The sequence below is a fragment of the Eucalyptus grandis genome, chromosome 11, assembly GCF_016545825.1.
Source record: "Eucalyptus grandis isolate ANBG69807.140 chromosome 11, ASM1654582v1, whole genome shotgun sequence".
In the NCBI taxonomy this organism is placed as follows: domain Eukaryota; kingdom Viridiplantae; phylum Streptophyta; class Magnoliopsida; order Myrtales; family Myrtaceae; genus Eucalyptus; species Eucalyptus grandis.
In genome coordinates this window covers 48135491-48250340 of record NC_052622.1, presented here as the reverse complement: position 1 = coordinate 48250340, position 114850 = coordinate 48135491, and the positions used below count along the sequence as shown (strand labels likewise).

General features: G+C 39.7%; 8 protein-coding genes, 1 non-coding gene and 1 pseudogene across 13 annotated transcripts; 5 read left to right on the top strand and 5 right to left on the bottom strand.

Moving 5' to 3' along the window:
- Positions 1-675: 675 nt before the first annotated feature.
- On the bottom strand, positions 676-18123 carry LOC104445585 (sister chromatid cohesion protein PDS5 homolog A). The gene is given in 39 exon segments (XM_010059486.3): positions 676-1221; positions 1314-1665; positions 2189-2327; positions 2408-2470; positions 2683-2720; positions 2825-2910; positions 3034-3050; positions 3053-3084; positions 3454-3505; positions 3508-3529; positions 3933-4025; positions 4119-4288; positions 4379-4624; positions 4627-4762; positions 4860-4940; positions 5987-6133; positions 6365-6521; positions 7300-7496; positions 7612-7746; positions 7888-8005; positions 8139-8275; positions 8421-8480; positions 8597-8746; positions 8839-8948; positions 8951-8964; positions 9051-9205; positions 9691-9873; positions 9983-10174; positions 10255-10303; positions 10401-10550; positions 11977-12119; positions 12217-12362; positions 12438-12654; positions 13003-13034; positions 13037-13220; positions 13327-13453; positions 14237-14418; positions 14520-14723; positions 17725-18123. Coding segments are annotated over 35 exon segments (4224 nt in total). The 5' UTR covers positions 17818-18123; the 3' UTR covers positions 676-1221; positions 1314-1665; positions 2189-2327; positions 2408-2470; positions 2683-2713.
- A 17016-nt stretch (positions 18124-35139) lies between these two features.
- Positions 35140-37723, top strand: LOC104445587 (acyl carrier protein 3, mitochondrial). 4 transcript variants are annotated; one of them, XR_005547284.1, is made up of 4 exons: positions 35140-35280; positions 35844-36045; positions 36234-37263; positions 37354-37723. XR_005547284.1 is itself a non-coding variant. In XM_010059489.3 (3 exons), exons 2-3 carry the CDS (start codon positions 35845-35847, stop codon positions 36420-36422), a joined length of 390 nt encoding a protein of 129 aa, XP_010057791.2. In that variant the 5' UTR covers positions 35149-35271; position 35844; the 3' UTR covers positions 36423-36618. The 4 variants fall into 4 exon arrangements, 3 of the variants coding, with proteins under 3 accessions (XP_010057791.2, XP_039160096.1, XP_039160097.1); XM_010059489.3 differs by lacking the exon at positions 37354-37723 and having other exon boundaries at positions 35149-35271; positions 36234-36618; XM_039304162.1 differs by lacking the exons at positions 35140-35280; positions 37354-37723 and adding an exon at positions 35305-35600 and having other exon boundaries at positions 36234-36618.
- On the bottom strand, positions 36751-38613 carry LOC104445586. Its single transcript, XM_010059487.3, has 2 exons — positions 38211-38613; positions 36751-37243 (listed from the first exon to the last, which is right to left on the bottom strand). Exons 1-2 carry the CDS (start codon positions 38500-38502, stop codon positions 36897-36899), a joined length of 639 nt encoding a protein of 212 aa, XP_010057789.2. The 5' UTR covers positions 38503-38613; the 3' UTR covers positions 36751-36896.
- Positions 38614-42996: 4383 nt separating this feature from the next.
- Positions 42997-43070, top strand: TRNAI-AAU. The gene has a single exon. It is a non-coding gene; the product is annotated as a tRNA-Ile (tRNA).
- A 672-nt stretch (positions 43071-43742) lies between these two features.
- LOC104445588 (nudix hydrolase 2) lies at positions 43743-47813 on the bottom strand. 2 transcript variants are annotated; one of them, XM_039304165.1, is made up of 9 exons: positions 47493-47813; positions 47193-47401; positions 46888-46953; positions 46571-46708; positions 45290-45367; positions 45160-45210; positions 45045-45079; positions 44569-44677; positions 43743-44178 (listed from the first exon to the last, which is right to left on the bottom strand). In XM_039304165.1, the coding sequence occupies exons 1-9, from the start codon at positions 47710-47712 to the stop codon at positions 43981-43983; spliced, it is 1104 nt and encodes a 367-aa protein (XP_039160099.1). In that variant the 5' UTR covers positions 47713-47813; the 3' UTR covers positions 43743-43980. The 2 variants fall into 2 exon arrangements, with proteins under 2 accessions (XP_039160099.1, XP_010057792.2); XM_010059490.3 differs by having other exon boundaries at positions 47488-47799.
- Positions 47814-47907: 94 nt separating this feature from the next.
- On the top strand, positions 47908-49748 carry LOC104447516 (annotated as a pseudogene).
- An 18097-nt stretch (positions 49749-67845) lies between these two features.
- Positions 67846-69988, top strand: LOC104447517 (nuclear transcription factor Y subunit B-6). Its single transcript, XM_018873551.2, has 2 exons — positions 67846-67900; positions 69369-69988. Exons 1-2 carry the CDS (start codon positions 67846-67848, stop codon positions 69986-69988), a joined length of 675 nt encoding a protein of 224 aa, XP_018729096.1.
- Positions 69989-70413: 425 nt separating this feature from the next.
- Positions 70414-72613, bottom strand: LOC104445589 (tRNA (guanine(9)-N1)-methyltransferase). The gene is made up of 3 exons (XM_010059491.3): positions 72133-72613; positions 71407-71766; positions 70414-70841 (listed from the first exon to the last, which is right to left on the bottom strand). The coding sequence occupies exons 1-3, from the start codon at positions 72547-72549 to the stop codon at positions 70632-70634; spliced, it is 987 nt and encodes a 328-aa protein (XP_010057793.2). The 5' UTR covers positions 72550-72613; the 3' UTR covers positions 70414-70631.
- A 2217-nt stretch (positions 72614-74830) lies between these two features.
- LOC104445590 (oligopeptide transporter 3) lies at positions 74831-78957 on the bottom strand. The gene is made up of 6 exons (XM_010059492.3): positions 78343-78957; positions 77670-77767; positions 76396-76965; positions 76051-76306; positions 75775-75957; positions 74831-75650 (listed from the first exon to the last, which is right to left on the bottom strand). Exons 1-6 carry the CDS (start codon positions 78850-78852, stop codon positions 75033-75035), a joined length of 2235 nt encoding a protein of 744 aa, XP_010057794.2. The 5' UTR covers positions 78853-78957; the 3' UTR covers positions 74831-75032.
- A 27314-nt stretch (positions 78958-106271) lies between these two features.
- LOC104445591 (pollen-specific leucine-rich repeat extensin-like protein 1) lies at positions 106272-107201 on the top strand. Its single transcript, XM_010059493.3, has one exon. The coding sequence runs from the start codon at positions 106272-106274 to the stop codon at positions 106974-106976; it is 705 nt and encodes a 234-aa protein (XP_010057795.2). The 3' UTR covers positions 106977-107201.
- The last annotated feature ends 7649 nt before the right edge of the window (positions 107202-114850 follow it).

The window sequence follows — 114850 nt, the reverse complement described above, 5'->3', positions numbered from 1 at the left end:
CAGAAGAAGAGCGCAGTCCTGAAGTAGTTCATCTTGCAGACAATGAGGTACTCTTGATTCAGCGACAACAGCTTCGTGCCGAGATCGTCACCGTGGCTGCGGAACTTCTCGGGGACATCCTTCAAAGGTGCTCATGGTGGCCATCGTCATGCAAGTGATGGTGTGAGCCTTTCTCATAAGCTTTACAACTTGATTGTATACAAGGAACAAGATAATACAACATCAAAATTACGGTCGAGATCACCAATGCATACAATCAACCGAAACATATGAAGGACCTAATCTGGTGCACGATTGTTCTTTCGGTGAATAATAGGAATTTGCATAGTTTCTCTCTGCCAAGCTGTTGCAATGGTCCAACACATAAACGGGGTTAGAGTTTAATGTATCACTAAACGTACCACCTCTGCTTCACTTAGATTTATTCTCTTGTTGACATTGACATACATAAGGAATAAGAATACAAATACTGACTAGTTAAACCATTTGCATAAAACATCAATAAGAATGGCCAAATAAAGTTTAGAAATTAATTGTTTGCAACAAGATAAAATTACAATTTCTTTAAAGTATTCGGTTTTCTCGAAGAGATAACATATTCATTCATTTATATATCCCATTTCCTCCCATCTTATCTATGTAAAATAGGCTACTGAAGGCAAACCTCAAGAGAGCTACACCTTGAAACGAGCTCGGTGTCATTTAAAAAGTTCCTCGAATGTATACTTACCATGTACAACAAATTCCAAAGTACACCATATGAACTAAAGAAGAATAGTAGACAGGAGACCCACCAAGAGTCGGCGACCAATAGTAACTGTCGCGCTGTGGCAATTCAAACAACAAATTCACTATCATAAACATCTGTACAAGAGACTAGCATCTGAACAATGCCTAACTGCTAAGACTTGCTTCTTCCACAAACACATGAATCATTGGTAACATCCTATCGCTACGAGTATAGAGCATCAGTTGTGTGATCATCTGTTAACGTGGAACGTCAGCAAGTGATATTCTACAGGTGCTCCGGTCCATCAAAGCTTGCCGACGGAGTTGGAATCCATTCCCTCCCCTTGTTGGTTGTGCTAGTTCCAACAGAGGCTTTATGATTTCAACATCTACAACTGCATAAAATTCTACAAAAGACTAGATGAAGCAAAGAAAACTGAATCAGCCTACTCTCCTCGAGCCTGATTTCCCTACTCGACTCTTCCACAGCTTCTGCAATGCATCAGAATATCGAATTAGAAGCCAAAACAGATGACCAAGGTCTCATGGGAATCTAAAATGAACAGCAAAAGCTAAGAAAGTACAAGAGGCTCATCATCGGGAATCCATCTGGGCAACCATGGATGCTTTTAAGGATTTGCTGCCCGATTTCTTTTTGCTTTTAGATTTGCTGCCAGCAGTCTTTGTTTCCAAATCCTTCCCTTTATGGACTCTTTAGCTGGAGGACCTTCTTCTTCATCAGATTCCCGATCTTCTGCTCGGAGACTGTCCATATCGCTACATTCCTCCTCTTCATCATGAGCTTCTGCACTACTGGGGTACTCTCCATGTCTTTGACCCGTTTCCGTTTAGAAAATGAACGCATCTCTGTGTCAGATTCATCCCTCTGTATTTGTTTCCCATCAACTTCTTCAGCATCTGGATCTTCTGAGTTACCTAGAATACCATACATGATTCTTTATGTTCAAATATATAGTTGAAAAGCTAATTTTACTTTCTTCCCCAGATCTACTTAACCTAACTAATAGTTTACTGCACAAGATGGAGGCTGCAACATGAATCTCTTCTGAGCATTCAACTTATTGAACAGAACTATTATACTCCAATTATATTTAACTATAATGACCGTAGCAATAGATTGTCACAGAAGTCCACTCTCAGAAGAAGATCAAGAATCTTTTAATCCCAAAGGCAACAAATCCATGTAATACAAAGAATATTTTTTGCTTGAGCACTGACATATTCATCTTGTTAGACAATCATATGTATGATATGTCACAAAGTGTCAAGGATACTCTTTGAACCATGAGAACATAACTAAATAACAGCTCTCAAACAGATCACATGGAGCTCCCCCAGCAAATATGCATGCAAGAGCAAGTACATTGACAGATGGGACAAAGGAGAACCAGAATATTTCCCATACTGTATTGCATTAAAAAAGATGACACTATTTCACCTGATTCAACATAATCTTTAGAAGTTGTAGGATCAGCATCGGATAGATCTGAGACCCCCTTTCCCTCAGCATCCCGAGAGACAGTTTCTGATGTACTTGAGGGTTGGGCTTTTTCTTTGGAGTTCTTTTTCCTTTCACTCTACAAATCAAGAATCTTTCATTTAAATCCTGAAGAAAAAGACATTTGATTGCTTAACATTCTGGATAAAATCCACTCACATCTTCACCGTTTCTTTAATCTTCTTAGAACCACTGGAAACCTTTTCTTTCTGATCGGTTATACTGCAAAGAATACAAGGGATCACAATGGCAGCACACGGTAAAAAAGAAAAGAAGGCTTCTAACAGTTTGCTTGCACTTGTATAAGTCCAGATACATAATATTTTCATGAAACAGACTTCCAGGGAGACAGGACTAGGAAGACACTTCTAATCCAAATTGGTGGCAGAAAGGATAATGGGATAAACTTTATGCACATGAAGATAGATGCTTACGCTTTCTTTGCAGAAGAGCCCTTCAATGATTTCAACTTCTGTTAGAGAGATTCAGAGGAGTTAAAACTAAACTGGTTTGTAGAGAAAACAATGTATGCATAGGTAAAGCATAGTAAGATAACTAGAAACACGATACCCTGACCTTTGCATGTTTACGCCCTTGTCCATGAGTTCCCACCGCTCCTTTTCCAAGTTGAGTATTTCAACATCTCCATCATCATAAAGAACCTTATCATGAAACACCCAGCAGTTTCGAATAATATTACAAAAAGAGCGCACAATGAAACTAAAACATAAAGGCTTTCCTGATAATTAAATAAATAAAGGTCGAGGAAAGGTATTTTCACTCACAACATGCTTCCTTTTTCGGTGTCGTATGACTTGATTGTACCTTGATAGAACCTATTCGACCAACAGCATATATCATGTAAGAAAGGCATGATTCAATCAGAAAATGGAAGGCTCAGCAAAGATTTGAATGAAGGGTGAGTTACAGAAGAATTGACATGCAAATGAAGAGGAAAAAGGAAATTAATTTAAGAGAAAAGGCTAAGGAATAACAAAGATCATGACATTTTTCCCTACTTGGGGAAAAAATTATATTGTTCATATGCTAGTTAAAGAAAGGCCATGACATCTATTAACTACACTAGAATTTGGCATCATCGAAAGCAACTGACTGGAATATCTAACAGCCTATATCCCAATTCCAGACACTATTATATTGACTTCAAAAGTTACCAGCACATAATCAGATAATTAGTCACTCACTGCTTATCCATTGGCCACCAAACTTTTATCTTGCACCCAATTAGGTCTTCGAGATCTCAATATCCTTCAATGTGCACTGAAAGATAATGGCAACATAGGGAGTACCGGATTAAAACAAACAAATTGCAGCTACTGAATGGCAAGTTAAGCTAAACGGAGTCATACACAAAGCTGAATACTGTCATATTGAGGATTAAACAACATAGCATCAATATAAAACATGATTATTATCCCATCTAATCAATAAAAAGGTTGAAAGAAAGGCAATGTATTCTCATGAAACCCTCGCCAACCCAGCAATGCTGATATCCAATAAAATCATCACCAACTAATCTTATTACTTAAGTAGAACTGAAAACTTAAAAATTTCTTAGGAACTGAAGGCACCTTAACATCGTGATCCTTGCGGCAACATGACATGTCTCACACACTATTAACAGGGGTTAAATATGCATCAAGCAAAAAGAATCAGAAGTTACCCTCGCCAATCCAGCAATGCTTTTTCGTTTCCTCTTCTTGGATGAACCCCCAGGGGACATTACATCATTTGTACTAGCCTTATCAGTCTCCAACTGAGAGAGAGAGAGAGATTGTGATGATGATGATTAATGAAAGAGAAAAGTAAACATAAAATGTAAAGTCATCTAACGTGCAGGTATATCAACCTTCAGATCATCATCAAGAACTTCTCCACCTTCATGTGCCTCATCAGTATGATCTCTATCAGACCCTTTGACAGGGTGTCTTGAAGGGGAACTTCTTTTCTTGCGAAAGCTTGATACTAATAAGTCAGAATCAATCAAAGATGCTTTACTTCTTGACAACTTGGCATTCTCTGCACCCATTAAATTAAACTTCAATTAGTAATGATATTTGACACTGAACAATAAAATGAACCTGATGAAGGGGGGATCTTGTTACATACTGTTAGGTGATTTTACAGCACCATGAGCAGCTGAAGACCTCCTGCGCTTAGGTATGGGACTTGGTGTAGCATCACTGCCTTCACTTTTTTCCCCATTTTGATATCTTAGTTGAGATTTTGTACCTTTCGTGTCAGGATGTTCATGACCATTGACAGTGTCCAACTTGGCAGATATGTCCATAGTGTCCAAATTTATTTGTCTAACCATATTCAAGACATCAAAATCATTTTCAGGTTTCTTATTTCACTAGTCTGGCCTTTTCTTGCTTTTCTGCCCTTCTTTCCATGAGATTTCAAATTCTTTACTATTTTCTTTAGTGGGAGTTCATTTCCATCTTGTTCACCAACCTTAGAATCCTCTTCCTCTGGATTTTCTGAAAGAACCTGATGTGCCCCAAAAGGAAACAGTAAGAAATAATGAAAAGCAAAAGCAAGTCACTTTAAATTCGCAGAAAACTGAAAAGGCTATTTCAGAACATACACTGCTACATGTTTCCAATTTCAGTGACTCAAAGTGTGTCAAGATACTCTCATCAGCCAACCAAGTCTTTCCTTCATTTGCCTATCAGAGAAGTAAACGAATAAGTCAACCTGATACACTTTATATGGGCAACAAAACTCGATAACCTTTAAAATTGGAAACATTAGACGGCGAACAAATACAACAAATACATGGAAGAGAATCTTGCACCAATCTTCAAACAGGATATGCCAGTTCACAGAAACAAGTGGAAGAAGCGAAAACATTTTCCAGGGCACAGTGCCCAAATAAAAGCTGCTAAAGGCTTCATCTGACTCTATCGTCTCTAAAACCTGACTGCATGGACTTGCCTTTTGACCTAAAGATCCTACTCTCCCGCTCACCTTCTCTCAGCTGATGGGGGGAAGAAAATATTAGTTTTTTCAAGAAACATACTGATACTATGAAAAACAGGCCAGACTAGCTTCTTTATACATATTTACACAAATATCCTATCTCTCATATTTAATAGCCATAGCCAGTGTTTCCTTTGTAGCTTAAGTCTTTGAGATTATGCCAATCTTGCAGAATCAATAATCAGGCCTTGGTTTCCCATATTAATCCTGTCCCCGCTATCATAGCAGATAGAGCCCAGTAGCAAATTATTATTTAGATAAATCAACGTATAGCTCTCTTAAAATTGTTAGTATATAGCCGATTTATCCACAATAAGTTTATTAATTTTACCTGTAGGTATACGTCAATTTTCTTTTCAATCAGTAAATGGAGAAATCACACTTTAAGCCAGAAAACATGAAGACATATTGATATGAATGCTGTCAAATAAAACGATATGAACGTGACGCCATAATACTACCATGCAAGGGCATGCACAAGAATTCCATGGCGAAAGCACCATAAATTTCCAGATCACATAGGGACCTAATGACAGGTACAATATAATCAAGCCTGTCAAGCAAAAATAACATATAAATCAAGCCTATCAAGAACATGCATGAGCTGAGATCCAAATTTTTCACATAATTAGAAAGAACATTTCAGTCGTAGAATTAGGCCTATGGCAGATGCTAAGATGGCGAATGCCTGTCAATAGAAATAAGGCTAGCTGTTGATCATCAGAAACTTGCCTCAGAGTTATCCCCTTCTTTAGTTTCACGTGATTTGTAAAGCATCAGAGGGAGGGAAACTGATGCAGGCATCACTTGCAAGCTGCCATCTGCTTGAGTCAACCTCTTCATAATTGACAGTCCAAGGTCACATATAGCGTGTGCATTCTGATAATCACAAAGATGGAACAAATAAGATGGTAACAATTAGTTGTGACAGCCTGATTGTGGGGTCTCACAAATAAGCTAATGCAGTTTTTACTATAGTTTCCTTAATTAGGCAACCATCAAGGTTTTCCCATTCTTTGTCCTTGGTAATGCTACAAAAGGGAAAATAAGCTGCAATAAATTTTTGTAGAAGGTAAAACTAGAAAAGAAACGGATAGTATCTTTCACTACCTTTGTCTTTGCTGAATCAACAACATCTTCTGAGCACTTGATATTTTGCAAGATAGAAATCACCGCAGAAACACTCTCTTTATCCTTTTTTGGGCCAGCTTCTGATTTGCCATCATCCTCTCCATTTATTAGAGTTGAAAGAAAAAGGTACAATTGCCTGAAACACAAAGGCAAAAAATCATGTGCCTAAAGTACAGTCTTTTGTTATCAACATGAAAAACGTCTGTAGCACCTTCATAAACAAACTCACGGAAAACACAAGCTCTAATGATAAAACACTGTGTAAATTCAAGCTCCTAGCCACAAGGAAGTTCTTATGTGTCAACTGCATAAACATCAGGCTGTATGAGGTAATATTGGCCCTCTACATAAGTTTTCGACATTGACAACCCAAACCAAAATCAGCATGAATTTAACCCAAACCATAAGGTCCAAAATGCATCATATTTATATGCATAAGAGTCAAAATTCTTCGTAAGTACATGTAGCAAATAGGGAAGCAACCCATTAGTGAGGCTTTTTACACAGCCAGTCCATCAATAGCAAGTGACATACACCTTAATGCAATTAAGAAATTAAATGAAGCAAAAAAAAAAAAAAAAAAACTAGAGGAGGCATATATTACAAGCACATTGCTGGATTAGCACATTGTTAAATAGTCATGGGCATATTTTTTTCGTTGGTTTTTTTTTTTTTTTTTTGGGGGGGGTTGGGGTTTTGTTGCTGGTTATATAAGCCTACTACCACAATCATGCAAAAATTAGGACTACTAATTGACAATGGCCAAACAAAGGATGCTACATGGGGCACCAAGCATATAAAAGTACAACAGCATGGGGCACCAAGCATATAAAAGTACAACAGATAGGAATTACATAAAACAATACAATATTACTAGAATCTATCCTGATTAACCCCTTGACAAGAGGATTTACCTGTATATATCTTCATAGGCTTTAATGTCCTTGCACTCATCAACATTAGGACATGAATGATGAGCCAGAGCATGCACCAGGTATGCGAGAATGTGCTCCGGATAAGCGGTAACAGAGTTTGTATCACTTTGCATAGCTAGTTGCCTTGCCTTTAACTGATATTGTGTTTGTATGATATCAGCTAGATTCTGTTTTTCCTGTATGTGAGAAACAACAATAATTATGCATCTTATCAAGATTTGGTTTCCATATGCCTACCGAAGGCAGGCATTAGAAAAATCGTTTCACTTCAAACAAGAAATCTTCAATCACCTCTTCAAAATCTGAGGTCTTCAAGCCAACTATCCCAAACAGGAAGGCACAAGCATATTTTGCGTCAAGTACACGATCCTTTATATACTGATGGATTTTGCTCAGGAACATTTTCCTGGCTTTAGGGAAACCAATCTACAAATTTGAAAGCAATAAATATTGTAATCATTAACTACCACATAAACACCAGCAATAGCACAAATACTTTAAATTAATACTACTCCCAGTAAGGCAAAAATACAAGATAAAAATAAGAAATTCAATAAAAAAATCAACCTCTGATGTCCTTAATGTCAAGTGGAATATGTCCACCGGGATCTTTTCGTCCCACTGTTTTGCCAGACGGATAATTGCCTTTGCAGAAGCCAGCTTCATGTGAGCCTCATCAACTGAACTGTGAGAGCGCAAAAAGCAGATTCCTCAAAAAATAAAATAAAATAAATGAAAGGAAAAACTTTTAAGACACCAAACATGCAACAGTTTATAAGTCGTGTGCAAATAATTTACTGCAGTTAGGCATGTTTTACCTAGATTTGACATCTTCTGCCATTTCTCCAAACAACAGAATGTTTTTGAGAGTTGCCAAGAGGCCATCAATTCCAGGACGAAGATGAGCATCTTTGGCAGGCAAATAACTCTTGACTAGTGTCTTGATTCCATATATCTGCAAATATGAGCATGGAGGATTGTTTCATTGGATATTTATCAAAGACTCATAATATGGCATAATGCAAGCAGTAGTCACTCCATCCGTACATCATATCATTAATAGAAAAAGGAAAGGCATTGCTTTTTCACAATCTACTGACCTTCATCAGGCAAAGTTCACTTCTATCGTCCCAACTTGACTCTGTATTTTCATCTGCCTTCTGCAACAGTTGATAGATACTTTAGAAACACAAATCGCAAAAATTATATAAGGGATGTAAGCCGCAAAAATTATATAAGGGATGTAAGCCCACAAGTAAAAATCCAGCAGACATACATCACTGCACATCAGAATCTTGCTTTTTATGAACTCTGTAATTTCTTCTTCCCTAGTCTCGAAAACTGGCATTGCAGTTTGAGCTATGCATCCTAGAGATTGGAGAACAGCCGGTAACTGCGTCTTATCCTCCAGCATATCCACCAGCCTCTGTACACAAATGAGAAAAATAGATGATCTCACCTTAAATGTAAGCTGAGAGAACACGATCCTCTAAACAAAGGGTAGTCGTAGGAACAAACCTTATACAATACAGATAGTGACTTCAGGCCGTCATCCTTTGTTATTGCTGCCAAAGCGTGCACAGCATACTTAGCCTGTCTTCGACTACCTTGTAAGCATAATCTCTCAGTATAAGGTCCACTGAGCTGCAAACATTAAACACAACAATATAAGTCAGATACCAGAATATACTTGAGTAGATCCAACATAAAAGGGGATCTTACAACTATACCTTGAGGATGCTGCAAGTTGTTCTCTTATGATACCACCAGCCTTCGCTAGAATGTGAAGGGCCCCCTCCTTAATTGTATCATTGTCATCCTTAATAAAATTCACTAGTTCTTCCTCAATCCCAACGAGCAGCGAGGGGCTGTACCGTGCAAGAAGCTGCAAAATAGATAGCAAAGAGAATCAGAAGCAAATATGTAGCTGGAGAGAAAAACCACAGCCCGTGTAAATAGATGAGTGAAAAAAGCAATGTAATAGTGTCTGCTTAAAAAGGAGAAAGGAAGAGATTAATACAAGAACATTGGAATAGGCCATTTGAGTGTGATGCCATTGCCATAAGTAACGGAGTATAATATAATCAAAGAAGAAAACAAAGAATTCGCATATAGAGAAAACAGAGGCAATATTCCATGAAAATAGAAATGTCAACCAATAAATAACACAGGCAGCAGCTAGCAACAGGATAAAATGTGCAACACCATGTCAAGCTACATATGCAGGGGAAAGGCTCAAACATGAACCCCTCAAAAGTAGAAGCTTCTCAACTGACTGAATTGTCCAACACATGCAAAACACGTGAATGGAAATTAATAAAGCAGTCAAACAACATGTACCTAAAACAATGGTGAAACAAGTTTCTTTACCACTAGAGTATTCATGCAAGATGATATCAGAGGAGTATTTCCAGCACTTTTCTGAGTAGACACTTCCAGAATAATCTCCTTCACATGCTCCTTGCTGAACAGCAGATAAGAACACTTCACTGACAACATGCCAAGAAACTCATAAAGTCTGTGTTTTTCACCAAGAATCTTCAGCATATCATCCTGCAAATTAATTAGAGTTATTGAAATATAATTAATTAAAAATTTATTTTAAATTTTTCACTTTCCTTGAGAGAAATGCATCTTATGCATCTCTAGTGTGATTACTAACCTGATAAGTTCGAGACTGATCAAAACTAGTATCTGGATCTAGGAGACCCGCCAAGATCTTCCAGACATTAGTGTCTTTCAACTGATCGAGAATATGGAAATTCTCCTCTGCTTTTGCAGGGTCGGGAAAGAACCGAGACATAATTTTGAAGCAGAATTGCACCTTCTTCTGGATTTCAGGAGCATCAGCACTCTGCAGTTGGAGAAAATCACTTGCTTAGGTCACCATTTGCATGTGTTCTTGAAACTGATAAATATTCAGAGTTTGCAAACCTGATACATCTGCCTTAAAGACAGATACCTCTGCATCTCTTGTTGTAACCTGAAATTATGAATGGTGGCCAATATAGAAAATTCCATCAATAAATTACAAATAATTAATTTAAGATGACATGTAGTTGGATAATGTTGTGACAAACCTTTGCTTCTGCTCAAGCATCCGTTCAAGCGCTTTTACCTCAACCTTATCGAACGCCAAGAAGAATCTTACCCAATATTTAACTTTTTCTCTTATCGACATCTCAATTGGGTAAAGGGATCCATACAGGAAAGATTCTATCATGTCAGATCTGTCCAGGTAAAAGAAAAAGAGTAACAATTCTGCATTTACGATAGATGCTTTAATAATTTATATTAGTAGTTTACAGCTCCTAAATTGCAGCAAACTTATATTTAGCTTGCCCATTATCCTCACTATGATTACTTCATATATAGAAAGAACCAGAAATGCTTCCCACGGAAAGTTGGGCTTTCAAAATGCATAAACCAGTCACAATGAATCATTTAAGCATTTAAAGAGTGAATGCAGAAGCCCTCAAGCATTTCAAATCTGCTTTTGTACAATGGTCCAATGCAATAACAAACCAACCAGAGCATGCAAAGGCATCCATGAAGAAATTCTATCACATATTGACAATGACAAATTAGCCAGTTGTATCACTTTTAAATTATGTAAATACTACTGGATGAAAGATGGTAGAGAGAAAGTGATAAGATGCCTAAGAGACAGTCATCACATTACAACCTAAAATATTTGAAAAGACCTTATTCTTGCAAAAAGGCAAATAAGTTCATGAATTTTTTAGTAGACCAAACAAAGATCAATTAGAAAGAAAACATTAAATCACTTTTCTACCCCAGGCAGCCTAATGTTAGCATCTTCTCTTTTTATTGAGTCCGTTTGATCTAATTGCTTGAAAAAGAAAATGCATACCATAACACTAAGTTAGCAAAGAAACCATACGGACAGAAAATTGAACACCAGTGGCATTTTCTATGAAACCAAAGATGTGTCCTCCTTTCAATGATTAGTAGAGAAAACGAAATATTATCTAGCCCAAACACGACATGGCCTCGCACTTGAAATAAGAGCTTAAAGGGAAAGCAGAATCGCCTTCATAAGGAAAGAACAATGAAAAGTGTTGAGGCTATGGGTACATGACAAAGTAAAATGCAATGTTATTGCAGAATGTATAAATGGATTTTGGCCTCCCATTAGTGAGGATCAAGAAAGGTCCTAAAGAATGGCAAAATGAGATTTGCTGATACCAATTAATCCCAGAGCAAAGGCCCCAAAAACATAACAGGACAAATCATTTTGCTGACAGTCCACAAAATGGGTTTAATGGATTTCAGCTTAAAAATATAAGCCACTTGAAGAGGTTGCAAATCACTACAAAATGAGTTTCAGTGGAACATCCATAGCAATTAATTTCAGATCACAGACCCTAAAACAAGAGGGGGAAAAATGAATGGTTAACTAAAGGTTATGTGGGTGGGAATATTTCACAATAAACAGACTTCATGGTCACCTTTGCATGCCTATTGCCTCTAATTTTATAAATAATTCAGCTTCAAAATACATCTGAAAGGAGAGCCCACTGAAACTCTGCATCAAAAGCTATGCAAACCAAAAATTGGGCTCTCCTTTCCTGTAAAGTAATTTAATAGCTGAAAGCATAAATAAGCAGTCCATTTTAGATTAGAGCATCTCACCGAAAATCTTTGTCATAGAAGCATCTCAAAATCTTTCCTGGTATCCAGTCATATTTATTCCCACCACCTGACACGTCAGAGTCCATGCAATGAATCCTAAATATGTCAGCTAACTTCTCCATGGTGTATTTCTTGACCAGAGGCTGGAAATTTGGGAAACAAGTATTAAAATTCATGCCATAGCAAAGAATCTGGTAACAGTGCCATAGGCACAATGCAGCAGTAGGATAGGTAAGTTACTGATTTGTCTCGAAGACGATCTGCAACAAGTTTTATAGCATCAACTGGAACAGAGTTTGGAGAATTGGATGCCACATCGCAAATAACAGTGACAACTTGCTTTCGCACGTTCTCATCATAGTCCAGCAGTCGGTCGCATAAGGCATCTAACAATCAAATTAAAACATGTCAACAAATTTTAGACACAGATTGTCATCAAAAATTTCACAAGTCACCCTTACCAATTATTTGAGAAGATTCAGCTCTAGAAGGATTTGACAGCAGGAAGTTCTTGACATGTTCAAGGACAGACATTCTTACTTCAACCGCTCTATCAGTCAGCCTCTTCAAGAACTCTGAAAAGACTGGCTGGAAAGGCTCAGTGATAGCATGGCCAGGAATGGAAAATAAGTCTCCAACTAGTTTCACAGCTTTTAAACGAACTTCTAGCTGATCCGTCTGCATATAAGAACGTTATAAACTGAGAAATGATCCCTCAATTTCCCATAAGGCTAAACCTCCTGAGTCCACAATATAATACATTGTATCACTTCAAACAAAATCATGCAGATAATGTTACTCTACTGATAGTTCTTTTCTTAAGCCGTTGAACATAGAGAGTGTGCAGGTTCCTCTATAGGTACAACGGATCCAAAAATTAATCCAAAAGCATAGTGAAAAGTGACTACTTGAGCAGGCATCACGGACAACGAAATGCTTGAATGAATCAATACACGTACAGCAGGTTTCTAGCCAAAAAATCAGTATGTAAAGAACACAAACAAGAAGCAATAAGTCATGCATTACCAGTAGCTCTCCATTTAGATATGGGATGACTCTGACAATATCTGAGGTGCACACTGATATACATCACATATAACCTTGTGGTAGTCGATTTGATTATTCAAAGGCTTGCTATCTCCGGACATCAACGAAACAAGAAGCTGCTTTATACCCGGTTCAAGTTTTGCTTCACAGCTCTCTATAACATTCATCGCAAGCTTTCTAGCAGCTCCAGAGAAATCCTGACAATGTAATTGCAAGAAAATCAATTCTCCTCTAGATAGAATGCTAGTAAGATGAAATGCAACAAGATACTAAACAGCAAGACAGTCAGCTGCAGGTACTCACGTTTTCGTTTTGACCTAACACAGACAGTAAAATCAGTACAAGATCCTCAGGGATATCCTCACTCTCTTCCAAAAGAACAGTCATGATCGTCTGCATTGATGTCAGAACACTTTCTGGATGCTCATCACTGCATGTATCATTGTTCCAATTGAGTGAGTTTCTCCTTACTGGAGAAAGGTTATAATGGCATCAATTACAGTAAAACCTGACCCACTTCCATGCATCTCAGAAGACATTCGATCTCATCGTTAAAGCTATAAGCTTAGAAAAAATAAAGGTTTGTCAAAATGAATAATGCACATGACATGAACAGTACAAACAATTAGTAGACCACACAAAAAAGTTTATCCACCCTGGCAATTGGCATGCACCATCATTTTAATTATTTATCTTGAATCAACCAAAGTGAAGAATATCCAAAGTGTTTTGGCATAAAATATAACACAGAGTAAAAAATGCGTTTCCTGCCTCACAATGTGCTCAGATTGTGTAGATAGAGCATAAAGGAGAGAGAAGGGAGGAGGAAAGAGAGTAGGCAAGGCAATTTCTTAGGTCTCATGTTGAACTTTCTAGACAAGCCTCTCCTACATTTCTGTCCTGAATTACATGCAGTGGAACTATTTTCTGTGGCAAAAGAAAGTTCGCTTCAAGAACGTTAGCAATAATTCATGTCCAGTTCCTGCGTATGTTGACCCGAATACCAACTCACCGTCATCAGATGAAGTTGAACATCCTAATCCAACCACATATAGCGTGGAAAAATATGGCCGGCGCAGGAAGCTGGTAAATAATAGCTAAAGGTTCTACTCTAACCTAACATAGCATGGAACAAATTAGCCAGTACAGAAAGCAGCTAAGGGATGTTGTATGTGAGCTAGCGTGTAACCACAGCCTGAACAATGAAACGTACCTGGCAACAGCAAAGAATGTACTGAACATCTCATTCACCAGATCATCACATTCTAGATCCAACATCACAACACATGACCTATATTTGGCAACAGTCTCCAATATGACCACTCTTCTTCCAAATGACGGACCACTAGCATCTTTTAATCCACTGAAAGTGCTTACGATCAATTGGAATATATCCTGCAAAAAGATTTTAAGCAAAGAACTTGTAACAAAATACACAACCTCCAAATCAAAATACCTATTTAACAACCATTAACTTCAAAGGGAGTAACAAGAACCTTTAAAACATCATCATCATAGGGGGCATTGGGAGCTGTGATTCGAGTTATCTCGCAAACACAGGCTGCCACAAGAAGCTTGACATCTCTATCTGGATGTTTTAGCAATTCCGGTTTGACAATTGCTTTGAACAAAGGCTCTAAAGATTCCAAAGTCAAAGCTGATGGCGATTGGTCCAGCTCCGATAGACATGTTGTAGCTTGCTGTAATATTGATGAACATGCTATAATCAGCATCAAATCATGACTCAAGAACTTACTAGGCACACCATGAGCTTCAAAAGAATAGACACCAGATATGATCGGTGGGGAATAAGGTAAGTCATCGAGTATGTTCAGACCAGCATAATCTGAAACTTTTCAACATATCATGCATATTGAGAACAAGAGTTAGGAAACTGCTTAGCAAGTTTTCTACTAAGAGACCATCCTAGGATCGAAGAACGAAGCACAGCTGGTAACAGGAAATTCAGGACTTGGTGTTCGGAACTTATTAGAAGGACGAGGTTTAATAAGACCCATACCCAGGGCAAACCACTTCACACCAACGTCGTCAAACCTTAACTCTACTCTGGATCAATAGGGTGTTTGAAAGATTGGACCACAATAATAACATCCTCGAAATTCCCCCATAAACTTGTGTGAGAACAACTAATTATGACTTTAGTGAGGCCAACTGAAAGAAGTGATATTATAAAGACCAACGTGATAACTAAACCTAGAATCACAAAACAAACTATAGAAATTCCAAGTCTGAACATATCAAATATATATGAAAATATGAATTGGTTGGATTGGCAGAATTACACTTATCCTGTAATTTAATGATCAGGATTGGAACTCTATATTAGATCCTAACAGACTAAGATACAACTCCATATCCAGATTATTTATTCAGTTTTGGATCCTAGAATCACAAGACTTTAAGATCTGAACAGGGGACTCAACAACCATGCTTCAAACCACAAGCCTCAAAAGTCTAGGGTTTCAAAACAGGTATAGGCCCATCCTTTCTCCACTATTACCTCAGGATACATTTAAGCCAAGACTTCACAACTAACCGTAACAAAATGAAAGTAAGAAAATAACAGATGACGAACAAGACATTCTCAAGTCAACTACAAGTTTCAGATGAAGATAATTTCAATTGATTTCTTATCTTCAACATCCAGGCTATGAGGGCTTTCACAGCTTCTGCTTCTTCAGCTTCTACATAAAAAAAGTTTCTTTCTACCTTAATAATGGCAATCATAAGATTGTCAATGCAACTAATATTTTCAACCATGGGGAATTAATTCATCCCAACAACAAAAAAATCTTAAAAAGTTATTCTAAAGCAGCTATCCATGCTGCTTGTCCAACATACTGAATAAAGTCGATTGCCTCAGCATTCTGAGCGAGGGTTCATTAAATACTAAGTGTAGCCACTCAAACAAGTACGCCTCAGAGAAAGACTACACCTAATTGTAAGGACACTAGCTCTTGAGAGAGTTAGCATTCCTCTCTCATGGCGTTCTCCTCATTCGACAGCTTTTCATGCCCATGCTCAAATGCATCAAGTTGGTTTGAACACTCTTTCCTCTCCTCTTTCTTCAGAAACACCACAATTCCCATCATCCTATCCTTTGGCATCAGACCATCCGTCAAATGCCCTCAAACGCAATTCATCTTGGGCAACCTTCCCAACGCTACATATTCACACTTCCAATATATCTGCCTTGTCACAGGCTAACAATCAGAAAAGGGACATTGTCTAACTCTGAACAAATAAGCCCACTGACATTGGTCTTTTTTGGGCCCACCATATACTTCTCTACCTTCCTAATCCTATCGCCATGTTGATATATACATCCAAATCGACTGTTGCTAAAACTCAGTTCAGGAGTGTGATTTCACAACACAACTTGACCATCAACTTACTAACTTTTTTCCACCGAAGCACACTGCGGTAAACACTAGATAACAAAATCTGGAGAGTGAATATGAAAAGGAGATCCAGAAACATATTGAGTTAAAACTTGTATTTTGACGGTATAAAATGTCGGTGGACAAAATCTAGAATTATTACAAAACTCAATGCCATGGTCCAGCTCCTTGATTCTCACACTTTAAAGACTCGATGTGAAACCATGGTGGATCTAAATTAAAATGCCACAGACATAAGCATCACTTTTGCAGTCCTAACAATCCAATAAAAATCCTACTTCAAGAAACATGATTACCAACCATAACTTGAAAATTTCTAGACAGCACAATTCTACTCACAATAATTTAGGCTAGAGAAATATTGCCATCATTATCCTCCCTCACCACATCCATGCTAGTCTAAATTGCCATCTAATCAACTAAACACCTTACTGCTAACCACTCTGAATGTATACATAAGCTGCATCTGTGGATACTGATATAAAGACAGATTTATATACTCTCCCACTAATTTCTTTGAAATGAGCTTTACTGTCCATTCAGAAAGTTTCAGGACACATGACAATAAGAAGCATAAAAATTATGGACGACTGAAATGGTGTAAAACGTCAATTCTTTCTTCCCTCAATAAAATACAAAACAAACCCCTACTAAGAGGAATATGTGTAACAGCAACCAAATTACAATAATGTTAATATTCTCACCACGAAACCCGAAAAACCTATCATGCACGAGATTCTTGCCCCACTTTCATCTTGCAAGAAGCAAGAAATTCAATCCTAGCTCACCACCTACACGAATCTATCCGCATAAAGGTAAGGCACCCTCAGATGGCCGTTCATGGCCACTCGTGTCCTAATTACGATAACCCAGTTAAGGGTTGCCACTCCCGGCCACGTCGAAAGAACATCCACGGACCAACCACGCCGATTTTGCCAACCAAAGCCCATTTCCTCTCGCCAAAGATGCAAAATTTTTGAAAACCCAAAACTCGAAAACCGCCACAACACAAGGCCGCCTAACCCTAACTACAACAGAACGACCATTACCCCCCCAACCGACCTCGCAGTCGACCTCCACCCCTTCCTCTCACCCCACGAAATCTCACCCCGCGAGCTCGCGACCCCTCGAACCGAACCACACTACGAAATTCACCCACCACACCCCCTCCACCTCCCCGGCAACCCAACAGGAGCCAACCGAAATAACTACCCACAACGGAAGAAGGGCGAAAGCGAGCCCCTTTCACCAGGAATTCGAAAGAATGGGGGGGGCGGACCTTGAGGAGCTTGGCGAGCGCGTCCTTGGAGGGAGGCGGGGACTCGAGCTTGGATCCGAGCTCCCTCAGCTGCTGCTGCAGCTTCTGACCCATCTCCTCCTTTCCTCCTCCCGGGGCGCGAATTCGAAACGGGTCGTCGCGTTTCCTCGTCCTAGGGCTTCGGGAGCCGGAGCTGATTCATGGGTTCCGAGCAAGAACGAGTGAGGAACTAGCGAGGGAGGCGCTCGCAGTCGTTAGTTGTCGTGCTGCTGCTGCTGCTGCGCTCGTGTCCGAGCGCGTGCGCCACTCTCTCTCTCTCTCTCTCTCTTTCTCTCTCTAGAAGGTGATTTTTTTCGAACGGGGGGGAGGGCGAAATGAAATTGAAATCTCGATCTCAATCTCAATCTCTCTCGGGCCACCTGACTTCACCGTGTTTATCTCTCTCGCTCCTGGCGTGGGGGCCTTTTTCGGTTCCCACTTCTTGAAAATTTTGCTCAGGTGCCCCTCTATTTATGCTAAATTACCCTCGTGCCCAACGGAACTTCCCTCATTCTTTTCATTTTTTGCACCTACGTCCCTGTCCCCGCTGACGTCTTCACCGCACATGCGCACGCCACTCGCCCCGGGGGAAAGAAAGGGGGACTTTTTGGGTTCCCCGTGTTTTCTTGAGGATTTTGCTCAGGTGCCCCTCTGGTTCTGCTTAATTACCCTCGTGCCCCATGGAATTTCCCTCGTTTTTGACTAACGTCCTTATCCCTTTGACGAGCCCCCTACCCTAGCGAACCCCACACGCTGCACTTTTTGATTCCCGTATCTCGAGGATTTGCTGAAATGCCCCCTAGTTCCGCTAGATTACCCTCGTGCCCAAGGGAATTTCCCTCGTTTTTTGACTAACGTCCTTATCCTCTGCCGAGTGCCCCTAGGCAACCTCTCGGGGCACTTTTTGATTTCCGTGTCTCGAGGATTTGCTGAAATGCCCCCCTAGTTCTGCTAGATTACCCTCGTGCCCACGGAAATTTCCCTTATTTTTTTTTTCATTTATGTCCTTATTACTTTCACAAGTTCTTTTTTCGCTCGTAAATCATTCATTTATCTTAGACTCCGCTTGTTTCTCAAAAAATGATTATTTATATCGATTGATATAATTAACTAGTGAAAAATATTTTTATGATTGCCAATAATTTACGTCAAAATATTTTTGTGGACCATGAAAATATTTTTCATTCTTTCATTTTTGTAGGAAATATAAGCAATTCATTTCTTTCATGAAAAAAATTGGAAAATATTTTTTATAAAAATGATTGTTTATATCTCTTGAAATAATTAGTCGATAGAAAACGTTTTTATTATTGATGATAATTTATGCCTAACAATTTTATACACGATGAAAGTATTTTTCATTTGGTCATTTTTACTAAGCGATGCAAACGATCATTCTCTAAACAAAAATTATAAATCATTCATTTCGTAAAGTAAAAGGAGTCTTAGAGTGCAAACGATAACTATTCGATCATAAATTGATTTTTAGAACAAAAATACATTATTCTATTTATATTTTTGACTGAATTTTTGAGTAAAAATACGTATTTGATAATGACACAAGATTTTATTGTTTGATAACTACACAAATTTCTCCATCTCAAGTGGCAGTAGATGGCGGGGTGTATCCGGTGGCGGTGACTAGCGATGGCAAGCGATGGCAACAAACGACAATGGACAATGAGGTACCATCAGTGGTGATAACCAATCGCAGCAACCAACAATCGGCGGTGATGGATAGCAATGAACCTCGAGGGATGGCAAGGGGCGGCGGATGGTGGGCAACAAAGACGAGTGGGTGGGCTAGTAGCAAAAACAAGTGATGAGAATAATTTTTATTTCATATTTCTATTCTAAAGTCAAATAAGTATAAAATTTTTACTTTTTATTTATATTTCAAACTTGTTTTTGAACTAAAAATTATTTTAGAAATATAAAAAAAATGAAATTACATTATCAAGTGGATTTCTATTCCAAAAATAAGTATAAAACAGAAATTGAATGATTATCATGCATGCCTTTATTAACCACTAGTGGTTGCCTCAATGACCACTAAGAGGAGGTGGGAAATTTGAGCCCCTACCTTATCAAGGGGCTAAGGGTGAGAATGTTTATGAGGCATTTGGTAACTATTATATTCCTAGAAACAATTTTTGCTCAAGAATGATTTTTTCTAATTTTATTCTCGGACAACTTTCGAGCATTTGAAGGTGTTTAGTAACTAAACAAAATTTATATTCCTTGAATAGAAATGCATTTGGTATAATCCTTAAATTCCTTTCAAACTTAGAATTTCTTTTAATTTTTAAATAATTTTTTATAGTTTTCTATTTTTTTTTCTCTTTTCTTATTTTTCTTCTTCCTTTCACTAGTTGCTAGCCTAGATGATGGGCAATCACTGGCCAAACGAGGGCTAGCGACTGGGCAAGGCTTAGCCTTGCCTTGGTTGGGCCAGGCTTGACCTCACCCAAATCTAGGCAGCATTGCCGCCCATTGTCGAGGCCGGCAACCAACGAAAGGAATAAGAATAAGAAGAAGAAGAGGAAAAGAAGAGGAGAGAAGAGAGAGAGAGAGGGGAAAAAAAGGATAGTGGGATTGATTATGAAGTTTTTCCTAAAACCAAAGAAGTAACTTTTTTTCTTAACTTCTTGATATTGTTAACAAAAAAGTTACTAAACAGATTTATATTCTTTTTTTTTGTTCAAGGGAGCAAAAGAATAAAATCAAACACATTTGGCTAGTTACCCACTAAGGTCTTAGTTTTAAGTGTTGGATTAGACTTCCAAGCTCTGCAAATAGACAAAGCAAAAGTATGAGAGTGAGTTATGAGTTAGGGTAGAACAAACTAAAAAAATGGGAGCCTTATTAAACACCTAGCATTTAATACCCATAACTAAGCAAACCTAGACTGGTAATGCGGTTCCTATGAAAGAAGATATCAAATCAACCTCTAATTTGGTGAATTGAATACCCATTTTGAGCAAATTCCTATGTTGGAAAGGAAATAATAACTAGCATCTAATAAACAATGCAGCATGGTGATTGGAGAGTTCCCCACCTCTACGTTGGTGAATTGAGTTTTGAGGTTTTTGCCCTATGTAGCTTTAACTTTTAGCTCTTTCAAAAAAAAAAAAAAAAAAACTCATAAAATCGCAAGTCAAGCTAGTTTCCAATGAATTCGTGAATTGCGAACCCTTTCGAGAAGGCGTAGCTGGCTGGTGCGTTCGAGAAATTCTAGCCCTAGGAGCTTACTAGTTATAAATATATAATTAAGAGTAAATTCTTGGGCGGCGTGTCCGAAAACCTTTCCTTGAACTCGATAATAGATATCAAATGGAACACAAGTTAATTGATGGCTCTTCGCTTTGCTTGCTTTCAACAGAAAATCCACAAATATGTGAAATAGATCAAAGTTGCAATAATCTATATCTTCCCATATCTATCTACACAACATACGAAAGAAGAGTTTTGGGAGGACACGTGTCACCCTCTCCCTCTCTCTCTCTTTGATTTTCTTTGTCATAATCACCCCCTCCTTCTTTTTCTCTTTTTTTTTTTTTTGGTCCCAATTTTATAAACTTTGCTTCTTCCTTCTTCTTCTTCTTCTTTTTTTTTTTTTCCATTTTCTCAATTTTACATTTAAGTGCCAAATTTACTTTCCCTCCGTCATTTTCGCATTTTATGTGTTATTGTCAAGACGAATCGTTACATTTTAGTCTTTATTATTCCATCTTTCGATATTATTTTTTCTCATGCTTCTAATAATTACGATCAAATCCTGCTTTGAAAAAATTGATTTTCCAACTTAATTATGAAGGGATAATGTCAATGTTTTTACTTATATCATATCCCAAAAAGTTATAGAATTCATTCGTTCAATCATCTGCTAATTTATTAGCCTTTTGTATTTTTATGAAACCACAAGGTATATTTAGATTTTATGATGGCGTATATAAATTAAACTTATCACATTATGAGGAACAATATCACTTAGTGAGCTGAATGAGATGATTATGATGTGTTCGGATTATGTCTTTATTGACAAAATGAATAAACGATCTTATTATTTTGGAACTTTTTATTTTTACGCTGAATTAAATAAAATACTAACGCTATTTTCATGACAAAAGTTTATACCATGACAGGGGAAGGTTAACATACCAGTTGAGTATGAAACAAGGTTCGAGAACCCTTTGTGGATTTTATTTTTTCAATTTCTCTCTCATTTCTCAAATGTCGATAATGTCTTTACGACCATAGGCCCTTGTCCAGGCCAGTCGAAAGTGCATTTGGGCCGAGAAAGGTCCGGGCCGTCGAGTTCATGTTTTGGTCAACCGCATCCATGTGGATATAATATTAAAAGTTCGTCTTCGTATAAATTCACCCATGCAAAGATTCCTTTACCAATCAAATTTAAACGGTAATTTAATCTAGAAAGGCCAAATCGTAAACTTCAATTTGGTTTCTTTTTTCTACAAACTATTTTTTCCAAGACGAGGTCTACTAGTTTGACTCAAAATTTCACAAGCAAATGAAGCGAAAGCAAATCTTGCCTAAAAGGAATTTGACTTTGCCCTTTTGCCAATTAGGGATAAGCATGATTTCATGATAAAATCTCGAGTCGAAGAACCAGACTAATAGGAGCGTGTTCGGTTCTAGATTTCAAGGTATGTAGAATAAGTTTCAAGTTCTAAAAATTGAGAAACCTATTTCAATGGGTAATTTTCAAATTTTAAGTATGTAGAATCTCGAAATCTAAAATAAGTTTTTGTTTTTTTTTTTTTTTTTATGTCTTTGTGTGATTCTCCAATGTTGACACCTAAATTTTGGCGACCCGCTTAGTCATTTATTGCATTAAAAAATTAAGGGTTAATTTTATTCCGAAAAAATAGTTAATTGCATAGCATATAGTTTTAGGTGCATTTGTTTCTTAATTTGCATTTACATTGGGTCGGTGACAAATGGGTTTGATTTAGTAGTTCTAAGCTTTAATTTGGCAGGTCGGACTAAGCCCACGAAGCAAGTAAATTGGCCTGAGCCTGTTTTCTTTTAATGACAAGAATTACCTAAATTGAGATTTGAAATAATATTACGGTGGATTTTGGAATTTAAGAAAATCGGGTTGCAATCTTATCTTTAGGTGATAAAATCAGGAGATGTGGAAAAAAAAAGAAAAGTGATATTGCGTGCGAAAAGAAATCTTCGCGGATCTTTGATTTGAAAAGGAAAATAAAACCCTAATCTTCATTTATAAAAGGTTTTCGCGTAGGGTTTCGGTGAAGGGCCACACATTGAATATACGGCCACAATATAGAGAGAAAACACATGTGAGAGAGAGGAATGTTCAGCCAAGCATCACGTGGCTGCAACCTTGCTAACCCCACGGCCGAGCTTCATATCGCGTGCACCATGAGACGGTGACCATTGCCGCGCCTCCTCGTCAACAACGAAGCCGTGAAGCCTTGCTCGAGCTGCTTTGTCCCGACGTGCCCCGAGCTCTACCCTCATCGTTGAGTTCCAGCGGTCCCAGGAGAGGTTCTCTTGCCGAAAGTATTCAAGTTGAATATTATCCAGTCAAAGAAGACAATTCCGCAGAAGATCCATTCTCGACTTGCAAAAGATGTCGAGCCAACGTGGTGAAGTCCGAACTCCAAATTCAGTCGTGTGGGCAAAAAGGATCAATCCACAATTCGACGCGTTCACTCATCATCAAAGGCCACCTGTTCTGCCTCGCCTACAAGTCATCCCATACAACGTTCCGATTCAAGCGGCCACGATCCTGTCGTTGCCAATTGCCCACAATCGCCGATCCAGAGAGGACGAGAGTGACCAAAAGCATAAAAAAGAAGAGAAGCCTTTGAAGCGGTGCTCTTTGTCTGGAGTGGTCCAAGGCGAGAGAAGCAGAGGAAGCTTTTTGCCAAAGGACAAGAAAGGGGAAGCCGATCCTTCATCAATATCACATATTTGCATTCCACTAACATTCTTTTCTTAATTCTTTTTTTCAGGTTCTGCCCACATCCTCGTCATTGTAGAAAACACCAAGGAGAGACCCCACATTTGAGTATTAACAAATCCCAAGAGGCTTCACGGAGATCCTCAATGCGAGTCCTGTCTCGGTAAATTACGTCCACCGTGGGTCAACAATCGCAAGCCGAGCAAACCTGCTTTGCCGTCCTTGTCCTTTTCTTTGTCGACGTGCCTCAACGAACTGAAGACATTGATGAGCCACTTGTGATCCACCACGAGACAACTTGTTCTCCTAACGCCGTGCCGAGCCTATCGCGAGTTCATCCATGAGCCGGGCCATCCCGTAAAAGTTCTGCCTTTGTAGGTTCATTGGCCATAAACGCCCATCGCTTGTCCCACCCGAAGCGCCGGTTGCAGCCCCGGTCCAATTGCGCAAAGTCCAAATTGGAAATTAATATTCGGAATAGGTAAAAATTTTGATTATTTTAATTTCCGAAAATTCCGTTTCCTTATTTGATATGTTTGTTGATGCACATGACCGATATTCGCAACTCGAGTAGTCTTCTAAATTAGGAAATCTTCCTAATTCCGCAATGTGCATATGATTGATGGTCCGATTTCATGCTCGAAATACGACCCGCAATCGCACGGAAAATCACCAATCCGATCTCACGCTCGAGATACGATTCGTGGTTTTTATTTAAAAATTGACCGATCCGATCTCATGCGCGAGATACGATTCGTCAATTTATTTCCAAAATTAAATGGACATGGATGATATCTTGCTTGATTTGTTGCAGTGCTATTCTCGATGCCTTTATTTGATTGCTCCCGTAAGGGAAAACCCAAAAAAAAAAAATAATAATAATTGAGTTAGGTTAAATGCATGTTAGGATGTTACTGGTTTTAATGTTATGTTGCATGTTTAGGATAGGAAATTTATTTCAATTTCTTAAATAAAAAGACCAAAAACATTAATTTAGGATATCATATTTTCTTCTCATTAATTTAAATTGCATGTTTAATTATTTGGCAATTTTAAATTTCGAATTTCATAAAAAATTTAGAATTAGGACATTTTTGCACGTCATTGCATATTATGATAGATTGCATACTTATTAGGAAAATAAAAATCATGTGCACGTTTTATAGAATTAGGTTCATACTATGCACGTCATTTAGTGATTTTTGCTAGGCCCATTTAATTAGAAATTACATGTCATTAGGATTAGGTCATTTAGTTAATATTGCATTGCATATTGCATGATTTTCATTAATTAAGTGAAAACAAAACAAAAATTGCGTGTTAATTAGAAACCATATCTAGGGTTGTTGATGTGGATTTTAATTTAACATTGCAGATGCTTTCGTTGCTTTGAGGTAAGTCCTGCAATTTATTTATTGCTTTACTTGGGTGTTAAATTGGTGGTTTGCGCACCTGCATGAACACCTCGCACACCTGCATGAACACCTCACATGTTAGGGAATTAGTTTAAAATCAATTCAAGCTGCTTGCAAAACCTTTTTTTTAAATAAGAGAAATGGTACCGAAAGGGCGTTAGAGAAATCTAGCGTAATCAAGTCCCCCGTACCCATAGTCTGCCTGTTCGTAGAAGTAAAGTAATTCTCCCATTATTTTACTTGGGTTTCTAATCGACCTACCAAAAATAGATTAGTGGCGACTCCTAGTTAAAATTCAATTGCATGTTAAGAACTTAAACCTAAGTCGCGAATTGGTATGGGCTTGGGAGAGCCCAAGTTAAGTCTAGGCTTAACAATCCATTAGCCAAACCCTAAGTGGTTCAAACTCCCCGAAAAATTGGTCGCGACAGCTTGGCGACTCCGCTGGGGACTTGAGTTGAAACTCTTAGTGGACTTAGGCCAATTTTTCTTTTCTTTTGAAAGAATTTTTGTTTGGCAAAATGAGGATTCCAGGTACGTCCCTAACATTTAAGGTGTTAGATGTTTTTGCAAGATGGGAGGTATAAGGGGAAGTGTTTGCTAACCTTTGTTTTGCAGGGAGGTGTAGGAATGTATGGTTTATTTTCACGAACGAAGTGTTGCTTGATATAAACTGCCGTGCATGCCTTGCATCTAGCACTACACTGTTGCACACACAACCTGCCGCCGGACCTGGGCCGCATAGGATCATTTATGATGGTATTGAGATGGATACCACTCCGACCGCATGCTCGCGGTACGAGTCGCCCATCTCAATCCCGGTTTCTTTCATGGTGTCAAGAGTACCCACCTCGGTCCGCATGCTCGCGACCCGGGTCGGCTCTTTGACCAAGCCGGAGTCATGAGGACCCGACATAGTCCACAAGCCCGTGGCTAGTCCGATCATCCTTGTGGCTCCACCTTGATAAGCCTTATAGAGTAGAAATCGAGCCACTTATCATGCGCATGTCTATGTGATTGCCATTAATTTTCCTTGGTGAAGTAAGTCTTCTATCTCTATACTATGCAATTTACTTTTTGGTCTATCCATGACAATCTAGGTTAGTCGTTTGATCTAATTCATTTGTCAATTATAAATTAAATGAGGAAATTGCCATGCAATGAATCATTTGCCAAAAAAAACTTTGGAGAATTTGTTTTCAATTCATGTTTAGGAAATTTGGTCTTGTTAGGGTGTCTATCTTTATTTTCCTAGTCCATTTTTAGGAAATGCCCTTCTTGTAAGAACTTTTCATGAATAAATGAAAAAAATGGAAAAATCGATTAGATCATTGTCATGGATCGACTTTCTATTTACACTTCATGCTTACTCGTTCCCGTTCATTTGAATTAGGTGAATATGGAACGATCCCGCTCACCCATCTGTTCATGATTGAGAGCTAAAATGACAAATAAAAGAAGAGCTTATCTCGTCAAGCAAAAGTGCTGCAATTTATCTTTAGTGAGAAATTGCAACTCCAAAAAGATAGCCAAGAAGACCTTTTGAATTGTCTCATTTTCCTGAGGTAGTCGAATTTGATGCCATCATGAAGAGGGTAGCAACATATCTATGGAAGAATATCAAACCTGAAGGGCTTGCATCACAAGATCAAGAAGGGTGAAGAATTCAAGTACACATGATTCATGGTCTTAAGTAGTTCGATTTCCTTATTTAATTAGGGGCATGCACCTTCCCCTGCATGGGAATTCTTATTGCTTTTTAGGAATTGATTTCAATTTATTCTGTGCTTGAGCATCACATTCCAATAAATGTAATTTGATTGATGGATATCAATAGAATTACAAGTTTTGTTTTGAGGACATGATGGGGTATGCCAAACCAGTCCCAATGACGATATCCAACAATAAAAAGAAAATATCATCCAAGGAGAATTTTGAGGACTGGGCTTCTTCATGCTTCCTCATCCAAAAAGAATTTAAAAAAATCATTTTTTAAGCCATTTCCAAAAGCATGCATTAGATTAGCCCTGTTTAATTTTCTGACTCATTTACTTCATGTCTCAGAGCATAACAAAGAGGCGTTTGAAAATAACGCATCAATTTCCAATGATAGTGGGCCCATTGATTTGGGAACATACATCCGAGAGGAAAAATAGACGTGGGGGCAAATGATCATTTCCTAACGATCTTGATGACATATCCCAAGAGTGAAGAAAAACATCTTGATTCCAAAGTGTGATATGTGGCACATCTCATAACAATTTGTGTGAGATGTCATTCTCGAAGGCCAAATGAAGTTTCTCATTTCCATGAGAAAATAATGGAACAAATCAAAAGAGGATAATCTGTCTTGGATGAAATGGATACATTGTGTTCATGAATATAATTAATTCTGGAATTGACACTCTATTCTTTTCCTTGCGGATGACGAATTGGGGGCACTACAGATTCTAGTAGTGACATGACCGAGACAAAATCTCAATCCGAGCCAAAATGGTTGTGCAATTTGAGTTTACTTTGAGTTGCATACTATCCTATTCATGCACGTTCTCTTGTGCAGGAGCAAAAGCCAGAATGGAGTATTCATCAAATCAAAAAAACGGATTTTCACTTTTGATTGATAGAGACAATCCAAGGACATCCATTGCTAAGACAATCCCTTCGTGGGACAATTCATTGAATGAATGCTTGCAATCATGTTTTTCATACTTATGAAAGAATTTTTGAGTATGGTAAATTGTTTGTTTGAAGTCACAAAAGCTTTTTATGCTTAAAGTTGCTCAACTCTTTCGAAAAGAAAATTTTCATATTGATTTAGCTCACCAATTTCATGTGGAGATTTGTCAAGATAGACAACTCAATGGAGTGACATCAATGTTTAAGAATGCTAAATGAGACGTATCATGATGATGAAAGGCAAGCCTTATCCTATACACAGTCCCTTACTTATACACTTGTGAGATAAGTGTAGGAAGTTCCATATCTACAAGGTAAAGAGTTCTCTCGCAAAAGGTACGATGACCGAAATGATGAGGGGCAGTTCATTTCTCTATCCCAAACACTATAGGTGATACATTGCTTAACCCCTTTTGAGCCTTATACACTTGTGGAGATTCTTTTCAAATTACCCCTGTCAAGAACCACCCCACTTTGGGGCAAATTGGAGGGTAAGATAGCACCATAAAGTAAAGTGAATGGATTGAAATTTTCTTGCTTTCACTTGCATCAATCTTCTTGTCATGCTATTACATTTAATTCATGTGGTAATTTAAGTGCCTTAGGATGACGAAGAGCATTTCTTTCTCTACCCTACATACTTATATCCTTTGCACAGCCCATTTGAGCCTGCAATTTTTCATTTCTTTAAACCCAGTTGGTGATCATCCCCCACACTGGGGCAAGGCAAAAGGCAGATGAAGACTCTTGAAAAGTTCGAATGTCATTCAAAGTGTAATTGCTTGATGAATGCATAGAATTCAAAATAGAACTAAGGGGCATGAAAAAGCAGTGTGCATGGTAAAAGCAAGGCCAATGCCTATGAAAAAAAAGTGAAAAAAAATGAATAAGAACTAGGGGCATGAAAAGCGGTGTGCCTGGTAAAAGCAAGGCCAATGCCCATAGATGAAAAAAAGAAAGTCAAGATAAGGTGACTCTCAATTGCAAGAATTGAATCCCATTGGGGTAATACTCAAAGAACTCAAAAGTTGAGTTTTTACAATCAATGGGGCATTTCATGAAGACAATCCCCGATGATGAAAAAGAAAACTGGTGGCAATGCCAAGATGATCACCAACTTTCACCCTTTACACACATTTTGAGCCCGATGATCCTTTCATTTCTCAACCCATGAACCTAACCTATGTTACGTCCCTTACAAAGTCTCTTCGATTAGGGCACTTGAGTTAACATAGAGGTTCACATGTTTTAAGCATTGCTTGAAGAAGTGCGAGCAAGATTATATCTTTCTCATTTTGCAGGGTTCTTGACTTGTAAACCCGGAGATGATTACAAAATTGTTCTTTCAATTGCCTTGACTCAAAGAGTCCCTTTGTTAAGCCGTTGACCGAGCCCACATTACGGTCCCTATTAAAGACCTCTCGATTAGTAAGGTCGTACGCTTACGAGAAAACTCGGACCCTTGTTAGTATGATGACAATGAGATGGAGTGATTCTCATAAAATAGCCTCTAAATGAGAGTGAGTGAAAGTCCTTTCTAACTGAAGGTCTCTCATTTGGTATTCTTAGGAAATCCATGTCATGAGTGAAGATTGTCTTGAATGATAATTCTTTCTAGTGGAAATTTGGGTGATGCAAAGGTCATTATGCATGGACCCCGATTGAGTTGATGAAAATCTCATTGAATTTTGAAATATACATTCTAGAGTAGCTCAATTTGTTTATCTCTTTGATGAATGCATATCAGTTTTTGCTTTAAATCATGTCTGATAGGTAATTCAAGTTCCTTTCAGAATGTTTCATGATATTAGGAGATGAGAAACCTCCACCATGAGGTGAAAGACCTCCACGGGATATCCAAATTCCAAAAGACATATCCCCAAGAATCGAGATATCATCGAGTAAGTATATCTCTACCATACTCTAAAATACTTGTCATTGTGTAGGTATTCTCTCTCAAGTACATCGACACTTGACTTGGTCAAGTTGTCCAATTATATCGACCGGGTGTGCTTTCGTAGCCCAGAGTCTATTTTATCGAACTGGCGTGCTTTCGTAGCCCAGAGTCCATTTTATCGAACCGGCGTGCTTCCGTAGCCAGGATTTCTTTTATCGACCTGGCGTGCTTTCGTAGCCTAGAGTCCTTTACACCGACACTCAATGGAGTTGTCCCCCAAAGATTTTTCATCCAGATTCAATCGATTAAGGCAACCGAAGAATGGTTCGGGTCCTGGTCGGATGATTTCTATCGCAAGGCTGGGCGACCGAAGAATGGTTCGGGTCCTAGCCAAGCAAAACCTCAATCTAGGCGACCGTAGAATGGTACGGGTCCTAGACAACATTTATTGCTCTAACAGGCGACCGTAGAATGGTACGGGTCCCTGGAAAAGCAATTTCTTCATTCAGCGACCGTAGAATGGTACGGGTCCTGAAAAATAATTTTCTTCGTTGAGGCGACCGTAGAATGGTACGGGTCCTTGACAACACCTATTCCTTATTCGGGCGACCGTAGAATGGTACGGGTCCTGGAAAATGAATCCCCGTTTAGGCGACCGTAGAATGGTACGGGTCCTAGACAAAACCTTTCGCCGTATGTACTAGGCGACCGTAGAATGGTACGGGTCCTGGGAAAACAGTTCCTTAAAAAACATTTCTGCCGTACTGGGCGACCGTAGAATGGTACGGGTCCTGGGAAAGCATTTCCTTACAAAACATTTCTGCCGTCTTGGGCGACCGTAGAATGGTACGGGTCCTAGGAAAGCAGTTCCTTACAAAACTTTTCTGCCGTATTGGGCGACCATAGAATGGTACGGGTCCTGAGAAAGCAGCTCATTTCTGTCATACTGGGCGACCGTAGAATGGTACGGGTCCTGGGAAAGCAGCATCTTCACAAAGTCATGTTACTATTCTAGGCGACCGTAGAATGGTACGGGTCCTAGACAAGTAACACCCACTACCTCGAATTACTCTATTCTCCTTGAAGGTAAGTTATTTCAGGTAGGTTCATCTATCATTTGCATTAGTATTTTCATGCATCATATAATTTACATTAAAAAATGGAATTCATTTTCCAACAAAAAAATCATTCATTGCATGTGCATGACCAAAATTTAGGTCTCAATTTGTCTTTGAAGGCAACCTCTTCGAGCTCACCTTCAAAGAGGGGCAGCTGTTGACACCTAAATTTTGGTGACCCGCTTAGTCATTTATTGCATTAAAAAATTAAGGGTTAATTTTATTCCGAAAAAAATAGTTAATTGCATAGCATATAGTTTTAGGTGCATTTGTTTCTTAATTTGCATTTACATTGGGTCGGTGACAAATGGGTTTGATTTAGTAGTTCTAAGCTTTAATTTGGCGAGGTCGGACTAAGCCCACGAAGCAAGTAAATTGGCCTGAGCCTGTTTTCTTTTAATGACAAGAATTACCTAAATTGAGATTTGAAATAATATTACGGTGGATTTTTGGAATTTAAGAAAATCGGGTTGCAATCTTATCTTTAGGTGATAAAATCAGGAGATGTGGAAAAAAAAGAAAAGTGATATTGCGTGCGAAAAGAAATCTTCGCGGATGCTGATTTGAAAAGGAAAATAAAACCTAATCTTCAGCCTATAAAAAGGTTTTCGCGTAGGGTTTCGGTGAAGGGCCACACACATTGAATATACGGCCACAATATAGAGAGAAACACATGTGAGAGAGAGGAATGTTCAGCCAAGCATCACGTGGCTGCAACCTTGCTAACCCCACGGCTGAGCTTCATATCGCGTGCACCATGAGACGGTGACCATTGCCGCGCCTCCTCGTCAACAACGAAGCCGTGAAGCCTTGCTCGAGCTGCTGTCCCGACGTGCCCCGAGCTCTACCCTCATCGTTGAGTTCCAGCAGTCCCAGGAGAGGTTCTCTTGCCGAAAGTATTCAAGTTGAATATTATCCAGTCAAAGAAGACAATTCCGCAGAAGATCCATTCTCGACTTGCAAAAGATGTCGAGCCAACGTGGTGAAGTCCGAACTCCAAATTCAGTCGTGTGGGCAAAAAGGATCAATCCACAATTCGACGCGTTCACTCATCATCAAAGGCCACCTGTTCTGCCTCGCCTACAAGTCATCCCATACAACGTTCCTGATTCAAGCAGCCACGATCCTGTCGTTGCCAATTGCCCACAATCGCCGATCCAGAGAGGACGAGAGTGACCAAAAGCATAAAAAAAAAAGAAGAGAAGCCTTTGAAGCGGTGCTCTTTGTCTGGAGTGGTCCAAGGCGAGAGAAGCAGAGGAAGCTTTTTGCCAAAAGGACAAGAAAGGGGAAGCCGATCCTTCATCAATATCACATATTTGCATTCCACTAACATTCTTTTCTTAATTCTTTTTTTCAGGTTCTGCCCACATCCTCGTCATTGTAGAAAACACCAAGGAGAGACCCCACATTTGAGTATTAACAAATCCCAAGAGGCTTCACGGAGATCCTCAATGCGAGTCCCAGTCTCGGTAAATTACGTCCACCGTGGGTCAACAATCGCAAGCCGAGCAAACCTGCTTTGCCGTCCTTGTCCTTTCTTTGTCGACGTGCCTCAACGAACTGAAGACATTGATGAGCCACTTGTGATCCACCACGAGACAACTTGTTCTCCTAACGCCGTGCCGAGCCTATCGCGAGTTCATCCATGAGCCGGGCCATCCCGTAAAAGTTCTGCCTTTGTAGGTTCATTGGCCATAAACCGCCCATCGCTGTCCCACCCGAAGCGCCGGTTGCGATCCCGGTCCAATTGCGCAAAGTCCAAATTGGAAATTAATATTCGGAATAGGTAAAAATTTTGATTATTTTAATTTCCGAAAATTCCGTTTCCTTATTTGATATGTTTGTTGATGCACATGACCGATATTCGCAACTCGAGTAGTCTTCTAAATTAGGAAATCTTCCTAATTCCGCAATGTGCATATGATTGATGGTCCGATTTCATGCTCGAAATACGACCCGCAATCGCACGGAAAATCACCAATCCGATCTCACGCTCGAGATACGATTCGTGGTTTTTATTTAAAAATTGACCGATCCGATCTCATGCGCGAGATACGATTCGTCAATTTATTTCCAAAATTAAATGGACATGGATGATATCTTGCTTGATTTGTTGCAGTGCTATTCTCGATGCCTTTATTTGATTGCTCCCGTAAGGGAAAAACCCAAAAAAAAAATAATAATAATTGAGTTAGGTTAAATGCATGTTAGGATGTTACTGGTTTTAATGTTATGTTGCATGTTTAGGATAGGAAATTTATTTCGAATTTCTTAAATAAAAAGACCAAAAACATTAATTTAGGATATCATATTTTCTTCTCATTAATTTAAATTGCATGTTTAATTATTTGGCAATTTTAAATTTCGAATTTCATAAAAAATTTAGAATTAGGACATTTTTGCACGTCATTGCATATTATGATAGATTGCATACTTATTAGGAAAATAAAAATCATGTGCACGTTTTATAGAATTAGGTTCATACTATGCACGTCATTTAGTGATTTTTGCTAGGCCCATTTAATTAGAAATTACATGTCATTAGGATTAGGTCATTTAGTTAATATTGCATTGCATATTGCATGATTTTCATTAATTAAGTGAAAACAAAACAAAAATTGCGTGTTAATTAGAAACCATATCTAGGGTTGTTGATGTGGATTTTAATTTAACATTGCAGATGCTTTCGTTGCTTTGAGGTAAGTCCCGCAATTTATTTATTGCTTTACTTGGGTGTTAAATTGGTGGTTTGCGCACCATGAACACCTCGCACACCTGCATGAACACCTCACATGTTAGGGAATTAGTTTAAAATCAATTCAAGCTGCTTGCAAAACCTTTTTTTTTAAATAAGAGAAATGGTACCGAAAGGGCGTTAGAGAAATCTAGCGTAATCAAGTCCCCGTACCCATAGTCTCTGGTTCGTAGAAGTAAAGTAATTCTCCCATTATTTTACTTGGGTTTCTAATCGACCTACCAAAAATAGATTAGTGGCGACTCCTAGTTAAAATTCAATTGCATGTTAAGAACTTAAACCTAAGTCGCGAATTGGTATGGGCTTGGGAGAGCCCAAGTTAAGTCTAGGCTTAACAATCCATTAGCCAAACCCTAAGTGGTTCAAACTCCCCGAAAAATTGGTCGCGACATCCAATATTCTATGATATCCAATGATGGGTATATAATCTGGAACCGCCAGCCTGAACTTCCATTTTATGACTAAGATTTTTATTTTGTTAATGTTCCATATTATTCATGTGTCTAAATATAAGTTATAGTTAATGAATTGTAATAGCAAGTGATAGTCATTGAAGGTAATGATTTACTGTAATCATTTAATTAATAAAACAGCTATAACTTGGGTAGAATCTAAAATTAACCCTGAAACTTGTGACATGATAGGTTTTGGGTTTCAAAGTATGCAAGATAGGTTTTAAATTTCCAAAAATAAAGAACCTATATTTTAGTGGGTAGATTCTAGGTTTTAGGTGAAACTTATACAGAACTTGAAACTGCTTACCCTTATTGCCAACACTAAAATTTACTCAATTTTGGTTAATTTCCCTTTTTTTTTTTCAATTTATGTAAGGTCAATAGACAACACGAAAATAAATTCTAACCGTGTGTATTTGGAGGTTGTTGCTAAAGCAGGCTCTCACACTAATCAATCATGAAGAAGTCATTGTTCGGCATAAGCGAAATAAATAGTGAAACAGTAAAGCTCTAGGAAAATTATTAAAAAAAAAATTCTATACCTATTGTACATTGGATAATTCAATTCTAAGCATTTTCTATTGTATCAATTTAGTTATAAATTTTTTAATAATTTATTAATTTAGTCATTCCAACCAATTTTAATAAAAAAATTGCTAACGTACCCATCTATTCAACACCGACCATCTTCCGTACACAGTTAATACTAATGTTGATAATTTTTGCAAATTTCATAATTTTTTTGATATTTTCTTTTCTTTTATCTTCTATCCAATCTTAGGCTGATAAGGTCATCAACCAACCCTCAGCTAGTCTAGGCGAGAGCCTCCGCGCCTTGCGAAGAACCAAGCAAGCATTACTAGCCCTCGCTAACCTAGAGTTGAAAAAGAAAAAAATACCAAAGGAAAAATAGAAAAATTGTAAAAATAAAATGTATTTTCGATGTCCTAATTCGCCATATTTTTCCTTGCCTTGAGGGCCCGTTATGCTAGTGTAAATCTTAAAAATATATATATGCTAGTCAATCATTTTATTTATTTATTTAATAATAATAATAATAATATTATTATTATTATTATTTTCCACTAAGCACCTAAAGTTAAGCAGGCAACTTTCTTATCAGGGCATTGGGGAACATTTCCGAGAACAGTTCATCCGCCTGCGTCCAAGCGGTCAGCATCTCTCTGTCCGGCAATACGTCGAACACCTAGGCGGCGCGGGCCCCGGCGGCGACCACAGGAGCGCTCCCCATTCTTCTGGGTCAGCTAGGTTCTTGCTTACTTTACCTCTATGATCTTCTAACAAGCTTTTCCGATGCATTTGGTGTTCCGGGACCGGTGCTCTTGATCAATTCATTGGACTGTTTGTTCCTGTCAAATGGTCTCTGTTTGTAATTTTGTAGTTTGTACTGCAGCACCACATGCTTCCTGGGAGTTTTGTATCGAAGCTTCCCGGAAATTTCGGGTCTTGTAATCACTCGGCCTTCTGCCACGGCCTTAAATTGTCGAATTCTACTCGCGGGGAATGAAGGGTCTTGTGCATTTCAAGGTTTAGATAGCTGCATTTTGATTCTGGAGAACAAATTTAGTGTAAAGTCTCTAACTTGAAGTTGGAATTGCTGGTTTTTGCTCGAGTTTACGCCGATTCATAGCCTAGGTTTGAGATGCATTCAAAAAACTTTCGGCCTTGGTGGACTTGTTTCTGTCTACACTCAGTCCTTCTTCTCTTTTCTTCGGGTTTTTATGTGTATGACCTTATATTATCCTTCGTGCCATTTGAATTCTTCGCCAAGGTTTTGATGAAGGTTGCATTTTTTCTCTTGCTTGCGATAGGATGAACTGTATAAAGCAGTCCATCTTGAGGCACATCAGGTTGAGGGCCTCTGCTGGAACACGTGCTTTTGGAGCCGAGGATGGAAGTGTAATGGAGCAACTGACCCGGCTGATGTGCACGACGACAACTCATAGCCCGGATCAGATAGTTGATAGAGTGGTCAGGCTTGTGAAAAAATTCGATAAGATCGATGCTAGTAAGGTCGTTAATTCTCTCTTTCATTCGGTTTTTTTGTTTATAGCGGTTGCTCTTGGACTATGACTTTTTTGTGTATCAGCAAGAAGCAGCACTGAGTGAAGTGAAGCTTTGGTCTAATTGAAGTCCCCTCCCCTCAATTTAAGTTAATTTTGCCTTTCGAGCTTGACGTTTGTTAATACAATATCGAACAGGTGACTGAAACTTCGGATTTCCAGAAAGACTTGTCCCTGGATAGCTTAGACAAGGTGGAACTTGTCATGGCTCTCGAGCAGGAATTCTCCATCGAAATCCCTGAAGAGGAAGCAGACAAGCTCTCTTGCTGTGCCGACATTGCTAGATTCATAGCTTCTGGTTCTGTAAAAGCTGCCAAGAGCTCGTGAGTTCATTTGCTGTGATCGGGAGACGGGTGTTTCACTGATGTCTTTGTTTGATTCAACTGAATTGAGATTCGAAGTTTTCAGTCATTTTGATTTGGAGGAAAATAGAGAATCTGTACGCAAGGATTGCAAATTGCTGTAGCAAGGGAAACTCCATTATCAGGTCTTGGTTCTGATTTATAATTTGCATCAATGTTCAGCCTTTGTGTGACTCATGTCACCTTGGACATAGATAAGAACCTCTTTTGCCATTAGCATACCGGTCTATAAAAATACTCACACGCACACAAACCCAACGCGATATTCACACTCCCTCTGTTTCTTTGGGCCATGTACCTTCTGCAACTCTTTCTTCTGGATCATTTTAGTTCTCTGAATTCTATTTTACAAGTAAACTGTGTGAAGTTTGCAAGACCACTAGCTCAACATGTGACTGAAGCGCCATCGAATGAGCCGTGTCCTCAGGTGTCGGAATGCTTAATTTAAATAGCTTTCTGTGGGGCTGCTCGATGTCTTCATGCATGCTTCTGTAGGCTCGGCTGCTGAATGCAGAAGTCTTATTGTCCCCGCCTCATAAGTTCGGATCCCATTCCCAACCGAAGAAAGCCTCACTCTCTTGTGCTTTCTGATATGTGCCGGTCGGCAGAGCGAGTTCCTCGGCATTCGAACGAGGTTGACCGAACATCTCTTGTTCAGGTTGGGGACGGCGTGGAGCTCTGAAGGAAGATCAATGAAGAAGTCCCCATTTTCATCTGTCAAGCCGTGAATTCGGCTAGATTTGCTTTCTTTATCATCGCCATGGCAATTGACGGCCACTGAAGCACCTGCACAGGTTGTTTCGAAGGTGAGAAGACATCAGTTCCATGCTTGTTACGTTAATATTATATCGACAATGCTCTGTCCCAATTAGACTGTAATGTAAGCGAATGCTCAGGGGTAGAATGGCATGTCCCTCTGTCATGATTCTCGCGGGCATAGTAGGCCTCCATCAAGGGAACCCCAATGGCTATGCCCGGGTCCTCGGTGGCCACGGCCGGGTCTCAAGTAGTGCCCAGTAAACCGGTGCCCATGCCCGGGAACTCAGCACCTGCACCCAAGTCACTTGCGCCCGAGCCCAGGTCCATTGAGGCCCGACCCGGTTCATCGGTGGCTGGGCCCAGGTCCACAAAGGCTGAGCCCGAGATCCCGGTGCCCATGCAGGGTAAATTCCAATTTTTTCACAGGACTGTTTCGCTCAGAATCATTTTCATTTCTTTCATTGTTTCGGACTCCGACCCAAAGACAAATTCAGCATAAATTATTCCCAAAAATGACCGAACCATGAAGTGAATGGTGCCTAGGGCTGTCTAAATCCAGGGAGGCCAAGACAAGAACGAGACGTGCGATTCAATGTATAAAAAGCTAGCTTTGTCGCAGAAGTTCACACAAGAAAATGGGAAAGAGAAAAACTCGTCTTCTTGCCTTCCCCACATCTCCTCCTTCCCATCTCTGGATTCTTTATAAGTTTGAAACTGCTTTTAATCTGAAACATATAGAAGCTAACGAGATATCGATTCCAAACGTTCGTTGTGGCCAATCTATACAATTGATACTTATAGCCCGAGCCGAACCGACTTATTCGAATTATGTCTATGTGAAACGAGCTAGACCCGATTTCTCTTTATCTGATTTGAGACCCCTCGTTTCGACTTTACGATCTTTTTGTACATACTCAAAAGGTCCTTCTTTAGCACGTTGGAGTTTTGTGAGAATGATTAAACGAAAGAAATTTGATCACAGCTTATCACAAACCTGACAATGGCCATGCATGAAGCTGAGGGTCGCCGGGCAAGCACGCCTCGCAGAGAACCGAGCCCGTGACGAGGACCGTGGAGAGCTTCTCCTCTCCGTAGCCCGCCATCTCCACCATCTCGTCCCTCCTCACTGACAGCTCGGGCTGCAGGTCCTCCTCCACCCCAGCCACCGCCTCCATAACCGCCGGTGCTGCCGATGAATTCGCCGCCGTCACGACTACCGTGAAGAAGTTGATAAAGAAGAGAAGCATCGTCATGAGGTTGCGGCAACCGCGAAAGCAGCTCGTCATCTTCTTTGCGCCTGTTTTTTGGGCTTCGCTTTGCTTTGTTTTGATTGACGTGCAGAAGATGGATGGAGAGAAGAAGAAGTAAGCAGATCGTGTAGAGAGGCTTGGCTTGACGTTTGGTTTTTATAGTGCTGAGGGTTTGGAAGTTAAATATGGAGTTGGCCACTTTCAATATGAAATTTACAATCCTGACCTTGGACCGTCTGAAAATTGAAATAATTGACTGGAAATTCTAAAATTTATCACGATAACGCAAAGAAATCTTGACTTTTTTTAAAGGTATAATTAAATTTTATAACTTAGAATGAAAGTATAATCAAATCCTAAACTTTCAAAAAGTATAATTAAGTTCTTCTGTTGAGTGCATTTTTTTGAAAGTTTCAAAACTCGATTGTACTTTCATAATAAGTTTTAAGACTTGATTATATATTTTAAAAATTTTAGAACTTAATTACGATTTCATAACAAGTTTTGAAATTTCCACTATACTTTTAATCATTGAGTTAATGTTCATGAAGGGAAATGTTCAAAGAATGTCTAAAAATACATGCAAGGAGTTATGGAGAACGCAAGGTTTATGCACTTTTCATGAATGCAATGGCATGATTATGTATTGTGTAATTAAGTGAATCTAGCATGTAATCTTGGCAAGTTCCCGAACTAAAACCCCTAAGTTTTTTTTATTGTTACTGTAGTGTAAATTTGTTGATATGCATTAATTACACTTCTATTACTAAATGAAGAAGAACTATAATACATGGATTATTCTCTCGATACAATTTGGTGAAGTTCTTAAAGCATAGAGATAATCATCACATCACATTGCTTACAATAAAAAAAGAATTTAAGTAGAGAATCGATAATTTGAACACGCCCAGATTAAGCAATCGGATATTTGATGAGTTTCACAAGCAACGACTTAATATTTGACAATTGATCCATAGGATGTTTGAGTAGTTTTGAACTTGAGTTTTGCGAGGAAAGCTATCACATGTCGATGTATGCATCAATTGATCACGCTGGAAGTGACATTTACCGGAATTTCTAGATGGAATTTTTTGTTCATGATGATTTTTTTTTTCGCATATGGTTGAAATTGAGGGGCAAATGTGTCTTTGCATACATATCTCGACAAGATACGACATGGACGTAGGCCATAAATCGGAGACCGTAAGTTAAAGGTAGGTAGGTTGCCTACTTTTCGATGGCTACGCATGCTCTTTGTTTTTCTATTCTGCAGACATTTTTAGGGATCAGATCACCCGTTTACCAAGCTCAAGCTGCTCTTCTTTCCATGCAATAATCTCTCTCTCTCTCTCTCTCTCGTAAATTCAAGCCTGCCCCAACTATCATCCTATCTATTAGAACACCAGCTTACGCATTCTGCTAAAAAACCAGGTTCTCTCTCTCTCTCTCTCCAGAGACATCTCCATGGGTTGGTGAACTTGGCAAGAACATTTGAAACAGTGAACTTCGCCACGATCGACACTTGGAACCGCATGAGATGTGGAAGAGTGAGATGGCGATGCAAAGTTGATGTTGGATCAACTTTCCCAACATGGTAGTCTCCCGAATCTGACCAACTAATTAAAACCCCATCTCATACGTCTATCCCAACTTCGTGGGCAATGTCTTCTTGCTTTTCTTAGCTAACATCGATCACTAAAGCTCCTACTAAAAGTAACCTCGGACGTCATAAGGTTCAGATAATCGTTTTCTTCTCGCTCCTCTGATTGGTGGGTCATCGATGATTCACGCACGTTCGGCATGAAAATGATGCTGGTAGAGAGAAGGTTTAGAAAAATTAACGGATTCCACGAATAAGTGCGTAGATGGACGTGTTTGAATGCTGTTAAATCGATTTATTACGCAGAGGATGGGATATCTATTATGTTTGAGAACTCTATGTGATTGTGGCCTCCTCAACATCCACTATGATCTTGTGCACCAGAATTAATTAGCACTTACATCAATGTAGCGGCTTTGTGGCTTCGGATTGTCAGTTCCGTAGGCCAAAAATGTCATGATGAGTACTTAAGACTTCCAGATTTCTAGACCATGGAACACTCACCACGGTCATAATAATTAGGGTTTCTTTTAACACCCTATTAGTGAAGAAATGAAATTCGTTGTTCTGGGCTATCACAAGAGTAATGTCTTAAAATTACAAGAGCCACGTGTTGCCAAGTTGACGACATGATAGGTCCAACTCCGAATCATGAGATTTCATGTTTGTTTTTATATTGTGATTGGTTCTGTCCACTGCGACGTTCATGAGATTAATCTATCTAATATAATTTTTTTCATTGCTAGGATATCAACCATGATGAAAGTCATTAAGCTTTTTGATTGATATGATGTGTGTAAGTATGGGATTAGCACGTCACCGGGAAAATCAAAGTCAACATTAAAAATCTTCAATCGTATTCAAAGAGGTGGAGAGATGCTGGTAGTGTTCCACTTCAAGATAGAAACTTCGGGTCCCAATTGCTCCATCATGATTACTTAAAAAAGTTAGGTGGATTCACCGTTCCATTTGCATAACATGCATTTTCCTATTTAACAAAGCAGAAACTGTGCAAAACGTTTCGAGTCTAATCAAGATATTTTATTTCAGGGCGGATTTTGGTCTTAGTCTTTTTTTTTTTCACCTATCACATCCCGTTGAGGTCCATTTTCCTTAGTTGAAAGCTTTCCCAAACTCACATTTATATGATATATATTATAACCAAACTTATGTCTCTCCAAAATTTCCAAATTACATTGTATTCGACTGATTACACGTGATCAAGTTCTTTTATATGTTACTTGCTACCTATATTCACTTACAACATGATCAAAGCATTCTCAAATATACAAAAGATGAAAAACATCGATTCGATGTGTCATTTCTAGTCTCATTCTCATGTGCTCACTATAATGGTGGGCAATCAAGCTTACTGAATCTTGAGCACATCAAAGTGAGAATTGAGAAGGAGATGGCAATGTTATTCATGAAAAAGGCTTTTATACCATGGATTCGAGAAAATCCTTTCCCAAATTCACTAATATACGACATATTATAAATCAACCTCGTGTGTCCAAATTCCAACTCATAACATATTTAACTAATTACATGTGATCAAGTTCTATTATACACTACCTATATTCACTTACAACACGATCAAAGCTTTCTCGATTACACAAAAGACGGAACACATTGATTCAATGTGTCGATTCTCTAGTATCATTCTCTTGTGCTCTTGTTGAATCTTGGCCACAAGGGCAAAAGACACACCAAAACCTCCATTATTTTATGTTCGGACATTAGTCCTATTTCGCATTGTGAGACTCCTATTAAGTGAGAATAGATCGTGACATTTTTCGACCAAAAAAAAAAACTTCCACCAAAATCAACATTCCATCAACTAAGCAGTCAGAATTATCCGCTGACAAATCAAAACATACAAATCACCACTATCTTTTTGGGAAGTGGTGCTGGAGAGCATAGGGCCAATCACCTTCCCGTAACATATACTCTCATTTTTAATGGGCACCACTAAATTTGATCCTTGGGTCCCCCCTCCGATTTTCAAATTTTGATTTTCAAAGGGGGCGGCCAGCAGGTGCCCACGTGGCACGACCTCTAGGGCTGACGTGGACCGGCGAGGGCTCGCTCTGCGGGGATCACCACCGTCCAATGTGGGCGATTAGCGAACCCTAGAGAAAGGAGAAATGACTCATCATCATAGTTGTGTCCATATCAACCGGCAAAGTCAAAGGTTCCATCCATTTGCTGATCCGAGAATGGAGTGGCGATTCCTGGTTTCTTGACTGTGTAATTACGACATGAGGACATCATGCATTGCGATAACATGTAGCAAAAACGAAATAAAGACCAAATATAACATACATATATACATATACATATGTGTATAGTGCAAATCTTTGTGAAATGCGAATATTGCTTCATTATTTCACAAATGTAAAATAAAATCATAGAAAGACTATGTTTATTTTGCTGAAAATACTTGATTTGGAAAATATTTTCCTAAAAATGATCAATTATATTGCTTATGAAAATAAATGAACAAAAAATATTTTTTTCATTGAAGAAAATGTTTGGAGGTAAATTATTACGGACAATGAGAATACTTTTTATTAACTAAGTGTTTCAAGCGATATAAATGATTATTTTTAGGATAATATTTTTCAAATAATTTACTTTTCACAAAATAAACGCATCCAAAAATTAAATTTGTTTTCCATAACTAATATGCCGGTCTACTTTAAATGTCATTTCGTGACTTTTTTCTAGTCCCTTTCGTTCATCATCTTCCCTCGAATACACACATTTATCTTTTAAATCAAACCACGGACTCTTTTATTTGCTGAGGAATAAAGATCAAGTCAAAAGAGAAAACTGAAAAACTAACATGCCAGAAAGTCTCATAGAAGATGTACTTCATACCAAGAAGATTAGAATTTGTAAAATTTAGAAGGATAAGCATCACAAAAGGCCTATTAACTCAGCTGGTTAGAGCGTCGTGCTAATAACGCGAAGGTCGCAGGTTCGAGACCTGCATGGGCCAACTTTTGTTTTTCCTTTCTTCGTTCTTTTTCTTTATTTTCTTTCAAATATTATGCAGATACCACAAGAAAAAAAAACCGGTACATCCTTTTGTAAATACTTACAAAAATAAATTTGGAATGTTTTTCTTTTTCATTTTTTTTCAAATATTATGCAGATACCACAAGAAAAAAAACCGGTACATCTTTTTGTAAATACTGGGAAAATACAAAAATAAATTTGGAATATTGTGTCATAATGAGTATAGTTTGAGTTTTTTGTGATGTTAACCTTTAAATAATTGACGTTTGGTGTTTAGTTTTATGTGTTTTCTCTTTTGGCTTTTGGCTCGAATGTATTAGACACACATCGGATCAATTTTGCTACGCTTTTTCAACATTGTTAGTTCATGTTCATGTTTACAGACTTTCACCCAAGAAATCAAATTTAGATCACCCATCAGATCATACCGAGCGATTAGCCAAAGATTTCTTGGCCAAGCTTGATCTACCTAGTAACCTGGGATCAGAAGTAAGCTTTTGAATCCTCATCAATGATTCAATGTGTAGAAAGCAACAGGCCTTCTTGCATACAAGCTCCCCTGAGAACTGATGTGGGAGACAATGAAGAGAAGGTCTGGTCATGGAACCTTGGAGGTTTCCATAAGGGCTTAGATGTGATGTACAATGCAACGTAGAGAAATCCCGTCTTCGTGTAATGAATCTTATTCATCAAGGGCTTCAATGCCGTAAGAGACACTGTTACACTCTGCATATTATTCCTGCATGTATGCAGTTACAATGTCTCCGGTCATACGACACAACAATTTCAATAGAATGAATCAAGTCATTGTAAGTGTCGACCTCTCCGACGTTGAATTGCACCTATGAGTAAAAATGATCCTTTTCAGATCTAATGACAGTAACACGCCACTACTTACTGCCTGCGCCGGAAATGGCTGTTCTGTCCAAGTACAAGTAGCTCGTTTGGTCGGTGAAGCTTGATGTTAGTACTGGAGTCAATCCAGAATACTTCCCGTTCTTCTTTGCCGAGCACATCTCTATAATGTACCTGACAAGCTCGTTTTTTTGGGAGAATGGCTGCGCTGCGTATTCTTCGAACGGCATCCACTGAAGGCAACAAGAGAATTACCATTGGACTATATTAGAGAATTACCGCAGCGCTTATCCTCTTAGCATGCTTTGCGTAAGTATAAGTGGTGCTTATCCAGCTGTAATATAGTATTTTGTATGCAGTTTCATCATTCATTTGCAGGATTGCACTAAGAAATTCTTAGCTTGGAAAACCCCCATGTTGTTTTGGTTGGATCAATAGTTAAACCAATTGTAAGCTTCAGCTCACATTTGGCAGGTTAGAGTGTATGGCAAAAAAGCACAGAGGACAATGCATGAGAAGGGGAATCAATCAATCAAGCAGGGAGGTAGTTACCAAGGTACCGAGAATGACGAAGAAGAACGAATCGGCAAAATAGCTATATCAATAGTACCATATCTGATTACCTGAGCGGCTTCTATCTCCACATCCTGCTTCTGGATGTCAAAGGATAAAGGTCGCAACAAGCAGACGAAAAATAAGTCCGACTTCTGAAAGAACGACTGATGACTTTGCCTGTGGATAGTCAGTGAAGAGTTAGGAAATTGTAGTATCTTGCTCAAAATCTGGTTAATGGCCAGGGAGTTTCGAGGCCCTGACACACTCTTTACAAGATACAGCGACATAATGTAACGTGCTTCTTTTTCAGACAAGAGCTAATGGGTGCTATGTGCAAATATCTTAATTTCAAAATGCCATTCAGCAATGGCCATGGTTTGGCTCTGACCCTCCACAATAATGCAGGTGGGAGTGTGATATGTCTCAAGAAATAAAGTCGCACAGTTTCAAAGGAAGAAATTTAGGAAGAAAAAGTAAGAATCTTATCCCAAGAACGTAAGTTTATGACGTCTGAAACAAGGAGAAAAAGGAGAAATGGACTTACCTAAATCCCAAGACTTCCACGAATTCAGCATCAATCTGCATATACAGAAACCACACGACATAAATCTTCACAGCATTTAAGCAGCCATTTGTATAATCACATAAATATTACTCACTCCAGTCTCTTCTTTAGCTTCTCTTACTGCAGCTGCACATATGTCTTCTCCCTGAAGATGGTGAAGCCAAAAGATGAATAATCAAGCAGAAGTCAGGTTACTACATTCAAGTCTGCAGTGGAATCATGACCTCATCAACAACACCCGTTGGGAACTTCCAAACGCCAGTCCCTCTAAATATTCCACTCTTCTCTTGAACGACAAGCACCTGCCAGAACATCAGTTGAGAATTACTTATAAGCCACAGGAGCATTGCTCTAAAATTATGATGACACCTCCGGGAATCGAAACGAAACAATCACGCCATACATTAAGGGACACCTGGAATGGGACATGAAAGATATAAAGTGAAGTCTAGCGGTGAATCCCACACTAAGTTTTACAGCGATGTACACAGAAGATGACAATACATTTTCTGAAGGATCAGAGTATAGACATCATTAGGACAGAGATATGATGACCAGAAAGCCACAGTGCTCCTCTGGCAGATTAAATCTAAGGGTAAATGACATGAAAAAAACAGCCTCTTCTCTTTGTAACCAGTTACAGTACAAGAAGGCAAAGGAAAGTAAAACTCTTTCTCCCTGTGGCAACTAATAGGAATGATCCAGCGTCCTGCATGGTATATGGAGTACACACATGAATGTGAAACGCTAATTACCTAGAGGATAGTGTCTTAGCATAGCTCTCATGACTTAGAACTAACCGATTAGAATGCTATTACATAATGCAATTTTATCTAGTAATCATGGGAATGTTTATGAGGAACATTATGAAGTTAGAAACTTCTCTGAAGAATTGACAGTAGGAACTTCAGCAACAGGTGGGCTGAGTAAAATCAAGGCAAGGGCTCAAAATTTAGAAGCAGATCATGAGAATATCATCCGCAAAAAAAGAAACAGGCTATGTTGGATCCATAATCATCACCATTCCTCAAAATTCCCCCCATCTCTTTGAGAAAATGAAACAAGCTCACTAATGATGACTCTGTAAAAGAATCTCAGGAAAAGAATCATGAAGGGATGTGATGAGAAGGCACAGAACAGGCATGAAGTACGTGATTGAGCTGGAAGGCTGCTAATATAAGCTGTGGATATGTCATGATGGCGAATGAGAGACGGCAAGAAGAAGAACCCAGGGCAGAGACCAACCCTAAACAATACATAAAATTGCATCCAAATATTTAATCCATGAGATTCTCCAGCCGTCTTCAGAATCTTTACAATTGGATTCATACTAGAGCAAAAAACCAGTTCTACTCAAGTGGGTCATTTCTGCTGAAGTTGCTACCACTGATCTCACAAACAGAAGTCTTTTCTTAATGATTCAAAGCATGAATCTGCAAACAGGGGCTCTTAATCTTTCACAAAGAGAGATGATCTTGCGCAGAAATTTAGACTGGGAGGAATACCTCCTCCTTCTCATTCATGACAACCACACCAACGCCCACTCTGTGCGTCGCATTTGCTGGAATGGTATGAGCACTTTGTGGAATCCAATACACAAGCATCAGATACTTCGGCTCCGCATGGTGATACCAAAATCCTTCCTGCCCAAAGTAGACGACAATCACCACATCGAGCAGAAAACTTATTCTGAAAGTAAAGATAATCATGGTAAACATATTATCAGTGGCAATCGGCTCTTTCCCACCCCACCTGCCTGCCCCCCACCATCAATCAGACATTTGGTTCAGTGATCAATCAGTGGAGTGCATAGGACACTTACCGTGACAGCAGCTTCTACCAGATTCACGAGCTCAATGGGTAATTTGATCCACACACCCCTCTTGCCCTGCAAAAAATGCTGGCACTTCAGCACTACAAAGCAGTAGCATGAACCGAAACAGAACAGAGGAAACTCTCAAAATTAGAAGATGCAAATTCTATATCAACAACATGATTCATCATTCATCATTCATGAGTGAATAACAGCGAGCCGGCCGGGATTCGGCGTCATCTACATGCTCTACGCAATCTACCGGGATAAAGGACTCAAATTCGACGCGAAAATTCAATAATTAAAGTTCGAACCTGCTCTCTCCAGTGCGAAATCGAGGCCCTGAGCACGGAGATGAAGGTGGCGGAGTCCATAGCCTCCTTCATCTCCACAATGACGCCGCCGTAATGGTCCTCCACGGAGCTCAGCAATCGCAATTCGCTCTCGACCGCCGCCGCCGCGGCCTCCGCGGCATCAACCGGCCTCGACATCGATCCGATAGCTCTGGGTCGAGCTCGAATGCCTGGGAAAGAACACGAAAAACCCACAACGTCAAAATGGTCGAGCTCCAAGAGGACCCAAATGCGCTAAAACAGGAACCGAAGATACCCAACGGGGGAGGGATTCTTGAAGCGAGAGAGAGAGCGGCGGAGCGGTTCCGGGGAGGAAGAAGAAGACGGCGGAGGAGAGGGATGGACGGATTATTCGCGGCGGCGACGGCGACGGCGACGGCGACGGGGACGGGAGGGAGCGCGACGCGGAGCGGGGGTAACCTGGAGAGAGACCTGCGCATCGTTTATACGGGGCGGGGAAGAAGTAGGTGGGAGCTCGCATCCGATTCGGATGCTTCAGTCAGGCCCGCGATCGTTTCGATTCCCCGCCACGACACGCCATTTTCTCCCTCGTCCACAGCCACATGTGATCGAGTTCGTGGCATGGCGAGCGTCGTCGTTCGTCGTTCGAAACGAGGCTGTGATGGCGACCCCCAAGGCCTGGTTCGTAGGCGGGCCTGGCGCGGATCAGGCCCTGCTGTCAGGCCCTCGGAATGCTCCTTGCTCGAACTGCTCTTCAAACGGTCGCGCTTCTCGGCTTTTGCCGACTTCCCTTTCTGCGGAATTCCATGCTGTACAAGGTGACCTTTTGTAGATGATGATGCTGACCCGCGTACTTCACGAGATTCGAAAGTGATGTGAAGCTGTCGAGAACTTGGATGGGTAGTTTTCTGTTGCTGCTCTTGAGCTTCAAATCTGGAACTTTTTGTAGATGCAGCTGCTGGGACTAGAGAGATACTGGAAAGTTGCAGTGTTGGCCCAAGAGGGTTTGGTTTCAAACGCTGTGGCCTCTGCTCAGGCACCAGCCAACGTTGCCAACTTGTTGAACATAAGGGATGCTGAACTGAGCAGGTGAGAGGGCTTCTTGCATTAGCTTCGATATCCTTGAATGCTGTCCTTCGGGATTAGTATGATTCGTGTGTGGAAACTTCAGCTTCCTTGTGGCAATGGTGGACATTTCTTTGAGGAAGTCCGGTGTAGGGGAAAAGAGGGCTAAAGCGGAGAAGGATTCGAAGACTCTCCTCAATTTCACCCGGAAGGTGCTCGCAAGACTAACCTGTTTGAAAAGGTTAAAGCCGATGTAGAAGCTGCCTGTTCTCTGAAGGAACTGTGGTATGTATGCTGTGGATAGTTTGTGACTTCGGGAGTTAAGAGAGATGCAAGGATGTATGCAGATTGAGATGCTGAATGAAATTTTGCTGAACGGTCTCTCTTGTGCTATCTTTACATGCTCTTTGCGCATGTTGGGATTATAATTGCACGCTCATGCATTCCCGACGTTTTACTAGCACAATGTCTGGACAGAACACTTACACAGTGTGAAGTCGATGTAGCTCCCAGTGAGGTGCAAATGGAAAATTGGAAAACTAATTTGGCTGTCATGGCTTCGAAGGAGCGATGATACACACATCAGTATGCCAACTAGAAGGTACCATTCCTTTGCTTACTGGCGTTATCAGATTCCCATTGAAGTTAGGTTTTGAGTTTAACAACAAAACTAGAGAAGTTCTCATTTGCATTACCCTTCTCATTGTGTTCAGATTGCACTTTTAGGTGTTCATAAAGTTCCTTTGGAGCTAAATTGAGATATCGTTGAGTGTAGGCATCTTGAGATGAGCGGGCTGCTGCCTGGATGCTACATGAATCCCCAGAAATTCATCTTATATGTTTTCACCCTCTCTGATCATTTGGCAAATTCTATGCAGATGGCACTGAATCGGGTAGGATACACCAGCAGAGCAGCCACGGTGAACTGGTGGAGATGACTGAACACTGAAAGAAACTAGGGAAGAAAACAAGGCTCGTTCTTGATCCTCTGAGAAGCTTCCATGACTTGCCCCCACTAATTTCCCCTTTTCTTGTGCCTCCTTTAACTCGAGCTGAAGCCTAAAAATGTTTACCACTTCACCTGTATTGAGTGAGGTCTATCTTATTCCTCAGATATGCTCGGCCTTATGTATAATCCTCTTGCAGGACAAGGCTTTTGCTGCTTTAGCAACTGAGGACAAGAAAAGGCATTACGCTGCGGCTGAGAAATATCTTGAAGAAGCGTTGCATTCAGCCCTCGCGACATCTGAATGACGACGAATCTTGATCTCATGCAAGCTTTGCCTCCTACGTTTGTTTCTCTTGGGGTTAAGCGATAGAAAGGCTTGGTTTCCCGTTGTATGCAGAACCCGTGAAAGATTGAGCTATCTTTCAGGGGAGCTTGTGGTCGGATGAGAGAGATCTGCATGCATCAATCTATGGGTGGTGAATTTCTTGCCCAAGTCAATGGAAGAATTTAAATGACAGAGATGTCGAATGATTCATCTGGAATATTGATGATACCCATGAGAATATAACTTGGACGGTAATGTAGAGAATCCATGTTTCATGGTTGTATGCTTTAGCAATGCTGAATTTGAAAAGCAACAGGATACCTTTGATTCTTTCAGTACCTAACTACGGCCTATTGCCGTATTTCCTCATTCGTGTGATTAATTTGCTAAAAAGAGAACTAAAACGTTACTCTATGTGCTGATCTTGCGCAACCGTTCTTGGCTTGGCTTAAATATGATGCAAGAAGCATGTCTTTCTTCATTTAGCTCTTGATAATTTGGCATGAGCCTCTGGATTTGGATCCATGCATGTCACTAGAGATCGCATTTTCATGTTTACGGGGTTCATTCTCATGCCAACTTTCGATGCTGTGATACGAACTCTTTGCTGTACCGTAACGTTGCGGCAGTTGCCCGCCATGATAGAAAGTTCAGGCATATCGAAATAGCCATCCACGCGATACAAGAGATTTTCATATGGGCCTTCCTCCTTTATGAAACGAATATGAAGACCACGAGAGATCTAAAGTAGGCGATCGCCCTCCAAATGAAATGTACAAGTCAGTGAAGATATGTATGAGCAATACTCTTTCTCGACATGGATATACAGATCAGCTTTGCTACGTAATATAACATGTCCAGAATTCAGTAGATAAATATAATAAACCCTTTGCCTATCCTATCGCCGTTCTTGGGATATGGGATAATTGTCCAAAGAGTACTAAATTTATCGTGCAACAAAAAATTTAGTCTTAAACATTTCAATTTTGCTGATGTTGTCTTAAACTTTTTCATGATTTCTTCATGTAGTCATTTCGATTAATTTTAATCGGAATTCGCTGATGTAGGCAATTTTTGCAATTTCTTTTAAGGTTTTTTTATTTCTTTTTTTTCCTTATTCTTTCCTTTCCCCTTCTCTCTTTCTTTTTTTTTTTTTTTTCAAATTTCCTCTTGCCAATCGTTGGGGCTTTGGCACCATAGGCAAGGGTCGGGATGCCCTTGTCAACCATAGTAAGGGCTCATAGGTAGGGGTGATTGGTTAAAGGGTGGGTAGGTCCTAGAAATTGAATTTAGAACCTATCATGTCATAATCAGTTCCCAATCTAGAATGTACCTTGTTCTCTCTAGAATCAGTCCTAACTTCTACCATATTTTTTGGGTCCGGTTTTATGGTCTACCTAGAAACCTGTTTTTCTTTTTCTTTTTTTCTTTTTACAATGAAATAATATAAGCAACAAAAAAGTTTCAAAGTAAAAGATGAACAACTAAATCTCTTATCTGTAAAAAACAATAATCCCTAAGATGAACATGTAACATGTACAATTATAAACGATAAAAAATTAAAAATCCTCTAAGACGATTGAGGTTATGAGGCTTGAATGAGCAAAAGTGAGCCACGAGGGAGTGAGCGAGGAGGGTGAGTTGCAAGAAAAAGAGAGAAAATGTCAAGAGAGAAATTAAGATTTTTAGGCTTTATGAAATCAATTCCAAAACCAGTTTGGTACCCGAATGGTTCCTCATTGGGAAATGGGAATTAGACCATTTCCACTTGTTCCAAAAAATTAGAATTGGGAATGGAACCAGTTTTTAGGGCGGTTTAATTCGATTTGGTCCATTTCCAGGGTAGAACTTGCTTGGTTGCATGGCCCTACACGTAGGTCCTCACAAGATTTAGGTGAAGTGAGGGCGTGGTGAGGGTCGTGATGCCCTTCTTGGTGGTCAGCGGATGAGGCCTCAGTGGCTGGAGGGAAATAAAAGAAAAAGGGAAAAATTAAAGGAAAAAAAGAGGGGCAATGGTGAAAAAAATTAGAACTTTTTTAATTAAAAAATTATCCACATCAGCATTAGTTATTTCATATAAGGTAGTCAACGTCCAAGTTATCGATTTCTTGCCAAAATTAGCCAAAAAGACTGCATTGGAAAATCTTTAAACTAAATTAGTCAAATTAAAAAAAGTTTAGGACTGAATCGACTTTTATACAATAAGATTGCATTTGGTAATCAAGATAAAATTCAAGAAAGGATAAATTTTATTCTATCTTGCATTTGGTGCTTGCTTAAGAGAGAATAAAGTTGGATATAAGAGGAATATAACCTTAATAAAATTATCTCACGGGGAGGTAAAATAAAGGTGGATAGAATTTCTAATATCTATAATACGATTTTTTTTTCAAATAGCAAACTTCTTAAATTAAAAAATTTAAAGTAAATTTCAATATAAATAATATTTGAATTCTCGTATAAGAAATTCAAAATATCAAAAAATAAAAAAATATTTTTTATATAATCTTATTTTTATTTATATAGTTGAATTTAATTCTATCTTATAATATAAATTCAATATATAAAAATAAAAATAAGAATATTTATTACATATTTTAGGTATTTTAGTTTTTTAGGTATATTAGTATAGTTTACTAATTAATAAAATTTAAGTTCAAACAAATTCAGATTTCAAATTCTCAATTGCTTCGATGGGTTGAATGGTTTTTAAAATACTCTTTTGAAACCAAACATATTGCCGGAAAGAAGAATGCGTTTGTTAATTTCTTGTCAAGACCAAAAACACTAGTAGAAATCAATATGTACATCATGAGGCAATAATTTCTGGGGTATCGCCAACTTGGCCAATTTTGTATTCTTTCAATCTTATACTTTTCATTGTGATGAAGAGTATGGAAATCATATCTCATGATATACATATTGATTTATGCTGGTGCTTTTGGTTTTGACAGAAAGTCGGCAAGCACATTCGAAACGGAAAAATAAAATGAAAAATAAAATAATTTTAAAAAAAGAGAAAAATAAAATAAAATAAAAATAAAGTAGATAAAAGTGTCATGAGAGATTTTTACACTCTCCATTTGTGAATTTTTAGGTTTATTTACATTAATACGTTGTTTATGTCAAATAATGTACATGATAATAGGGGTGAACATGGTTTGGGTAGATGGTTCCTACCCTAGAACTGGCAACCACCTACTAAGAACTAGTTCCGAAAAATTGAAACTGGGAACCGCTCATTAATTCCATGGATTCACTTAGGAACCGGATGGCTAGTTTGGTCTAATTTATGAATAGGTCCATGGAACCGGTCTCATCAAGTTTCACGTATTGGCACCATTATATGCAACATAGAATTACTTAATGGAAAGAACTTATTTTGGAATATTAAAAATTATGTTTCATCAAAGACACTACCAACCACAATTAATGAACTGACAATATTAGTATGTTAGGAAATAAGAAAGTAAGAGAGGATACCCACCAAACTTGTTATGAATAGGCAAAAGTAGACAATGATCCAACATAAAAACTAGTTAGTAGCCTAGGAATTTAAGATTTTTCATTTTTTAAAAATTAAAAATATATATTACAGATCTAGTCCTAGAGGGCAGATGGGTAGTTCCACACCTAGAACTAGACTAATACCCACTAGTTCCCATATGAACCATCGAATCTTGGGCGATTTGGTCCAGTTTTGGGTGATTTCTGATTCCTTTGCACATCTCTATATTATATGATATGAATATATCTAACTTTATTACTATAATTTATCAAACGGTGAATATAATATAACAAAATCCTTGAATTTCATATATCATATCATCTTGAGTAGAAATCCACACGACAAAATGTAACTTAAGTGTACGAATTTTTTTTCCCCATGGACATGAGACCAAACTTCTTTAGCCAACACCTCAGTTGTGCATAGGCATTATTTTTCCTCAACATAAATGTATAGATCACAAAAACATTTAATATAGGCATTACTCCTTAAAATAGATATACAGATAAACCATCAAGCCATCCAAGTATTAAGTAGGAAATATATCTAGTCAGTGCATTATACATGCAATCACCGTTGTCGGGATTCAACCAAAACTCACCTTTTCCGCCCAATCACACTTTTTTTTCTCTTAACACCCTTCTTTCCCAGGCTCAACTTTCTATATGTGATCGAATCTTCTAGTCTGTGTATCTTAACTCTCTAATTAGACACACGAGACACATTAATTCCAACATTTAATCATACATGTTCATCGTGCTTTTTAAGTGATTTAGCTCGGTTCAAACGAGGTTTATAAACATATATTGTTGACACCTAATATTTTTTTTAAGAAAATAATAAATTAAATAAAATTCAGTTTTTGAAAAATCTTTGTTGTTGAAAATATATTTTCATTTCAAAATTCAAAAAACTCAACTGCCGGATTTTGGAGCCATTTCTTTGTTGGAGAAGTTGAGCGAAAATCTCCACCGGCGAGAGGTTGAGCAAAAATCTCTACCGGCGAAACAAACTCGAATTTTCGCTTTATAAATAGAGGGTTCTTCTTCACCTTGGCGGGGGGGGTTCTCTTGATTGTTCGTCGAAAAAAATAGAAAACTGAAAGAGAAAGAAAAAAGTGTGGGGGCTTCTCGGGGTTCGGAAGAAGAAAAAAGAATGAAAGGTTTTTCATAGCTTTTTCGTTCGTGCCTTTGAGGAAAATCTGCTGAAGGAAAAGTCAGAAAAAGTGTACAGAAAGAGAGCAGAGAGAAGTGACGTGAGGGAGAGAGGAGAAAAAAACAAAGGAAAAAGTTGACAAGACCCCTACTTGTTCACTTCTTCCTCATTTCGCTTCTGCTCTACACGGTGTTGCTTTGCTCGTCCGCCACCACACCACCATCGTGCGATCAACGCCGTTTGAAGCCCGACGACGCCCGCTCCACCGCACCTCCGCACCAGCAAGCTCGCCCGACGCCGACGCCCTTGCTCTGTCTGCCCAAGGGGAACTGCTGTTGCTCGAACGCCGCCCACCCGTCTCTGTCTACGGCGACCATTCAACGCTTGCAACCGTCGACGCCCGTACCCGGCAACTGCGCAGCCTATCGCCACCTCGCCGGACTCGCCCGACGCTGTCCCCCGATCTTGCCTCCGAGCGCCATCGCATCCGAAAGCCTACGCCGGTCCGCGGGTCGCTGCTGCTCGCGACCCGGAGGCCGACGCGCCGCCCTCGCCACTCCATCCGTGTCGTCCCGATCAGCCCGTCGAATCCCCCTCGCTGGTGACTTCCGCCCGCGACGCACCGCCGCCCGAGCCGCCACCCAAAGATCGGATCGACGCCACGAACACCGGCGCCGCGCCTCGGCCCATCTGTCTACCACTACAACGCAGCAGCCGTGCCACGCCTCACCGCCGCCGCTACCACGGCTCGCGTCCCCGCCGTTGCCGAGTTCAGCCTGTCGCTCACCACCGCGTTGGAGCCTCTTCCTCAGTTGAAGCCGCATCCTCACCTCTGCAACAACCAACGCCGGCTCCACGCCCAAACAGAACCATCTGCTGCCTTTTTCGCTTTGCCGCAGTGCAGTGACTTCCGAACCTCGCCGAGTCTCAGACGGACAGCCCTTGTTCCGAACGGCGAGCCACCATCGCGGTTCAGCCATTGCACGCTTCCTCGCCATTTCTTCAAGTCCCACCGTGAGTTAGACTAGGTAAATTTTTAGGTATTTGGTTTCATAGTTTTTTTTTTATTATTATTTACTTATTATTTTTATTCTAACTTGATTTGTTTTGATTTATTATCCAATTGGAAAATTTGTCATATTAAGTTATGATAATCAAAAATATTAAGCTGCGAGACGTCGGGTTAGATTTTTGATTATTTTAATCTTTTATGACAAATTTATGGTTTGCTTTGCATTATTGACTTGCATTAAGATATATGTCATTGATATACATTGATGAATTATATTTTGGTGCATCATCATTATTTGCTCCTCACATATTATGCATATCTAGAATTTAAGTACCTAGGTCCATATGCATTTCATATTTAAAGCTTTTGCATTTTGTAAGATTCATTTAGAATTAGGATGATTTTCCTTTAATAAAACAAAAAAAAAAAAGAAGAAATAAAAATGTTATTTAGGTCATATAAATCACACCACATGTTGCACTCTAGTTAGTAGGTCATAGATTAATGTTTTAATATTCCCATCATGTAGTTTTTTTTTAAAAAAAAAAAAAAAAAAACAAAGATTAGTATTCCATCGTTATATTATTTTTTAAATAAGAATTATTAAGTCATATTAAAAAAGAAGAAGAAAACACAAAAGTCATTTCCTTGGTTAGTTAATAGGTTAATTTATAATTAATCTCATATCATCATTATTTAGCAAAGGTTGCATATATGCATTAAAAAATGAATCATCATAAAAAAAAAATCATAAAAAAGAGCATGCATGTAGAAATATCATGTCATTCATCCCATATCATGTAGCATATGCATATTTAGGATTATAAAAATTAGATTGCATACATATAGTAATAAGTTTAAGTCATACCATATGAATTGCATCTCACATATCATTAAAGTAAAATCCATGCATATTAAATTTAGATTAAGATTGCATATAATTAATTTTTTTTTTTCAAAAAAGAAAAAAAGAAAAATTAGTTGTCTTGTCATTTAGAAATCATGTTTAGGGCATGCATTTTTATTAGCATTTTTTTTTTTTTTTATGGAATGTTATTTTACTGATTGTGCACCCGCATGACCACCATTTGCATGTTAGTAATCTAGGTTTAAATTAATCAACATTGCCTGCAAAATATTTTTGAAATTAAAATAAAAGGTACCGAAAGGGCGTTAGATTAATCTAGCGTAATCATGTCCCCGGACCTATTGAATCTCTGGTTCGCAAAATGAAGTATTCTCCCATACTTTATTTGGGTTTCTAATCAACCCTAATTGATTAGTGGCGGCTCCAAATTGAATAGAATTGCATGTTTAAATATATTAATTTTAAGTCGCGATTGGTAGGACCTGGGAGGGTCTGCGCCAAGTCTTCAGACTTAGTAATCCATTAACCTAAACTTCTAGGATTGGCCCTGAAAATTTAGGTCGCGACACTTGGCGACTCCTGGGACAGAGTTAAAACTCATAGTGGACATAGGCCTGTTTTATTTTTTAAGAAAAATATTTTTGTTTGGCAGCATGGAAACAAGGTACGCTCCTAACATGAAGTGTTAAATGTTTTTGCGAGATGGGAGGTATAAGGGAGTAGTCTTTGCTAACCCTTGTGTTGCGGAGTTGGAGTTAAGGATGGATGGTTGAATTTAAATTATAGAAGTGCCGTTTGCAATTAAACCGTTGTTGTGCATGTTTTATTGTTTTTAGCACTACACTATTACACACACGACCTGCTGCCGGACACAGGCTGCGATAGGATTCTTAGGATGGTGTTGAGAAGGATACTTCCTCTAAAGCGAGACTGCTATATAGAGTTGACCTTCTCTTCCCGAAAGTTCTTCATGGTGTCGAATGTCTTTGTCCATATCCGCGAGGCTGCGTGATATTAGACATTCCATTCGGCGAGCCGGGTTAGGAGGACTGACACGTTAATGCGAGACCGCAACGGTCGATCATCCTCTTAGCTCCATTTTGTTAAGCCATCTAGATAGAAATCGAGCCTCACATTTCATGTGTGTGTCTATGTGATTGTCATCCCTTCCCAAAGTGAAAGTAAGTTGTTTAAATTCTCACTTTTGCAATTTACTTACTTGCATTTTTGTTGGTCCATGACAATAGGTTTCGTGGTCAATCTTGTTTTATGTGCAATGGGGAAAACCAACGTACAATTTATTTCCTCTCCCAAAAAGAGCTCAAAATGTGGTTGGACCAATTAGATCAAGGTGACTAGGCCTTACGTCCAGGTGGTCCCGATGTGACTAAGAAGCCCATTCAGCAGGCACTGATTGAGCATCTTGAGCAAAAAATGGAAATGATTGAAGTCGAAAATAAAAGCTTCGCAAGACATTGGGTTCCGAAAGCATATATAAAATGTTTTGGTTTTTGTTTCTTAGTTCAATGTTTAGGGACTTGAATTTCAATTCTTAGTTAGAAAATTTTATTCAAATTCCAAATAAAATGAGGCGATTAGACCGTTGTCATGGACCAATCTCATTTGTTGTGATACTTACTGCATTATTTTTACATTGATAGGTGACAACACGGCTAATCCAAGATCACCAATCCGTACCCGTTCTAGAGCAACAATGGCTGATAACACTGAACAAACACATGTTGCTGAACAAGCTCGCGTTGCTGCCCTTGAATCGGAGATGAAACAAGTCATGAATGTTCTTGAGCGGCTCTCTAAGCAAATCGATTCTCTCTAAGCAAACACTGCTCCACCAGCCCCGCAAGTTGAAGTGGTGTTACCACAACAGGCTCCCATGGTTGATCCAAAAGATAAAGGCAAGAATACAGTTGATCCGAGAGATAAAGGCAAGAATACATCCACAAGTGGCCCATCTACCTCTGATGATTCCTCCAAGGAGAAAATTACTGACGTGCCTCAAATTGTTGTTGATGATGAGGTGCAAGTGATACCTTCAGCTGTACCAAAACTGCGAGCGGAAAAACGCTTGATAAAAATCGAGGAGAAACTTAAGCAATTGCGGGGTTCATTTAGCCAAGACCCGACCGATCCGTCCCATTATGCAAAGATCAAGATGCCAAAGAAGTTCAAAATGCCGGACTTTGAGAAGTATGATGGCACCTCTTGCCCAAAGATCCATCTACGAGACTTATGTGGTCGGGATGACCCAATATGTTGATAACATCCCCTTAATGATTCAACAATTTCAAGCAAGCTGACAGGACCATCGCTGCAATGGTACATCATGAAAAAGATTAATCTATTTGGAGACTTGGGAGGACTTGACGGATGCCTTCTTCAAGCAATACAAGTATAATATTGATGTCACTCCTTCTCGAGAAGATTTACTTCGCACTGAGAAGAAGAGGACGGAATCTTTCAAGGCATATGTCACAAGATGGAGGACTGTAGCCGCTCGGATAACTCCCGAGCCGACGAAAAGGAGCTGATGGATTTGTTCATGAAGACACTCCCGAGTATCGAAATCGAATGCTTGGGATCGATTTGAGTCATTCAATCGGCTAATCCTGTTGGTGAGCGGATGAAGTAGCATTGCGTGATGGATGGGCATCGATCAAACCAGCTCATATGGAAGAGTCTCAATCAAGAAGGATAAGGAACTTGTAGCGGAGGTTAATGCAGCTTATATGCAACCACCTCGCCCTACCTCGAACACCCATCGGGAGGAGCACGACCATTCTTTGGCCAGCGAAGAACTCTTCCGGGCGTCAATTTACACATCTTCCTAAGCCATTGTCAAAGATCTTGCCAACCCTTCAAAAGAAAGGATTACTCGCTAAGGAGCCTAAGCGATCTAATCCCGAACGTTTCCCCAACTATCATCCGTCCAAGACATGTGCTTATCATATGGGAGAGGTGGGGCATTATGTTGACAATTGCCATACGCTGCAACACAAAATCCAAAATCTTTTGGATGCTAAGGTGGTCTCATTCCGCGATGCACAGCCGAACATCCAGAATAACCCACTCATTGACCACCCGTAAGCTGTGAATGCCATTTTTAATTTTGATGCTTTGAGCCCACCATGTTTCGAGATGATGCATAAGGAAGCGAAGTGATGGACACCACAGGGCAACCAAGTGGCAAATTCGATTACTATGTAAAGTATTCAGCTCCTTCCGGCTCCTACCTCAACCCACATGATATCATCCCGGATGGATGGGGTGGCATAGATGATCCCGCACACACTTGAAGGAATGACTGAATTGTTCATCGATGAAGCTCGAGAGTAGGACACTCCTCTCGCGAGAGTCTTTATTGCTTTTCGTATTTGCATTTTCAATTCTAGGATTTCCCTCATTTCAAGAATGTAATTTGCTTTTCATCCAATAAAACGCATGGAGATTTTCATGTTTTAAGGGCATGTTGAAGTATACCAAACTAGCCCCGTGATGAAATCCTACCAAAAAGAAAACGGTAAGGAGCTAATTCTCAAGGCCGGGCTTCTTCATGTTCCCTTGAAAAAAAATTCAAAATAAAATAATTTTCCAGCATGCATTTAATTTACCCCCGTTTGTTTCTTTTAATTATCTCTTTTATGTTTTGGTGCAGCTCTGCGCACATTTAAGGAATCTCTATGAGTTCCCTTGCAAAGAGGGGCAAGACACGGACACTTAACATCTTTGACTTTATCTTTTAATGTGCAAGAATAGAGCATGGCATTTTTATCATTTCAGAATATTATGTGTAATTCGTCGATTCTACTTGAAATTTATCAAAATGGATAATTCAGTGAAAGATGCCGAGTTACTTGAACATGCTAAATGAAGTGTGAAAGGCAAGCCTAATCCCATACACGCCTCCCCGTCTATACATTGTGAGGTGAGTATGGAAACATTTTGTGTTTCAAGATGAAGAGTTTTCTTGCATGAAGTACGACAACTAAAATGATGAGGGGCAGTTCATTTCTTTACAATGAACCATTGTTTAACCCTTCTTTGAGCCTAAACACTTGAAGAACTTCTTTCATACTACCCCTGTCAAGAACCACCTCATATCGGGGCAAATGGAGGTAAGGTGACATTGAAGGAGAGTGAAATGAATGGAAATTTTCTTGCTCTCACTTGCATTAATCTTCAAGTTATGCTTTTACATTGAATTCATGTGGTAATTTAAGTGCCTAAGGATGACGAAGAGCGTTTCTTTCACTATCCTACACACTTATATCCTTTGCATAGCCCACTTGAGCCTGTGATTTCGTTTCTTTTAAACCCAGTTGGTGATCATCCCCCACATTGGGGCAAGGCAAGAGACAGATGAAGACCCTTGAAGGTTCGAGTGTCATTTAAGGTATACTTGACACACACATTGTGCGCAAGAACTGAAATCAAAATAGAACTAAGGGGCATGAAAAAGTAGTGTGCCTGGTAAAAGCAAGGCCAATGCCCATGAAAAGAAAAAAAATGACTGGTGAATTGAGGGGCATGTAAAAAGCAGTGTGCCTGATCGATGCCTATCATCAAAGAAAATGATTTTTAGAAAAGATCTCTAGTTGAACAATCATTGGCATCAATGATAAACTCTTGAGCCAATAAAGAAATTTGTCAAAAAGACAATCCGTGGCGAAGAAAACTGGTGGTAATGTCAAGATGATCACCAACTCTTACCCATTACACACATCTTTGAGCCTAACGATCCTTTCGTTTCTCAAACCCAAGAACCAAGCCTATGTTACGTCCCTTACAAAGTCTCTTCAGATTAGGGCACTTGAATTAACATAGGAATTCATATGTTTTAAGCATTGCTCGAAGAAGTGCGAGCAAGATTATTTCTTTCTCATTTTGCAGGGTTCTTGACTTGTAAACCCGGAGATGATTACAGAATTGTTCTTTCAATTGCTTTGACTCAAAGAATCCCTTTGTTAAGCCATTGACCAAGCCCACATTACAATCCTTGTCAAAGACCTCTCAGATTGGTAAGATCGTGCGATGCAAGAAAATTTGAACTCTTGTCGACAAGATGATGATAAGATTGAGTGATATATTCCCGCATCAATGGTTGGGACAAATAACCCCTCCTAAATGAGAGCGAGTGAAAAAGCAATTTCACACCAAAAGTGTCTCATTTAGCATGTTCAAGAGATTCACATTATAACTGAAAATTGTCCTTGTGATAATTTTTCCAGTAGAAGCTTGATAAAGCCATCATTGAATTTTTCCTCAAAGACCAAAAATTGGCTTTGAAACCCTGAGTTTGTTCAGTCATCTTGGTGCTTGATGAGAATTCCAAGTACCCATTTATAAAATATTTTCAAATGTCTAGTGTGAACTTCAGATATTTGAACCCTTAAATGCTTGATGTGGCTTCCAAGTGTTTGTCTTTCCAAATGTCCGATGTGACTTCCGGATGTTTAGTAAAATATTTTCAAATGTCTAGTGTGAACTCGAGATATTTGAACCTTTAAAATGCTTGATGTGACTTCCAAGTATTTGTCTTTTCGAGCGTCGATGTGATTTCCGGATGTTTTGAATTTTAAGTACTTGATGCAATTTCCAGTGCTTGGGATTTGATGAGAGTCCCAAATCCCCCAAAGATTTTTCTTGATTCAGTTTGATTTAGGCGACCGTAGAATGGTACGGGTCCTAAAACAACATTTATTGCTCTAACAAAGGCGACCGTAGAATGGTATGGGTCCTGGAAAAGCAGTTTCCCCATTCAGGCGACCGTAGAATGGTACGGGTCCTGAAAAATCAATTCTCCGTCAAGGCGACCGTAGAGTGGTACGGGTCCTCGACAACACCTATTCCCTATTTTAGGCGACCGTAGAATGGTACGGGTCCTAGAAAGTGAATCCCGTTCAGGGCGGCCGTAGAATGGTACGGGTCTGGAAGGTAAATCCCGTTTAGGCGACCGTAGAATGGTACGAGTCCTAGACACAACCAAACACTGTCACCGGGCGGCCGTAGAATGGTACGGGTCCCAGGAAAACAGTTTCTTTATAAAGTTATGTTACTATTTTAGGCGACCGTAGAATGGTACGGGTCTGGACATGTAACACCGACGCCTAGAACTACTCTATCCTTCTTGAAGGTAAGTTATTCCAGTGCTTGGGATCGATGAGAGTTCCAGATCTCTAAAGACTTTAAGCCTTTCAATTATCTCAAAAGATTTCCAGATGTTTGTCGAGTCTCGTAGGAATCATTTCACACTGATAATACTTTTGAATCTCCGAGATAAGTATGGCCCAGTACGTGTTCTTCTTTGCATTTGCATTTCATTGAGCATAGACACATTGAGATCTACGTTCTTGACCAAATCATTGCATTTACATTGCATTATTGCATGACCTTGCATTTCAAAAAAAAATTAAATTTATTTGAAAAAAGAGGTCATTAACATTTGCATATGCATTCCATATTCATTTTGCATTTTGCATTTCATTGAGCATAGACACATTGAAATATATGTTCTTGACCAAATCATTGCATTTACATGGCATTCTTTATTGCATGACATCGCATTTATTTGAGTCCATTTCTTTCAAAAAAAAAAAAAAAAAAAAAAAAAGGTCATTACAATTAGCATTTGCATATTCATTTTGCATTGTTTAAATTTAGGTGTCATTTATCTTTGAAGGAAACCTCTACGAGCTTCCTTCAAAGAGGGGCAAACTGATGACACATAATATTTTTTTAAGAAAATAATAAATTAAATAAAATTCAGTTTTTGAAAAATCTTTGTTGTTGAAAATATATTTTCATTTCAAAATTCAAAAAAACTCAACTGCCGGATTTTGGAGCCATTTCTTTGTTGGAGAAGTTGAGCGAAAATCTCCACCGGCGAGAGGTTGAGCAAAAATCTCTACCGGCGAAACAAACTCGAATTTTCGCTTTATAAATAGAGGGGTTCTTCTTCACCTTGGCGGGGGGTTCTCTTGATTGTTCGTCGAAAAAAAATAGAAAACTGAAAGAGAAAGAAAAAAGTGTGGGGGCTTCTCGGGGTTCGGAAGAAGAAAAAAGAATGAAAGGTTTTTCATAGCTTTTTCGTTCGTGCCTTTGAGGAAAATCTGCTGAAGGAAAAGTCAGAAAAAGTGTACAGAAAGAGAGCAGAGAGAAGTGACGTGAGGGAGAGAGGAGAAAAAAACAAAGGAAAAAGTTGACAAGACCCCTACTGTTCACTTCTTCCTCATTTCGCTTCTGCTCTACACGGTGTTGCTGCTCGTCCGCCACCACACCACCATCGTGCGATCAACGCCGTTTGAAGCCCGACGACTGCCCGCTCCACCGCACCTCTGCACCAGCAAGCTCGCCCGACGCCGACGCCCTTGCTCTGTCTCGCCCAAGGGGAACTGCTGTTGCTCGAACGCCGCCCGCCCGCGTCTCGTCTACGGCGACCATTCAACGCTTGCAACCGTCGACGCCCGTACCCGGCAGCCTGCGCAGCTATCGCCACCTCGCCGGACTCGCCCGACGCTGTCCCCCGATCTTGCCTCCGAGCGCCATCGCATCTGAAAGCCTACGCCGGTCCGCGAAGTCGCTGCTGCTCGCGACCCAGGAGGCCGACGCCAGCCCTCGCCACTCCATCCGTGTCGTCCCCGATCAGCCTGTCGAATCCCCCTCGCTGGTGACTTCCGCCCGCGACGCACCAGTCGCCCGAGCCGCCACCCAGCATCGGACTGACGCCACGAACACCCGGCGCCGCGCCTCAGCCCATCTGTCTACCACTACAACGCTTCAGCAGCCCGTGCCACGCCTCACCGCCGCCGCTACCACAGCTCGCGTCCCCGCCGTTGCCGAGTTCAGCCTGTCGCTCACCACCGCGTTGGAGCCTCTTCCTCAGTTGAAGCCGCATCCTCACCTCTGCAACAACCAACGCCGGCTCCACGCCCAAACAGAACCATCTGCCTTTTACTTTCTTTGCGCAGTGCCGTGACTTCCGAACCTCGCCGGAGCTCAGACGGACAGCCCTTGTTCCGAACGGCGAGCCACCATCGCAGTTCAGCCATTACGCTTCCTCGCCATTTCTTCAAGTCCCACCGTGAGTTAGACTAGGTAAATTTTTAGGTATTTGGTTTCATAGTTTTTTTTTTTTATTATTATTTACTTATTATTTTTATTCTAACTTGATTTGTTTTGATTTATTATCCAATTGGAAAATTTGTCATATTAAGTTATGATAATCAAAAATATTAAGCTGCGAGACGTCGGGTTAGATTTTTGATTATTTTAATCTTTTATGACAAATTTATGGTTTGCTTTGCATTATTGACTTGCATTAAGATATATGTCATTGATATACATTGATAAATTATATTTTGGTGCATCATCATTATTTGCTCCTCACATATTATGCATATCTAGAATTTAAGTACCTAGGTCCATATGCATTTCATATTTAAAGCTTTTGCATTTTGTAAGATTCATTTAGAATTAGGATGATTTTCCTTTAATAAAACAAAAAAAAAGAAGAAGAAATAAAAATGTTATTTAGGTCATATAAATCACACCACATGTTGCACTCTAGTTAGTAGGTCATAGATTAATGTTTTAATATTCCCATCATGTAGTTTTTTTAAAAAAAAAAAAAAAAAAAAAAAAACAAAGATTAGTATTCCATCGTTATATTATTTTTTAAATAAGAATTATTAAGTCATATTAAAAAAGAAGAAGAAAACACAAAAGTCATTTCCTTGGTTAGTTAATAGGTTAATTTATAATTAATCTCATATCATCATTATTTAGCAAAGGTTGCATATATGCATTAAAAAATGAATCATCATAAAAAAAAATCATAAAAAGAGCATGCATGTAGAAATATCATGTCATTCATCCCATATCATGTAGCATATGCATATTTAGGATTATAAAAATTAGATTGCATACATATAGTAATAAGTTTAAGTCATACCATATGAATTGCATCTCACATATCATTAAAGTAAAATCCATGCATATTAAATTTAGATTAAGATTGCATATAATTAATTTTTTTTCAAAAAAGAAAAAAAGAAAAATTAGTTGTCTTGTCATTTAGAAATCATGTTTAGGGCATGCATTTTTATTAGCATTTTTTATGGAATGTTATTTTACTGATTGTGCACCCGCATGACCACCATTTGCATGTTAGTAATCTAGGTTTAAATTAATCAACATTGCCTGCAAAATATTTTTGAAATTAAAATAAAAGGTACCGAAAGGGCGTTAGATTAATCTAGCGTAATCATGTCCCCGGACCTATTGAATCTCTGGTTCGCAAAAATGAAGTATTCTCCCATACTTTATTTGGGTTTCTAATCAACCCTAATTGATTAGTGGCGGCTCCAAATTGAATAGAATTGCATGTTTAAATATATTAATTTTAAGTCGCGATTGGTAGGACCTGGGAGGGTCTGCGCCAAGTCTTCAGACTTAGTAATCCATTAACCTAAACTTCTAGGATTGGCCCTGAAAATTTAGGTCGCGACATATATAGATCCTCAAGGGGCATATGGGTCAAATCCGTTAATATGTTACATAAGATTTGTTACCAATGAACAATTATTAGGGTCATGTTTCTTGCCATCACACGGTACAATTCATTCAATTATCTATCACTTGGATGTGAGGAAAATTGCCCAAAAAAAGAGAGAGAGTCATAAATCTATTATATGGCTGTCAATTCAATTTAAAATTTTTCATTTCTAATATACACAAATCACAAGATATTTGGATAGACATTACTCCTCTATGAAAAGGATAAACATATCACTCATTTTGTTGAAATTATATATGCTTTCTATTTTAATCAGTCGAGAACTAAACTGAAAAAAAAATATATAGTGAATACATTGTATGCCTAATCACTATGGTTGGGATGCAACCAAATTTCTTTGACCATCACCTTCCTTGGTGTGGCTTTTTATTTGCTTGCAATTGGCTACAAAAGATAGGCGTGACGGACTGCAATTGTGTACAAGCGTTATTTCAAAACCGTTGCTTCAATATCAAAAGTACATGTTTGCGGCGAGACTGACTTCAATTGTGCATAGGCGTTACTTCAAATTGTTGCTTTAATGCATTTGCAATTCTATCTCGCTCTCTTTCCCTTCGAACATTATATATGAGATATGACTAACTTCAAATATATATAGAAGTACTCACTCTCAAAATAGATAAATACAATGACCCTTTTTAAAATATTTGATATAGACATCACTCCTTCTCAAAAGTGGATATAAAGATCAACTATTGTATTCAAAATATGAGTTTGTATTTTAAGCCATCGAAAATTAAGTTGGAAATATACATAGTAAAAACATTGCATGCCTCACAGAATACGATTAACCTTCTCTAGCCACTACCTTGACCGTGTCCATATAAGCATGACTGACTTCATTTATGGATAGAAGCACTCCTCCTTAAAATAGGTATATGTAGGGACCCTTCCTAAAATACTTGATATAGACGTTATTCCTTCCCAAAAATGGTTATACAGATCAACCATTTTGTCAAAAATATGTGTTCTCTATTTAAGCGATCAAAAGATTAAGTCAGATTATACATATGGTAAGAACATAATATGTGTTCTTTATTTATGCCATCAAAAGATTAAGTCAGATTATATGCATAGTAAGAACATCGTATACCCTGCAGGGTATAACCAAATTTCCCTCACCACCACCTCCATTGGTCTCTCTCTCTCTCTCTCTGAAACCATATATAAGTGTGACTGACTTCAGTTATGAATAAGAGCACTTCTTCTTTAAATAAATATATGTAGGGACCCTTTCTAAAATAATTGAAATAGGTGTTATTCCTTCCCAAAATTGGTTATACAGGTCAACCAGTTTGTCGAAAATATGTGTTCTTTATTTAAGCCATTAGAAGACTAAGTCATATTATATATATGGTAAGAACATCGTATACCCCACCCCAAAGGGTACGACCAAATTTCTCTCTCCAGCACCTCCACTGTGTCGCTTTGGTATCTAATCTCTCTCTCATGTATTAATTTTTGCTGGTACATTTGGGAGATGTGATAAACGTGAGGGCCAAACTTACTCCTAAGTAGAGAAGATCTCAATCCTCCATAACATTAATAATCCTCTCTCTCTCTCTCGCTCCTATGTACCAATTTTTGTCAGTACATTTGGAAGATGTGATAAACTAAAGAGGGCCAAACCTACTCCTAAGGAGAGAAGATCTCAATCCTCCATCACGTTAACCATTCTCTCTCTCTCTCCATCTGATTTTCAGCACCAATGAACAAGTGGCTTGGCCATCTGGAACCCATTCCTCATCTCGGGTTCTTACGTGCCCAATCTTCACCCCCCATCTATCCACACCCCAGTTCGCCTCGAAACAAAGAAAAAACAGAGCTAAGCCAAAAGCCTCCTCCCTCGCGCGTGCCCCCTCGCTTCTCCCCACCCCCCTCCCTCTCCCCCACATCCAAAAATTTCAAAAAGAAAAATGGTCCTCGACCAAAATGCGTCATCAGCTTTTCCAACTGCCTTATTCAGTATCGTGTTCTTCGTTCAGGTCGCCACCGCCACGTGTCCGCCCCGCCTTGACCTCTCCAACTCGCGTATATCTCCCTCACCCCTCTCCCTCTCGCCCTTTGGACTCCCCACAGTCTCAAAAGAGCCTTCTTGCTCCTTAGCCTGCGACCATATCATCATCAGACATACAGAGACAGGGAGGGAGGGAGGGTTGATTTGACTGTGCGAGTAGAGATGGAACGTGGCTTCCATGGCTATCGCAAGCTCCCCAGCAACACCACCAGCCCCGGTACGTCACGTAGGTTTTTTTTAAAGCGCTGCTTTTGCTGTCTCGCGACATTCTTTGACTCGAGATCTTACATATGTGCAGCGTCGCACGTAAACATCGCTCGCATTTTTTTACCTCTTATGGCACATGATAATTTCCGCCTCCTCTTTCTTTTCTTTTACCTTTTACTTGTCTGCATGCATGGTTCAATAATGCGCTATCGTATCTTTGCCATGAATGCCTTCTTTCTTCACATGCAAAAGAGGATCGCGTCTGGTTAAGCACAGAGAGTGAGAGATTGCGGAAGGGTTTTAGTTTCAAGCGAGAGTCCATCTGCATTTGGCTTTGCTTCAACAGTTCAAGTCCTTAAATCTTGATTTTCTTGAGGTTTATGGCCTGACTTGGAAAAAAGGGAAAATAGCTGGTGAAAACGACTGGTATACGGAGGAAAAATACGGAATAGAACAGTGCAAGTGTCAATTCTGATGCATGCAAAGTGGACCCGAGCGCCATACATCTGTCCCCTCCCCCCTCCCTTTTTTCTGTTCTCTGGAAGAAGTGGGAAGAAAATTTAAGCGATCGCCTTCGCATACGTTACGAAATGCTGAAGTTAGCGTGTCTGCTTTCGCGAGTGCACAGAAAATAAAGCACAGAGGAAAAATAAGGGGAAGATTCAAACGACAGTGATGCTGCAATATATTATGAACCGAACCCGGATGAATGGTCGGAGCTTACGTTGCTCTCGTGCTCGCGATTACAGCTTTGCTCATACCTCGAGTCGGTAGGATGGCAAGTATCGTGGGGTTTGGGCGAGCCGGACTGGTGCGACATGCCTTGGCTCGCTCGAGATTTCTTCGGCTGCGAAAGTATCGCGTGATTATTTACCTAATACGGCACACCGGTGCTCGTTCTATATGCTGCATAACACGTCGAGGGCATTAAAAATTCTCCGTCGATAAGTTCCTAGGATAATTTTTTCACCCCATGATCAATGTTTATTTTGATTCTTGCGGAAGGTGAAGGTTTCAGGTTGCAGAACTGACCTAGACAGGAACCGTTCTACATGCTCTTTTGGCACTGTGTGCTTGTTGTTAAGAAGGGAGAGAGAGGCTTGCATTTGGAGTTTTCGATGTAGAACTACCAGCAAATCGCTAATGGCCAGTTAATGCTTGCACATTTATTGCTTAATCAATGCATGTGATCGAGATCTGGTCGAAGCACAGTGAAAATCAGTCTGCTGCTGTTGACTTTTCAGGAGTGAGTTACGCATGACGTGTTTCTTACGTCTGCCTGACGTCACGCCCGTGAAAACATGGAGGTCACTTTACCAGTCTCGAGAACGTATTTCTTACATGCAGACGAACGCTTTGTACCATGTTTATGTCTATCTAGATGTTGTCCGAATAGTTTGTATGATGCTGGTTAGTTCAGCTAATTGACTCTTACTTTCTTTTGGGGGAATGGAAAATACTCTCGCATTCAATCTCAGGACCCGAGATCGGAATGGCAGTTGCTGACGGAAACCATGCTGCCCCCAACAACAATGGCAACCACCATTTGAATGCGGATGAGAACAACGAGTGCACCGTGAGGGAGCAGGACCGGTTCATGCCCATTGCGAACGTGATCAGGATCATGCGCAAGATCCTCCCCCCGCATGCCAAGATCTCGGACGACGCGAAGGAGACAATCCAGGAGTGCGTCTCCGAGTACATCAGCTTCATCACCGGCGAGGCCAATGACCGGTGCCAGCGCGAGCAGCGGAAGACCATCACAGCCGAGGACGTCCTCTGGGCCATGAGCAAGCTTGGGTTCGACGACTACATTGAGCCCCTGACCATCTACCTCCACCGCTACCGCGAGATAGAAGGTGACCGCGGGTCCCTGAGGAGCGAACCCTTCATGAAGAGGGTGGTCGACTACAGCAACTTGGGCGTTCCCCCCACTGCTTTCGCTCGGGGATTCCCGATGGCAGGCCCGGCTGGCCCCCACCATGCTTACTTTGGAGCTCCGCCGATGGGTGGGTACTACAAAGATGGTAACACTAGCCATGAGGGCTCTTCAAATGGGGCTATTGGAAATGGTGAGGCTCATGGCCAGTTCGAATGATGATGCACCATGTTATCTTCACTGTAGGTGGACAGTGACCTACCTCTTTTTACTTCTCTTCTTTTTCTTTTGAATGAAAGAAAGGTAACCTAGCATGTTAACGAAGGAGGTTGTAGTCTATTCGGAACTGTGTTTGAAGTGCAGATCAAGGGAAATAAAACAGTAACTTCTTGGCCTTTTCCTCGCTTGAAGCACCAGAACAAAAACACTTGCTTTCTTTTCTGGAAACTTTTAACATCTAAGTCAGCAATTGTACTGCTTATGTTCATATCAAACCCTTTTTTCTAATCAATCATTCAACACTTTGTTCAGATGAAAAGTTGACCATGTTATGTATTCAATGGCATAAGTGCAAAACAATTCCCCGTAAATGATGGATACTATTCCAAAATTAGCATTTGCTGTGACCATCTAGGAGAAGGCACTATAGAAGCCAGCATGCATTTACAGCCATTGATGATGATGACTAAAGGTTATATCTCCTCAAAGCCTCAAATCAGAAAGAGATCACTTGGGTACTCACAGAATACAAAAATGTAGAGCCAGATGATCATCAATGAACTCGTGCTGTTGGCTCTCCCAATTCACAACGGGAATGGGATGTAAGGAAATTAAACAAAAACGGGTTACCGCGATCTATAGTTCAGTTAGGAGACGGAACTTCAACACACTCCTTGTTACCCTCAGGTTGATTGTCCTCTACATTTTCTTCCTCCTCGGCTTCGCCTCGAGATTCGATCGAATCCGCTTCACACCGTTTTCTCTGAGGAATCACGTGAAAGAAGGACTCCTTCCAATCCTTCGTCTCCAAGAACTTGAGGAGTATCTCCACTACTTGGTTCACAGTCAGAACCTGTGATCAAGAAATAAGACATTCCACTCTTAGACTTGCAACAGCAAGTGCTGAAAGGGCAAAGGACAGGAATCTTACAGAAATGTCAATGAACAAATTTTCACCAGACATTGACGTTTGCAAAGACAGAAAACACCCGATTCCAGATTTCAACAGCACATATGGGGCTATATAACAAGAATTCCGTTCCAAAAGTCAGATCACACCAGTTCACAAAGAGAATCAGTCATCAAAGCCTAAGGGTTACCAAGAACTGAGAGACAATACAGCTAAAACAAGTATGCAGATAAGACTAATCTAGGGTCTCCAAAGACAGTAAAACGGTAGAAATTGTCATCCAGCGATGACTAATTTAAACAGCACGATAGCATAATGAATTGCAACAGTACTTTGCATTCAAATATAATAAACTCCCGCTCAGCTTCATAGTGTGTATCAGCAGAAGCTCCACCACTGAGCAATAACTGAGCTCAATAGACATACTCTCAACTCAAAAGTTATCGAACATACCGGCCCATGATTCCAAAATACAAATCAGATTAGCAAGAGAAAGGATATTTTGTACCTGAGAACTCGACATCTTCAAGTAATTCCCGATAGGCAATTTCGCAGTCTGTATCCCCTGCTCCTCTGCTTTCTTCATGGTCAACCCTTTCCACCTGTTCCGATCCACCAACCCACCGATGATGTAAACCTTCTTCTGATCGAGCACGTCGAGCACGTTCTCCGAGTCCGCTGTCAGGTACATCAAATTCTCCTTCTGATCCTGCAATGCCTCGATATAGGATTGGTCTTCCTTCTCGACAAGCCACTTATCAAATCCTGGTATCCTCCGCAACTGGGCCCCCATTTCTCCCCCGCATCCGGTCAACCATAAGTGACAGGGATACTCATATCTCCCATTCATCGCGTAGCAGTACATAATCTGCATGACTTTATCATTGCAATCAATAACAAAGCGAAAGCATTATCAACGAGAAGCAAACGGATTGATATAAATCACAGTCGCGAACCAAACCGAACCGATACTAATAACTTTCCGATTACTCCTCCAATTCATTTCTGGCTTTCATCTTCAATTAAACTGACTAGAACACGAATCCGTTTCCAACATAAACGTGCAAATGCATTACAAAACAGAAGCATCTCATTCACAGCATCAATTCCTATGTCAATTCCATCTTTCAGTCCTATGTAACCTCACGATCAAGAATTGAAGCCGAACCACCAAATTCGTTCGATCCCAAAAGCAAAGATCGAATCTTGGACGAACCCATCAGAGGGAAATTACCTGCTGGCAGAGGCTGTTGATCTCGTTAGCCGACATGAGGTGGGCGAACTCGAGGTCGATCACGACCTTCTGCCCGCCCGCCCGCGCGTCCTCGAGCCGCCGGAGCTTCTGCCCGCGCTCCTCCGACCGCTTCTCCATCCGCTCCCGCCGGAGCTCCCGCCGCGACTCGATCAGCCGCGAGCGCTCCTCCTCGGTGGCGGCGCCCTCGAGGGTCTCCTCCCATTCCCGGCGCCGCCGCTCGGCCTCCCGCCTCTTGTGCTCCTTCACCTGCGCCTTCTTCTCCGCCTTCTTCGCCTCGAACCGCTGCTGCTTCAGGAGCCTCTTCTGGGCGTTCTTGGAGAGCAGCGGCGGCTGCGGCGGCGGCGGCGGCGGCGGTTCCAGGGCGAGGGCGGGTTGGTCTTGAGCGGGGGCTTCCATTTTAGTTTCTCCGAGGTTCGACCATGGACGAGGTCTACCCGGTCGGAATTCAACGAGGTTTAGGGCTTTTGTCACGAGGACAAAATTGCCCCTCTCTCTCTCTCTACTGTGTTAATATTGTTAAAAATCTCAAACTAGTACATAATTGATGACTAGGTCAAAAATTTATCCTATGTACAAATTCATACGTCTCGAGCCATATAGATTTTTCCTTATCCAATCTCTTATTCTCCGTGTTAGATTCGTTCTGCACACATATACATGATATTAACTTGAGATATATCCATGATAAGATATTAATTTGTGTCGAAGGATATTGACACAAAATGATACTAATTTGTCATGGAGCACTGATTTGAGAATTTTTAATGGTATCATCCCTGAGAAGTTAGATTTTGAACTATTGTGCAAATATGTCCATTTTGAAGCTAACTTTTATGATGAATTTTGGTTGTGAAACCTCGTTAATTATTCTATTAGAAGAATTCTCAAATTCTTCTTTCTCTTGTTCACGCACAAAGTGGGAAGAATCATTTTAAAAGTTTTGAATCTATTATACGAATATCAATTTGATTATCAATCTTTTAATTTAATTAATTTAGCCTAAATCTTCTAGGAGTGCTATTTCTACTCCTTAAATGACTACATTGACCCCATTTACACCAAAAATGCAAAACTTCTTTTAATCTTGCAATTGCAATTCAAAGTAGTGGCCCAACTCTTTTTTATTCTATTTTTATATAGTTATCATAATTGAGCATTTTACTTTTTTTTTAGCATATTAAAGAAAACTACATTCTCAAATATACCAAAAACATTTTACTTATTCTAGGTAAAATAATCTTGTTAGTAATTAGGAAAAAACACATTCTTTAATATAGTATAAAATTAAAAAGTCTTTTCTTCATAATTGATCTAATAACAACTTATCTATTTTTTGTCACTTTTTTTTTAAAACATGGATAAAAATGACAAAAAATAGATAAGTTTTTATAAGATCAACATTAAAAAAGAGACTTTTTAATTTTTATTTTATATCAAAGAATATCATTTTTCCTTACTATTAGAGATAATGTTTTTGTCATCTTTATTTCAAAAGCTCACTTTCTTACTGAATTTTTTATAATTTCATTAGTCTACACTATATATCAAGTCTATTTATTTACCATATTAAAGAATTTATATTTTTTTCATTATTATATTGGTGAAATACTTTTATACAAAGCATGTAATGTGTTAGAGAAATATATAGGAATACAGTAAAAACATTATGCACAATGAGGTGTCTTTATGCAATATTTTGATTCATTAAATTTCATCCACTTAACAATTTATCCATAAATATGATAGACAACATGAAAAGAACTAGATTTTTGGAAATTTCTCTTTTTGACCAATTTTTTTAAAGTAATTGTAACAATAGAAAAAAAAAAAAATAGTGCCATTAATATATGTAAAAAGTCTACAATAAACAAAAGATAGAGATATGAAATCATGGTAAGTTAATCCTACATATTATAGAAAAACTATTTTTTTTTTTTTAAATGAAAGTAAATTTGAGACCACAAATCTTATTGCAATTGAATGATTGAGAGTAAATTTGTCTTTTCGATGAAAATTGGGTGGATTTAGTCATATTAGGGATTGTATAATCTTTTGATAATTTGTTAATATAGTCATTTTGGCCAATTTTGATTGGAAGTTGGTATAAAATTGACTGTTATATGTGACATAATCAATATTAACGTGAACAATTTTATCATTTTTTTTTTTTTTTAACTATGGGCCACCGACACATAAGCAACCTTCTTTGGCCATCGAAAAGGCCACAAACCGAGGAGGCAAATAAGAAAAAAAAGGAATAAAAGAACGAAGTTCAGAAAAATTTATGTTGGTTGTGCTATGTTGAACTTTAGCAATTTCCAGCCAAATTTGATCAAAGATTACACTAGTAAGTCGTCAATTTATGATTGAATTTACATTCATATAATAAATTATTGTTTTTTCCGGTAATTTTCCCACAATTTGTAGCCATTATTGAAATTGGAGCTTATGGTTCATCGGGAAATTTCTAGATATCCAAATAAAACTGGAAAGGCTGGCAGTACACATTCACGAAAATATTCAAGTTTACCATCTGTTAAGGTAATGTGCTGGTAATGTTTGGATCCTGTTGATGATGGAGCTTATTGATTATTTGCCATTTGGGCCTCGAGTCCTCGACATGCCAGAGCATGCTGAGTTTCACTCTCATAGAGTTAATAGACTAAGAAGAACAAAAGGAGAGTAAAGAGGCCATCCCTTTATCTTTTATCCTTCATATGTAAACTAGCTTTGAATTTGAAGCATGTACAACAATGCAAAGCTATGCTAGATAATCATCAACTTCCCATCTCTTCCCTTCTCCTATTTGAATATATAAAAGGTACTCATCTTAGCTTTAACACTCTCTGTTTTCTTCCACAATAAAAGGACCCAAATGGTCATGTAAAAACCCGGCATCCTTTGACCATGATGCCCGGTTCGGTCGGACACGATGCCAGGGGACAGTGGTCTAGCTCCGACCCCCACCACTTGAGGTTCCTGTTGTTGTTCTGCAGGGCGAAGAACAAGAGCACGCCCATGAACGCTGTCCCGGCATCCAGCGCCGCGGACAGGACGTAGTTGTACTTCTGCCACCACCGCTTGTGGTACTTGAATACGAAGTAGTTGAAGATCATCCCCGTGATGAGCCAGCTCGCGATGTTGGTGGGCGTGGCGGGAGGCATCCCAGCGAAGCCGTAGGATATGACAGGTATGTTGATCAGCGCGATCCATTTCTTCTCAGGGAAGATCTTGCTCAGCACCCAAATGGGCACTGGCAACACGGCTCCGATGAGGAACAACCACACTAGGTTCCTGTATAAACCTCCGGGGCCAAAAAGGCGTCTTGGGCCTATGAGTCCCCATATGACGGACGCGTCGAAGGTGACTCGGTACTTGGGGCAGGTCCACGGGCTGTCGGGGTGTTGCCCTTCGACATCGCAGATATCGTTGATGTTCTCCAGCATCCACCATGCCACCGCAAGGTTCACTAGAGCGGCAACGACAGTACCCACAAGCTACAACGAACACAATAAAGAAACAAATACAATTGTGGCACGTTGGTATGCTTCAACAAACTAATCCACGAATGAAGAATATGTTTAATAATCAGATGCGTAGGTTTGAGGTTCGTGTAGATACCTGAGCTACATACATACAGCGAGGAGGAATTTTCATGTACTGCCCGAGTTTGAGGTCGGACAAGAAAGAGAGAGCGTGGACCGTGCTGATCCTCCCGTACATTTTGAAGATCAAGTTCGCAATGGGTTGTCCTGGTAAAACATATCCTATGATGAACTGCGCTATAATGTCGTACCCGGGTTGCTGCAAAGTAGCCATAAAGAGATTTCAGTATAAACCGAACCAGTCCTTCGTGTCTACAGACACAACTAGAATTCCCAAAATAGAGAATTTAACCTGATTGGTAGTCGCTTGTATGACCCCGATCGGGAGCGTGACGATCCAGGCCAAGCCAAAGGCGAACAGCATCCCCCACCATTCGAGTTGCACTTGTTCTTTCCAAATGAAGGACATCATCAAAGACACGACGGTGCTCCCAACCAATAAAATAAGGAACCACCATTGAGGCACTTGTTTGTAATTTCTCATGAGTTTCGCGTGGATGTCCAATTTCGCATTTGTTACCGCTGCTTGACTCTGCCTAAAAATGTCTCTGCACAGATAAAGCAATCAGGAAGACTGTCAGTCAAGCAGACTATCTTGTTTTTCAAGTGGTATCGGATTGGATTCGTGTTTCTGCACCTTCCGTGAAAGAGCGCCACATGAGTGAGCGTGGCCGTGAATCTTGCAAATCCTGATCCTATCGAGAGAGCAAATAGAGGGCTCAAATAGAGCTTGCCATAATCATTGTATGCAGGAATATCGAGTTTGAACTGCGAATTCAATATCTTGGTGGTGTCATACTCGTGCCCATTGGACCTGAACAGCTTGTTGGAGAAAATTGGGAACTTCCGAGCGTCAAAGGTGTTGTACTTCCAGTAACACAGAGGGACGATTATGTAAATGAACATGATGAAGCCGACCCCGACATTTACTATGGAAGTCCAGGGCGTCACGAGTGGGCTGCCATGGTATGCCGAGATACCCGCCCAGTCGAAGGTGAAGGCCCCGACGCCGAGCCCGTGGTAAGCTGATCCGACTTGCTGGGCAGTGATGCTGTGCGGCCAAGCCCAGCACACCCATGAAAAGAACGTCAAGACCATGAAGAGGTATCCAGGCAGCGCGTAATAGAGAAAGCTTGCACCCATTGCAATTAAAAAGAATCGCATTCGAGTACACCCTTTCGATTTATGCTCCTTTTCGTGAAGTGCTCTGCAACAGACGGACAAAAAGAATTTACTGTTCAGCATCAGAATCGTCCTCTAAAAGACATGCAAGGCGTTCACTTCAAGCCATCGTCACCGATTCACAAGCAGAAATAAAATAAGAGCAGTTTAGTCCCACTCGAACATAATTTCATGGCTATCATTGGTGACATAATTGGAAACATTGAACAAGGCAGGTCCTCTGCGAATGGCTAGTGAACATTGGGAATTTCTCTGGCGTGGCATCTGGAAAAAGATCGATGTGGTCCAAGATTTTCAAATCTATCTATTAAGCATAGACCGAGCAAAACCGCATCGATTTCATTCCTTGCAGATGCTAAATTTGCAATCTTTAGCAACAAGACTCTGTTTTCCCGAGGAAAAGCTTCTTCTGTCATGGCAAGGAATAAAATACAATGGCATATTTGACTGGTTAAAAAGTGAAAAGCGCGTTTGCAAGATGGGGAGTCTGTCTCAGATCATCATTGTACAGGAAAAGAGCATAACTTTCTCTTGGTTTTATGGGGTTGGATTGAGTGGAGGCTTTTGTTGGGTTCTGCTGCATGCAAATCAAGAGCACGACATCTACAGCGAACAGAACAGCAACGAAAAGAGCACAGTCCAAAAGTTGTTCTGGGAAAAAGCAAAGAGAAAAGAAAGACCTAGAAAACCTCAACGCATGCACAGAGAGAGAGAGAGAGAGAGAGAGACCTGAACAGAGAGACCTGAGCAACATTGGACGGCCACCACATCTCAACAGGGTCTACCAGGTACCTCCTGAGCATCCCAGCCCAGCCATAACCCAATATCTGAATCACAAGAAGAAGAATAAATTAACTTTATTAATAGCTAGGAGCTTATACTTAAGTGAGGAAAAAAAGAAAAAAAAAATCAAAATTCCTACTTGTATTGTGCTTGCAAAATTTTTACAGCTAAATAAAGTTTTTTCCCCCTTTTTTTTTGGCTGTTCATTGAGTTGTTCAATTTTCAGTCATGTTCAACCATTTCTAGGTGTTCTAGAATCTGAAGAAACCAGAGGGAGATTATTCAGAAAAAGGACGACGAGTTAGGGATGGGTCATAATCATCACTCATCAGTGATAAAGACTCTTTAAATTCCACAAAAACTTCAGAACTCCTCAACCTTTCTCTCCGCTGCTCAAATTCTCAGACCGAACACCGTAAAAAATTGAACTTGAACCCAAAATTCGAAGAAGGAAAGGAAGATTTTCAGCTTCCTGGCCTCCTCTAGTCTCGCAAAACGGCATGGCACTGACAATTAAGCCAGGCTAACAAGCCAAACCCACTAAAAAAGATCAAATTTTCAACAGACCCAGAAAGAAAAAACCGCTCCCAGAAAAGGGGAAAAAAGAAGATTTCCAGACCTGGGTAGTGAGAACAATGAGGAAGGCGCAGAGGAAGGAAAGGTTCTGCTTGTAGTACGTCTTCATGACGGTGACCGCCCCGATGGAGTAGGCGTCGCCGCCGCCCGTGCTCACCCCGCAGTTGGCGAAGATGGTGATGACGACGTGCTCCTTGATGTTGAACGGCCCGGGGTTGAGCCTGAACCGGCGGCCGAGGAGGCTGTACTCCGTCGTGGGGAGGACCCGGGCCATGAACCGGCCGATGGGGAGGACGGCGATCTGCATGAGGATGGCGGAGATGACCAGGGGCTGCGTGCGGTAGGTGAAGAAGGTGTTGAGGAAGATGAGGATGACGCAGGAGGTGAGGCCGAGGGTCCAGGTCCGGAAGGTCATGACCGGGATGGTGGGGTCGTCGGTCTCCGGCACCACCAGCGCCACCTCCTCCACGGAGCACCGCTCGTCGGAGGGCGCGGCGGCGCCGTTCTGCTTCTCGGCGTCGCCCGGGGGGCGGTGGTCGTCCTTGCTCGCCATTGGAGGTGGTCAGCCGGGAAGACGGCGACGGCGACGGCGACGGCGACGGCGACGGCGATGGCGACGGGAAGACTTTGGTTCAGCGGGAGACCGCGGAGTGTAGTGACAAGTTTCGTAGGCGGCTATTTATACAGGAGATGGAGAAATTTTGTAATTTTGGCAAATGACGGTACTGACCCCCATCGGTTGAGTTTTTACATCTCCTCCTCGTTGTCCAAGTGACGAAGCTGCTGACGTCATCGCCGAGGGTGCGCCGGTCGATTTTATCGTGACACCTTTTTAAGTATCGAGGTGAACATAGGCGCTGTTCGACTCGGTAACTCAGATCGAACCGGACCGAACCAGATCAAGCAGACCAATTTTAAGGAAAGCCCATCCAATTCCTAGTTGTAGAAAGCTAGAATTAGCTGGTTCTCGATTCCAAAGCTCTAATTGCCAATTCTAAATAGTATCAAGCAATTTTAAGTTCTGTATATGTTTTAACTAGAACTTTTGCAATTTTATAGATTTCTCATTTTTTGAAAATAGAGCCTATCATGCATATCCACCTAGCCTATCACTTGTTTTAAAGTTGATTTCAAAATCTACCTAGGTTTTACCTACATTATTATAAGGAATGATTGCATAAATTATCACATTTTATAACTACTACTTATTGTTATAATTCATTAATTATAACTTATATTTAGAATAATGAATATAAAATAATAACAAAGTAGAAGTCTCAATTATAAAATTGAATCTTAAACTAGTGGTTTTAAGATTATACATTAATCATTAGATATCATAGAATACCAAATGATCACCCAAAGACATAAACTAAAAAAAACACAAATTTTCCCTAGGTTCCAAATATTAGGTTCTATTTACATAAAACCTCAAATTTACTTGTCGAAATAGATTTCCCAATTCTTGAAATTTGGAATTTAGAACCGAATAAATTCCCACCAATTTGGTTATTCGGTTTCAAGTTCTACTTTAGAACCATACTCACTCTTAATTTTAACTGAAAGTTGGTTCTCATGTTGAACTAGGCTTTTTTTTTATTAAAAAAAAAAAAAATAAACATTTTTGTGCATATGGACCATACTCTTTAACATGAAAAAATAACACCATGTAATCAGTATATGTTTCTATAGTTAAATGATGTAATGCGTGACATCTTTGAATTAACTTAGTGGTCTTAAAATTTTACCTTTTGGTGTACATATGGAAATAGTTCTATGACTAAGTCATCCATTTTAAGAATGCTCTTATCTAGGCACACTTAACTTTAGAGTTTCAAAGCAAAAATTATTATTACATCAAAAGACGCTTATGAGGGTGAATTCTAGCGTTTAACACACACACACATCATAATTACTCTTTCCTTATTTGGTGCACAATTTGTTTCTTACCTACCCCCTTACCTTTTCAAAAGCCTATCAAGAGTCGCTTCTTGTCTAGGCATTTTCTAATTTCGACGACCACTTCTCACCCTTATCGGATCGGCTTGTCACTACATAGTGTTGAGTTCGAGTTTTTCTACATCATGAGACCCGACTCGGCCGAGGATCGGTCGCCCGCACTCGAGTACCAATGCGACTCGTTAATACATTATTAACGCTTTATGTTAGCATAAAAAGGGTGAATTCGGTCAACGAGCGTGGAGATTCTCGTCATGTGAGTGGAGTTTCCCGGCGCGTGTGAGCCTCACGTGCCTGCTTCACCCCAGCCACGCTCCCCCGCGCTGTCCACGTGCTTTCCTGACCCGTGGGACATCCCGCTGTCGGGCGCCCGCGGGCCCCGCCGCCGCGTCCGCACCCGACGGCCCGCCCGCCGCCGTATCCCCCGGCGGCGCCGTTAGGTCCGTCGCTCCGTCTCCGCCACGTAGGACCCGGAGCTCGTGCCCGGCGCGGGCAGGCGTCGCATGAAGACGAGGCGAAGTGGGATCCACGTGGCGAAAAGACTGCATTTCGTGCGGACCTAAAGAAAAAGCTGTCTTTATTTTTATTTTATTTTATGTAACAAAATGGAATTTTAGTACGAGAAGATTTTTAAAATTATGTCTTTTTTGTCGCGGATGATTACATGGGATCTAAGAAAATGGTTGGACACTTAAAGCATCTCTAAATTTAAATTAAAAGCTGAAAGTACGGTTTTAGTTCTCTAAGTTTTAGTTATTTGCGATTCGGTCTTTCAATTTTTAATTTGAGCAATCAACTTCTTGATTGTTCTTGATTCGTACGATTTGTATTCCACAAGTTTAATTTTTCATTATTCGAGTCTTATAGCAAATTTTCTTTGTTCACTCCAGCATTTAGTTCTTATGAAGTATATTTATGTAGATTAGAGATTTTCTTGCATAGAATATATAGCATCAAAGATATTATTACCTATTAGGGATTTTGTGATACCTAATTTCCTTTCCTATGCATATTGTTTGAATATAAATATCATTCTCTAATAACTTGTAAATCAAGCCAATTGATTAAAGTCGCAATGTTTACCGATTCTCTCTTCCTCTCTCTTGAAGATATTATTATATATACATGTTTGCTTGTCATGGAGTAAATTAAACACAAAGAGACATTCCAATCTTTTAAGAAACCGTTAATATCATAAAAAATCTCTCATTGATACATATGTGACAAATTTATCTCAAATTAATTTTTTAAGCAAAAAAAAACCTCAAATTGATATATTTAACCTCTGAAAAATAAATAATAAAACCCATAATTGATATTTTTATTAACAACTGTCACATGTTATTCAACACAGTAATTTTATAATAAAATTTAATAAAAACTAACGGATGGTAAATTGATTATATATGTACCCATTTGGTTTTTTTTTTTTTTTTTTGTGTGCTCTAAAAATTACTTTTAAGTAAATTTGTTATATATGTAACGGATGGTAAATTTGGTCGTTAATAATCGGATAGGATATAAAGTAGGATATTAAATCCTACCCATTTGCTTTTTTTTTTAAAAATAAATATGATATTCAATTAAATTATAAAATTAAAAAATAGAAAATTCAATTAATTAAATGCCATGGAAAAGCCCTTAGGAATTTTTGAAAATGGCAAGATGCGAAGATGGGAGAAGAAGTGGAAGAAGAGGACTAACAATGAATCGGAGAGACGGAGGCATCCATTTGACGTAGATCTTATGATATCTTCTCTTTTGTTAAGTTCTTTCTTTCCTTAAAAATTCTTATCCAATCGGGCTTATCCCACCCCTCCCCCGGATTTTTTATCGGCATTTTATCCGGGATGTATCCGGTTTGTCCGATCCGGTGGGCCTAAACATTGGATAGGATAACAAATTATCCTATCCAGACCACCTAAATCCCGACTATCAAACGCCCTTAAAACGTGAGAGAAAAAGACCGTTCCCTCATGACTTTAAATTCCCAAAGCGGACAATATTACACAATGGGGCCCGGGATGTTACAGTATCAGTTTGAGACTTTCCATATATTAACCCTTTAAGAAGTTTGAGACTTTTCCAATGGTAAAAGGCGAAGTTACTTGAGCTGTACAATTGCCAAATTGCTCCAAGCAAGAATTTCCACACTCTCCGCAAGCCCGACCCCATCTCAAAGCTGTTTTTGTCTCTGAGAGGTCGAATGGCACATGATTGTGATTTCCCAACTAACGGTGTCTTATCGAGACAGAGAGAATATTGGGGATGCTATTGCAACATCGCACGGTTGTCCACGGCGTCGTTGTGGTTCGATGGATCCGAGAAAATTCCAACCTCGACATCGTTAGTTCACACTGGCTATGAGCGGTTAAGACCATTGATCCGTGATGGGTCGAGACCACATATCTGTTTCTACCTAGTTCGGCCATCTTGTCGCCTTGTCTTACGTATAATTTTCCATGGAGGAATGGAAGAAAAACTCATGATATTCGACCGTTGACCATGATTTATTGAGTGGACGATGTTACGTATTGAATTAGCCGAGGAATTTCTAACATGGAGGGAGAACTGAAAAGGCCAACTTTCTTGCATGAAGAGGAAAACCCAATTAGGGTTATTTGGGAGTAGCTCAGGCTCCGTTTGATGATTACTCTTAAGAGCAAAATTCTAGGTTAGAGTTTCAGCTTCTCTGAGTGTATTGTCAAACCAAGCTTTAAGTTCATATTTGCCATTCTTGGCTCGACAGACTCTAGACTAATCGAGCTTTTATTATTTTCTTTATAAATTTTGAAAATCCTTAAAAATTGACATAAAATTCTGGATACAATATAGCCACGTATGTAGCTTTTTTTTTTTTTCATATTAAGCTCGAGCTTGAATTTGATTTCTTTTATAACTCGAACGAGTCAAGTCTTGAGCAGAAATTTCAATGCTCCGATGGAGTGACGAGCATCCAGCATTAGGTCTGAGTTGAACTTGAGCCTGGCACCGTGCCAGATTGACTCGACTCGATTGCACTGGTTGCAAATTCCCCGGGGTCCGGAAAAGAATGAAATTAGAGAGAAAAAAAATCAGAAATCAAGAAACTAAAGAGGAAAGCACAAAAAGAGTCATAAATATGTTGCATTAGTATTAATTTAATTCAAAACATATTTCGATTAGATCAATTTAATAGGTTTATGACTTTTTTGATTTTTTTTTTTCAAAGTGGGATGGGATGGATTCTCGCTTTGCCCTTGCCTTAAGATGTCCCGATCGGGGGGTGGTGGGGCCTAGTGGACCCTGCGGCTGGGGAAAATCGAACCGGGACAAGATTGACGGGGACGATCGGAAGGCCGCGAGCCCGTGGTTTCGTTTCGCCGGGGAGATAGTGGGTAGGGTCGTGCTGGTGAAATTGACTGCACCCAAGCCGGCCCCAGCGTTGACCCTAGTCACCTCAAAAAAACCAAAACCAATCCAAACCAAACAATAAAAGCATCATTCTCTCTTCTCCTTACCGTCCGTTCTGGTTCGACCGCTGTGCAATACGAGGCTTCCTCTCCTCCTGTCCTGGCTTATCCTTAGGCAATTATAATTCAAGTACAAATGATTGAATTTGGCCAATGATAAGGAATACAAAACGATTAGTCACACACACTTATCATAGGGTCGTTGCATTTTTCTTGAAAAAATATGCGGTTGAAAGATGTATATTGATCATGCTATGTGTTGTGGTGCGCGACCGATTGATGAATTTCGTGACTTTTTCGATTGAACGTGTGTATGTGAATTTAGAGAAGTCATGATGGTCGACTTGGACGTGACTCATGACTTGTTTTGGTTTTGTTTTTGCATAGATCCTTCGACGTTGGATAGCACGAGCACTGTTGAAATATTTGGATATATAAACATGCTTTCATTTAATAATTGATAGCGATCCTACAACATGACTACATTAATGCGTAGTAGAATTAGGACTTTATCAGGCACCCTGGTAGTGTAAAAAGATACAAAGACAAGGATGATTCAAATGTTGACATGTCTACGATCTTTAATCAAGGTAACTTTATTTATTTTGCTAGTGGATGAGAATTGATATTTAATAATTGCTTGCGTTAAAAATTGCTCATGATTCAGTATAAAGCCATTGGATAAAAAATCTATACATTCACCACAGCATAACCTACATCTTGATCCTGCGAGGTCGAGGTATAAACTAAAATAAGTGACGTGATTCTTATGAAACGCAAAGCTCATTTGATATAATCGTGGCTGAAATGTAACTGTGCTATGCGATGATTGTGAAGTACTGTAACATGTATGTTTGGTGACACATGTTTTTAACTATAACATGTATGTTTCGGCATTACATGTTGTTAAGCTGCAACATCTAAAACATGAGTTAGGTGGCTTTGCAAAAGCTGAGGTAAGCAGTCGTAGCGATCGAGGTACTTCGCAGAAAGTGCTGAGCTTAATCCGCGTTTGGATCATAAGTGACGCACCGACTTCTTTCGACATGAAAAGCTAAAGTGTCTACGTGATGCACGATTTGTTCGACCTTGTCAACGTGTTTAGAAACTTAAGACACCACTCATCGGCCGAAACATAAAACGAATGGACAGATAAGTTTCCGTTCATTCCTATAGATGCAAGAGATGAAGTAGCAAGCAACTTCTCAAGAGGCACTTCTGGGTAGAGTTTGTTTTCTTCTTTTTACTTGTTCACGTATGGATATGGTCATGAAGTTGAGGAGGTTATCGTGGGATGTGGGCAAGAAAGGAAAGAGAGATAGGGAATTTCCTTTTGAGGCAAGGATCTCCATTAGAATTGGTAGAGCCGTCAAATAAGTGGTCGAGAACAATCCGATTCATTTAACCCGTTTTAACCTATTTATTTGCAATACTCAACTGAACCTATATCCGACCCGATCTACCTTACTAAATCACATAGATATTTAAAAACAAGAACTTTTATATCATGCGTGTGGTGTGAAAGGTAAAATGTAGTTTTATAAGGTTTTGAATAAGATTTTCTACTTGTTTGTGACTTTTTTTTTTTATTGCAATTTTTTCAAGTTTCACAATGAAGTATCCGACATCTCTTAAAATCACGTAAAATCATACAATAATACTCACGATTTTATAAAGCTTGAAAGATCATAAATTTTTACTATTTTTCAATCTTTTTAAAAAGATTTAAAAGAAAAGATCATAAGAAGAATGTAAAACTAGAAAATAAGTAGTCCCACCTGAAAATTTTTAACTTGAACTTGAAGACAAGTGAAGAGGAACTACAGGTGGGTTGAGCTTTAGACCAATTAAAAACTCACATTTTATTGTACTTTATTATTTAAACCCTTAACAACCCATTTGGCAATATGTTGAGAGTTATAAGTTGAGTGTGTGCATACGCATCGAAAATTTGGAAAGATGAATGAGATTAGATATTGGAATGAATATTCTCATATTTGACTCGACAGACGATTCTTAGTGTTAAAAGGGATGGTTTCCTCTCCTATTCTCTCTCCTTTTCACAGGGGTTTCTTTTATTTGCATGCTTGGCCAAAGAACATATGGTTAAGGTCTTATATGATTCTAACATTAAAAAGAACGCAACAATTTTGTCCTACTGCTTGTTCAAGGGAAGCCAAACCTTATTTTGCTTTTTTGGGCCAAAAGAAGGCAATCTATATAGGGGGAACAACCATATTATCTTTCATTATAGTGATTATATTTATTTCCGGATTTAATACATAAATTAAAAAATTTCAACTTTCCGATATGAGGTATGACTACACTTCATGAATTCTTCCAAGTAGTCATGTCAATGGACATGCTTAATGTACATGATTTTGTTCTTTTAACAAGCTAAATCTTTCATCAAAGAAGCAAATGATTGAGTAGTTAAAGGTTGATCTAAGAAGTTCTCATTGGAAATTTCATCGAATTCAAAACAAGGCATATTTCAATAAATCGAATGGTTTGAGATAGATATCGATAACTGCAATTTCTTTAGATACTATGCAAAAATTCGGAGGAAACTAAAGAAAACTCTTCTAAGGGGTTTACAATATAAAAGCACTTTTAAGCATCTCACTCATGAGACCTCTCCAAGTTGGAGTTTCCATCATGTTTCATTTTCGGCAGTATCAGGCACAAAAGAGAGGGGAGGAAAAAGCCGCTCTGTTCACATCGAAGATGCAAAAGTGCTTCACGACAAAGATGGCAAATCACAAGAAACTTCAGATTCTAAAAAGATGAAAATTCCACCTTTCATCGATTACGCCAAGCAAAAACTGTGGGCATCGATGGGGATTTTGCTTTTCAGTTTTCAAAACTCCCCTTTACGATCAACTTGCTTGTCCACTAGTGTTACTGTCATGTGATGCAGCCAATGTACATAATGCATTCTCAATCAATCCAAACATCAAATACCCAAATTCTGACATGCCATCAAAACCCCCAATAAAAATAAATTAAATAAATCCAATTTTGCTTTGTTTATGAGTTTGCATTATTTTTTGATAATGCCACTTGTCACTTACATGTAGATACTCTACAATCTAAGGTGTAAATAAAATTTGTGACCGATTTTTATGCAACACAAAGCTCATTTTATATTATTATGGCTCAACTATTAACTGTGTTGTGCAGTGCCGTGAGATGGGTGAAATATGTTTTTAAGCTGTTAAGCTGCAACACCTCCAACCTGAATGAGACAGCTTTGCAAAAGTTGCTGTAAGCTGTTGTAGAAATCAGAGGTATCGAATAGAAAGTTTTGAGCTGAATCCGCGTTTGAATCATAAGTGAGGACCGAATTCTTTATATACGAAAGCTAGCATGTTTGCGTGTGTATACAATTTGTTCTACCCCGTTAACATGTCTAGAAACTTAAGACACCCTTCATCGAGTATGTTAAACTGTCAAAAACCTAGGATTGGCCGAAACATACAGCGAATAGAAAGGAGAGTTTCCTTTATTCTTGTAGAAGAGATGAAGTAGCAAGCAACTTCACGAGGCACTCCAGAGAAAAGTCTGTCGTCTTCTTTTTCATTGTTCACATATGGATATGGTCAGGAAGTTAAGGGGTTTATCGTGGGAAGTGGGCAAGGACGGACAAAGAAAAAGGGGAGATCCTTTTGAGGGGCAACGATCTCCATCAAAATTGGGTTCCCATAGCATGATTGATTCAGACGATGGAGCCCACTTTCACCATCAGCAACAGTTTCATTTCTTTCCTCTCATCTATCTCCTCCCAAAAATTAGGGGTGTGCAACGTAAACCGCCCGAACCGGGAACCGGCCGGACCGGACCGGTCGGTTTCGGGCGGTTCTAGAGGGTCTCGGTCCGGTCTTAGGTTCCTATTTTGGAACCGGTGACCGGTTGGTCCGGTTCCGGTTTGGGGGTCGGAACCGACCGACTGGACCGACCGGACCGGACCGACCATATATATATATAAATATATATTAATTTCTAAACTAATTTACAATACCCATTATCGATTCATTTTTTCCTCAAAGCTAATTCATTTCTTGCGTTTCTTTACACTCTACAAAAGCATCACATCAGTTTTTTAATTTTACAATTCTTATTTTCCTTTTCCCTCTTGAAACTGAAACTGCTAAACCCCTCTCTTTATTTTTTTAAGTTTCTACTCTCATATACAGTAACCATCACATCAACCTCCCTTTCCCCAAATTTTACAACCTAATTCAGCGGCAATTCTCACTGTCTTTCCCTCTCAAAACCGTAACCCTTCCCCTTGCTCGCTCGACGCCTTGCCCAATGCCCCCAACGCCTCACCTCACGCCCCACTCACACCAACGCTCGGCTCTCTTCCTCCGAGTGCCTCGGACGCTCAGCTCTCTTCCTCCTCGGAGTGCCTTGCCGCAACATCTTGCCTCACACCGTCCGATTCCAGCCGAAGGAGGAGGAAGGAGTCGATCGACTTACGGAAGCCGTTGAAGGCCTCGACATCGACCGGGACGCCATTCGGTACATGGCTATGAACCCGCTCGGGTCGAGCCAAGTGTAGACCGCACCGGCCTTGTCGACCACCTGCGCCTTCGCCTCCAGCGCCTTGTGCTCCCAATACATTTGGTCCAAATCACCGCCGAACTTCGCGTAGAGGGCGAAGAAGTCAGTCCCCATGCGCATCGAGTAGAGCTTGTTTGACGACGTCAGCGACATGGCAGCCGTGAAGTTTTGGTTCTCCATGAGGGTGTCCGCTGGAAAGTCGAAGCTCTGCCACACAACGACAGGGGTCTCGCTGCCGCCGTCACTCTGCTTCTAGACTTGAAGTCGCTCCCCCGTAGTCGTAGCCTCGCCCCATGCCTAGCTTCGATCAAGGTTCTTAAGCCTTGACGTCAACCCCGTGCCGTGGTTTCTCCGTCGTTTTTCTGAGAAGCCCCACTTCAATTCCTTGCTCTGTTCGTCAGCCGAGTGCCATGTCCGAAGACCCTTTGGGTTTTTAGAAAGTGGGTGCGTGAAAAGGTGCGGCCTTAGGAGGAGCTGAGGAGCTTCGTGACGCCGCCATCGCCACGCCGAACTCGGTGCCGAGCGAGGAGGCTTTCAAGAAGTTGGGGACCGGTGGGTTCTCGGAGAGCGAGGTTGACGCGAGTGAGGATGAGGGCGGCTTCGTGTCTGAGGGCAGCGAGACTGAGAGTGTGAGCGAGGACGAGCTTGCTCTCTCCAAGCTGGGTTTGCCTCAGAGGCTCGTGGAATCTCTTGAGAAACGTGGCATTACCCATCTCTTTCCCATTCAAGTATGCTTTATCCTTTGTTTCCTTCCCCTGTGTTATCCAATATTCTCCTTCTCCACAAGTTGTGAAAATTTTAATTGCCAATTGATTGATTGATTCAAGGGCAATCCTATGATGGTCAGGAATGAGTTTGGTTCCGAGGCAGTAAGGTTTATGTTATCATGTCTGATCTCTCTGATTTGTTGATGCGAATTGCGGATGGTATTTTGATTCAAGGATTTTGATTAGGAAATCGAATATACATCATTTAATTAAACTATGCATATGCATCTCTTTGCTCACTAAGTAAAACCCTACTAATGGATGGTATTGAACAATGGCCAAACTACGTGTTGAATTTTTGTTGAGTTCGGATTCTGTTTTTCTTTTGTTTTTTGCCTCTCTAATAACATTTATGTTCATGAGAATGAAGGTGAGTGTGTGAAATATGTTTGGAAAGAAAACTTCTTTGATATTTCAAATTTGTGTGGATCTTTAGCTTATTTTTTTGTTTCATAATAGTGCAAGGACATAGGGTATGATGCAGAATTTTAATTTTTGTTTCCACAAAGTGGACGTTTATAATTTAATAGGGCGTCACTTTGTTGGTCACAAAGTGAATAAGAAAACTTGACCGGATCATAATCTCGTGCATTACTTTACTAGTAATTGCTATTTATTTTTTTTTTGTTAAACGAAATGAAAATAAGTGATGGGTCATTAGAACCGGACCGGACCGGTTGGTCGATGCAGTTCTCGGTTCCCAAGATAGCCGGTCCGGTCCACGGTCTAGAAAAGTGGGAACCAGTCCTCCCGGTCCGGTTCCCGGTTCTTGGGTGGAACCGGACCGAACCGGGAACCGATCACCCCTACCAAAAATCATATTTACTTACCTAATCTAACTAAGGTCACTCTAATTTTTTTTAAAATCCTTTTCAATGAATGGCACGGGCGTGGACACCCTCCTGCTTAAAAGTTCGGACCCAGAATGGTTCGGACTCAGTTGATGGGATTCGAACAAGTGATTTCTGGTTTTTGAGCTAAAAATCCACCAACGCCCCCATCTTACTACACTTGCTGGAGATTTTATGCACAAGTGTAAGTTAATCCTCCCTTTTAGGTTAATTAATCATCAATTGGGGCGGATGTATTTTCTCAAGAGGTAGTAGTGTGTGTGCATATGAACCAAAGATTTAGAAAGATGAATGAATCTATGTTTGGGAATGGAAGATGTCATATTTGACCCTGCAGAGAGGATTCAGGCGTCAAGAAGGGGTAGTTTCTTCTCCTAATTCTCTCCTCTTTTCAAAGGGTTTTCTTGTGTCAAGAACGGATAGTTTCCTCTCCTAATTCTCTCCTCTTTTCACAGGGTTTTCTTGTATTTGCATGCTTTGCCAAAGAACATATAAGCAAGGCCTTATCTGATGGTAGCACTAAAAAGAATGCAACATTTTTGTCATAAGCGGTGGGGAAGTTTCTTTAGATACTATGCAAAAAATAAGGGGGTCAAAGAAAAAAAAAGAAAAGAAAACTCTTCCAAGGAGTTTACAAGATAAAAGCATCTTTTAGCGCTTCCCTCATGAGACCTGTCCGAGTTGGAGTATCCATCATGTTTCATTTTCGGCAGTCTCATGCACAGAAGAAGAGGGAGGCAAAAGCTGCTCGGTTCACATTGAAGATGCAAAAGTGGTGGGGACTTCACAAGATAGCAAATCGCAATCCACTTCAGATTCCAAAAGAAGGAAACGCCACCTTTCATCTACCAAGCCAAGCCAAATCTGTGGGCACAGATGGGAATAGTTTATAAATATTTATCGCAATCAATTTTGCTTTTTATTATTCAAAATTCTCACTAACGATTACCTTGCGTCTCCATGTATCACTATCACACGATATAGTCAATGCACAAAACACTGTCTCAAACGACCCAGACGTCATATACCCACATTTTGATGTGCTGTCAATCCCCCTAACGAAAGGCAACTAAATAAATCCAATTTTGCTTTGTCTCTAAGGTTGCTTTATTTACCAATAATGCCGTCTGTCACTTAGATACACAAGATTGGTGGGAAAAGTATCACAAAAATTGTAAAAACTTATTGTATTGTTATCAATTTAGTTATAAACTTTTCAATTGGATTAATTTAGTTATAAATATTTTCATATTTGTACTAATTGAGTCCATCTAGCCAATTTATGTTGGAAATTGCTGATATGGACACTGGCTGTCCTACATGACACAACCGACGACGTGAACATTTTTATTTAATTTTTATTTATTTAATTTTTTTCCTTTTTTTTTTTTTTTTCTTTCTTCTTTATTGTCTTCCACCAGCCTTTGTGATAGTTGGCGAATGTTGCTAGCTACTGACAAGGGTGAGGGCTAGGATGCCTTCGTTAGCAACAGGCAAGACTAGCTCGAGGGCCCAACTTGGGCCTGAAAGAGGCCCTTTGGGGAGGGCGCCCTTGCCATAGGGTTCCCTTGTTAACCTCTGGTGTTGGCAAGCGGCCTTGCCCTCGGCCCTTGCTGACAGCCGGCGACCACTGTTGGCAATGACAAAGGCTAGTGTAGGAAAATAAGGAAAAAAAAAAAAGAATTGTAAAAGAAAAGAAGAAGAGAAGGAAAATCGAAGAAAAAAAAAGGAAAAAATAAATACAAATTTAAAAAATAAAAAGATAATTAAATTTTAAATAAAAATCCACATCAAAGATTGGGCGTGCCACAAAGGATGGCCGATGTCCATATTAGGAATTTCCAGCATAAATTGACTTGATGGACTCACTTGGTATTAATATGTAAAGATTTATGATTAAATTAGTTCAATTGAAATGTTTAGAATTGAACCGGTATCAATATAATCTATTTAGAAATTTTTTGATATTTTTCTTGGCTCGGCCTCCTCTTTTCTCCCCTCTTAAATCTTTGAAATAATCTTGCTTCGTCATCACTTTCTTCCAATGGCAAATCCATACTTCCATTAAAATCTTCAAAAAGTGCATGAGTACAAAAGTTTCACTACATGAATGGATCAGAACTTTTGTTAGGCATAATCAAGACTCCATTAGCATTAAATAAAGCATAATTAATGGGAAAACACGTGAAATCTAGAACCTAATCATAGCAATAGAACCCTCTAGTAAGAATACCAGATCAAACGGCCTATAATAAGCCACATATCTGGACAAACTTTAGTATTTGGTCCCCCCTTGCAGCAAGGGCGAAATTATTTAAGACCATCGATTTGCGACCAATGCCCACATTGTCCTTTCATAGTTTTCTTTCGGTGGTGGTGGTGGAGCTGGGGATGATTGTATGCTTGGTGTGGGCTAGAAGAATGTCCCAGATCCGAGCACATGTGATCTCTGCACATGTGAATATATTTTGATGGTAGGTAGCATTATAATACGTTAAATGTCACTTGAATAACGTGGTTTTCTTATCATTACTCTAACCTATTTGTCCTCCTTTTTTCTTCCTAATGACGTGATATGGTTCGCCCCTTAGTTCTTGTTCAAAAAATTCACATTATGAATGCCAGCCCTGGACCGATGATAACTATCTGTAATACTTAGTCCGATCATATGTCACATGGAATAAGATTTCTCAATCATTCTTTATTTTCTAAAGCGTAAATGGATTCATCTAGTAAGCAAATTGCTACTTCTATTTTAGGACCGTTTGTGCAAAAAGTTTTGTTATGCAGACAGCGTTTATGATAGTAATAATTTCGACACGAGTTTACTTGGGACGAGGGTATCATGTGTGCATGCGATCTCCTCGGCATATCAGTACCTGAATGACTGGAGTGCCCTTTGGGGGCCCTTCATCCTCACGATGATGGAGCTTGAAAAATTTCACTATTTCAAAGAATCTTGGAATATTTTTTCCCCTTTTAATTTTTTTTTTCCATTTTTGGTCAATAAGTCTTCATGGTTCCATTGACCTTTTGTGTTCTAATATGCAACCCTGTTGACAAGATAGAAAATGGACTTGCACAGCCCCTAAGCACAAGCAAACCAATGACCATGCACTCAAACAATTCACTCTATAGTCGTTTCGAGCACATTGTGTTGCTGTTAGATGATTCTCATACGTCTTACCCTCCGTTTTTGAATTTATACACGTGTTATCCGTCGATGTTTTCGCCATACCATATGCCCGGCGAGGAGATAAACGCTATCTTAATTACAGTAATTTCATCGCAACCAAACGTGTTTCGCGTGCTTGTGCGGCGCACATGCTCTTCCAGTGGTCTCGGCCAAAAGGTCGAGAAGAGCACTCGATCAAGCGATGCACTCGGAGTGATAATACTGAGAGAGAGAGAGATAGAGAGAGAGAGAGAGAGAGAGTAGCAAGGCAAATGGGATTTACTTTGATGAGACATGGATGGTTCCTAAGAAAAGCTGCCCGGCATCCATTATTTTCTCCCCACGTACTATCCAACAAGATTCGTTGGCCAAAGAACATTCACGCACACCATAAAGCAACAAGGTTTCAGAAAGAGCACCTTTCGCTCATCGCCCCACGGTCTGAACTGGAAAGCGATCTCCATCATCTCTCTCTCTCTCTCTCTCTCCCCATTTTTACCAACTTGAAACTTGTTCGCTTATCAATATGCACTTCTGACACCACCTATAATCTCGGATTTACAGTGAGAGAAATGATAATGATGAAGTATGTAACATCAAGAGCTCGTTTTCAGTTAAGCACGAGCAGTTCCTGTTACCTTTACGGCCGTGGCACCGTCCCACTTAGGCTTGCCCTCCGAGAGTATCAACGTACCACTTGATTTATGGAGGGTGGAGACTATACTTGAATGTAATTGTGGAGCACCATTGTATGTCCTTCGCTTAAAGAACGCCATGATCAAGACTACAGGTTCCTTGTCCTTCGCTCATTAGGCTATTATCCTGATGTTGGCCCCATCGGAAGTCGATTTCATTTACCAATGGAGGAGATGGTCATCCCTAGATTCGGTTTATGTTGATCAACATTAGCATAAATATTGATCATGCAGGTCTTATGTACATCATCAATGGTTTGATCATCTAGATCTATATATAGGCTGAATCTATGTGAGAGTTTTCCCATAGTGAAAATTGACTGAACAAATCTCATAGTGGAATAAAGTTCCCCCCTCCCTTCTCTCTCCGTGAAATGGAAAGACGACAAACTCAACCACCTTGAGGGGGTGCAGTGAAACGAGAAAGACACGAGTAAAACTCGCAAACGCATGTTCAAAGCATACACGCGCAGAACAAAACTGAGATATATTAATTACTTCACAAGGAGAAAGAGCGAGAGAGGTGAAAAGAGCTCGGGTTTGGTGGATACTGCCCTGGTGAGATGTTCTAATGTGAAAATCTTGAGGTATAATTATTTCAGGGTTGACCAGACAAACACCCAATACCTTTACTTAGGAGAGGCCATCAAAAGGGAGCTCAAATCCGATCTCAATTGAATTCATATTCACTTAAAAGTTTAAACTCAAGAACATTGACCAATTAGGATGTATTAACTAGTTTACCTTATGCCACAACCCTATTGTGAGACTTTTGTCGCCTGATAACCTCAGACATGCACCTTAACAAATTGTCATGTGATAATTATTTAATGGAGGGGCTTATGTGAATTCTGTAAGTCTAAACTTACCTAACTAACCTTTTAGAATTAGCTGAATTTTGATGATAACACTTGTTCCAAAACCTTAAATCTAATTAAGCATGATGTATGCGCAAAAGTTTCTATGATATTCACTCCATGTGAAAAAATAAATAATACTGTTTTCGCATATGCTCTTATGGTGATATCTACAAGTGAAACTTTAATTATGCAGCGATAGATTGCCACGCCACCCATGATCAAATCTTTTCGCCCTCCGTGTATAAATCAATAATTCGATCTAAAGAGAGCTGCAATACTTGTAATTATAATCATGTCTCATCAATGACCTTCCTTTTAAAGAGACCCTAAAACTTATTTAAGTTAGACTAGACTCGTTCAGTGTTTACGGTTTATTCCAAATGCAAGGAGACTTTATATCTTTATCCGTTCTTGATTGTGGTTCACTAGCAAGGCTTTGGAAATCATGGGTCGATAACAAAGATGCTTCCTTTTACGTATCGATTACTTTAGTCCGGTGCTTTGGTTTGTAGTCCTCTACATAGGCAAAAGATTGTCCAATTAGTGTCCTAAACTTTCTAATTTTACCAATTTAATTCATAATCTTTATGCGAAATTTTAATGTGGTTCTTTCTATCAATTTTTGGCGGAAATAACTAAGGTGGCAATGTGTCATGTAGGACGGTTAACAATAACTAAACTACAACGTTATTATTGGAAGTCATTTCGCGCAAATGTTAATGATTAAATTGGTAAAATTGAAAAATTTATGAGTGATCTGACATTTATACAACAAGTTTAGAATTGATTGGACAGTTTCCCTTATGTTTGTAATATATTGACCGAGCCAAATGCATCTCTTAAGAGCGTTCGACATATATGGTCCCCAGTATAATAATGTACCTCATGTACTATCTTTGTAAGCAAATTTCTGGTGATAGAAACAATTGCGTCCCAGAATATACGCTTTCTTTCTGACTTTCTGATCGGCTTTCGCTATATCTATACACATGTAGTCTAAAAAAGTATCTAAATAGTTTTTTTTTTTCTATGGCGAGCATGTGGCCCGGTGGTCCACATGCGTGTGAAGATCGTCCGAATCGGGTCTTTTCCAAGGGGTCGCACTCGCACTAGGCGCACCATGGATGGCAAATGCTAGCCAGCATTTATGTTCTGATCTTCATATAGAAAGGACATGGAAACGAAGGCCAAACATCAACATCGGCTGCCTACTTTCTAGGACCACTCTCGAACAGGGCTTTTGTCTTTACCATCCGTGGCAACTGTACCTTTCCATCGTCCGTGACAAGACTTTGGAGAATTTGTCTAAGTAAAGCAGCAGTACACATGAGCCCAACGGCTTGTGAAGATGTTAGGGATTCGAAGAGTACCTTCGACACCGTGATCTCTGAGTTCGCCACCTCTGTTGCACACCTGCCGTTTCTAATTTTGCCTTCCCCCGAGACCGTTGCGATGCTTGAAATCAGGATGTTTCGCAGGAGGCTACTTCCTGGTGGCCCGATCTTGAGAGGTCGTGTTTGAGCAGTGATCGAACTCGAGAAGCGAAGTCCTAATCCAGTTTCGAGAATGTTGTGCTCGACTAGTGTCGACGAGATTCAAAATTAAATTGCTTTTGAGGAGCGAAGATGGTGGATTGTGCATTGCGACATGATGAAGCATTTCTAGACGGAATTGCCACCTCTCTTCGGCTTTCTTTGTACAACGTCGTGTGAGCCAAGAGAACCGTATGAGCCTGGCCCATGCCCAACTTTAAATTTAGTATGGGCTTTGCTTAGGGTAGTGCATTCTTGTTATTCTCGTTTTCCAACCAAATTATGCGGCCCAAATAAGATGGTATATGATTATTGAAATAAGCAAGTCGATTTTTCGAGCCCCAACCTCATGCTTGTGTAGGAACTCCGACTAGGTCCTGCTTCCATACTTATTGAAACTCGATTTTAGAGAACAAAAAAAGAAAATTTTACGAAGACATTTCCAAAAATTTCTCTTTGTTGACACCTAAAAAAATTATTATTGTATGTAGATTATCTAGGTATTTAATATCGTATTTTAAATGGAAGATGTATTTCCAAAAAAATTAAAAAAAAAATTAATTAATTAAATTTAAAAAAAAAAAGATAAAAAAAAAGAGCTGGGGCCAATGATCTAAATGTGACCAGCCAAGCGCAGGAGGTCAAATTGGAATTAAAATGACAAATTGGGGCCAAAATGCAATTTCTAAAAGTTGAGGGAACAATTTGCAAAATTTGCAAAATTTTGCCTGAACCCTTAAATCATTATCTTGGCCCCCAATTGAGTTGAAATTGAACTTGGGTCAGGTCTAATTAATCGAATCGGGCAAAAGGACCTAATTGCATTGAATTTGGCATTTTCGGGCAAGAAAATGGCCAACTTTGAGGGACTTTCTTGCAAAATTGGAAGGAGATAATTGCGAAAAATGGTCAAGATCTTAAACTACTATACATGAGCTTTCTAATTGATCAAAAACGCAGCCAAATTAGTGGATTAAAGCACTCAAATCAGCAGCCAAAACTCAGTCCACGAGTTGGTCTTAATCCGGAGTTGCTGAGTAAGCAATTTGGTGGCCCCACCATATCCTCCTCAGCCGCCCAACCAGCCCGATCTTTGCACGTGATGGAAGACCGTATATAGTAGTGCAAGTGGACGAAAATTGGCCAGAGATAAGCTTCTGACAACACTGGAAATTCGCAGCAAAGTCCGCACACTCAACCGCTGCAAAACTTAAAAAAATTGGCTAAGTCTGAAGAGTAGGTGAAGTAGCCCTGTTGACAGGCTTGGTAGGTGGACAAAAGGCTGACCAAAATCCCTTAATTCGGGGGATAAGATCACTGAAGCAAGGTCTTTGAAGGGATGAGAGAGAGGAGACGAGAGGGAGGGGAGAGCTCGGAATCGCTCCCAAAGACACCTTCAGAAGCAACTCCAGAAAAGAAACCCAGAAAATTCCAGATCAACCTTTGGAGAGAAAAGTGAGATTTTCACAACCCTTCGGCCAAAATTAGCCAAAACCTTCAACTAGAGAGTGAAAATTCACTCAAATATCTTTCCATCCATAGGTCGCATGTCCAAAATGGAGATCGGGAAGGCCTCCTAAAGCCCCCCGAAACAGTGCCCTCCTGGCGGACCAAAGGAAGTCTGAATTTTTCTAAGTGTTGAGCCCGGTTGGTCACGAGTGAGAGAAATCGAGTGTTTTTGAGAAATTTGAGAGACAAATGAGGAAAACCATGAGTTCATACCCAAACTAGAATACATATGGTTTGGATTTGTGTCAATTTTTCAACAAAAGACGTCTTGAAATCTAATTTTAGAAGTCAACGAAAACCTTCGTTGTCAGTTCTTCTTTGTGCAGATCTCATTTCCAGTTGAAGAAGCCAACTTTCACGTGCTTCCGGAGGACAATTTCTCGGTTTCCTTGGCCAAGAACCACTTGCAAAAGATACTATGAAGCAAGGTAAGTATCCTAGATGTATTTTTATTTGAGTTTGAACATGTTTTAATAGTGAAAAATTAAGAGGAAAACTAGTCCAAGAAACTGATTTTGAGGCTGAAATTTTTCCAAGTGTTGAAATCTCTTCAGGAGTTTTGCATGTGTGCTTTTGAAGAGGTTGTTTTGACGTGTTCAGTTGGTCATTTTCTATGATGTTTATTGCATTTGAAAGCTCATGTTACCTACTTTCATTCGGATCAAGTAATTTTTTCTTAGATCTCGCATGTGATAGGTGTCGGGGCTTGAATATGAGCATTGAACCTGTTTGCTTGACTTGGGTTCAAACCCACATTTGCAAAATCATATCAAACCCGCATATTTGATGACGATTCCAGCTTGGTTTTCGTGTGTTTTAAGCTGTGTTTTCTATCTAATCTTATTCTTTGCATGTGGTAGTTTAACCTTGATGTTTTAGTTCCACATAATATTGCTCATGTGTTGAGATTGAAGGCCGCAAACAAGGCCCGAGGAAGTTGGTTTGAGGTGATTTGATGCACGCCAAGTGTTTAACGAAATGCGCAAACCAAGTTTCGATCTTGAAACGGTCGATTTGAGCCCGGTTATTGTGATATTCATGTGCTGTGTTGTTCAATGTTAGCATATATCGGTTTAGGAAATTATTATTTTTATTTAAATAAAAAAAATAAAAAAAATCCAAAAATCCAAAAATTTCAAAAAAAATATAAAAGTGATAAATGTATCAAATTAAGGCAAGAATGACATCTATGAAATTTTCTTATTTTTAAAAGGTCATTTTCATAATTCAATGCTATTTTGGTATTTTATGATCATTTTTACAAATAATCCATTTTGCATAGATTAAAATTATCTAGAGTAATTTCATGCATCTAGAGTAATTTCGTGCATATTTAAATTTCCATTTCGCTCACGGGGGTCCTGTCCCGGGGCGTGATAACAAAGCTATGTAATATTATTTGCCCGACTTGTATTGGGTTTACCTTTTCTGCGTTTATTTTCAAGTCATTTCAATTTCTTGGATGTTTACTTACGCGCCGCTTTTCATTAATTTGAGTGTAAATTTCTCTTCTAAATTATGTTAGAATAGTCTAAACCTTAAAAAAAAAAACTACAAAAACATTTGCACGGACACTTAGTGGTTTCATAAAGATTATAATTAGTAATCAAGATTGTATGACCATTTAGATAAACAACCTTTCAAGTTAGTGGTACCGCAAAGGGCGCTAATAGAAACATTAGCGTAAACAAGTCCCCTGTTCCTAGAAATCTCTGGTTTGCGTAGGAATCGAGACAACACTCCCGTGTCTCGATTGGTTTCTAGCCGACCCCAATAGGCTAGTGGCGACTCCTAGAAATATTTAGGTTGTTAATAATTGAAATATGAAATCCAACGTCGCGCGAGGTATGGGCTTTCCTGGAGAGCCCGCGCCTAATTTAGGGCCATTGTCCGCTTCTTTAGGCAAATACCCCTAAACCCTCTTCCTTTCCCCCGGACGGAAAAAAAAGAGGTCGTGACACTCTTTATATCAAACACCAATGCCTCGTGTTTTGAGATATACAAATACCATCTTCACTTTTCCATCGGATTTCAAGCTGCACCTCTTATCTGCACATAATTCTACCAAGTCACCGTTTCTTTCCCCAAACACTGAATCCTCGACGACAAACTTCACTTATTGAGTTAAAAGTTGGGTGCGTGTTGTGAGGAGGGTATTTGAAATTTCGAGCAAAATCGAGGATGATTTTTGCAATGATCCTGAATAAATTTCTAAATCAATCCTTTGTAGATAAGAGAACTTTCCATTTATTCATGTTACTGGTCTATCTTTAGATTTGTAACATGGTTATTTTGGCTTTTTATAGTGTTTCAAAGTTTATCGTCTTATATCTATGACTCTCTCAGCTGAATATTAAGAAAGTGGGCCAACATGATGGCAAATTCGGGCCTAGACATGCAGGTTTGGGGCTCGCAGTGTCGTAGCTGGTAGGCAAAGCAATGCCTTTAGGAGGAAACGAACATCGAAGAAGATTCGCAAAGCAAAGCAAAGCAAAGCAATCCAGCTAACTCTCAAGTCAAAGAAGGCTCAGCTTGTGATCTGGGTTTGATTGAACCGGAAGCCACCCACTCCATTTCGAGCGTTTGAGTGATAGAAAATTATTTTTGGGAAATTATTTTTGCGACTTTTCGGTATTGGGTGACGGAAAACTAATTGATCTATGAAAAATGTTTTTCATGTCTCAAAGACAACGAGTTTAGATTAGGGGAAAACGACTTTTCCTTTTAGTAAGAAGGAGATCACTTTTCTTAAACCATAGAATAAAATAAAAACTTATCATCTTCCTTAAAAATGATTTTCATGAAAAATATTTTCTTTTATCATAGATTTTTCAGTAAAACAAATGCTGCCTAAGACTAAAGCATGGGGATGTAATATTTGAGATGGAAATAGGGGCCTTTAAAGATTAAAATTTAAGACCTCGTACTTTGACAACATTCAAAAGTTTAACTTCGTCAAAAAAAAATAAAATGTGTGGTTTAATATTTGAGTACTCTAATAAAATCACACTTTCAAAGAATGTTATTCCAAAATTTGCACATCTGAAAGTAGTTGTTCCAAAGTCCATTTTATCTCTCACGATAAGCATATTTACTAGTGATTCTTGAAATTATAGAGGCTTAATCCCTCGGAGGTGAGAGATAATGAGGTCTCCCTTTGCCATTCCTAATATAAAAGGGGGTTAATCTCTGAAAAAATGAATCCTCTTCCCACCTCTAGAGGGCGATCACTAGCCGACCCTTGCAGGTCTAAGCCCTTCCCCCTCACTGACCCCGAGTGAGTGTTGCACCCCTACCTAGTGATCGACAACCCTTGTTATCCTACAATGAAAAAAAAAGAAAAAAGAAAAGAAAAGAAAAGAATACAAAATTTATAAAAGAATTACAAATAATGTCCATGGCAGTGGCAATTGCACTACGTAGGACAGCTAGTTGGTGTCCATGTTGGTTGTTACAAGTAAAAAATTGCTTGGAATATCTATACTGATTAATTGTCAAAAAATTTAAGAATAAATTGGGCAAAATTAAAAGGTTTAATGGTTGGTATCCGTACAATAATTTTGGATTTTTTAAATAATTTTCCCCAATTATATGCGTGTACTTATATATATTAAAAAGGGCAAATCTTGGCCTAGCCCTAAGTTTGAGTTGAGCCAAATTTGGCCGCACCTGCAAACTAGCTTGCAAATGAAGACGAGATAATTGGGTGGGAGCCACCTTTTTATTCCTTCTTCAAACAAACGAAGCCAAGAATCACAGGGGGAGGCCCACTCTCCATATCCATTCGTACTCCCATGACTTCACCATTTGCAAAAGCATCGTCCTCCTTTGCAAGCCCACTGTTTCGCTAGGATCAGTGCTCATTTGTCCACAGCACCATCTAGAATTTACGCGGATCCAAGGAGGCCACTTGCATCATGGCATGGATTCTTGAAATCAAAATGATGACGAGGATTTCAACATCCTTAGGTCGTTGTCGATGGCGGCCTTTAGATGACTTTAATCAAAGTTGAGAACCCGCCATGATTGCACTCTCTTAAGTTCAATTTGATGTCTAATCATGTGTCTTGATTAGCGATTATGGCATTACATCTGGACAAAGAATATGATTGACAATGTGTAGGACATGAAAAAAAGGAAAAACTATTTCAGTATTGCTCCTAAAGGAAAAAAAGAAGAAAGAAAAATGAATGCAACAAGATAATGAGCCCAATATAAAATGAATGTTTCTTTGTTTTTTTTTCCCCGATTCAGGTTCTTTCGAGGTCAGATCTCAAAAGGTTTATACCCTTCACATCTTCTTGGTTGGGTTGGATCGGGCATTGGTTAGGACCCAAACCGACTTGGTGACAACCTAAGCTACAAATACCCTCAGCCACGTTTGTGGTTCTCTCTCGTCCATCTCGTGTGAACTAAAAACCACTAAACCAATGCTAAAGAATTTTATAAATTTGTTTAATGTTTAGTAAACACTGCTCACTCTGATTGTTTTGGTTTGAAAATGAGTTCATTAATGTGTTTCGTGATAGAACCAAATTGTCAGAAACCCTATATTTTACTTATTACCCAACTTGAAAAGATTTGTAATAAATATATATATATATATATATATATATATATATATATATATATATATTTTCCCGAATGGGTTTCGCTCGGGAATCCCCTTTTAACCCCCTTTCGTCATGGGGGAATCCCCTTTTGACACCCTTTCGTCATATCATGTGAAGTTTCTACTGCAAATGTTAGTAGTATTCATTGGGTCATAAAGTTGAGTTTTACAAAGTAGCTTAGATTCACAATTATGAGCTTTTGCATGATCAAATGCATGTAAAAAAAGAGACTATGACTGCTGCCCACATAATAATAACTCAATTTTAAGCATCTATACTAGTTTGAATTTATTCATATCACAAGAAACTTTTTGAAGCCCTAGTATCTACAATCCAAAAGCGTTAAAGCTTTTGACAAAAAAGAAAAAGAAAAGAGAGTGTAAAAGCTTCTACTTTCCGAGGCACAAAAAATAGGTACATGTAAAGGGGATTAGGCCTCTAATAATTCAATTGTCCACTCTTACCTCAAATCACTGAAAAAAATTGAAAATATATTTAATTTATTATTTATTGATTTTGCTCGCCGACACTCGAATCAAAAAGCTTCGAGGCAATATTTAAGAGGAGTCAACGATGGGTGTTGATCCAAGATGCATAGCACGAGGTCTAGGGACACGTGGACGGTCGCCATGTGGGGGTGCACGGCCCATAATTTCTCCTGACCAAACTACGTATCCGAGCATCTACTTCTCTTCTAAGTTTTCTGTTCTCTCTCTCTCCTAAATAATCTTTTGAAGAACTCCAACTCAAATTTAGGGTTTCGATAATCAAATAAGTCACTGTAAAACGAAAGATGATCTCTGAGCTACCTAGGGTGACGGATTTCATGGTTAATCGAGTTCGATTGAGAATTGAGAACTAAATTGATTGATCCGATATGGAATCGATGTGAATTAATTTTTGAGTAGAATTGACAATTCTTATCTCAGAATCAGGAATCCTATTGGTTTTAGCCCGTTCAAAATTCGAAGAATTGGAAACCGAATTAATTCTCTCTCGAATCAACCTTGTATTGTTCTCAGATTGAACTGGACTTGATATTGAAATAATTACCTAATAATTTATAAACATGTTATACAAATGTCAATTTGGTTCTAAATTTTCTATTTTTTTTTTCAATTTAGTTCTAAACTTTTATGTAAAATTTTAATTTCCTTTTGGAGTAGAAGGATGGATTGTTAGTGTGGACGATTTGGAAGATATAATTGGAGGGCATGTGTGGATATGTTCCATTTGTATACTTGGCGAAATTTGGCATATCTTAACTAAATCTTTTGCATGAGTTAGTCAAGCACTTGTATGATCCTCGAGGCTTACTTGTCTTATTGATCAACCGTTTCATTCGTTTTTCAGTTCCATTTCTTGTTGCCTTGTTCGGTTCAATAATATTAGTTCATTGGGCTAGAAGCTTTTCAAGCTTAAACATTTACTATCCATTTACTATTAGAAATCACTAACATAGCAATTCACAAGTTGTCCATGTTAGCATGCTCTATAAGACGACCGGACGCATATCACTGATTCTTAGTAGCAATTGACCGAAATGATTACATTGAAATTTTGCATAAAGATTTAGAATTATATTGGTAAAATTAAAAAATTTAAAACTAAATTGATATTCATTGAATAAATTTATGATTAATTAGATAATTTTCCCACTTGGTATATACCCCTAGATTTATCCATATTATAATCGACATGATAGACAAAACCAATTACGATACAATGTCTTGATCTTTGTGGGTCTAACACGAATCTTGTTTTTTCTATATATGCTGTCTACTTGGCTCTCTCGAAGCAAATTTATATGATACTCATTTGAAGAATTGCATTAGAAGCAAATGCGTGACACTAGTGACAAAAAAGGAAAGATCAAATTAAGTCGATTTATTGCCCTAAATTGGGAGACTTTAATTTCAAATGTTGCGGTCGGTGAGATGTACCAATCAAGAAAGATGATTCAAGGCCAGCACATGCGGACGCAAGCGGAAAATTAAGAAGTCGGCAATCAGGTCGGAAAAAAAGGACGAATATTCAAATCCTGAACGTGGCATTCAAACGGGGACGAAATATTTGAGGTGCTGAATGTGAGTACCATGCATGATGTCGACCTCCAATCGGGTCGGGCCCTATTTTGTCTGCTTCTGGAGTTTCCTTTATCTCTATTTTTTTTTTTTGGTTTATAAATTATAATATATGGTCACAAGCTTGTGTGTTCAGATTTTGGTATTAAACCCCATATTTTGTGCAAAACCCCCAAATTTACTCGATTAAATTTAGAGTTCATGTAAGGAGGGTAAACCTCTCAAAGAACCCTAACTCCATGCTTTGTATGTCTCACGATAAATAATTGATTTTCAAAATAACGAATATGTAAACAAAGATTCGTTATTTTGATTTACAAAAATGATGAAAGATTTTTTTTTTAATTGTCTAGGAATATATTTAGCAATTAAAAAGTATTTTCATTGATTAATAATTTTTAAGCGGTATAATCGATTATTTTTAGGAAATATTTTTCAAATTTTATATTTTCTTCGAAATAAATACGCCCTCAATATGCTCTTGACCTCACTACTGCTCTGAAATGATGATTGAATGTTCATAATGAAATCCTCCCCTGTTTGGTGGTTGAGCTTCATATACATGGGTGTAGGTGGGCATGCTCGAGCTTGCTACCGGCTCGATGTTTTCTGCTCTAATCATGGTTTTTATTTTATTTTTGATTTTTGGTAACTCGGGACTACTAAAATTTGACTCATGGTTGGGATTCGAACACATTCCCTTGCGTTATGGGAAGGAGCCCGAAGCCGACATTGCCACCACATGGGATGGTTCTAATCACGGTTTATTTGTGTTTGCACGAATTGAAAATGTGTTATACTAAATTAAGGTTGTTCGAGACTCATCAATCACGGCTTAACAACTTACATCTAAGTGATACGAGACTCTACATTTTCACCCCGGCTTTGATACGACTCAAGATAGATGATCCCACCCGGCCCAAGCCCGTTGTTAGTATGGCACTGTCGAAAAAAAAAGACACTACAAAATTTTAAAACACACGTACTATAGGTTAATAAGTTTTCACCAAAGTTCGAGGTGATTCCACTTGAATAAAGATATAATCCACGGAATTGGACCCCCACATCACAGGCGCATGAAATTTAGTGTCTCCACACGTGTCCCCATGCGATTGGTCTTCAACATTGCAAATTGCACAAAATTGTACTTATTTTTTTTTTCCAAGTCGTACGTGCATAAACTCTCGTTCTCCTAGTTTAAATCGCTCGCATTCCATCAAAATACCAGAAATATGAATATGCCCCAAACACTTTTTGCACCGAGATTGATTTCGCATCACATCATTCTTATTTCTAGAAAAAATTGATGTGGAGATGAGCTAAAATTGCATTTATAGGGAGGGACCTTTCGCTTTCTTCCCCAGGCTGTTCTCATTATCTATCGTTCACATTCATCCATCACTAAAGCTCTATCATCGTCATCGCCACTCCCATTCACTCGTTCTCGAGCTCTCCAGATCTTGTCTCCCCCCCGCAGCCATGGTGGAGAAGGTCAGCCCCCTTCTCTTTCCCTTCCCTTCCCTTCATCTCTCCGATCTTGGTTAATCTTTTGCCGGGTCCGATCTTGCTCGTTTTCTCTGCTTTGCATTTCTCCCCTAGTTGCTTGCTCTGCAGACGATTGGGAAAAGGCAAAACCTCAAGCATTCATTTGATTCGCGGTGGCTTTATCAGTTTTTTGGGTTGTTTTTTTGATTGTTGCAGGTGACCAGAATGATGGTAAAGGTGGATCTGCAGTGCTCGCGCTGCTGCAAGAAGATCAAGAAAATCCTTTGTAAATTTCCCCGTTAGTCTCTCTCTCTCTCTCTCTGTTTTTTCTTTATTTTCCCCCCGTTTTAGGTTTCAAGTGGTTGTCATTTCTTTATGAGTGATTGCTATTGCATTCCGTGGATTTTATTCGACTGAGTTCGCTATGAATGGATTTGTGAACAAGAGAAATCGAGACCACGCATACGATTACAAGCTGAACGCGGTGTTCATCACCGTGGTGTGCTGTAGCCCGGAGAAGATCCGGGACAAGATCATCTGCAAGGGTGGCGACACGGTGCTGGGTGTCGAGATCCTGCCCGAGAAGAAGCCACCGGAGAAGCCCAAGGAGGAGGAGAAGAAGCCCGAGAAACCCAAGGAGCCGGAGAAGCCCAAGGAGGAGAAGAAGCCTGAGAAACCCAAGGAGCCGGAGAAGCCGAAGGAGCCCGAAAAGAAACCTGAGAAGCCGAAGGAGTCCGAGAAGAAACCCGAGAAGCCCGAGGAGCCTGAGAAGAAACCCGAGAAGCCCAAGGAAAACCCCAAGCCGGCCCCCAATCCAACACCGGATCCTGCACCACAACAAAAAGTCCCCTCGCAGCCGGCCCCAGCACCGGTCGCTCCGAAGGCGCCGGAGCCAGCGCCAGGCTACCCGCCGATGTCGATGTATCCGATGATGGGGGTGTGCTGGTGTCCATGTTATGAAAGGTGTGGTGGGGGACCGTGTTACTGTCAAGGGCAAGGGAGGCCGGTGATGTGCTCTGATGGATGCGGAAGGCCGGATTACGAGTGTCAAGGTGGGAGCAGGGCTTATTGCGCAAGCCGATGTGATTACTTTAATGAAGAAAATGCCACTGGATGTATCGTCATGTAATCGAGTTCAATAATTCTCACGTTAATTATCAAACCTAATAGGTCGGTGATGGATGCATAAGTCAATTTTGAGGGCCATCTCGGGGTCATTATCTTTGTGGGTATAGAAATCTTAATAAGGTTGGTGGTCTGGTATAGCATGGTATGTGTGGTCAAATAATTGTTCAACACATGACTAGTTACTTGTCGGTTTCTTTATTTCAATAAAACCTTAGTCCTTTTCACATCTTTTGCTTGCCCCCATCGCCATTCATTCCGTGAATGAACAGGTCGAGCGAACTATTGAAATTTTATGTTTCTTTGTGAAAGGATTTTCAAAGATGAGATTAGGGTATTTCCTTTGGTTTTTGTACCGCACACGTCATGGAGCATTGACAAGACCTAATGGAGAAAATTTACATCATATCAAGTCGTGTGTCTTCAGGTGAAGAGAATGTTTTTAGAAATTTCCAACGAGTTTTGTCTTGAAATGATTGTAATACGCGCCTCTCGTCGGTGAAAATTTATACTATTATGACATCTTTAGCCACGTATTTATAAGCTTGAAAAGTGGTCTTTTCGGCCACTCAAAGAGCACGAAAAGTAGAATGGGCTTTGTGCTAGATCTGCCAAGACAATAAAGATTGAAATGGAGAAAGCAGAAGACTAAGACGGCTGTTCAAAGAAGATCCAATTGCGATGCGCCATTCAGAAAGAGAAGCTTCCAGTGTCAGATGGTTGGGCGGGTGGATCTAGAGAAGAATGATGATGTCCTCCACCTTTGTCTTTTTAACTAAATGATGTTGATCAGAGCTAGTCAGGATATTTAGTGCGCTTTGGATAGAGAGACCGATCAAATTGGTTATGTATGTTCAATTGAAAGCTAAGCATAAACGTGCGACATATATAGCTTGTCGTGATGAAATTTTGAAAATTTCCCAAGCATGTTGGTAGATGCGAAAACCAATAATTTTGCATAATCTGTGATCCTTGCTCGTGAAGTCTTATTCCCCTTAATCTCATAACATAGTTGGCCTCGATTTTCTCATAATGGAACTTCATAGATGGATTGCAAAAACCGTTCTCAATTTTGCTCTCCATATCATATGCCCTCCTTACATCTCAAAACCTACAATTCACGGCTCTTGAACCTTAAAAAAAAAACCCATTTGCCCTTGTGCGTATCCAAAATCTAGTCCCAAACCCCTCTCCCACTCTCTTCCCCTTCCATTTCTCTCTCCTCACGCACAGCCACACGGCGCATCAACGATCGAGAGCCACCCTGGGTAATGCCATGGTTCAACCGTGAAGCCGACGGCGTCACCCTCGCCTACTCACCTGTTGCTCGCGGCCCTATTCCTTCGTCCTGTCTTCGTCTGCGGCCAGAGGGTTCACGGCTTGGGTCTGCAAGGCTATGCGACCGCAGCTGAACCAGGCGGATTGCGGTTGCCGAGGTCGTGTGAGGTTAGCCTTGAGCCGTCGAGGGTCGTGACCAGCTGCGATCCTTTGCAACAAGCTAGCAAGCCGCGCAACCTCAGTAACAAAGCTCGACAATGACGGCCACGACCTTAATTTGGCCTTGAGCTGGCGCGGGACCGTTGCCTGCCTCACATATGAGGTCGGCACGTCGGCCACGCATGTGGAGGGTGGGAGAGACGTGGTGGTGAGGTCCGTCGGACTGAGCAAGTCTCTCCGACGTGAATTTACCATGGAAAGTAAAGCTGAAGATGAATTTGATAATTTTCCAAAAAAATAAAATAAAAATAAAGACGACTTCCCCACGAAGGCACCTTTAGAACGTAAAGTCATGGCGCACAACTCATCCTCACTTTAAAGGACTCACGCATGATGGAAAGTGAAACTCAAGCAAAATAATAGCTCTCCATTTGGCGATATCCTCTAGACAAATGCAAAGTGGAACTTTGAGTGAATGATGGTGACTGATCTATTTGCAACCGCTATGATTTGGCAGGCCTAACTTTAAAGCAAATAGCCCCTAACTGCATTTGCTATTCTTCAAGTTCCCATAATGTGCAACAAGAAAGTGTCCTTCTACGAGTGGATTGACAAGGGTCTTGTCTACCTCAAATGTGGTCAAGATTCTCATTAGATGTATCTCGGACTTTAGAGAAGTTTGTTATGTCGCTCTTGTCACATTTTAGTGAGAAATTTTGTTCATCCTTAATGGCAAAATTTCAGTGACGACATTGCTCATGATGATGAGCTCTCTTCCTTATTTTTATTGTAGATTCTATGATTTCCAAATTACAGTTTCCTAAATATGAGTTATGATATTATATAACTTAACTATTTTATTGTGGTATCAATGTTATAAACGATGGGAAAATTATTAAAATTTTTTTGAACCTATTGTAATTGTGCTAATTTAGTCATAATTTTTTTTGATAAATTGAGTCATAAACCTTTTACAATTATTCTCGATCGATTCATTTGGCAAAAATTGGTTGGGCCGGCGATGTGGCGGCCGGCTAGTGCCGACGACCTTTTTTTTTTTTTTTTTTTTAATAATGTTTTTTTAATATTTTATTAATTTTTTTATCTTATTTTTTTTTCTCCTCCCTCTCCCTCCTCCTCTCCTCTTCCCTCCTTCTTCTTTTGGCTTCGGCGACCCACCAAAGGGGAGGGTTGGCCAATCGTTGGGCTAGCTTGCCTTGCCGTCGCTAAGAGAGGGCGAGCTCGCTAGATCCGGCGAGGGGGCCTTGTTGTTGCCGAGTTTGGCGAGGCTAGCCTTGTTGGATCTGGTGAGGGCTCACCTTGCTAGTTGGCGAACTCACGCCTAGCAACGGCAGGCGAAACCCCATCGAATCGGTGAGGCGAGCCCGGCCGGTCGGCGAGCTCACGCCCATCGACATCATCAAGCCCCCACCGAATCGGCGAGGGGGCTTGCTATCATGTTTAGCAAGGCCCTTCTCGTCGAATATGGCGAGGGCTCTCCTCACCCGATGATCGTGAGGCGAGCCCTTGCTAGATCTGGCGGGGGCTCTCCCTACCGTTATTGGGCGCGAGCTAGCTGACTGGCGAGGCAAGCTTGACGGAACGCCTCAGTCTGGCAATTGGCCGAGCTGGCTGGTCGCCGGAGCCAAAGGAAGGAGGAGGGAGGAGGGAGGAAGAAGGAAGAGGGAGAAGGGAAAAAAAAAGAAAAAAGGAAAAGAAAGATAAAAAATTAATAAAAATTTCAATAAAATAAAATATTATTTTAAAAATGTCGTCAATGTCGGCCGGTTGCCACGTCGGCGTCAACTGGCTAATTTTGGGTGGATGGACTGATCGAAAATAATTATAAAATTTTTAGGATTCAATTGGTCAAAAAAATAAGTTTATGACTCAATTAGTCAAAAAAATAAGTTTAGGACTCAATTAGTCAAAAAATAAGTTTAGGACTGAACTGACACAATTTTAATAGGTTTAAGACTTTTTTGGTAATTTCTCTATGAACAACATAATACTATAAGTTACAATACATATAATGTTTTGCGAAGGACTAATTACTTCTCTCTCTATGCCCACAACTATACTGCTAAAAGACACATTTCGTGAGGCTGGTCCGATGAGTGTCTGCTTTTTATTTTAGCTTTTTGTGCTTCTATTCTCTGTTAATTGATAAGATTGAAAAGAAATGAGGGTCATAATTGAGAATCATGCAATATGCGGAAGATAATCAATATCGGGTGAAAATTTCCATTCCATACGGCATTTCATTTGATGTCTCAAAAAATCTTAAAAGTTATATTTTTTCCCCATAAATCCATGATTGCGATTTATTCAAACACTAGTTAAAATTATCATACGGGACAAAAGATTGATGCTTGGTTGGAATTGTACTGGGTAAAGTTGTCCAAACAATCATAAATTTATTGCATTTTTGCTAATTCAGTCCTAGACCTTTTTGCATTTTACTAATTAAGTTCATCCAGCCAACTTTGATCGGAAATTGTTGACGTGGAGGCTGATGGTGTCACAAAGGATGGATGTTGCTGACGTGGATAATTTTTAATAATTTTTTATTTTTATTTTATTGTCTTTCTGATTTTATTTTTTTGTTTCTTCTTTCTTTTGTTGAGGGCTGGCCACTAGCCATGGCCAAGCCAACTAGGCTTGCTTGGGCAGCCCTCCCCCAGCATAGGATAGGTGCGATTGAGAGAGGGCGAGGGCTCCTCTTGCTTGGTTGGGCCTCACTTGTGGGGGGGAAGACTAGCTGCCCAGTCATGCCTGGTGACTGATTACTAGCAAAAGGAAGAAGAAAGAGAAAAAACGAAAGAAAGAAAGAAAAAAAAAAAAACATATAATTTTTTTTTAAAAATAAAATATTGTTAAATTTGTCTACGTTAGTACTGGTCACACCATGTAGGGCGACTAATGTCTTTGTTAGCAAATTTAGGCCAAGATTGGCCAAATGAATTTAATTGAAAAAATGTGAAAAAGTATTGATCACCGACTTCTTTCACGGAAATATTAGTTGATATCTCAAAGTAAAATGCCATGTTAGTCAATTTCAAAAGATTGAAAGAGAAGTAAGGCTCCATTTATTTAGCAGAAAATGAATGGTTTGAAAAATATTTTCCTTAAATTGATCGACTTAAGCACTCGAAATAATTATTTCATAGAAAATATTTTTAATTATCGACAGTAATTCATGTTTAAACATTTTCGTGTACGGAAATATCTTTCGTTCATTCATTATCTAAGTAATATAAGGGATCATTTTTTTGGTAAATATCTTCAAACCACTTAATTTTCATGAAACAAAAAGGAGTAAATGTGAAAGAGTCCTACATTATATTAGTGACGTTTATGATACTAGAGAGAATGGGCCCCCAATGTTGTGCATATCAGTTTCCCCTTTTTTCTGCGTTCAAGCCCACAAGAAACCATTAAATCCAAAGATCTTATCGCATAATCCTGCCACTAGTAATCACTTCTTGGTTTGGGCCTAGAAGAAGAGTAGTTCATCGGAAATCCCCTGATTCCAAGAAGGGGGGACTTGCTTTTGTGCAATCCAAGGAGGTGGACGTAATGCCATGCACGAGACTTTCACAGTTCAATGATATCACTTGACGACTATCTTTTGATAAGATTCCCTAAACTAGTGTTGAGTATGTCAAGCTCCTGATTCCTAAGCAACATCAACACTTAACGCGATAAAAGTACGGTTGTTCCTCTAGGCAAGCAGAAAAACTCCGGTTGTGGTGACTTGGGCTCAAGAATCATGAGCCAGGGGGGTCTTGTCGTCGTGCTGTACTCCTCTTTGGAAGCAATGGACTGCCATGAGGTGCACGGTCCACCAAAGACTCTGAAGTCTCCTATGGTTAGCTGTCAAGTGACCAGTTGTAGGAGCCCTTGGTGGAATTTGGCCCAATCCGCCATTAGTCTACCATCGTTTCCTAAACTCCTTGTGAGAAGGGCCGGGGACGAATTCGCTGTATTAAGAGTGTATGTGATAAAGGGTATAGATGTAGTGACTTGGTCCGACTGGGGGTCTGAACAAGGAGTAGTTCCTAACAAGTTTTTAATATGACGAATTGGGCAGGAATTAACCAAATTGTGAATTGAATATGCAAATGTGTGTCTGTGTGTGGAATTAACTTATGGAGGCGCTTGTTGATGTAAAGGCAAAACTTAGCTTTGGAACTCCAAAATTAAGTGTGCTCAGGTGAGAGTACGGCCATGATGGATGTTTTTTTTTTGAGAAGTGTCCAACTGTATATCAAAAGACAAAATTGTGAGGCTCAATATGGACCAAATCTCATAATTGCCCTCCCTTTGATGCATAGTTTGGTTTACTTCCATCCCATTCGCCATCTTAGAAGTCTATCAGGAATTGCTCCTTGTTTAGGTCTTCTGGCCCTAGTGATCTCCCCGCCTTTGTCGGATTGGGTCGTTATAATAGGAAAAGGAGGAAAAAAACAATCATTTTAGGGTCTTTTTGGCCAATCATAGTGCCGAATTTTAATTTTATGAAAATCAATAGCTATGATGTTACTTCTGGATGTTCACTCACATTTACATGTGCAACGGGTTTACCCCGACTTAGGTCGATGAGAAGAGCATGACCAATTCACCAGGTCAATTTCCCATGGCTCTTGTGGGCCATTGATAGATCCAATTGAAGATTCTACCCTCATATGAAAGAAATAGCACACATTTGGTCACGCCTTTCTGTGAACTGTGTAATCCAGTGAAGAAACATTTGCACTTCCGATTGAGTTTTGCTTTGAAAAGATGGGTACACCTCTTGTCAATGCAGCTCTATACTACTCTAGTAGGTTCAATGAACTAAACCTATATGGGCCTCTGATAGATATGCCTTGATATCCAGATCAAGATTGAGAAATGGAGGCCGATGTGGTTGTCCAGAGAAGATCCAGCTGCGATTGCCATTCGGAAGGAGAAGCTTCCAGGTTACGTATCGCTCGGCAGGTGGATCTACAGAAGAAAGATTATTGTCCTCGACCTTCTCTTTTTGACAAGAAGATGTCCTTTAAAGTTAAGTGAGCTTTCCACACAACACGACAATATAATCTCTCGCAAATACATGTTCATTGCATGTCTATGTCAGCTTAACCTACGACTAAAGCATAAACGTAAAATCAATGACATTATTTGACCTGTCGTCCTTGCTCGCGAAGCATCATACCCCCTGTTTTTCTCACTGCTGTTCTTGACTTTAATGATTTGATCATTATCAGAGAGTTTCAAAAAAGAATAAGAAGATAAAGTCAAAGCACAACTAATCCTCGCTGTATAAGATTCATCTACGGCGGAAGATGAAATTCAAGCAGGATAGTAGCTCTGCTTTTAAATGGCAAAACCGGCAACATATACGCAGAGTGTTACTTCTGTTGCAGTTTCAGTGAATGATAGTACCCAGTCTAGTTGCGCGCTTTGGTTCGGTAGGTCTAACTTGAGACCTAAGTCGCCCCTAAACTGCATTTAACATCATTCTTGAAATACACACAATGTACTCATTTTGCTTGACATGTAAGGTCGAAGAGCTTTCTTCCTTTTGTTTGTCTTGGTGACTAGAAAGCTCACTTTCGATCATTTAGATAGGTAAAATCCCAAGATTATGAAATACCCGTTTAATATCATGGACCGAGTAAGGCATGAGCCCATGCTCGGGCATGTGGCCCATGTTGTGATTTGCTAAGTATGAGTTATCGTAACGTAAACATCATGAATCTACCAAATTATACAATGACAGATGTGAGGGACTTTTGGTTGATCATCTCTCTCTCCTCCTCTCCAACAACTATTGAAGAAATTGATATTGCCGTTCAAATGGGTTTCTGCCTTTCCATTTTAACTTATGGTTATTCTTTATTATTTCTGCTAATAATAGCCAAAATTTAGAAAGAAAGTTCATAATTGAAGATTTTCAGAGCATGCGTGGAGACAATGCTCGATATCGGGTCAGAATCGTAGTTGCCATGTAAAGAAGTTCGCATGGCACCGCAAATTACGTCCACCGATTTATTTCACGAAAGTTCTGGTTGATATCTCAAAGTAAATTGCTATGTTTGTCAATTTAAGGAAATTGGAATCTCCATTACTACATTAGTGATGATAGAAAGAAAGATGGTGCACAAAGGTTCTGCCCAAATAACACACATTTGGTTTTGCCTTTCTATAACGTGGGAAAAATTGTTCAAAAAGTCAGCCTATTACCCTTTTACCGATTTAATTCTAAATCTTTTAATTTCACCAATTAAATCCTAAATTTTCTAACAATTTGTCAATATAGTCTATCTGGCTAATTTTGACTAGAAATCGCTAACATGAATATTGACTATTCTACGAGACACTACCTGGTTTATAATGGCTAGTGCTGATGTGGACAATTTTTTTTTTTTTATTTTCTATAATTTTTATTGTCTT

What these genes read in the sequence shown, in the direction of transcription:
- LOC104445587 (XM_010059489.3), top strand. Translation starts at nt 35,845, where the DNA reads ATGAACTGTATAAAGCAGTCCATCTTGAGGCACATCAGGTTGAGGGCC. An exon ending in ATAAGATCGATGCTAGTAAG is followed by an intron (nt 36,046 to 36,233) that starts GTCGTTAATTCT and finishes AATATCGAACAG; the next exon opens with GTGACTGAAACTTCGGATTT.
- LOC104445586 (XM_010059487.3), bottom strand. Translation starts at nt 38,502, where the DNA reads ATGACGAGCTGCTTTCGCGGTTGCCGCAACCTCATGACGATGCTTCTC. An exon ending in TCATGCATGGCCATTGTCAG is followed by an intron (nt 37,244 to 38,210) that starts GTTTGTGATAAG and finishes CAACCTGTGCAG; the next exon opens with GTGCTTCAGTGGCCGTCAAT.
- LOC104445588 (XM_039304165.1), bottom strand. Translation starts at nt 47,712, where the DNA reads ATGCGAGCTCCCACCTACTTCTTCCCCGCCCCGTATAAACGATGCGCA. An exon ending in TTTCGCACTGGAGAGAGCAG is followed by an intron (nt 46,954 to 47,192) that starts GTTCGAACTTTA and finishes CATTTTTTGCAG; the next exon opens with GGCAAGAGGGGTGTGTGGAT. An exon ending in TGGTAGAAGCTGCTGTCACG is followed by an intron (nt 46,709 to 46,887) that starts GTAAGTGTCCTA and finishes TACTTTGGGCAG; the next exon opens with GAAGGATTTTGGTATCACCA.
- LOC104447517 (XM_018873551.2), top strand. Translation starts at nt 67,846, where the DNA reads ATGGAACGTGGCTTCCATGGCTATCGCAAGCTCCCCAGCAACACCACC. An exon ending in CAGCAACACCACCAGCCCCG is followed by an intron (nt 67,901 to 69,368) that starts GTACGTCACGTA and finishes ATTCAATCTCAG; the next exon opens with GACCCGAGATCGGAATGGCA.
- LOC104445589 (XM_010059491.3), bottom strand. Translation starts at nt 72,549, where the DNA reads ATGGAAGCCCCCGCTCAAGACCAACCCGCCCTCGCCCTGGAACCGCCG. An exon ending in TCAACAGCCTCTGCCAGCAG is followed by an intron (nt 71,767 to 72,132) that starts GTAATTTCCCTC and finishes AAAGTCATGCAG; the next exon opens with ATTATGTACTGCTACGCGAT. An exon ending in TGAAGATGTCGAGTTCTCAG is followed by an intron (nt 70,842 to 71,406) that starts GTACAAAATATC and finishes TCTTGATCACAG; the next exon opens with GTTCTGACTGTGAACCAAGT.
- LOC104445590 (XM_010059492.3), bottom strand. Translation starts at nt 78,852, where the DNA reads ATGGCGAGCAAGGACGACCACCGCCCCCCGGGCGACGCCGAGAAGCAG. An exon ending in GTGGCGCTCTTTCACGGAAG is followed by an intron (nt 76,307 to 76,395) that starts GTGCAGAAACAC and finishes TTATCTGTGCAG; the next exon opens with AGACATTTTTAGGCAGAGTC. An exon ending in TACAAGCGACTACCAATCAG is followed by an intron (nt 75,958 to 76,050) that starts GTTAAATTCTCT and finishes GCTACTTTGCAG; the next exon opens with CAACCCGGGTACGACATTAT.
- LOC104445591 (XM_010059493.3), top strand. Translation starts at nt 106,272, where the DNA reads ATGAATGGATTTGTGAACAAGAGAAATCGAGACCACGCATACGATTAC.